This window comes from Genypterus blacodes, unplaced genomic scaffold (assembly GCF_046128005.1).
Source record: "Genypterus blacodes isolate CSIRO-AG114 ecotype Tasmania unplaced genomic scaffold, CSIRO-AGI_Gbla_v1 ptg000054l_1, whole genome shotgun sequence".
Classification (NCBI taxonomy): Eukaryota; Metazoa; Chordata; class Actinopteri; order Ophidiiformes; family Ophidiidae; genus Genypterus; species Genypterus blacodes.
Genome location: NW_027466866.1, coordinates 967,274 through 1,106,384, shown reverse-complemented (window position 1 = coordinate 1,106,384; position 139,111 = coordinate 967,274). Strand labels below are relative to the sequence as shown.

The following is a 139,111-nucleotide window of genomic DNA, read 5'->3' as shown; positions in this document are numbered from 1 at the left end:
CCATTTCATCATTGTTTTGTTTGTATTAATCTGTAGACATCAGCAGCATAAAGCCACCGGCTCGACCCCACACTGAGATATTATGTACGTCACGTTAGTTCCGAATATTGTGGGAGCAAAGTGTCAGAAAAAAACAAATAAGGGAATTAAAGCGTAGTCACGATGGTTTCAATACACACGTGCCGTCATAATGCTCTCATTTCCTCGAGTAGATGCCGAGGACGCCTTTTCTATTTCAAGTGTGACCTTGAATCACCAATGGCCCATTTTTTTAATCTTCAATTTCCACATACTTCTCCTGACGCCATCACCATCAAAGACCTTTTTATTTTTTTTGTGCGTTTGTCTGGTAATAACTCGGTCGCACTGCAGCACGTGAAAAGCCGGTCGTGCGGTAACAGATGGCCGAGGCACGTGTCGTCTCTGGGCTCGTGATGAGATTCTCCTCTCGTCTCTCTCATTTTCCACCTGTTTTTTTTTCTTTCGTCTCGCCCTCTCCGTCGCCTCTGAACAGCGAGGTGAGGCGTGACGTGTGGGAACGAGTCTCACCAAAACCACCGATCCGTTCCCGTGGAAAATGACGGACAGCGTACGCATCCAGCAGCAGTTTGGTGCCATCATGCAGCGAATCAGGCATGTTGAATGACCCCAATTGAATTTGATGAGGAAATCAAAATCAAAAATCTAAAAATCAACACTGAAACTAAATTAAAAGAAAAGATGCATTTATTTACAATGATGATGAATTGGGTCACTGAGTTACTTTATGTTCCATAACTACCGCTCCTCTCTCTCTCCATCATCAGCTCCTTTATACCCTAAAGGATCATGGGTACTTACAGCTTGATGCAGTTTCTTGTCTCTTTGTGCGGAGACAGAGAGGAGACGGCTTCTATGGAGAGCGAGAAAAGCTGCTATAGAATCAGCACGTGCATTTGTGTGTGTATATGTGTGTGTCTCTCCACAGAAAGAATCTTTTGTCCCCCGCAGCCTCAGCAGTAATTAAACGACTTTATGTTGAGTGTAAACTGGGCTGCGTCCTCCTCTCCTGTTTCTCCACCATCACTGTCATTGTAGACGCCAACACGTCTCACCTGCCAAGCACACGCCATCATTGAGTTTCTTTGTCTCCATATCTGATCCTGAAGTACCTGAGTAGAAGTAGAAGCACGATTTCCACATTTGTGATTTCAGATGGTACTGTCTTTACTCGCCTTCATGTTGTGCCGGATTTTGTCTCAGCTCTCTCTCTCTGATATTCAGCTTTCACTCTGGTTATATTTCTCTATGGATATGTTTTTCTGTGCTCAATAAGTTCTTGTTGCAACTCATCACGCTGATAGTCATGAGTAACATCTCATCAGTTTTTCATCTCGAAAGGAAAACAGCCGTTTACCAAACTGAGGCTGTGTCTGACCCACATTCAAGGAGAGAAGAGAGTGACAGCGCCAGGTTGGATAACGCTTGTTGACCCGTCAAGGAGAGGTTTTATCTAAGACTAAGTATCCCTGTTTGTGTCTGAAAGGGGATGCAACCTAACAAAACACACCACACCATTATTACAGTCAATACAGCTGTAAATTACCCTTATCATTTGATCCACAGCAGCTTGTTGACATGTTTTCGAGGGTTTTAACAGTCGAGTGCATCTTAATAAACATCCTACAACATCCTGAGGATCCCCAGGGTTACTTAGGTTAATGCAAGTCAAGACATCAACAACAACATTCACAACACTTCTTCCTCACCAAACTACACCCAACAGTGATCAAGACCCTGTCCGAGGCCTTCATCATAATCACCAGCGTTCATCATCGAGAGATAGAGAGAGAGAGGGGGGGTAGAGAGAGAGAGAGCGAGAGAGAGAGAGGGATTACCAAATGGGCCAACTGGGCAAACATCCAGGGGCTTAAGAGCTCAAGTCCTGTTTCAGTTCACAGCATATTTCTCCACATAGGCTATATGAGCATCTGACATAAAACCTTAAGCTTTAGGACTTTGATATAAGTCGTTGTTTTCCAATCCTGATCCATCTGCGTGGCCCGGGACCCCCATTCAATTATACTAATCATGCATCCTGTCCTTGGTAGTTTGCATTTCCGACCTCACAGCGAGACAATCCTGGGTTTGGATCTGTCCGGGACGGATCGGCTGTAAAAGCCAGCGGAGTGGTAGAGGTGACGCAGGCGAGACTGATCAGCTATGCAACCTGGGCCCTGTGACAGAAGCCCACCTGTGGATCTGAGGAGCCCGGGGCACGATCTGGGAAAAGTGCCTCACCAACATCATCATAACCCCTATCAACCCAAATCTGCACAGAAACTCATGAGAAGACTTCAAAACAACAAAACGTTGATGAAGAAGGCAATATGAAAAAGCAACTTAGCCAGCAGGAGAAGAATTAAGAAGCTGGCTGGCAGCAAACAGAAAGTGTTTGTTCTATTCTGTCCAGTCTGTTTTCCTGTGTTGTGTTTTTGTGCTTTTCCTTCATCAGTCAGCTTGGTATTTCTCTGGATGGATCCTCATCGACCCTCAGCATCCAGGATTGACTTCTACAAGTGCTTACATTCTTTCGTTGCCGCCACAATTGACGGGTCTGTCTGTCTTTCTCTCTCTCTCTCTCACACACACACACACACACACACACACACACACACACACACACACACACACACACACACACACACACACACACACACACACACACACACACACATTCCGTATTGAGTTCTCTGTCCTTGATCAACCTAACCTCATCCTCAGCTCACCCATCCGTCCCTGAATCAGCCTTTTGTCGCCAGCCACCATTTGTCTGTGCGGTCAGCCAGCCAGCCATGTGATAAAGCAATACTTTAGAGGACTTAGATCTAATTTAATTAATCAAAACTAAAACAAGCAGAGGGCGAGTGAGGCAAAGAGGGCATGTGAGCAGCCTGACAGCGTGTAGAGTAAGTGTGTCAGTTTGTTCTGCTGTGATCCTACAGGAGTCTGAATGTGAGGCAGACAGACAGGAAGGAAGCGGGAAGAACTGATCTACAGTACAGACAGTATGATTGACAGCCAGCAATTAGCAGCCATTCACAAGTATCATTCATCACTAAATACTTCATACTGTATTTATCATTTCTATGCATGACTTTATGCATTTTTTCCAAATATCAGTAACCTTTCAAATGTGTGTTTGCGGATAACAACCACAATCTCTTTTGTCTCTTTTTGTCCCCATTCATTTGTGCGTGTGTCAGGAGTGAGCTGGTGCATTTGTGCCGTCGGCTTTCACACCGGGATGGAAACGCAGGTATTCGTTTGAAGAGAATCGTTTTCAGTTTTGACCTTCACTTTAATTGCGACGCTCCTCCTCTGCTTAACTTCGACACACCGTTTTCAATGAAGGAGGAATTTTAAGACAAATCAGCCGCACATGAAGGTCATGTGGTGAACAAAGACCATAGTTACCGTCTCATGATCCCCCTGAAAACTGAAGACGGGGTTTTGCTTCCCCTGACAAACACTTCTTCTCTTCTCTCGCAATTGCTTTCATGTTAGACTGTGTGTGTGTGAAATAGTGGCTGAGGGCAGGTTGATTATGAGACAGACAAGAGAGGAAAAAGCCATGAATTTGCCCTCCAATTCCTCCAATTATAATACCAACATAGAGATCCCCCCACCCCTCCATCCCCGGCTGACTGGAGCACCCATTTGCACCGACGATGAGACTGTGGGAAACGTCTTTGAATCTGGGCTGCGACCGGAGTTTCACCTTGGTTTGACTGCATAAGATCATCCAGAACAATCTGACCTGGATGAGACCACAATCGGTGACAGTGTGAAATACTGTGTGTATCCCTCAGGAGACACCCTTGGCACAACACACACTGGCTGGAAATCCCAGAAACTGTCAGGACAGGATTTTAGATAATGAAGAGGACAAAAGAAAGATAAAGACATCCTTTCTGCACAATCTTTTCATGCAATCCATCACCATGAATGTCTGTCCTGAAAAGAAATCGAATGTGATTTTTATTTGGCCAATTGTGCCAAAGTTTTAAGCGTATTATGTGTTCCAGCACGTATTGGGTTGGCTTTGATTTCAGCTTCAGAGCACAACACCACTTAGGCGTTTAAGGGAGTATGTCATCGTAACACAACATGACATAATATAACATAACGTAGCATAACAAGTCATCTCAGCGCTGCATGGCTTCAGATAGATGCACAAAAGGTACAAAGAACATGGACACAGTGCACAAAGCCATGATGCAGACGAGAGAGAGTTGAAAAGGCAAATTAAATCATTTAAGAACACAGTTAAGCAGTTTGAGGCCAGCTATGAATTATTCATTTGGGAGTGATGGAATGTAATATTAAACCATAAACCACAAACAGGGTGTCACAGTAGAAAAGCCTGCAGTATATGATGGAATGTAAATGGGCTCAGCTCCCTCTTCAGCGCAAACGCATCGCTGCTCGCACATCACTCACCACTTAATCTAACTCGCTCTAATGATCGAGACTCGGAGAGAATTAAACTCCTTCACTCTGGGCAGAGGCTTGCCCCTTACTGGCCGAAGGATCAAAGACGTTGATCTATATTTCCACTATTTGACGGCCTGCATCTCTTATGTGCCGGTGTTCTGAGGAGCCGTCTGACATCTGTGCTCCTCCGTCTCTCTACAGGTGAAGCTGCTGTTGTTGGAGGTCGTAACAACTTCATCAAACGAGCTCCGGACGTGGACGTGCAGCCTCGGGTTCACTCATCTTGACACTCTCAATCACATTTAGGCAGCAGAAAACAAAGAACGCAGCTCTGACTTCACACAGGCAGCGACTGCAGGCTTGAGCCAGCGACTCCCCAGAACCCGCAAACTCCCACAGCAACTCATTACAGCAGATTCACGAGTACAGGAAGCAGATTAGTCGACTGACCAGGTGGAAGTCCCGTGCCTGCTGCATGTGGGGATGAAGATATTTCTGATGTTCAGCATGTGAACGTGTGATTAAGCTCCATGTGATTACTTCACACCACATCACTCACTCTCACTTGTGAGATTTCTCAACCCTCTTTGCAGATCAGCCATGTGGATCATGTTCACACCGTCTGCCTGTGAACACGCCAGGCCACATCCTTTCACCTTTTCTGTTTCGTAATTGTCCGCTTCTTCATCCTGCTATTCTTCCTCACTCGCCTACAGTCTACAACAGCTTTTTAAACATCGGTTTTTAAAGAGGCTCCAGCGCTTTCAGCAGGACAAGCGAATCTTTAAATAGGAGAACGCTATGAAAGGAAACAAGACCTTGATGCGTCACGCAGCCACGGACAACATGGGGCTTTTTGAGCATTTTAAATACGCATGTGGCGCTGCTGAAAGCTTACGGAGAGTCCAGCTGAGCACAGACAAACCCACACACACAAAATGCCACAATGGTTATGAAAACAAAAGTTATGCAACGTTTGGGACCCACGTCTGACTGCTGGGAAATTACATTACTGCAGGAATGCTGGGATGATTTGATGTGCCAGGTGGAGCTCAGGGTCAGACAAAATACTGTCCACTGTGTCTGACAGAGACAGACAGTCAGAGGATGAGACAACACTGGACTGAACCGCAATGATATGCAGGTCAGCAGTGCTCGTACACACACACACACAAGCACACACACGCACACACATACAAGCACACGCAATGAAACTTACATTCTCTATATGTGCTCCGTGACGACGCCTCCAACACAGATGTAATAAATTGAGGATTTCAGCAAACTCTCAAGTTCTTAAAAATACAGATACAGGTGCTTTAAACGATTTGGAGGGGGGGAAGCGAGTGAGCGAGTTGGCGTCTCCCTTCCTCAGCCTGTGTTCGCTCACGTCCATGCAGCTCCACACAGCCGTTTTCACTGATGGTGGGAAGGAGGAAAGCTGTGCACTCGTCTCAATGCCATGAACCCATTCACCTACAGTTCTTCCAACAGCATAGAAACAGCGTTGTATTGTTAGCTGCATATCCTCATAAAGCAGTAACCTCCTGCAGCTCTTCACCTCATAAACATGCTTTGTGTGGACATAACACACAGAGTTAAAACGGAGGAACAATCAGATATCTGCGCTTTGTTCCTGCAGTAATCATTATAATGTATATTCTGTTGTTGAATGTAGATATACAAAAGGCTGTTGTAGCTCAATGGAAGGACGTGCCGCCCACTCTTCCTCTTAGGTGTATACATTTTGCTGCATATGGGCTGGGAGGGAAAAATATGAGGGGAAATATACGAAGACAGTTTTTAAAAACATCATATATGAGGTTTAATAGGCCAGTAGGTCACAAATATAAACCAGGCCATATTTTGCACCGTGAGCGGGGCCAGCTGTTGCCTTTGTCTGTGATTGCTAGTCCAATTCCGGCGTCCTGGGTGGGCACTTTCAACCCAGAGGTTTCAGCGGTCGCATTAGAGTGTGATTGTTGGCACAAAGGGTTGATGACCTCACCTGACCTGTTTTTCTTTCACAGCCACGATAAAAAATGGGTAATTAACTGCCGTATGACGTGGCATGACTTCACACTTACACTCTCACACACACACACTATACACACAGGGCGGCATCTGAATGCATCCACTACCCGACGAAGGGGTGAGGGGACAGAATGTTTCCTTTTTGTGATCACGTCAGCGGATGAGAGGATGGTAATATGCTACAATATCTAATAACACACCAGCAGCCTTAAGAGGGAAAGGCCATGCTGTGATACTGTAATCAGCGACTCTGTCTCTCACCTCAGAGACACGGCGGGAGGGGACAGACATTGTTATACTTTATTTAGTAGGGGAAAATGTTCCGGTGTCATTTAAGCACTTGACACACTTTGGGGTTGCAAACACCAGCTGAGACTACATCAGAGCTGTAACAGTGTTGGCAGGTGTTCGTAGCTAATAGCAAAGCCCATTAGAGGGTGAAGCTTGTGTTCCTCTCGTAACTCACTTCAATGGGTAACAAGTGGGCCCCGTCGCTGCTTGATAGGGAATGATTGGATGTGGAGTCAGTCGTCTCTGATGTCAAGTCGGGGTTTTATGCAGATGTTTCATGAAGGCAGACAGCCGTGAGACCCCAAAGCCTTCCCGATCAGAATCAGTCTCCAGACAACATAGAAGAGAGTCAGTCACAGTCCTTTGATGTGTGTCACATGGAATTGCAGTGGAGGATGATAGAGGATAAGAGGAAGAGGCCACAAACCAAGTGTGTGAGAAACTAAGATTCAGGCGAGATGCTGGACAGAGCATTGGGGAATCGCAGTTACGTGCAAAAAGCTGAGAGAGAGAGAGACGGAGGATCAACGAGAACATTTCACACGCTTCTCTTAACAGAACAAATGCAGAAACACTGGTCCAAAAAGACATCAGATGTGGTTAGAGAAGTGGCCACCAGAAGAAGAGTGGGAAGAGCGAATCCTTTACCACCTGCGGCTTGTGGACAACGAGGAACCCGAGAAGACAGTGAGACGAGGACAGGAAGGGGCGACGTTGGCAGCAGAGGCTCGTCTCATTTGTGAAATTGCTCTATCAAGTGGTCTGGTGCTGTGAGCTATTTATGGTTCTGTCCTGATTAAAAAAAACATGTACATATGCAAATAACATTCCACTGCTGCACGGGACTGAGTGGAAAAACTCATAAAGCCTTACGATCAGTTTGTAGCAGCGCGGCCAGCTGGCGACACAGAAGCTGCTGCCAAGGGTTGACACACAAAGCTTTATTGTTTAAGTATAATTCACTTTAAATGTTCAGATTTGCATAAAAGTACTAAAATGTTTACACAGCATGTACAGTTTGAATATTATTAGAGTGAAATATTCCACACAGCAGGTTTGATGGCAGCACATCAGACCTGCTGTGAGGAATACTTTCACAGCCTCTACGTGGCACCAAAACTTCAAATGTTTCACTGTTGCTGCACTGAAATGTCTAATCGAATTTATGATGAGATGCAGAGAGCAAAAAGAGAGCGTTCCCTGGAAATTCCATCTTTTGTCACTATAGCTTATAGTGTTAACCTTGATGTTTTTTTTCTCCTGTAGGTTTCCTCCAAAGAACACGTGGAGCCACTGTGACGTAGCGTCTCCCATAGTAACCAAGTGTAAATACCCTGAAAGAACATCCTGTGTGGTGGAGAAGACGCCAAGGGAAAAAACAAGTGCCAGAAAATACTTACACAATATCAACATTGTACAGGTTGAATCTTCAAACTCTGGAGTACAATGGTAATATAGAATAAATGATAATAAAAGGAATGACTGAGCTATTGTGGAATAGATTTGTGCACATTTTGGTGTGAAATAAATGTGGCAAGATAAACAAGTTGGAAATGTTCTTTCAATTTTTTAGGACCATAGTTGTAGAATGACTCTTAGACACTATTCTCTCAAACAAGTGCATTCAACAACGTAACCTTGTAGCTGTAACTGAATAATAGAACCATGTATTCTCTGTGCAGCAGAGAAGGACAGATTCACTCACACACACACGCACACACGCACACGCGCACACACACACACACACACACACAAATAGCCAGGCGGTACAGATAAAGTTCATGTCCGTGTGTTGGTGGGAGAGAGAGAGACAGAGAGAGACACACGTGCCAGAGAGTCGCCTGCTGAGGCTCCCTGGTGCATTGTGGGAAGGGGGTAAAAAAAGAGACTGATTGATCACCTGCTGCATGAGAGGAATCAGTCAGCAGCCGCTCAGTGCCTGCAGAGACACACCGACACAAAGAGCAGGGCAGGAATCATCCCTGTACCCTCTCAATGCTGTGCATGCACCGGATCATAAGCTGTCCTCGTGACATATGGAGCCTTTATAGTGTAAGGCTTGGGTTCATACTGTGTCATATAAGGTGGGAGGAAACATGGAAAGATGTACTGGACACCAATACTTTTTGGTTTTTTATTTGAAGACGTTTCTAGAATGTTTATTTGAGTGTGTATAAAAACATCTGGTTTGTGAAATTAAAATGCAACAAAAACAACACAGGTGTTATTATATTATTTCCTCCATTGGTGTGATTTGCCAAAAATTGAAAAAGTGCAAATATTTGACAAGAAAAAAGTTGCTGCACATTAAGCCTCTACACACAGATAATGGCATAGTGCTGTGTTAACCTTTCCTGCTTTCACACATGCATATACGTGTTGGGTAAATGCTGTCTCGCACCTTTTGCACTAATTCAAACATGCCCCGGCTGTGTTGACCTGATTTTGTCCAGTGCATTTGCTGTTATAACGTTTTCAATCTTCAACATCAGACAAATGTTTTTACTGCTGGATAGATTAGATGTTTGGCCAATGGAAGACTGGCTCATATTTGTCTTATAGACATTAGTTAGCGAGTGAAAATGCGAAAGGAGTTTGGTCTCGGACCATTTAGCAGAGGAACATAAAACCCACTGGATATCCTACTAAACGCAATGGGTTCTTCCATGGATAACTGCATAATTTTCTTGCATTTCCGAGTTGTCGTGCCAGCACAGAGGATGCTGAAAACAGAGAAAAGAATCCAAAATAAAAATAGAGCAGTGAATGGAAATGAACGGACAAATGGATGTCAGGAAAGGTGTGTGAAAGGGAAAGTCGATGAAAGAAGGTGAGGCAGTAAGAAAAGGAAAGAACTGCGACAGACGCCCACAGGTGGGAATGTAGGTCATACGTTTGGAAAATGTATGTCAGTGTGTGAAGAGCGAGAGACGCACTCTCAAAAGTGGAGTGTTACAGATAAAAGCTGTGCACATACAGCAAAGTGGATTATACCATCAGAAGGGCTGATGGAAGAGAGCGGGGGAGGTAGAGAGAGATAGAAAGTTCACAAGACAAAAGTAACCCAGAAAGAAAAACAACAGGTACTGTGACATGTGGAGTGATTGATTCTTTTTTTAATTATCTATGGACTCAGATTGCTGGGCGTCGTCCAATTACAGTCGCTCAATACAGTAACACAGTTCAGCAAAGGTGGACTGTGCTTCTGCAGGAAAAAAGCAGATAAAAATGGATGGGTTTTCCCTGTAATAAGAAGATAAGACATCCTCGCTATGGCTACACGCAGCCCGGAACGTTTGGTCACCCTAAATGTTTGTCTCTATAAGTTATAACCAACGCTCCATTCATTCTGTCACACTGGTGCCAACAGACTGTAGACTCAAATGCAGGACCACAATCAAAAAGTCTTTACAAAGGGCAGCGTTTGGTACACGGAGAGTCAATCCAGAGAAATACCTCTAAAGCCAACATAGGAATAGCAAAAGGCAAAATTTAAAATACTGCACAGGGAGCAACCATTAGAAAACATATTGAACCGGTTGAAACAAGGACCCACCGACTAAATACACAACACAGCTGTTCTTCATTAACGAGGAACAGGTGAAGCAAATCAGCAACAGGTGAAACTAATCAGCAGACAATCAACAAACAAGGGCAGAGAGGCGTGTACAACCAAACAAAACAGCAACAAATGAAATACTAAGATGAAACTAAGATGGAACACATAAACACAACCTAGAAGACTGGATGATAAGTATTAAATGTTGTCCTGTGTTTCTGAAGAGGAGATTATTGAGCTCTCTTTTAAACTCCAATGTAGCATTATGAAGTTAAGAGTTAAGTCACGGCTCTGATGTTTGCTGAGGGTCCAGCAGCTTCCTTGGCACAGTCTCACTTGGGACAAAATGGTTCAATAAAAGACTTTGAAAAAACGTGCCCCTGCCAGTCTCACGCTCCCTTTCTCTGCATGAAAACGGCAGTTCAAGTTGGATTAACCCCAGAAAGCTGGAGGAGGAGGAGGAGAATGAGGAGGAGAGACTCTATGTATATACGGTGCAGACATTACAGGCCACTCAAACTGATGGCAGACGAAAGGAGAAAGGGCACGGGAGAAAGACGTTACCGGAGGTTTGCCCTACTTAATGAGCAGACGCCATGCTAGCCTCATACAACAGTGCCCCCTATGGGCAGCAGAGGGAATCTCATTTATCTCTGCAGCGTGACTACAGCAAACAACTGCTTGAATAATTGTTTAGCACAAATATCCAGTGACTCTTGTTTCCATACACACTGACTAAATGGGCTCAGTCATTTTCCAAACATCTAACATAGGACCTTGAATGAATCAGTGGCCAAATTTCAAGATAAATGGACACATAGGAGTGTTTTTGGTGTGTGTGTTCAATGGTCATAGTAAATCAGAGCCACCATGCCGCACCAGCAGAAGCAACAGCAGTGGTGAGTGGGTGGTCCTGGCTGGTGTGCCAGGGTTGACCTGGCAGGCTCGCCGGGGCAGAAGGAGGAAGTGGCACTGCCATGGGGGTGGGGACTGGACGCACCGCTCTGCTTTCCACCGCCAGTTTGAGTGTTGACAGCGAGGTGTGAAAACATTTGCAAAAAAGTCCAAAAATAAAAAGCTGTTTGTCCAATAAATCCGACCCCGCCAAAGCTGCACTAAGCCACAAACCTGCGTGTTGCTCTGCACATGATAAGATAAATAGCTGATTTGTAGCGTGAGGTTTGTTTGGAGTGGATTTTACTTCCTTCCATCTGCTCCAAAGCTCCTTGGGGCTTCACCGATATAGCATTATAAATATATGACAAGTTCAATATTGAGTCCTGAGGGAATCACCGAGGATCTGAAAGAACACAGACGGTGAAATGGTGTCATGGGGATGATTGACAGCCAATCTAACTGAATATATTTACAAACAATTAGCAGCGACACCGAGCAGCCAGAACACTGAGAGATGTGTCATTTGGAGTCCTTATGTGTTTGGTGTCACTACTGAAAAACAGTGTGAACCCAGATTGCTCAGCTGTCGTGTCCCTTTCCAAGCTTTGTGTCCCTGTGGAGTCTTTTTCAGGCCCTTAACACGACTCTAACTGATGTGATGCACTGACTACTCAGGTAATGAAATCACTCACAATTACCAGAGATTGCAGTTAGTGAGATCAAATTGGGACAGTTCCTATGTCCAAGCACTTTCCTCAGGGTTCCAGAGGGCGCATCGTTCAGCCCAATAACTTTGATAGCTGCAAGTTTGATTTTAAAAACAACACGTACGACGAGAGAACCACAGGCAGGTTTGATTTGCTCTAAATGGAAAGGAAGTCATTTCTTAGAAGCTGCCCAGATTTTTGTCACCACGACCGGGCAAAGCCTCTGATAAGTAAGAAATACACATCGTTTTCAGCTACTCCAGAGGTTATGGCGGGGACCAAATGTTCTCTCAAAAGCGTAATTTAGTTGACAGAAATTCGGTTTATGTTGACGTTCAGGTATAAGGGTATAAGCGAGAACAAACTGAGTAAGTGGGAGGAAGTGCGTGAGTCAGCACAGAAACATTGCCAATTGCCGATTAGATTTTCACATGTAAACACGCTCAGAGACGGAAGATTACTCAGAAGACGCCTGCTTCCAAGGAAACCACAGTAAAGCCCTATTAGTGACACTTCAGACTGAACAGGCAATTTCCTATTCACACTGAAGCCCACACAGTAAACCCTGGATTCGTTATTGTACTTTAAAGTACTCACCGCAGCACAACCACAAAGACTTTTATCCATCATAGAACACAATACACCTGTAATTGAACATACCATTGATAAAATACACACAGAGAGGGGAGTGATTTTCATTAGTCACTCTCTTTTTACTCTGCAGGCTTATCTGTAAGGGAAGGAAACACAAAGGGGAGGCGTGAGGCTTGGTGGAGTGGGAGCACCTGCGTTTTGTTTGTGGAGAGAATGTGGGTCAAACTCACTCAGACCGGCCCCGTCGATAAAAACGACCGCTGCCCTACGCCGAGTCATTTGGTACGGTCATGTGGGTCGCTTACGTGGGTGCATCGGAAAAACACTTTTAATTGATTTTTCGTTAATCCGCTGCACATGCTCACCTGCACGTGTGCTCCCTCTCCCATGTTTCTCCACCCACGCCGCCCTGGGCCGTCCCTGTCTACTTTGTTTTCGCCTGGGCTTTGATGTCATCCGTAACCTTTCCTTTCTGTCCCATCCCTGGTATTTGCCGTTTCCTGCTCAGGCTATGGGTCAGTGTGTCAGAAACGACACAACAAATAAAGAAATCGAATAACTTACCGGTCGAGTATCTTAGGCGACAAGCATAACCTACATTATTTGACCCACTTCCCTACATCCTGATCAGGTTAGAGGCCAGAGACTAAAAAAAGATACATAAAGCTGAGTGAGACAATGACTCATCCCCTTACGCAAAAGGGACAAAAACAGTCTGGTCTGAACTGGATTATTCAAATTGTAGACACCAGGTTCTAGCACAAGCAAAGGTCTTCTATCTGAATGAGAATGCGTATGCAGAGAATGTGGAGATATATGTGTAAATGTGAAATATCGCTCCAAGACTTGCACAAAGATGCAGAAGCTCTTGGTTGGTACAAATGGTGGTTTTACACACTTTTTGTTATTCACAGCACCAGAGATGCCAGGTGTCATTGTTTGTGATATAACATTCCAGAGCTCCAATAATCCATCCACACACTCCTGGGGGTCACGGGGGCTGGAGCCTCTCCCAGCATTCATCAGGCGAGATAGGCAAACTAATCCAGTCACACATTCACACCCCCGTGTGCTATGGAGAACGTGCAAAGGAACGTGCAAAGGCACATTGAGTCTCACCGCCGCTTTGAGTGCGAGGAGACATTGCTGGCAAAGTTATGTTCCTGTTAAGCAAATTCATTTCAAGAACAGCTTCCAGACAACACAAGCATTCATCTTTTGTCCTTCGTCTTGTGAGAGGAGCAGGGACAAATCTTTGTCTGTATTCTGCATGAAAGTACAGCGTCCACATTTCAGAAAAACATGTCCTTTTAGCTTCATCATCACTCTTCAATGCTTATTCAACTCATTTTCATGAAACATGGTGAGCAGTGACATCCAGTGTAAAACACATCAAATCCTAGTCCCATCAGCCTCATAGTGGCGCTGTAATCCTCTGCTCCTTTTACAGTTTTGGGTCAATTGTCGCACACTTTTACATGTAGAATGTCTGGACCAAGCTGGACCAAACCTGTATCTCGTTTTTTTGGGTTTTCCATCCTGATTTGCTCCCGACTGCTAAAGCTGAGTGAGCAGGCTTGGCTCATATGTCAAAAAGTGATGAATCTCATGAATGAATTAGACTACCTTAACCTATTTATGCATCAATCAACCTGATGGGGGCCCCATAACAACTTTGAAACTAGACAGAGCCCCTGTCATTAATGATGATGAAAGCCCGGCCCTCCATGAAGCCTCTATCTGGAAGGCACCCGCATAAGACATTTGCTTGATCAGAATAGACTTTTAATGTCACTGGGGCACTGTGATGGAAATAATAATAATAAAGCATAAACAATGGGGCTCTCAGATATACAATCAATCAATTTACAATCAATCTACACAATCAGGAGGAGTAAACAGCATTTGCCTCTTTCATGTTTCCATTCCGTCATTCCCTCCGTGACAGACGAGGCACTTGGTCATAAATTGCATAGTGCATTAGCAGAGGCAGAGAGGGAGAGAGAGACAGAGAGAGACAGAGAGAGAGAGATTTACTTGTGGCAGTTCATCCAGAAAGCTATTTTCACCTTTTGCCAGACTCATGCATGTGAAAAACTCTTCAATCAATACTTGTCGGTGTCCTGTTTCCACTGTCAAAGTCAGCTGTGGTCAATGAGACTGTGCCACGTGCCTTCAGTGGGTTTCTGTACAGTAATTATAGCCTGCATGTAAAGATGAGGTCAGGGTGATTGAGAAATTCCACTGACTGCTGATGTGGAGAGTTGAAGAATATAAATATAGGCTATCAAATAACACAAACGGGCAACAACCAATATGCCCATTAACAGCAGAACCAAGTGGATGATTAACTGTCTCACTGTGACCAGCAGGGTCATGAATGTGCAACCTATCTTCCAGACGCTTTCTGCTCTGAACGCGCCTTCGTTGTCTCTATTCATAGCCGCGCTTCTCTCTCGCCTTCCATCCTCCACGTCGTTACTTGCAGAGTCAAACCGCATTCACCTGGATTACACAGAGCTGAGTTCGCTCCCTGGTGGCGGTGATGACGCCTCTAGCTCGGCTTAGCGCGCATTCCGATGGACGTGATCGGAGGAGGAGGTGGGGAGGATTCTGGGGGATAGCGTGAGCCTGGCACACGTTACGCCCTGAAAAGAGGCGGAATGTGCGTGGGTTGCGACGTCACGTGTCACAGAGGTGGCACGTGGCTGTCTGTACAACCCCCCCTCCCTTTCACACACAGTAGGGGGCCAAGCAGTGACGGAGACTGCAAGAGCAAAGGGAATTGGACAGTCCAAATTGAGGAAAAATGGGTAACACACACACACAGATTACCTGAATTTACCGTCGCAATAACAAGCAAAGTTAAAAAAGATAAGTGCAAGTGCAAGTGAAGGCACCACGTAGGCGAGCAGTGTGAAACGGGCCGTGACATCTGATATACTACAGTGTGATCTTGGGATAAACGCGGCTGCAGAAAAGGCTGTGACACCTGCTGTGTCTCCACACATCGCTGTGGGTGATGCTAGCATGAGAACAGCTTGTTCGTCAGTCATGAGCGTTCTGACTATTTGACATCTCCATCATAAGTGCCAGTGAGTCACCGCCGCTGCCCTGGCAGAGACACAGGGCGCGGCCAACAGCCATCTGGGCCAAGGAATGAGGACAGAGCCGCGGTCACCGACACTGTCCGCCGACACAGGCGTTATGGTGGCTCCATGTAATGAGACGCTCCATAAATGAATAATAATAGGCTTACAGGGGAGCTACACACACGCTGTGCTGGTTGCTATGGTAATGTTGGTGCATGGGGGCAGTTCCCGAGCTGATCATTGATTTATGGTTTGACTGACATTTACTCTATTTGTTTGAACATAGGTAGGCGTTTTGGCTGACACTGACTGACATGTCAACAGTGTGAAGTGTGACCTTTGACACCCACATCCACAATAATGGGACTGTCCATAGTCTCTGTGAGTACCTCTGCCAAGGACGGTGCATTTTCTGTTGTGTGTTTGTTCGTTACCAGGATGTCTCAAAAGGTTATTGACACTTGTGAGATCCAGGGAAGAACCTGTCCATTCAACCGACCTGATGGTGGCGCTGTTTTAACCACTTTTATGTTTTGGTCTATAAGTTTGAACTCTAAGACATACAATCAAAATTATTTTTTCCATGGATTCATTGGGTCTGTCTGTACTCAGCCATATAGGCCACGCCCCCATTTGGACATAACAGTGTCAGTTATGAAGATTCCTAAAACTTCCAAAAGTTCCATTTCTTGAATGTCCGGATCAAGCTGAACATAGTTGCACATTTGTTTTTTGATATTTCCCACCATCTAACTGGCTGCCACAGCTGAGTGGGCGTGGCTGCAATTAGTCGACCATGCACTCAGTATCAACCTGATAGAAGCAGAAAGAATCAAACGTTTGATGGATGGTGATCATTGTTCTCATCAACCTGTTACATTTCATCACTGTGAGATGGGGCAAGGATTGGACTAATCTGCCTCGGTGGCCGTATGGAAAGGAAACTCATACAATATAAAACATTGGAAAGAGCAGCCTCTGTCCTCTGATTTGAACCTTTGCCTCCTCACTGACTGACAGCTTCCTACCATCTGGAAGCCCCTGATGAAAGATTTAGAGTTTAGTTGACTAAACAACTAAACCAACGCAGTCCATCCCTGCAGACCTCTGAATGAATAATCATATGATTATATACGGTCTGCTGCCATCTGTCCTCGGCACTCGCATCCTGTTAGAACCAGCGCCAGCCTCTAAATAAATGCAGCCACACGAACCTCACTGGCTGCTAATCATCACGAGGGATTCTCCGCTGCCAGCCCTAAGGCGTCCGCTGTAGCCCACTGACCTACTTCCAGTATGACGACGCATGTGTCTCATCATAGTGGTCAGGTACAAAGGAATCAGGGTTCACTATTACACAGATGTATCCTGTGCGAGTGCGTGTGCGTGTTTAATGGTCATACTAAAGGTTGATGGAGCTTATAAAACTGCTTCTGGATGAGTCTGTATAGTATCATGTCAGAGCATCTCTCTGTGTTTTATAACGGCACACACACACACGTACACACCCGAGCACACATAGTGGACACACAGACACACACAGTCTACTTGACCTGGTTCCACTAAGCATAAAAGACGTCATATCAGCTACAGATGGGGTCGACATTTATTTTTCGTCAGGTAACTGGAACACTGAACTACTCTCATTGAAGAAAGACGTCCATCATATTATGTGTCATGTAACAAAACACACACGCACACACGCACACACTATACGATAGGCTTATTAATATGTTGGAGACGGAGTGGAACAAAAACAAACCCTCTTGCTTTCGGCTTCGTTCTTCTAACATTTTAGAGGAGGACATCTCAGCCAACTCACAGATATTGAGGGAAGATAATCAGTTTAATTGTTCCTCTGGGGGATATTGATTTAATCAATTACAGTCACTTTAATGACGGCAGATCACGATTTATATCTGTACAGAAAGTGAAATGTTAATATTCTGACACATACGTACTTTCATCAAACCAGAATGAGCTTCATGTGGAGTCTGTGATGAAAAAGCCCATGAATCACTGCAAAGCCACACAGGGACCTTTTATTTTCCTTCCCTGTCAATATGAGCCTGCACACACTAGGAACATAGAGTAAAAGCAGAAAAAGTCAACTAAATCTGCCTCTTATGCGCAGGAAGTGTTTCATTTCCTACCTAGAATCACACCTGAGCTCTGAATCCACACAAGAATTATGACATTAAGGTTTTTTCATTCATTTGAGGAAATAGCTTTGCTACTGCTGTATGATAGGGCCATACAAAAATAAAAGTAATAAGTAATAATGCAATAAGGTTAAAGACAGCATATCAATCAAATATTTGACCCAATTTCTGAATATTAAATACATCATTCTTAGTAGATAAATGTAATATATGATGAACGATCTGGCCAGGTTAGGGTTAAAAAATAACACAAAACACAAGTTCTGCATGTGTGAAAACGTCATTACTTCCTACGTTTCTGCTTTGTATTCTTTTATTCGTTTTTCCATTTTAGTTCTCGCTTCTTTGTATGTTTCTGTTTGAGGCCTTGAGCCGAAACGCGTGGGTTAATTAAAAAAAATGCTAAATGTTAAGGTTGACTTCAGAGTAAAAGAAACGACCTTTAACTTATTTCAACTCAAGCAACATTGGAAAACTTTGCCAACTTAGACCTGATTTTCTGAACAGCTGAATACAGGATTAAATGTTAACATGAACATGTCTCCCCCTGAACTTTGAAGAAGGCCAACACAGAGACCTAATTCCAGGGAGACACAGGCATATATTATGTGGGTCAGCTTCCCCACCGGGCTTCACAGTTTCCATCAGGCTTTGTCATTCCATATCTTTTGAATAACATGTCTCGGTGTGGCTCTTGAGACGGTCTCTTCGTATACCCGCTCGCAGTGATACAGGAAAGCGCCCTGCTGCCTATGATCCAATCCTTCTTCTGTACCTGCCCGCTCTCTCATAACTCACCTGATTAAAAAGCTGAGCGTACATATGAGAAACACTCAGGACGTCTTAAGAGCTGTTACATATCCTGAGGCTGAACTGTACCAACGTAATCTCTCTCGGGCTTTGGGTCACCTGCTGCTTTACAGTGGCTGTGTTCAACCTAAACAAACCCATTTCTCCTTTCACTTATACTAAGAAAAGTCGCTATATTACGGAATATATTCACACCGGCTCAGCAGTTTTTGTTTACATCATCTTTCTAAGTAGATTGGCGTATGTAAGCGGGTTTCCTCCAGCAGCACAAAGGTGTTCATTTTCCAAGGCTTTGAGGTCTGTGCTGAAATAACACTTGAAGTAATTATTTCAGCGTTAAACAGGTTTTTGGAGCATTTTGTCCTAATCTCCTCCTCACTGCCAGCTACCATGCTTCACCATCTGTCTCCATATCACAACTGCTCGATTTGGGGTCATTTCCCAGGATTCAGATTATGTTTTCAGCCATAACGAACAGACACAGACAATCTGGACAAGGGAACCGTTGGAAAACATTTGAGGAAGGAAAAGGCGTCTTCACAAGCTGGACGAAAGGAATAAGGAGTCCTGAATTCACAGAAAAGACGTGATATAGACGAAATCATTAGACTGTCTAGTCTAATTCCATCTCGTTTCTACTACTAAAAACAAAACACCATGATGAAATCAAGCAAGAAGCGACTGGTCTGACCTCGAAAAAACTCAGGTATCATTAAGTTTGTGACCAAGTTTGGCTACGAATGTTCGCCCTCATTTAGTTTTGTATGGCTCGTCTCCTTCCTGTCCTTCACTGTTGCAATTACACAAAACATTTTCCCACAAAAGATGTTTATTGCTGACCCTTCTCGCTTAACAAGCATGTTTACCTTAACTAATGAGCTGTTGAAATGATGATGACAGTCGGCGCTCCAGTTTCAAGGCCGTCGTGTTGGCTCGTGCAACAGTGATTCACGGCCCTCTTCTGCCGTCGCCGTCATCGCCCTGGCTTGTTTGTACGTTACAGCTGTTCTAACACGGAGACAAGGAAAAAAGGAGCAATCTCAGAGGAGCACAGATGGCGTTGGTGCGTTTGTGTGTGTGCGCCTATTGATTTACATCTTTCTATACATACACACAAATCCTGGGTCATTGACATGATCTGAGGAGAAGAACAAGAGGAAAAACAGCACTTGACCGCGATGGAAGCTTTTCCTCGTTATTTCGCCTGCATCAGTATGTTTGTTGTTTCTGTGATGTCTCAACCTTTTCCAGACATTTTGCAATAATGTGTCAAACAGATTGGTCAAAAGTCTTGGCTCGATGCCGTTGGTGCCTCCATCTCTCCATACCAGCAGTTACCCGGCTGTAAAAGTAGGTCATGCTCAAGCCACAAGATCCAGAGACACGTGAACACTACTTGTTGTCCCCTGAGGTACCATTTACCGTTTCTGTTTGTAGACGCTCTCCTTGAGATTGGCCATTGTTGGTAGACTAGTCACCCATTTTGTTAAGAAAGGGTCAGAGAATTCAATAGCTTTTTTGTGGTATTTTCCACACTCGCATTAAAGCAAAAGGTGAAAGATGGCGGCATCAGCACAAGTTGTGTTGTGGGAACTGTTCCAAAACTAGAAGGCAATCACAAAAAGAAAGAAGAAGCAGACAAACACCTGAATTCAGTAGAAAAGGTCCAGGTCACTCTTAGAGTAGAAGGGTTTTGTACAGTCATGCTGGAGACGGTTATTGGATTCTGGACAGAAAGAAGAAGTAACACACGTGCTGACCTCAAGGGGCCAAACCTGAAGAACTGTAACAGTGGAACCAACAGATGTGCAGTCAAATGCACAAATCAGTGCACAGGAGAAGGTAGATCCCAAAGTCTTTACTTAAGCCAGGGCTCAAAAATCTAAATACTGTCAGAGATCAGGGACAACCAGGGGAGCAAACTACTAGAAAATCCCCCGGAAACCTTTATACAAGGAACAAAGACGAACTGGCAGAGGGACGGAACTACACAGACTTGACATGAAGGAAGGAGTGAGAACAGGGGGTAGAGACAAGCACACACAGACTTAACATGTATAGGTCCTGAATGATTTAGTTGACATTAGCTCCCAGCTGTTTTGAGATAGTTGATTTTCTCTGGTTTGTCTGCTGTTTATCAATTTTATCCTCAAGTCTAATGTATGTAAGCACGCAAAACTAAGACTCCAGTGTGTACAAACACATAACAGGAAATTGTAATGATCTCATAATTTATTTAGCAAAGATTGACAAAATTACAAAGGTATGAATAATGAAGAGATGATGTTGTGATACAAGAAAATTGAACTTTGAGTCGTTGCATTGATCACAGTGACGTGTGGAGAGACGGAGCGTGCTTGGTCCTTAACACGGATCAGCCCTCCAGGAATATTGCACGAGTTACTTCACTTACAGAGCCATTAGAATCCTACATACAGAGTGTGTGTGTGTTTGGTCGTGTGTATAAAAGGACAGAGAAACAAGTACATAGGATTTGGAATGGATACACAGAATAAATGAGGCAACAAAAACTATTTCAAGGAGAATGTCAGTGGTTTCAGCCCATCAATGAATCCCTTATATAGAAACTGTAGACATCTAAGTCAGATTTTTAAAGGTTACTTCGGAACAAATACATTTTTACATCGACTGTATTTCTGCTGCATTCAGTCTGTCCTCTTTTGTGTCCTTCATCGCGTGCTTGATAACCTGATTCGACTCGAGTTTTTAATTAGATCCGCTGCTCTTGTTCTTAGTTTCTGAAAGTGAGAGAAAAAAAAATTCAAGGCTAATTGATTAGCAGAAACTCTTATCTTCTAAGAGTCCTGTGCCTGTGCATTACCCATGATAATTACCCATACATGATTATTGAGTGTTGACATTTCCTCTAAACGGAGCGTGAGGAATCGTAAAAGTAGGTCAGCGTCCGCACCTGTGCTTTCTTGATCAGAGTCGTGTTGTAGAAAAGTGCAGCTTATTAACAAACAGCCACCAGTACCATTGATTTAACATCTTCAGCGGCCGCTCCTCTGTCCTCTGGAACCATTTATTGTCTTCTTGAGTCCAAATAAAGGTGCACCTGAAGGGAGGACTTCATGTAGGACACCATCTAGTTGAGTTCAACAAAAATGGACTGTGCAGGTTTACTTATAAAACTCGGAACAAAGTTTCAACTGATCTCCAGTAACATCTCACCTGAAACAGTTGCATTATTTGGCGTCTTCTAGACTCACAATAATCACAGACTTCATTTAATGGATTCTTACAAGTACTGATACGAGTATAAAGACTAAAGAAAGAATTGTATGATGCATTATGACATCAAAGCTTGAACTTGTTTGGGAGAGCGACAGTTGCCCCATGACCAGCAGGGGGCAAAGTCAGTGGCTATAGACGTGTAGAACGTTCAAGTGTAGCTGCTCCGGGAAAAGTCTGAATCCTGCTCCCCAAACAGGCAAGAAGAAGGATTTGTTTCATTTCAAGGGACAGTTGAGTCCAGAACTCAGTCGTCCGGTATGAGGCTGTTACAGTTCCCGTGGTAGATGTAGACGGGTCCTTCGCACCGAAAGTACAACAGAAACACGTCTCCATACCCGTGGTCCCTCCACCACGTGCACAGCTGGCGGTTCCAGCCACAGTCCAAAGTGTAGAACAGTTTGGGGTGCTCCATGCCGATCATGGTGAAGAAGTCCTGGTCCCCGAGGTGGCCCCTGAAGCGGTACTGCTCGGCCAGCTTGGCCACGTTGCTCGGCTCCAACAGCTGGTTGTACAGAGCCGAGGCCCTCATGGCTCTCAAGTCCAATAACATCACGCCGCTGTTGAAGCCTGGGAGGCCATCGGGAGGAGGTTCTCCGACTCGGGTCTGAGGGTTCTCCTTACGATACTGCCAAAAGGTGTGCCTGAGGGGGGAATCATTTCATCTGTGGGTTATTCTCTAAAACACTTAGAGAAAAGAGGCTAGACACAACTCATCCCAGGCTCCAGCAGTGATGTATGGCAGGTGTCCTCTATGATGATGATGATGATGATTTGTACGAGGTCATTGTGCTTTATACCAACCGATAACATCAGATGACTACTGAGTCTTCTGTCTACACAAAAATGGGACCAGCATGGCAGAGTTGAGGGTCAAACTCTTCAGTACAGCACTAATGCTGGTATGGTAATGAATAATTTGATTCCAACTGAGCCCACCATCTGTAAAAAATGTGTGTACTCGGGCTGCAGCAATTGGTTTTGGCAGAGAAAATGTAATGTTTGGCATTTAAAGAGGAGTTAATCAAATCTAAGGCTATCGCTGTTCAATGTCCCTGCAGGAGAGTCAGACACCATGCAGCACTTCATGCGATTACCACTCACTAAATGGGATTTTACCTTGGTGAATCAGATATGAGGTCACACAAATCTGAACTCCTTCCCTTTTGCAGTCTGGAACTTTTACACAAATTGCTAGAATTCTCTCTCCTATGCAGATGTGGGCCCTTGTACATTTATGAAAAGTGAGGAGAAGCTCTGTTTCAGTCCAGGTTTGCTGAACAAACAGCACCGAGGCCAAAAACAGTAAAACGGCAAGTCCAGGAGAAGGTGAGAGTGCCAGAGGCTCTTATGCCAACTCAGCACCACACACACACACGCACTTAATACTAACTGGACACAGAGCCTCATTCATGAACACTCTGTATGCACACATTTGATGTTGAATTATGCATAAGTTAATAACTCTTTGTTGGATTGTTTGCAGGTAAAGTTTAGCTTGTGGCTCCAGTTCTAAGCCGTGAATGAACAAATATAACCTATTGGTAACATTTGTTCTTTGCTCTATTCAAGGCATTTTCCACTCTGCTGCACCTTCGAGAGCAGAAGCAAAGTCAGAAATCACAAAAACTCTTTGACCTCTCACTGCTCCAGTCTATATGGAGTTTTATGGGAATCTGGCCTTTTGTTCCCTGCTTGAAAAATCCGAGCAGCTGCCACGTTGTTGATCCAAAAGTTTGATCTCGACTTTACAATAACGCTGCACAGGCTTCCTCCGTCCCCGCAGCCCAGCCAACTCTACAGGGAGCGATGAGAGATCCACTTTGATTTTTATTGCTGACCTATATTTCCGTGGCGGTAAGATGAAGTGCATAGTTTCTTAGAACGTTGGTTTGGAAGCAGCGGAGGCCCCTGTGGACCGTTTCCCCTCTTCGGATATGTAACGGCGTCTACGTGCCTTAAGTCACATTTAGGGTGAGCGGAGGGCAACGTCTCCACTGTTTTGACATCGACACAACACTGGGAGGGAACGTTAAGCGTTTGCTGGCGGCATTCGACGCAGCAGAGATTTAACAAACTCCGTGATTAACATTTAAAATATACAACTGTGAACAGATGACTACACGTTATGCTGCGTATTATGAGATGTTGACAGACGGCGCTCTCATACCCGTGTTAACATGAGGCCACACCGGCTCATACTCCAGGTGAGGATTGTCTCCATATGGGCTCTATGCAACAGACATGAATATCATAAAGGAGCAGTAAGATGGATTAACTTGAGTTTCTTAGAACAATTTCCACTCCTGCTAGAATTTCCGATAAGGTTCTTACTTGAAGAACATTAGGAAATATTTGTAAGAGGAATTGCTGACTTGATGGACTGAGACAAGCGTTTAAAATCCCTCATGTAACTGAGCTTCCTCTCTCACATACCTTTGTGTAGCTTTCATGCTGAATTTAAAAAAGGAACAAAGAGCAAAATCTGCAGAGTTCCGTTCCATAATGTTCGTACATGCTGATGACTTTGTCTACAGACATCATTAATTTTAATCAGCTCTCTTAAAAGCCCTATTCTTGTGTGTTCTGATTTTTTTTTTTGTCTACATTTGCAGAAATGTGAACTTCTAAGTAGCTGTCGGACTAAAACAAGCCTGCAATGCAGCCCAGGTCCCTGAGTTTAGCTCCATGGTAGCAGGCACTCCACACCAAGAGCCTCCTCCTCCTCCTCCTCCTCCGATGTGCCAGTTCACTGTTCTCTCGACTCTGGTGGTGCAAATTAGAGGACGGTCTGTCTCTCTCACCCTCCATAGAATGACAAGTATTGGAAGGTGACGAGGACACTCTGTGTCGCTATGCTGCACAAATGTTTGTCTTCCACTTCATTCTGAACAAAGTGGAAGACTGTCTGGTCTCAGAAAAAAGCTGCTTCGAACCCCCACCCCATGCTGCCAGAGAAGAGTCTCTGTCTGGTCCTCTGCCTCACTGCAGCAATAGGACACTTGGGATGAAGGGAGGCATTATAGTGCACAACCTAAAGGGAGCAGTTGGGATTATGGCATTGTAAATGATTCCAAAATACACCTCATTAAAATTCTGAACAAAGACAGAGCAGGTTGTCACTGCGTAGCCACGGTGGGAAGAAGCACAACATAGCTTCAGAGGCATCCGACTGTAAGAGAGCTACTGTACACGCCACATGTACCGTCTCAGAACACAAACTAGCAACGCAACAAGTTGAAACCGAACCACAAAGAAATGGCAAAAGCGCTCTTGGCGAACGTCCCTGTATTTTCCGTCTGTGGCTTTGGCTGTGACACTTGCATAAGAGGGTTACGTCTCTCGGGTCTAACAACATTGCAAATGTAGCAGCGGGAGATATCTTTTTTCCGCCAATAATGAACTCTTCAGTGGCAGGATGTGTGTGTGTTGAATGCAGCTGGTGGGAGGATGTGTTCCCTCGCATAATGCTCCGTCCATTAGCGCTCGAAGCAGCAGTCGAAAGCTTAGCGCCCTTTCAACCCACCGCAGGAAGAGGAGACAATGGCTCGCTCAACTTTTGTGATTAAATTATTACTTATCTGGTTATTATGGCTGGGGCCGGTGAGTTGGCAGTGTGTGGAGAAATCAGATGAGTTCTCAATGATTCACTCACTGCAGCATTCGATGTCCTAACACTGCAACTATGCAGGTTTATTATGGCGTTTAAAAGGTGGAGCATGATGACTTTCCCGTCTTTGTCCAGTGACTTCCAAGCAAAATAGATGATCAGTTCTATTTTCCTCAAACAAATTCAAATGAATCTACTTGAGCATGCCACATGTAAACTGTATAACAAGTGGACTTCTTCTGAATCAAGCTCGTGTAAACATCTCGTCTCGGTCTCGTGTCTTGACCTTAGCTGGACGTCTGCGTGCATAGACGCAGCTGTTTTCAAAGTTTCCTGGAATATGGAATGCGCTTCAAAACTTATGAAGTGCACTGAAGCAGCCCTGGTTTTGATGGTTCCCTTAACACAAACAAAGAAGTGAATACACTGGTAGACTAGAGTTGTGCCTCATAGAGCAAACGCACGTTCATCAGCACACATGCTGGTCTGAGAAAGGCAGGGACCCAGCTGAGGCAAGGGTTTGGTTGACAGTCTGCAAATTTCCTTTATAGTAAACAACGCACGTTCTGACAACACTGCTGTGCGTTCTACATTAGAGTGTCTGGGCGTGAGAGGCGAACATTGGGATGAAGTTCCCCTTTGTCAGAAAGCAACGGAGCTATTACAGTGGCAAGGAGAGATACAGATCTGTGTGTACTTCTTGATGCCATCCAAAGGCTTGCCAGTCACACACACACACACACACACACACACACACACACACACACACACACACACACACACACACACACACACACACACACACACACACACACACACACACACACACACACACACACACACACACACACACACACACACACACACACACACACACACACACACACACACACACAAAACAGCTTTCACTCGCTTCATTTCCATCCTTGCAACTTTTGATGCAGTTGGTTCTTTTGAGAGTAAAATGATTAAACGGTTGATGAAAGAATATTGATCTTTTCCACGGACGCCTTGGGACACTCGAGAAAAAGTGCCTTACAAGCACAGGTGTGAGATTGATGGCGTGCAATTTAAGCAAAATCGGATTCTTTCCCGGCCCTCTCTTCTGTTAAGTATACTGTTTTGCTATTTTCCTTTCTTCTCAAGAATGTCCTGGGAGAGGAGTTGAAAGCGCTGCAGCAAGAAAAAGGCTGACGATTACGCTGCCAGGTCCTAAACAGTCAAATAATCTTTAACTATTCCATCACAACCGACAAAACTGAGCTCTCTATTCCAACACGCCGCATTTATCAAACTGCTTTGAACCGATGTTGATACATGTGAACTGTTCTCAATTAAAAGGGGAAAGTATCATGTTTATGTTTTTGGAATTGTCTCACCCACGGTTTAGGTTTTCAGGCTATGCGATCATCATCAGGTGTTCATACCCTGGACAACATGCCTTTATATGGAAGCCACCTGGTCATACATGTGCATGCAGTTGCCGACCTGAAACCTACATCCTGACACGTCCCAGACACAGACACAGACACACACACACACACACACACACACACACACAGACACACACACACACACACAGACACACACACACACACACACACACACACACACACACACACACACACACACACACACACACACACACACACACACACACACACACACACACACACACACACACACACACACACACACACACACACACACACGTCCTGTTTTAATACCGTGCAAGTAAAACATTAAAGCAGTCAAAATGAGCTCGGCATGTTTGTGTTCAGTAGCCCCTTACTCAAAACCAAGTCTATACACACTGATTTCCTTTGTGTCCTCACATCTGTTCAGTGAATATACATATTTTGACAAATAATGGAGCTCAGAGACATTGAAGGCTTCATTGCTCTTCATCAGGTAACACTAAGTACTGTATTGTATTTATTTAATTACTTCTTTATAGTGCCCTGACAAAGTGGGACATATAAACCATAAGTCTTGTCTACATCACCCACCTGTAGACTGGCTGCATCTCTCTAGTGATGCCAATCACTGCTCCTGGAGGAAAGTGGTCAAACTTTTGAAAGAGGTCCCTGATGTTGGTCCTGTACTTCAGGTCCAGGTCCAGCTGCACAATGTGCGTCATACCTGGAGGAAGAAAAACACTCTTAATAATCAAAAAAACAAAATGATTAAAAGCTTTACATGAAACAATCTCATGGACAAAGTTGTTGCAAGCAGAGACAGAGAATGAGACCGTGTAAATAGAAATGGTATAAATGTGACAAAGGAAATGTCCTCCAAATTGTCCTTAAAATGCGGGAGGAAATATAAAGAAACTTGGCTGTGAAAAGCACCAAGTACACGCCGCAGTAAAACACTTTGCAGATAACATCCTAACAACAGTATCCAGGATATTCAGATCCTCATCTGTTCATTGTTCCACTTCCCATGTTTTGCTGGTTGGCATGGTGATGAAAGGATGGGAAATGCACAGGATTAAGGTGCCATGGGCAAAACATATTTATTGACCTAATGAAAGCATGCGCTGTGTCAGCTTGGGTGATACTTTCAAAAGGTGATGGTGGTAAACAACGCTTGGCGGCATACAAAAGAATAGTTTGGAATGCAATCGTTCTGAATGTTGGGAGAAGACGCAAGACCCTGAAACGAGGTTATGGAGGATGAATGAATCGATGGCTGAGTGGGTGGATAAAATTTGATCTAGCCTACTGATAGCATCAACCATTATAGTTTTGAAAGCTTGGCTGGAAAGACATTTTAGGATACTGGCCCAAACAAAAGATGGACACAAGATTGGACAGGACAGCACTGGAGTGTTTTCTGTGCTGTCCAAACAAGGAAGCAACCCACCACAATGGCTTCATGTGTTATGGCAACAAACGGGGCCTCGGAAGAGTAATCTCCGACGGGACACCGCTGTTTGTTTACATTGCCACGGCTTTACTGTTACTGGCAGGACCGGAAGAGGGTATTAAGTTGTTGCAACATTATGATGTGGAGGGTTTGATGTCGGATCAATGAGTCAACACAAAGTTCCACGAAAGGTGAAAGGTCGCATGCTCTCCAAACCAGTGTGGGAACTGTGGTGACATCATTGGTCAGTCGGCGATGGACCATAACAGCCAACTCATAACTGACAGAATCCTTCTATCGTGACATTCAAGCCCTGGAAAAAGACAATGAAGCAAATGTTCATTGATAGAACCTCACAAGTGGTAACTGAACTATAATTAGAAGCAGGATATTGCTACAAAAATTCCCAATAGATAAAAGAACAATAAACTGATTGCTTCAAGCAATCATAGGTAAAGTGTCACTGTTCATTGGAGTATTATTTCATATCATTGCAAAGATGTGGACAGATAAATCAGACTGGGGAATATTAACATGCAAACTGTGTAACAAATATTTAAAATTGTAGCACTTTGACATTATTGCCTTTTACTGGCAGAGCTGGAGGCTCTAAGTAATAATGAGGACCGATGATAATGATTTCCAAGAATGAGTGACAGATAACTTCATGTATAGGTATCGTTTTAGAGATGCTCTTAAGAGCGAGAAACCTGAGGCAAAGCTGTTTCTGCGCAATGCTCAGTGATTGATTCTTGCTGGTTACAAAAGCAGCCTCCTCGCTAATGAATAAAAATGAAGAGGGAAAATCATTTTAGGGCTCGTTTATCATTTAACAGAGTATGAAAAAAAACCCCAGTAAATAATGTGGCACCGGTCTGAACCGGTGGCTTGCCTCACTGCGGCACCATCCAGAGTTGCCAACAACACCACATTGGTCTCGTCAGATCAACTTCAGTGTGTAATCACTAACAGACTGCTAATGAAGGGAAGTAGCTGGTGTGTGTGTCCTCTCTCCAAGCTTTTCTGGAAGCCTCCTTGCTCTTCTTTTCTATTCCAAATCGCATTCATAAAAGGAGAAATCTCATTAAGAGGACGCACCTTGACTAAATTCTTTGACTAAGTCATGCAAGAATGAAGAACAAAGCAGAAATATGATAAATCGTTTATAAACAGAAGGTAAATTCAAATGCATTCTCTAAGTAATTGGTTAACTTAAGTTTGATTTTGAGAAGAAAGAATCTATGATATCACGGCCAAAAAAAGATTTAGAATGAAGCTGTAGATTATTTTTTGGATGGCACCATTTGTTAAAACAAGAGTAGCAGAAAGGTTTAAATCAATATCGGTGGTTGTTGTTGTTGATATTATTATTATGTTGTACTGGTCATTCCCAGGTGGTTTGTGGGTAGAGTAATTCATTGGACGATAATGCCATTAGGTAGCTCAGAGGTTGCCCGAGGTCTTGGCCGACCAGCACAGCCCTGCTTGACTCAAGTGCATTACAACAATTGCAACAAAACAGCATAGACAATGTTTACCTAACATTCTCTTTTCCAGGCAGAAATGGGGTCAACCTTATTAAAGCCATCGTGACATCTTTATATAAGCATTTATAGCCTTCGCACTAGATGCACTTAAAGGATAAAAGAAGCCCCGGGCGCTGTTGAGAGAGAAAGAGAGAGAAAAGACTAGAGCTAAGGAAGGCAGGTTACATTAGGCCAGATCAAAAGACATTCTGAGAGCTTAAATACTTTCAGCCAACAGCTACATTTGAATAAACATCGTTTCTTACTGGAAAAGAAATCTGCTAATTGCAATGTTGCAATATTTTACAATAAAATAAAACAAATCAACTTTTTGAAGAGTGCTTCTTTGGCATGAACGCTATTCAAATCTCTTGTCTTGCAAGGCAATAGCCAAAATTTAATTGTACCTGCCAAAAACATGAATGAAAAATGAAATGAAAGAAACTATTGTGCTCGGAAAAGAAGGAAAGAGGCCCAAGAATGGACCCTTGCGGCACTCCGTATGGCATAGTGGTTTTCACTGATTCATGAATACCAATAGAGACAAATAAATGCCTACCCCCTAAGCATGTTGTGAACTATGTGAGGGCTATTCCTGAGATTCCAATCCAGTTCTCTAATTTGTCTTATTGGCATTTTAGGATCAACGAGATCAAAAGCTGCACCAAGATGTAGCAAGACCAGGACAGTTATTTTACCCGAGTCTGTGTTTAGGTGGATATCATTTAGTACCTTTATGAGGCCAGTACTGTGATGTTGACCAAAGCCTGATTGGAAGTTGTCATAGTTGCCATTTGTGTTCAAGTAGAACAAGAACTCCTTCACTGATATGAGGCAAATATGGCAAACCCTAAAAATTCCAGGTACCAATATACCATTTCGGCATCAATCTTTCGGCAAGTAATTTCAGACAACAAATGGTTCAGCCCCCGGCTAAATTCCAGGTCCCCCTGTCGTCACTGCAGCGAGGCCATTCACACATTAGCCATCGTACCTTCCGTGAAAAACAGAGGTTGGCAGAAGACGATCAAGCCACAGCATGTCGATACCTCTGGGAGTGACGTACAAACATGGAACACTTCTCCACTAAAAAAAACATTGTGTTTCTGGGGAACTATATCATTGACCATAACAGGAATCTTTCCACTGTTACATTTCCATTTGACAAGGTCAAATGATGTGGCAACTGGGTCTTATTATTCAGCTGCGTCTCTTCCTGGAGGCTTTAATTATGCTCTGTGGACGTGCAGCGGTAGGATAATTTACAGTTACGTGCTTGCAGAATGCTTTAAAATGGTAGTATTCTTTTTAACAAAGCAAAGATTACATAAACATAGCCAAGCCACAATTTATTACTAGTTTAAAAAAATCACTGAGCATAAAGTACACTCTGTGTGTCTGTATTTGTCAGAGCTGAAGACTGTAGGGGTAGAGAAATACAATATAGACCTCATAAAGATGTACGTTTCCCTGTACACCTAATAAATGCCTTTCCGCTGGTTTAAAGCTGCACACTAAGTTCTGTTCCAACTGGCACAGTAGATTTGCTTTTGGCAGCCAAATTAATCGAGCTGGAAACACAACATTCATCTCCCGACACAGAGAACAACAGATGTTTGGCGGAGGGTTTCGTCACTTAGCATCTCGAGCGCCCAAACCTGACAATGCGAGACGACACACCTCCAACTTCAGTAAAACATTTAGCATGTAACGGGAAACTTTGTCTCAGAAAACTCTCAGGGACATACAATGACGACATTATTCAAAATTAGTCAAAGTATTTATAAACTGCGTGTCTCAACCATAAACGACTTTTTACAGCTGAGGGACAAACGTGCACTCATGCGTTCTATGCAAAATAAGTTGGTTCATGTAACTTGTGGAGATGGCTTGCTTCTTGAGTTCTGCACAACAATAGCATGCAAAAAGGGGATGACAACAGTGAACACAAGTCTTGATACACAGACTATCCAGATAATTAATGTTTTCTGCTGCTGTTGAAGATTTGTTTATATTAGATATGTGAAGATACCAATTGATTAGGTCAGTGTAAAATAAAATGAAGTCAGTGCTGAAGTCAGGTCAGGTCCATCCAGAGAAAACTAAACTCTACAAGGTTGTTCTGTCTCTGTACGTCTGTTGTGCACGGAAATCCAACATTTTCAGCCCGTGCTTGCCTTTTAAACATTTCAGTGTACAGTGTCTAATGAGATCTAAGCTTTACCACCAGTGATCTACATCTCCATTCACTTACAACAAAAGATTGCAAAAACGTGCTTACTTTCTGGCATGATGTGGTGCATAGCTACGGACAGGAAGAAGATGGCGTCGCTGTAGTAAGCCCCAGAGCCGGCGCTGAAGTGTTTCTGCATGGCCTCCACAATAGGAAACAGTTTCTGTGTGAGGACGGCCACGTCATGGAACAAAACCTGCATGACAGACAAACACATTTGAACCATCTGAACTCAAATCACGGGACTCAACACAAAGTACATGAGGGCGCAGAGAACAGCTTTTCACCTGAAACATATCCCCAGGTCTCAGACAGAACTATGGTGTCTGGTCAAAAAAATTTTTTACACTGAACACCAAAACATTGCATCACACAGCGTTGTCTGATTTGCCACGTTAAGGGTTGCTAAGTTGTGGGCTTTGTTGGAATTCGAGACAGTCGCCCTGATCCTCCTGCTGACCCTTAAAACCTGTGACAGCTGTGAGGCAGCCGTTGCCATTATGATCACGTGCGACATATCGCCAGATTAGAGAAAGAGGATTTCATCAACACAGTAAGCAGTGATTATAATTAAATCTTTCCTTTACAGGGAATAATAACATATGTTAGACACATCATGTTGCGGGCATTTTCTGATTAAGCCTGGGAGCAAAGTGAATCCTGGACAGTACGGCCGTCACGTTATGAATCGGGCGCACATGGCTGGGATGGGACATTTAATGATCCCTGTCCTGGCAGATTAAGGTAAGCCCCGGGTCTAAATCAGGCAGTGTAATATAATGACACATAAATCACTGCAGTTATGAAAATAAATAAGGCAGTGCAAGATTGGAATTGATTAAACCGGCGGTAACAAGAAAATAAAAAGAAATGATAAAGCATTCAGAGCACATACAGGATGCCTCCATCAAAGTTATTCAATGCTATAACTCTGTTCCCTGTGATAAAAGGAAATTCGTTTTTACATCAGTGTCTGTACCAGAAGACAATGGTGCTGATTAGTTGATGGCATTCATTGTGACTTTTGAAGAACACTTAAGTCGTGTGTGGGAGTGTATTTGTGCCTTCTCTCCTTGAAACAGGATTGAATGGAGCTTTCAGACAATTCTGACCAACAACAACAAGTGAACAGAGGATCCAAGGACCACCTTTATAACAAGCATTTCGGGGAATTTTCTTGTATTGTTAAGGGACCAAGGTTCACAGGGCTCCGAACAAATGACTGAACAAAACACAGCATCCACGTCAATAACTTTTAGCACCTAGGTTAATGAGAGAAATAAAGGGGTCAATTCTGTAGAGACCTCTTCTATCTGAGGGGCATAGAGAGCAAAACAAAACAGGGAGCTATTTGACCCTGTGCCTCAAAAGAGACACAAAATCAAGCTGGGCCAAACTCGACCCAATCAGAAGTAGACATGGTATCAGCCTGAGATAATACAGAGCAGCAGATATCGCAGGGGGAAGGGACGTGACAAGGAGGACCTGGTTGCTGAGGGAGGTCGTGAGGAAGACAAAATATGTTAACAAGTTGATGATCTTGTGCTTGGTGATGCATATAAAGCAAACTAAATGGGTCAGAACATAACGTTAACAAGAGGAGCGCAAGAGGAGACGGGATCTTTTCTGTGCAGACAGGCCACAGTATGGGAGGGATGTCCAGACTCATGATGTGTTAGTTTAGCAGGCCAACACTGCCCCCATGTGTTTCACTCAGCCACACCAACTTATACAATGTGTTCTAATATCAATGGCAGTTCTTTCACTACCTACCTCATGCTTAAATGTGGCATCTGGTAGGAACTCCTGGAGCATCCTTTCTCCCAGTTCTTGGCTGGCAGGGTCGCTCACAAAATGAAGGACCAGCACTTCTCCTTCCATGAAGTGACCGTGCTTAATCATGGACAACATGGCTACTCTGAACTTCTCCTGCAGGCTCCGGCTCTTGTCCACCTTGGTGAACATCATCAGCGCGTGGTAGTGTTGGCGGACAGCTCCGTCGCCCTCCCTCACAGACCTAGAACCCTCACTCACGTCTGCTACATCTTGGTCTTCCTCCCCGTGCTCTTGAGATCCAGGCATGTGCGGCGGCCGGGTGTCCACAGAGAGATCGGCGTCGTTTCTGTTGGCGTTGTGGCTGGCCTGGGTCTGCTTGATCCTCTTGGTGGTGCTGGAGAAATTTTGCTTCTCTGAGCCGAAGTAGTAAAAAGCTACAACAGCAAGTGCAGCAGCCAGCAGAAGGACGAACTGATAGGACCTGAATGTACTGATCCTACCCATGGCTTTGGCTACCGCTCTTAGGATGCCCATGTCTCCAAAACACTGTGTTGTCTTGGTGGAGTCATGGAAGAGGGGGTAACAACAGGAATACAGTCTCCATTTTGTGTCACTTCATGGTCAATGTCACTTTTCACAAGTTGTGGCCAAATTCCTGCAAGAGAAAGAATACTCATTTAACCAAAGTACCTCAAAATAACACATTGGCTACAAAAAAAACACATTTGAACATTAAATATAACAAACTAAGCATGAGGAATGCTCGAAAACCGAACAGAATGCACATAATTGTAATTTGACAGAGGAGAGAGGGCCATTTTACGAATTTCGCGCCATGACAATCCTGCTTCACCTCCACGGTTAAATGAGCTGCTCGTCCAGAACTCTTATTTATTTGAGTGTTATTACCACGAACAGGCACAGTGTTTAACTTAATACAACAGTAACACTCTCCCTTCTCACTTGCCTGTTAGTGTGTTGCTCCGCGGTTTCATTATGCCGACTTGCACTGATTTATCGGATCTCCGAGTTTAAGAAGCAACAAGTCTGCCAATGCATTATCCATTATTATGCAATCTGTGTAGCAATTTACCGCAAAGGTCAAATCTCCTCGAGAAAGAGAGAACTGACCCAAATTCGATGTTTACACACGAGCTAGCTACGAATGACTCTATATTCATTTACACGCTAACGTGCGTAGTTCGCTTGCACTCCGACACTTGGTTCGATAAACATAAACGCTTGGCAGAGCACTGTGCGTTCTATGTAAATGTTATTCTCTATGCGTACATTCTTTCGTTGCTTGAAACGATAGATGCTTTTACATAGCAACGAAAAACAAAAAAATAAAATGGCACTGACTCAAAGTGAAGGAGCCCGCTAGCTATAGCATCCTATGACACGACATAGCCACGCCCACTTTGGTGGCCGTATTTTGACCAACCTCCGCGTTTACTTCAAGTTCTTTACGAGAAAATGAAAACGGATCAATGATTAAAATCTAAGTAATTCAATTCATTGCATTCAATTAATATAAAGCGATATAAAGCAGAAAATACAATATACTTTATTTACATATAAATATAAATATATATATATATTTTACAGCGTATAGATACAAATTACTTTTTTAAAACGATAGTTATTTGGGTTCTTTACTTATCTATTGCTGTGTTTTCACCAAAAAATATTTCATTACATTTAATGTTCGATTATTGTTTTTATTTTCTTCTGTATGTGTTCATCTCGTTTCTAATGCTTTACGAAAATTACCCGTCAACTAAATAGTGCCCTTAAGGTTTGCCACACTGAGGTTTACGACATCAAACCGGAAATTCAGAAATTTACGAATCGCACTTGAATGCGGCATCACCGTCTCACGACGATTTCGGCAGCGGCATTGTTGCTTTCTGCTAGCTGTCCACCTGCATCTAGCTAATGCTAAGCCTCCTGTAATTACAAACAATGGTCGTTTTTGTATTGGCGTGATACTGTACGGTAACTCGACGACGTTACAAGTATTCGAGTGTTGTAATCGCTCTCTTACGCAACCGATCATTCTTAAAAATTTCGGCTAGAAAGCTAGCTAGCTAGCTAGCTTAGGAAAATGAGTTCCAGCACGCACGTAATTCAGGTGACTAATGTCTCCCCGAGCACCACGTCCGAACAGATGAGGACTCTGTTTGGATTCCTCGGGAATATAGAGGAGCTCAAGCTGTTCCCCCCTGAGTGAGTATCCCAAACAAATACGGGTAAATACTCCCGCTTACCTTACGCGGCTCGTGTGTGGCCTGTAACGGTAAGCGGGCCTCCATGCTCGGGATGCTAATGCTAACATTTCCCCGCGCCTTTAGAGGAACGCATCGATCGTGAGTTGTTTATATGTGATAGAATCAACGTGATAGCTTAACCAACTAAATTGCAACGTTATCTTAGTGGTGCATGTGAGTTTTAGAAAGGTGTAGGAAATTTCAGATGAATTAACGTAAATATCGCGATATTATTTCACAGCAGCATGGGGTTTTAAACGTAGCTCCAATCCAGCGTGGATTTCTCGCCTTGCCGTGTTTTCGCTTTCACCTGGTATCCTCCAGCTTTGATGGCGCTACCAGGTGAACTGGTTTGATCAGTCCTGATTTATAACGACGAGGAAGTTTGATTGTTCCACGCTTCCGGCACCATCTCTTGTGAAGCTTTAGTGGTAAAAAAAAAAAATAATAAGTAGACATAACAAAGCACGAATAGGAAAATACAATAACAACAACAGAAGGGAAGAGTCAACGTGATTGCGCAATCGAGTCATTTTACTAGTATAGTATTATGTAGATTCTCCAGTTCCGTGTATGGAAAATACGATAAGACTTGAACATTTATACATCCGTAGGTAGATCACGAAATTAACCCTAAATTTCAAGTATTTGTTGTACTCCAATTTGAACTCACGTGAGCATGAATGCGATGTATGAATTGTGATCGATTGATGTTTCCCAGCGTAAATTCATTTGTCATTCGGGGACCCCAAACTTGTTCACGAGCTGAAGGCCATTCAACAGAAAAAACATTGCAGTATCCTTGTTTGTATTCGTGGCAACATATCTGTATTTTCTTCCAGTGACTCTCCCTTGCCTGTGACTTCACGTGTCTGTTTTGTAAAGTTCCATGAGTCTGAGTCGGTGGGCGTGTCCCAGCACCTGACCAATACCGTCTTCGTGGACAGAGCCCTGATCGTTGTCCCTTTTGCTGAAGGTGGGTATCTTGTTTTTGTTTCTTCACTCTCGCCTCCTTGAGCCTATGACATCACAATGTGTAGATGTGTTAATGCAATCACAAACACTTATCTGAGCTTCAGCCCGAGCACAGTGAGCTAAGGTTTTTTTTTGTCATTGCTCGGCATTTCTAGGTTTGTAACAAGGGCAGAATTTTGTTTTTTTAACATTTTGTGTCCCATGTCTTTTACAATCGAGCTGTAAACTTCTCTCTCTGTTATTTGTGTTGTGGTCTTCATAGTGCACAAGTCATTTGCAGAGAGCCCCTCCTTGCTGGCTGCAAGTGGTCCCGCTGCCACCAGGAGATTAGACAAAATAATGGCACCAGACTCGCAAGCCCCCCCTTCTGTCTCTCGTGCTGCAGTAAAAATATTAACTCTTCTTTCTCTCTCTGTCCAAGGCATCTTTCATTAAAACGATTAGCTTCGCAACTCTGAGAGGGTTACACCGGTCTCCGTCCTTCAAAATTCAAATGAAGCGATTTACATATTTAAAGGTATTTTGGTCTGTAGGCACACAAACCTAGAGGACGCCTGAGCTGAACTACAAGCACACCAATGCACTTAAAGCTGCTTGGTAACACTTAGGTTCCTTTATTGTAACTCATTGCACATCAGGTGTTCCAGTTCAGTCCAATTAATGCACACTGACTGGATCAACATGCACAGCTGCTTTGGACGGTGACCTAACCTCCATTTCAGCTCCACATGTAATGAGATCAGAAAATGCTGACGTTTGGCTGTGGAATGAATTAGAACTCATATTTGTTGAAGGCCGCAGTATGCATCTTCTGACACAGCTCGTCCAGTCGGAGGTTAAGTTGTCTGTCTGTTCTGAACGCTCACTGTTAGGTGGAGTGCAAGGCCTTGGGTGGAGGTAGAGTGTGTGTGTGTGTGTGTGTGTGTGTCTCGTGATTAATCAAAAGAACGGGGCGAAATGGCACAAACGTTGACTTTAGGTGAGGGGCTAACCATAGTTCTGTCTTGTATGTGTTTCTGCGCTCTTCACTCAGTTATAAACGGTTGTTACGGCGCATAGTTTCACTTTCCCTCCTCTGCACGGAGGGCAGATGGCTCGTATTCACACCTCGGCACAAAGCAGCCGACCGCCCGCGTGAAGCCGGAGAGGGAAACAGGGTTTCCGCTCTCTTGCGCCTCGCTGACAGTGTGTGGGATGAAGCGTACTGCGGCCTTGATAGTCGGGGAGGTTTCTGACACAGATATACACAACTCTGACTGTGTAGTAAAGCTTTAAAGCAAGCATACACAGAGACATGTAACTGTTTTCAGACAGGAAACACTAAATCAGGAACAATCTGGACCTGCCTACACCCAAACACACAAACATGCAAGCTAGATGATCTTCTAATCAACGCACTATACTGGACCTGAATGTGTGTGTGTGTATTGTGATCCGACATAGTGAGAATTTTAAGCAGCACACACACTCCAGAGCGGCTTTGGCTTTTGCTTCTCCCTCTCACCTGACGCTTCATACTTGAGTGATAATCGTTGCCTTGATGCTTGATGTGTCGCCATAGAAATGCATTTTTTGTTGCGCCTTTTCTCTCTCTCTCTCTCTCTCTCTCTCTCTCTCTCCACACCCACACACACACACATATGACTCTGACAGGGTTGAGTGAATCTCTTAACGGTGGTGTTTCTTTTGTTGTTGTGTTTTACAGTTCTTTTTCCTGGTTCAGCCAGCCCTATATACCAGGCCCTGCTGACAATGCCACCAACAGTTTTGTCTTCTGCAGCCTTATCCTGTCTCTCAAGTGTCCTTTCTGTTGTGCGCGTGTGTGTGTGTGAGTGCTGGGATGTGTGTGTTTGTCTCTCTCTCTCTCTCTCCCTCTCTCTCTCTCTCCCTTGTTAAATGAAGTTACCAGGTTTTAAAGTTAGCCTGTGTTCAGTCAAACATGTGGATGGTCTTCTCCATTAAGTTTGCTGTTTTGATATTCTCTGTTTATGTCACCGTTGTCATGATGCTGTCAGGGCGTTTTGCTGGCATTATCCCTGTTGTTCACGGCAGATTAAGCTTTTCTGACATTGTTTATTCTGTTTAGAGACATACTGTAGGTAGAATCTTGAGTAGTACTGTATCTGGATAGCAGTACTTTAGTTTCTGGTGGGATTGTTCAATGCAGCCGCCATCAAACGGCCAGGAAAGGGCCTAAGAAACCTTTTCTCTGTTTAGTGTTGGTGATGGTAAGTCATGTTGAATTGTGCCTTTCTGTCTCCACCCAAATCATGAACTTTGTTCTCTGTATCCCAATGTTTTTGTGTGCTTTTATAGCGAAGCAGCCGGCGTGAGTCGCTTGTTCATAAAACATCTAATGAAAGTTGAGAGCACATCCCACGGGACAACTGGCTGTGCTTGCTTACGTTTGGTTCATGACTTAAAAAACAAGTACAGGTGATAAAATCTTGGCAGTGTTGACCACAGTGTGTATTGTGATTCTTTTTTTTTTTTTGCAATCATAGCTGCTAATCCTACAATCATACTTTCACAACAAGAACAAGAAAAAAAACAATCAGGACTCAAATTTACAGACAAGACCAAAAGTGGACTTTTTTTTATTTTCTATCTTTGCTACAGAGTAGTTAGACTGAGGTGTGGCTTGTCTGCAAGTCTTGTCTGAGTGTTGCAGGTGTTGGTGTGGAGCGTTGCACTGATTCTTTGTTCCTCTCCAGGAGTCATTCCTGATGAATCTAAAGCTATGTCCCTGCTGGCTCCAGCCAATGCCGTGGCAGGAATGATGCCTGGGGGCGGGCTTCTTCCAACACCCAATCCTCTGGCCTCGGTGAGTTGCAACATGAAACCTTTTAGAATCCAACTTTGCATGATCATCTAGTCTTCCTTCCAAGTTTCTCTTTGCTACTACTGCTTGCAAATCAAAGTATGATTCATTAACACATGTGCCATCCTTGAGTAGTGCATGTCTGAAGTGTTTAATGTGTGAAGTGTGCAATATTTCAGATGGGAGGGACACCGTTCGGGGGTCTGGGCGGTCCCAGCATGGAGCAAATGGCTGCCATGGGAATGCAAGGACCCAACATGAACCCTCAGGTTAGGATTGGATCGGTGGCATTAGGGATCGCAGCACAAATGCTCAGTGCTGTGTAAAGTGTTTTGTCCAGCTGATGACATCACTCTGCTCTCTTTCAGGCTCTCTCTGCCGATTTCCTGAAGCTCATGCAGTCGATGGACCCCAAGTAAGAAACGACACAAACTCCTCCACCGTGTGCAGAGCAGGGCGGAGTCGTCCACGGAGACGTCTGAGAGACAAATGTGATTAACCCGTGTGCTTGCAGGTTGAACCCCCTGGCGGCTGGACTGAACATGAATCCGGGGATGAAGGCCGACGCCTCCAGCAAGGAGATGGAAGAGGCCATGAAGAGAGTCAGAGAGGCTCAGTCACTCATCTCTGCAGCCATCGAACCAGGAAGTGAGTACGGTAATACAGTCAGCGTTGAACGGAATGAAGAGGCATCAAATCACCCCTACAGGCGTTTAACGCTCTTTTTTCTTTGATTCTGCAGATAAGAAAGACAAAAAACATTCCCGCTCCCGTTCTCGATCACGACGCAGGAGATCCAGGTCTCGTTCAAGACACAGGTAAGACGGGCCCCCGCCTTTCAAACCCTAGGTCCGGTCTAACGTTAGGCCGTGAGGGAAGAGATGGTGATCTGCAAGAAATGTGTAACAACAACTCATTTTGTTCTTTTTTTTGGCAGACGATCCAAAAGTCGTTCCCGTCGCAGGTCCCATTCAAGGAGCAGGAGGAGATCCAAGAGCCCACGGAGGAGGAGGTCCCACTCCCGAGAACGAAACCGCCGCAGTAGATCAAGGTCAGTATCTTCACGAACGTACCCAAGACCAACACCGTCTAAACCCTTTACACAATCATTTGTTTACTTTGAGTTTGAGACGGTTCAATGCTGCTGTTGAAGAATCTGACCTGCACTTGTCACCATCTTTTAAATAACTTATGACCTCTGTCTACTGTTGTCTTATGCATTTTCTGTGTTTATCTTCAACAGAGACAGGAGAAAGGAGGAGAAGTCCAAGAAAAGGTCAAAGACGCCTCCCAAAAGCTACAGCAGTGCTCGGAGGTCTCGCAGCATCAGTCGGTGAGTAGGGAACCGTGTGTCCTGAGGATAAATGAGCTGTAGATTCTAATGAGGGTCTATGTAGTTAATGTTAAGTGCTTCGTTATCTCTAATCAGGAGGCACAAGCGGAGCCGCACTGCGTCCCGGTCCCCTAAGAGGAAGCCGTCCAGGTCTCCATCACCCAGACCACGGTGAGTTTCTTTCTCTGGAGTACAGGAATGTACAAAAAAAGAATCTTCTGGGGGTTGTTCCATCCACAACTGTTTGTTTTGTATACAGCCACAAGAAGGAAAAGAAGAAGGACAAGGAGCGTGAGAAGGACCGGGAGAGGAGAGAGGACAGGGACAGGGACAGGAGCAGGGATGAAAGAGAACGATCCTCCAGCAAGAAGAAAAAGAGCAAAGACAAAGATCGCGAACGAGAACGCAAGTCCGACAGCGACAAGGGAGACGTTAAGGTTCGTTCGGAAACGGTAACTAAGCCCAGAACACACACAAACACTTCAACATTGCAGTCCCACAATCAAATTCCGTTCCAACTATTGATCCATGTCACGGCTTTGACAGGTGACTCGCGACTACGACGAGGAGGAGCAGGGCTACGACAGCGAAAAGGAAGGAGTAGAGGAAGACGACGAAAGGAAGACCGACTCGGACACGGCCTCCACCCCCAAAGCCCCGGAGGAGCTGGAGGCTGTGGCTGACGTACAAGTCCCCAAGAAGTCCAAGCTGAACGGAGACGACCACCACCAAGAAGACATGGAGATGAGCGACTGAAACCCCCCCCCCCCCCCATCTTATTTCTATTTTTAATATCGGCCACAACGTTTCTGTGCCTGACAGTAAAAACGGCGACTTGTCTTAAGTGCAGCGGTGGTGTGGGCGGGGCTCCACTGAGTCTCTACTGTATACGTAAGAAATTTGGTGATATTTGTAAAAGACATGGAAGACGAGGACTAAAAAAAGTTGTTTTTTTTAAGTTGTCAAATTGCTGTACTTATTTTAAAACGTCCTTTTTTTCTGTTTTTCTTTTGCCCCAGACTCAATATACAGTATTTCCACTTTCACTGAATTGCTGTTAGATTTTACCAAGACAGAATTCGCCCCCCCCCCCCCCCCCCCTTTGCCCATTTGGACTGTTAGTCACCGCGCGCAGCACAACGTCTCGTTTCCGTGCTGACCCTGTTTTTTTTTGTTGTTTTTTGTCACGTTTAACCAATTAGCTTTAACTGTAACGCACTCAGTCCTGTTGCAGCTGTCCAGCTCATTTTACAACCCTTTGTAAGTGTTCACTGTAGATTGAAACATGTTATTGCTATGGAAATAGCTCGTCTGCAATAGATTTTACATAACTAATAAATTTGGGTCAAACTGTCTCCTTTGTTATGCTACGTGAGTGAAAACGACATTGAATACAGTGAGTGACACGGCAACAGTCATGTTAGGTGGGGTTTTTAATTTTGTACATTTTATACAAAAATACTGTGGCTGACTTGTACAACAGTTTTTGCTTATCAACTTTGAGTGATGATGAATGAGCAGCCTACAGCAAACAAAAGCAGGATTCAGGTCAGAGTGGATGTGAGGACCAACACGTCCATTAGCAGCACAAACCAGGGGTGAGGGATGGAAGCGTAACACTAAAGTTACCGGATTTGGTTATGCTGATCTATGATGACAAAACATGAATAAAGCAAGGAGAAGATGAAGTGAAGACCTGTTAATATGATTGAGATCTGACATGAAGAGCCTGAGAACCACAACAGCTAGAATTCATCTGCTGTGAATTACCCAGGAACCCTTTGTGCTCCTCGTACTGATGGTTCCACAAAGCCAAGCTAGAAAAGGTGAGAATGAAGAGGTTTCCTTTTTCTGAAAACTGGCACAAGTCTTATGTACAAAAGTGGCAAATGCCTCCATGGTATAAACCCACAAACTGGACTTAACCCACTTGTTCTACATAAAAAATAACAAAATTCTTCCACTCGGAAAGCAAAACCGGAACAAGAAAAGGACAAAGTAAAAGACAAAACTCATAACTCAAGTATTTACATAGTGTGCAGGAGCAAAGCCTGCGCTCTGTTGTGTAAAAATGTCATGAATGATGCACGTCGACACCATTCACTCGTTCCCTAACATCCACAGATACAATGGAGACAAACTTTACCATCCCCCCTCCGTCGCGCTTGGAGCTGGATTGCACCGAGTCGTTTAGTTTACAAAAAGATCAAATAAGCACAGAAAGGTACAAACTTTGCGGTACCTTTTGAAAACCTGCAGCATTTCTAGTGTTGCCTTAATAAAATTCTCGTAAAAGAATCACTTTGCTTTATGAACTTGTTGCCGCGGTGATGCTTAACGGTGCTCACAGGTTCAGTGAAGCTACTCCAAAGTACACACACACACACACATTTTGATAACTTGTAGAGTTAGAGTGGAATCCTGCAAAACCAGATTTTCAGGTTATTAGCAGCTTTTTCTTCAGATCATTCGTCACAACTGGAGTTTGATGTTGAACACATGTGTGGGGCCGTGTACGACTTTCATTCAGTTTCAGTGGAATTCCTCCATCCGCCAGTCATTTCAGTCCTTTAAACACCATCCCTTTAAACTTCACTTACATAGAATAACTGTTTTGCGTCTTCTCACACCCCTCACAAAGACAACGTGTCAGCTCGGCTGAGATTCAATGCCGTGTCATGGATGAGATGTTCAGACTGTAAGACAAGACGAGCCGACCCGCATCCTCTTCCTCTTCCTCTTCCTGTCTCGGGTGGCGGATCGAACCAAATCTGAATGTTGGGCTCCAAAACACTTGTTACATAGAAAAAAGTCAGACCTCTTACACAGCGGCGCCTTCTTCCCCTGAAATTTCTCCGTTAATTCATGTGAACTTCATCTTCGTTTCCTCGCTGCTCTTGTTCCCGTTACATCACTTTTATTTAAAACATCAAGCCGCGCGTAATGCTGCCCCCTGGTTTGTCCAACCAGCAGGGGTTAAAGGTCCGGGAAGCGGCTGGGGTCCTCTTTGTACTCACTGGGAATGGTGAAGATGGATTTGTCAAACTCATCGTAGCGAAACTTCTGAAACGTCACCGTGGCTGTGATGGTGGGAAACACGGGAATGTCTGCAGGGAGGGAGGAGAAATTGAGACACAAAAAGAGAGACACTGGCATTTCAAACCATGTATATATCAATATATATCTATTTCCACCCAATTACCGCACACACACACACACACACACCTGCTGTGAAGAATGTCTGCTTACCGAGTTTGACAGGAAAGCCGGGGGGGAGCTTCATCTGAACAAACTCCCTGAGCTTATTAAAGTGCTTGAAGGGTGCGACCACCTCCAGAACATTTAACAACCTTAGAGAGATACAGACACACACACCAGATTGGAGGCTATTAAACAATGAGAGAGAGAGAGAGAGAGAGAGACACTCACAGAGAGAGACAGAGAGAGAGACTCACGAATCGATGCCCAGAGGGAAGTCTTGGCTCATGGCTATTGTGGCTTTAAAGTTCTTCTTGCTCTCTTTGCAGACCAGCTCTCTTCCCAGATGTGGAGATCTGCAGGGAAAAGAGACCAAACCAAACAACATCAGCCCACTTATCAAAGAGACCGACGCAGAAATATGACCTCCAATCTGCTGCGTTAGGCAGAGGTCAACACTCTGTGTGTTGTTGTGATGCGTCACGTCAGATGAATGTGTGTTATGGAGGTCAGAGCACTCTTTAGACAGTGCCGTGGAAAGTCTCTCATCTGTAGAGACGCTGATACGTACTTCCCATTGTCGGCTGAGATGTACTCCTCCCAGGATATAGTGTTGGATGTGGGCGGAGTTAGAGATGGCCTCCTTGCCGCCTGAAAAGCAGACAGGATAAAAAAGTGTTAAAGTCAAATCTCACTGCAGTATCACCCGTTAAAAACAACACAGGTGGGGGGAAAAAGAGTTAACTTGTTGCTCTGACTTGGGCGGCATGAGCCGCAGCCTGCCACCAGAGGGCCCCGGTGCACCGACACACTCCGCACAACTGTTCACTTTCACAAACTGAAAGTGTTTACGCACCTAAAACAACAGTCAGCACAGATTCAACATCCGGATTCCTGGACTATTTTCAGCACATCGTGTCCTCTGAGCCACCTGGGTACACGCTCTGCTCCCTCTGCTCCCTCTGCTCCCTTCACACCCGCCACCTTTGCATCCAAACCCCCTACATATCATCCAGATATGTTCTCAAGTAGAATAACACTGCAGTCACAACATACATGTTTGGGTGTCTGTGCCGTGTTTTGGTGTTCTCACGGCCGACACACAGCCTGCGGCGGCAGCCCTGATCTGCTGGTATGTCAGGCCCGTCCGCCCCTCCATCAGTCTAAGGCAACACATTTCAGTCTCCATCTGTCCCCCCCAAACCTTCCCTGTGTCCACAAACGCTGAGCTCCCGACCCGCCCTCCATCACCGAGGTAAACAGCTTAGTCTCCCTCGCACCGTTAAGACAAAGATCCACTATAGAAACACACACCGCCTGTAAAGCCACAATCAAGCTTTTTCCTACTTATAACACAGATGAAAAGAGTGTCAGCGGAGTCACAGAGGACACACTGATGTTAAAAGTACAGCACAGGACAACAAGGCAGTTAAAAGGTGTCCATTGAGTGTTGAGCTGCTTTGTCCTGACCGTGTCCAGCTTTATGCTCCGTGTTTGGACAGGGGGCTGGCTAAGCAAACTCTGGAACATGCTGCGGAGAGGGACCGTGTGTGTGGGACAGGCGTGCCCCGTGAACAAAAAACATTGCAGCTCTGACCACCGGGTGGCGATGTTGGGACTGGGGTTTGTGCGACGTCGTCCTGCGGTCCCGTTTCGCAACAGTGACCGGGGGGGGATTTTTCATTTGTAAAAACAAAAACATCAAAGCACCGATATCCAGGTCTCAGACAGGCATTTTTCAATAATCCGCCGAGTGTGTGGACAGGAAATCCATGCTGCCGTCTTCCCGCGGCGGCTGGTGAGGTTTGTTTTCGTCTCAGACTGTCTGAGTTTGTCTCAGTTTCAGGGCCGTTAAGCTGCAGATACAAAACCAATACGACCTTTATGGACAGAACAGGTGGAGGGGACAGACACCCTGCAGGCAGGTTTGAAGCTGATCATTATAAGTGTGTGTGTGTGTGTGTGTGTGTGTTTGATTCAATACCATTCGAGCCCGACAAGGCACCAGAAACTGCAGTGACACGATCTGAAAGTGCAGCTGTGCTTTCAAGAACGACCCCCACGGAAGAAGAACCTACACGCAAAGTTTACCACTTAAAATAACGACTCGGCCCTTGGAGGAGACGGCCGATTGAAGCCACACACAGTTTGGTTACATGCTGATGCAATCCCGCTAGATCTGAAGGCTTTCACTGTACCTCAAAGTTCTGCTCGCTGAGGTTTCCTCCTTGGCTCAAGCTCTCCATGATGGCTTTGTTCCTCAGGATGTCCTCCTCGCTCAGGTGCTCCCGTCTCTTCCTGGACTCCAGCACCAGGCCGTTTACCGAGTAGAAATCCGCCAGGAAGTTCCCCACGCGCTCCTGGAGAAACGGAGGGAAACAGATCACAAATTCACCCTTTTTAATAAACGTCAGAATGAACAAAAGGAGCGTCTGATCTAATCACATCTAGTCCGGGCTCATCCATCCACAAAATTGTATAAGTAGTCAAACACAAACTTGGCACACGGTGATACAGTGAAATGATCCTTTGTGGCTTCCTGAGAGAATGCCTGAAATTCACAGACTGTTTTCCGGTCTGGAACAAACCACTGAGAATTCCATAGATTCCAGGAGCAGATGGATCCTGTGAGTGGGCAGTGGGAGGGAACAGCTGCAGTGCGACGCAGGGAGGGGGGGGAACGTGACGCGTCCCAATATGTGACACCCACCGTCTTGTCCTCTCTGAACAGCCAGCCGGACTGCGCTCGGGAGAAGGTGATGGACTTGGTGGAAAGCGTGGCCGAGTACACGTCGCTGCTCATCAGGATGTCCACCTCCTCCTCCGTCTCCATCTCAGACTCCTGAGGTGACAGGTCAGCGTCAGGAAACCCAGAGGCGACATCGCAAGCCTTTTCTCAGACTACAACAATTTTTCCACTTGTACAGAAGAAACATCTAAACACTCTTGATTGATGACTCTGTACGACATGTAATGCACAGTGCGGCCTGCAGGGGAAGCTTGTGAGGGGTGTAGTCGGCGTGCGTCTCACACACCTCGTGGTGAATCCGCTGGTAGACCTTCTGCTCGTTGTCCAGCAGAACGAAAGACTCGGCGGGGACGGCGTCTCCGCAGAAGATGAAGCTCAGGTCGCCGCGCTGACACTTCATATCTGTGAAATCTATCAGGGTGGTGTCCAATCTACACACACACACACACACACACACACACACACACACACACACACACACACACACACACACACACACACACACACACACACAGAGTAAATCAAAAGACCGTTTCAACAACATCTCTTTACTTTGTCAAAGTGTGAAGTCGTGCGATGAAGCATGACAGCAAAGAGAGAACAGGTGAGTTCCTGGTGAAGGCCAGACACAGAGCAGGAGGTGCGGTGTGACGGCGATGACACGCTGTACCGTCCCCATGTAAATGAGGCCGCAGTCACAGTTGCTGTCCTTGCCTAGACGCCTGCTGTCTGCCACGGAAAACGCCGGGATAATGAGAAGCCATTTTGAATTCAAAATCAGACAGGCCGGGCGACGGCTTCAGGAAATGATGGCAAACTCCACATCAAGGTCTCCTTACTCGGGTACCGCAGCCGAACACACACACACTTACCCACACACACACTCACTGCCTGTACTGAATCCCTTCTTCAATAAGCATTTAGATCCCGTGTCTTAGCTCTGTGGTGTTGCGTGTTAGAGTTTGACACCTGCAGCTGTACAGTACGTATGCAAATATTGAGTGCCAGCGTGTGCCAGAGCTGTCAACAACTAAAGCCTCCTGGAAGCTGCCTGGCGCTGGCTTCTGTCAGCAACACGGGCTGGAAAACAGTGACTCAGGTTCCTGCTGTAGATGCTTTGTGGGTATTTGCCCGTCAGGTTGTGACACGGTGGCAAGTTTCTGCTGGAACCTTTAATAACACACACCAAAAAACAACACTACAATAACCCTGACTGAGCTGGACCGCAGCCCAGCAGTCACACACTGACACCTACATCTTACTGTCTAGTCACACAAAGTGGGTTGTTATGAGAGAGGAAAGGAAGCGGAGGAGTACAACACAAGCGACAGATATCCTCCTGAGACCCAGCGTCCTCGTATGTGGACAATCCATTTTTCCTTCCCTACACCTTACAGAAATGTATGCTCAACTTAAACCTGGCTCAACTGAAACACTCTTCACTCTTTATTGGTTTTATACTTCTCTATACTACTAACCTCGCCTTGCCTCACCTCGCGTATTCGCCTTTTAGTCTTGGAGATGCAACAAAGGAGCAATCGAGGGAGGAAGCAGAGAATGTGACAGGAAGCAGCGAGTGTGCGAACACAGGGACAAACGTCTGATACAACTGAAGTGTTGTGATTGTTATTTGATCGCTGCTGTTGAAATGCCAGCAAAGTGCAGCGCGGTTAACTTTGCATTAAGACGGCAGAGTCTTAATGCAAAGTGTGAGAAACAGAAGTCATGTGCTCGACCTCATACGGGCTCAGCGTGCTTCAGCAAATGTGCAAAATAACACATTTTGCCATCAAATAACACATTTGACTGCTGTAAATTAGCCGACCTGCATTTCAGAATGGTGCTGGAAACCAAATTAGACGTTTCATCCCCCTAGAGCACCGACTGAGTTCTTACAGGGCAGCTATTGAATCCCACCTTCTTCTGACCTTAAAGCGCCATGAGTTTCCCTTAAGCGCATTAGACTTGTTGACTTGCCTGATGTTGAGGCCCTGCTTGTAGATCTTACAGGCGTCTGACGGCAGGATTCTGGACAGCAAAGGCACTGCGATGTGGAAAAGAGAAGCAACAGTGTGGAAATGATCAATATTTAATCTCGCCATGTCGATCATTCACAAGAAACGTAACGTGTATGTCCATTCTGCCTCTGGCATCAGGCCCCAAAATCATTTCAGTGCCACTGGGGCAAAAAACACAAAAATGACACAAGTATTTAAGTCCCATTCAAGGATTATATGATCAAAGTGCTGCTGTAGACTGATCCTGTCACATTTTCCGTCCGCTGCTGTTCCGTATTACAGACTTATCTGGGACGTGTGACCTGTTTTTCCAGTCTGGACACTGAATGAAACAACGTGGATCCACACTCACCCCAACTTTGAAAGTCCCAGTGAAGCTCCAAGTAAAAGTCTCCAAGCTGGAGATGGAGATACAGAAGAACTCAATTAGTAAAGCACATTAAGAGATAATGTATTGGTATTGTTGGAATGTGCACAGGGGAATAAATTGCACAAATGCTATCTTTCATGTGTGTGTGTAAGAGCACAAAACCTGGAATTTGATACCACAATGATCCTAAAATAGGTTGGGAACATCTCAATCTAGACCCCAACGCTGCTCTCAATCTCCCCTCACATGATGACTTTATGCAGGTCAAAGCATCATCATCATCATCACAACCTGTCAAAATCTAGTCTACATTTACTTCTGAGGGCAGAATGCCACAGAGACGAGCCGACGCCGACACAAGCCCACTGTGACAGGAAAATATAGCAGACACACAATAATGACAACTAGCTCCGTGTGTGTGTGTGTGTGTGTGTGTGTGTGTGTGTGTGTGTGTGTGTGTGTGTGTGTGTGTGTGTGTGTGTGTGTTGCACAGCTGCTGACATGGCACTGTTCCACATTACAAGCTCCAGATGATTGTGCACAGATTTTGGCCTTAACTCTCATCATGTCAGGCAACTGCTGGAAGACTCCATATTGCTGTAATGTCAGCCTGATTCAGCGTTTAATGAGTCTGTGTGTCTGTGTGTGTGTGTGTGCGTGTGTGTGTGTGCGTTTACGTGCATGTGTATGGATTTGTGTCGGACGGCAGCCACAACAAAACTAGTACTAGTCCTTGTGGCTGAGAGCAGTTACATGTTTACAGGGTGTGATCAAATCCCAGGCGGCCACAAAGTGCTACAAGGTTCCATTTAGTCTTGAACACCACATCTTTAACTCTGTGAAGCTGATCATTTCTGTGTGTGTGTGTGTGTGTGTGTGTGTGTGTGTGTGTGTGTGTGTGTGTGTGTGTGTGTGTGTGTGTGTGTGTCTGTCTGTCCCTGGGTCTCCGTTGTTGTGATAACAGTAATTTCCTAATGAGCGCAAAACGTGAGCGGCTGTGTGGAGATGCTGATGTACGCTGGGCCGTGCTGATACAGTCTTGTGTCTAGGATGGATGGGTTATCTATCAGGCTCCTTAAAATAGAGATACACATAGATAAGAGTAGAACACAGTGGATTACTGTACTTCTTTCAGGGCGTTGAGTAACTTTGGCCTCTTGTCTTTCACGCTCTCCCTGGACTGCTGCTTCAGCTTCCTCAGCAGCGCCGTGACTGAGAGGCAAAGAGAAAGAGAGAGAGACAACGGGACATGTCAGAGCAAAAGCATCAACAGTCCAAGTGTTTTGCTGATTTAAACCTCATTTAATATATGCGGTTCGTTACTGGGACAACTATTAGGTTAGAAAAGGTCCCAACATTACACGTGCTATGACCAAAGAACACACAGCTGACTGTAACGAGACGGGTCGGTTTGGAGAGACCGCGACACTGGCGGTCCAATCCTGCTGGGATCAAACAATCGAGGAACTTCAAAGGAAAATAAGCCTGTGGGTCTTAAAGTCGTGTGCTAATGAGCTGTGGCTTGAAGGTACTTATTTGCCCGGAGGGAGGAAAGCGCCCGCGGGAGACTTTCGCCTCATGACAGTCCGGATTACCCATCATCATCATCGTTTGTGGAAAGAGGAACATAAACCAAACGCCAATTCGACAAAAAGAGCCGCTCCCTGCTAGCACGCGCTCACACTAAACTTTATGGTCTGTTTTTAAAGGTGCGGGCGCTCAGGGGAAACAGTCACGCTGATTGAAACTCATAAAAATATTTGCTCACGGCCGTGTTGATCATCCTACAAGCCATGTGGTCGGTCAACATACACAAATGCGTGTTGTTCCTATGGTGGAGCGCGAGGGGTGGAGGGCTGAGGGCTTTGTGCTGGCGGTGAAACTAGGCCACATGAGATCACAGGCATGCATACATACCAACCACACAGGCACTGATCCGCACGACACTGTGGTCAAAACAACAAGGCGAGGGTGATCTGTGGCGCGGCGGCCTAATAAATGTGGACGGTGGGGGGGTTGTTGCTTCTCGGCGAGACGGGCAAAGGTGTACGAGCGCACCATCTGCCTAGAGTATGGAAACCGAGAAAGAGAACCGAGAAAGGAAACCTCAACGCTGACCCGAGGCGGAAGCCCCAGGTACCGGCAATGATCCGCGGATTTCCTGGAACGAATTAGGGTGAGAGATAAAAACACAGACAACAGACAGGAACCACAAAGTCCAAACGTTTAACAAAGAGGCCGCGGGGCGACGACATCAGAGAAGGGGTCAATATTGACACAGGTAAGCTGCGTGGAGTTTCGTGCGGGGGGGAAGCAGGCAGCAGCAAACAGTTTGGTGTGCTGAAGACTGGCTCATTTATTTAGCAACGCATGTAAACAGACTCATTATGGCCACATCTACTGAGGGATAACGCCACGGGCCGGATGGAGGGATTGTAAAGACACACGATAAGCGTTGTTATAGCTCCGCGATGTTGACGAAAGACATTATACTTGTCCTACTGAACCCCTGAAAACTATACTTTTGGAGCAGCCGGCCTTTGCTGTCACATTCAGCAGCCCGGACATGATTACCGCCTGCCGCCCACATGGAGAAACTGTCCCATCCCTCCGCCCGTCTAATAAACACAGAAAGCACAGTGGCGGCCTTCAAATGAGCTCACCAGGACTGACAACAACAGAGCGGTTTGAAGCGAGAGAGAGAGAGAGAGAGAGAGAGAGAGAGCGGGCGGGGACAGAAATAGCTCTGCCTGAACTAAACACACAAACCTACGTCGAAAAGCCGCCGCGATGGGCTTTGTTCAAAAAAAGGGTCGGCCGCTAAATGACAGCCCGCTCCGACGCAGCGTCAACGCCAGACAGAAATAGGTTGTGGGGGTGGGGTGATGAAAATAAAAAAAGGAAACAGGTTAGATGACAATAAGCGGAGAGGAGAGCTGCTGAAAGTCCCAGACCTGAGTTTCTTTGTTTGTTATCGTGTAAGCAGTTTGTAACACTTGGTCTTTTGCACACAGCAGCAAAGCAAACAAAGCTGCTGGTCTTCACTTCCTTCACAATTTGATGACAAATGCTGAAGCGGCTCATGTTGCAGAGCTGCTGTTTGGTTAGCAAACCCGGTGAAGGACTCCATGTTTACTTGAGTAAATAGGGAAAATAGGCCGACCCGACACTTACAGGGCTGTGTTGTGTCTTGAGTTTTGAAACACACAAACATTCGTGCCTCTTCATAATCATAGGCGTTTCAATATTGCGGTCCGAGTGTGTGTCCCTCCTGGCGTGTCGCACTGCCCTTCGAACCCCCACAAGGAGTGGCTGCACCAAAACACCAACGGACAATCGGGACACACACACACCGTCTCTTTGACCAACATCGAGTTCTCCTAGGAGCATTCAGCCAAAAGATGAATCACGTGTGAGTATAATGTAGCTGGAACTTCTTCCTCTCCGATTCAATTCAGTAAAACCTCCTCCTCTGTCCGCACAAAACCAGCCACGCTTTTGTAAACATTACATAACCCTCATTGATACAAAGCACAGACTGTGCGGCACAACGCTGTGAAAGTGGAACGACGATGTGACACAGTAGAGCCCAAGTAAAACCTTATTTTCCCTTGGTGTCAGTGCTGTTAAAGATCACTATCAATGGCCAAAGTGGGATTGTACGGAAAATACTTCTAAGCACATTTTGAACCGTTCAAAACCAAGAGTGGGCAGAAAATGGGCGTGGCAGAGGCTTGAGAAGCACCAGCCTATGAGGGGACAGATCATGTTTTCATCGCAGCACAAAAGCCAGAGCGCCTTGAGGAGTGACCCCCCCCTCCCCTCGTCCCCCCTCCCTCTCTCTGGGACAAAGGATCCAGGCCTGCTCACCAGCCTCACTGGAAGGCAGCGGAGTGGAAGAATGTGGAGAGTTCATTCCTCCATCTGTTGATTGTCAAGACTCTTTCAGTCAGTCACGTTGCATGTGAGAACCAAGAAACGTCCCTACAACTAAGGCCATGTTGTCAGGTTTAAAACTCTGTCTCAGCCGATCGCCAAGCAGTGTCAGTCAGTCAGTCAGTCAGTCAGTCAGTCAGTCAGTCAGTCAGTCAGTCAGTCAGTCAGTCAGTTAGTAGGTAAAGCACACTTACTCATCTGTCGGTCTCCATAGCTAATGGCCTCGGCGAGGGGGCTCCATCCCTGAGCGTTCTTCACCTTCACAGGTGCATTGTGGGCCAGTAACAGATGGGCGCACTCTGTAAGCGGGACAGGCAGAGACAAACGAGACAACAAGACATGGTTAACCACAAAAGACAGGAGAGAGGCAGGAACAAAGTGGAGTCTGATATATGAGTAAGTGGGTGCTCAGACAACTTCTTCTTCTTCTGTGGATGGAAAAAGCGGCAGCATCAGGCTCAACGGCAAAAAATGGACGGAGAGACGCATACTAGGCTGAAATGACCTTCTTAAAAGGCAAATACAAATGTGTGCTGCACTCTAAAATCATTTCACTGACACCACGTGTTATTAGAACCCATCTGCTGTGACGATGACACCACAGGGAGCTGGCGAGGAGCTGGCGAGGAGCCGGCGAGGAGCTGGTGCCACACGCGTGAGACGCTGATCACATGCACGAGAGCATTAGAGCTGCGTCACACACGCACTGTGTGGACCAGCCAGCCTGCTCTTGCATCACTCTGATGGAAGTCCCGCTATTTCCACTGCCAGCCACTTTCTGCCAACATTAGTGGTGTTGCTATGGTGATTAAAATTTTTTAAAAAAGGCCAAGAAACAAAATGTAACCCTCTTTCTTACTCAGCTTTCAGTTCTGTCATTCGCTCTCTCCTTTCCTCACTCTCTTCTTTTCCTTCTCCTTCCTTTCCCATTGTTTGGTCTGTTTCATTCTGTTGTTCTTTAAATGAGAAAACGAGAAAGAAGACAGAAAGAAGTTCTCTCGTTCCTTCGTCTTCCCCATCTCTCTCTCTCTTTCGCACCGTCTCTTCTCTTCTCTCTCTCTCATTCTCACTCTCCTGTTATCCTGCCTCTGTATCTGTCTGCTCCATCTCTCTTTCCTCTATCCGGCTGACCAGGAATCAAACCCTGCTGCCCACCCGGGTTCTGTCCAGGTGCTCCGCCCTCTGTGCCATCTCTCTCCTTCTCTCCATCTCACCCTCTCCTTCTCACTCTCTACCCTGTGTGCAGTAATGTCCAGAGCGCTGCATGCTTTTCTTCAGAGGGAGGAAAAACTGCCTTGTCCCTTTTTCTATGGTGACATCCGCATTAAGTGCAGGGCAAACGTGACTGAGTGGGACTGAAACGACGCCGGCTGTTCCGGCTCAGCTGTCAGTACCGCCGTGAATCACATCTGTGGCGTTGCACAGTCCAGTGAACAGGTCGCCGTGATACTGTAGGTGTTCATAAGTAAAGCGTATACGCAAAGTAGAACAGCTAGAACATTCTCCTGCTGACTTCACATATAGGACAGGTCAGGAACGTGAGCTGACCAGCTCAGGTTATGTGGCCTCGGCGCTGCACACGTGCTCTCAGCTCAGCCCTCTGTGTGTGTGTATAAAGCCCTATTAATCAACTCAAACCGGTTCTGGCTCTCGTGTTCGGACTTGTTCCCCTGCCAAACACCACGCTACCACAAATCTGTTGTGTTCAACGTGTCCAAAACATGCATCGACACACCCAAACCACAACAACACAGCTACCAAGTCTACAGTAGCACGTCCACACTTTAGTCTACAGGCTGTTTAAGGGGGTCCAGGGGTCGTCTGGGTGCATTCTTTATAACAAGAGCAATATCTGAAAGAGAGGCAGTATGGGAGAATAAAACAGCAGCTAAAGCAGTTCTTCGCTAGACAGAATGTTAAGGAAAATATCCCTCTAGGCTGTGTTGCAACTCTGTTTAAATGTCATATAAAGTTTAATGACATAACAGACATCAACCATTCAAAGTAGGCCTGCCTTTTCCTTCTTAAAGTTCTCAGCTTCAATTCAGCTTCAGGTGGTTCTGGATGTAAAGTGCTGAATACTGAGCTGACACTGGCCCGACATTTACGCCTCACTTACGCGACGTGGCCATGCACAGAGAGCCTCGCCTCGTCAGCAGAGAGGAGGAAGAGCGGGCGTGTTTACGAGCGGCTGCGTTGGCACGGTTTTTTGAGCACCGACTCGGGGCTGAAGCGGCTGATATCAGAGGGTAATGTGGAGGAAAGTGCTGCCGGCTACGCTGAGCGCCGAGCACTCACACCGCCTGACGTAAGCTCTGCACTTTCTAAAGCCTTTGATCCATATCGCACCCTGCTGAACTCGGTGCTTGTGTAATTCTAATAACACTGAGCAGCCGTTACACACACACATACATATTACATAACCATGGGATTGAAGAAGGGACAGGACATCTGCTCGCTTCTGGTCCTTCAAGGTAAACACCTACACAGGATTGGTTTTTCATTTCTCACTGATCTGCATTATAAAAAAGACATTCTTCTACTAAATTCATTTTCTATGCCCTCCTTTCACAAACTTGAATTGAATGTTCCGCTCCCTTGACACTTGTCATGTCAATCTAAATCTGCTTTTTGCTGTTTTGTGTGAGTAAAGCCCAGCGATAACATCATCACCATCATCATCATCGTCAAGAAATGGAAGCTGGTTTGAACCTCTAACTTCGGATCAATAATGCAGGAACAGTTAAGCGGAGTATGAGCTAGTACTTCCAGATATACCTACTTAAGTTTCATCTCCACAGCCTTTACTGAATCTGGGCCAGGGTTTCCCTCTCGAAGACGCCTCGCCATCAAACGTTTACATCACGGTGGTCGGAGCTTTGACACCGACAGGGAGCGGTCAGTTAAGGGCTTATTAGGCAACGATGTCATTGCTTATAATGGCTGTGAAGTGTAGTCAATCAGAGTGTTCAGGCAAAGTTTCAATTAAGGACGTTTCCCGGTTTGAAATTTGAGAACAATTTCTAAATCTACACTAATCTGTATAATCTGAAAGTGGTAACACAAACGGTTGATTACCAAGAAACTCAATTCCCAGCAGCAGAGTTTCTGTTCACAACATTTAGTCTATAACTCATTAGCCACTGTCCATTTCCAGACTCTATCTGGTATGCAAGACAAGAAAGTATTGAGAGAAAAAAGCTCCCTTTGTGGGTTTCCCCGCTTGATTGAAAGTGCAGCAGCTGTAACTGGCTTCTGGTCAAACCATTTACAGCTCTGACTGGAGGGAGAGGAAGATGGGGGGCGGGGGGGGAGGCAGAGTGGGCCGGAGGAATGGAAGTGCTAATCTAATGCCCTCACGCTCCACTACGTGCGCCGGCTGCAGATGGGGCGCTCGTCGGGAGGATCTGCTGCGCGCAGGCTGCTCAACAACCACCTCTCCCACCGTTCCGATAGAGGCCGAGCACTTCGAAGAAACGGCTCTTAGTCACTTCCTCTACGTCTGACAAACACTTTGTCACAGCCGTTAATGCATGGTGTACATTACCAAAGGTTATAGGTACTAGAGCTTCACATACTTTCTTAGCCAAGCTCTTAGCCTTTTTTTTCTTCAAAGCAGCCAAGTAAAGCAGCCAATGGTCATTTTCTGTAATATTTCACATAAAACCAATGGCAATCAGAAAGCAAGAAGGTATTCCCAGAAAGACAGACACCAACCCAGCATCTGTTCTAGGATGGACCGTTCCTATAACACAATATGAGGTAAAACAGTTGTTCTTCCATTATCACTCCCCAGCTACTTATCTCTTCTAACAGACTATCGACATCCATCGGTGTGACTAATAAACATACCCTGCTCTACACAAAGGCCGCCCTCTTATTCTTCCCTTCGCGCTAATGTGCTGCCACGCCCAGACAATGATTTCATGCTGTAGCCGGCCTTCGGCACGTCTGGCCGGAGCGTCCCCTGGAGAACGGGGCAGCTCCCACAGACCGAGAGCTGGGAAACCTCATTAGCACAATCAATTTCATAGCAACCAGTCCACCAACTGGGGCTTTCGCCTGCGCACACTCTCTCAATCAGCGATATGGAATAACGAGACCTACACTCCGGCGTCAAGGCTTGAACTTTCCGAACGTGAAATCAATTTAAACCCACACTCCGGTGGCAGACAAATGGTAGCGCGGGCAGTCCGTGTGTAACCCAACACTGGGATTGCTCACACACACAGAGAGAGAGAGAGAGCCTGCTGCAAAGAGGGGGGGAATTAATTTTTCAAGAGCTTCTCCTTAAGTCTCCTGGTGAAATTAAACATGGGCATCCGCTCGCACAGGGGGTAATGCGTTAATATTTCATGCAGAGGCCGTTGCTTTTAGTTCAACGGGTGCAAGTCTGCTGAAAACAGACTCGCAGGAGTTTTACAAGTCCTCATTACGTATTCATCTCGTGCTCTAACGTGACTGGTAATCTGGAGCTTGTTACAGAAATGTAATAAACTTTATGTGTTCAAAGTGCAGCAGCAACATTTGTAATGTAACTTGTACTACGACTCTCAAAATTTTTGGTCAAAATTCTCCAAAATGACCATGGACCAAATCGTTCGATTGTGTGAAAAGCCTATATCTTGGTCATTAAAGGAGCTAAAGCTATAGAATTTCAAACACTCTTACAGACTGGATGGGTAATTACACAGAGCTGCATTAAATGTGTGAAACATAACCAAAATCATCATCAATCATCATCATCACCTGAGGCTCAGTTTCCGTGATTCATTCACACTCGACAAAATAATGTAATCACTTCACTGACAAGCCTTTTAGCTGATGGTGCCAATGATGGAGCAACTTAATCTACTGAAATGGATCATATTCTTTGCAGTCATCACTTTTTAATCCCCACCAATTCACTGTGTTCTAATATTGAGCGTCGCCTCTCTATAGCTGAGACAAAATGATGGTACGTTCCTGGTGGATCTCAGTTTTTGGTCGAGCCAAGAATCCCAAATGCCACGTCTTTATAGATGCACAAGCGTCGCGCCTGCTGGGATTTGTGTGGTAATCTGTGACAAATGTGTTGCAGCGCCGTGCCAGACAACTGCTCAGAGACAGGCAGACGGATAAGAAGACATGGACAAAAGACACACAAGCCGCAGGAAGCAACATTGGCAAAACCCATCCAGACAAGAGAAGTAATGGGCGTGCATCATTACTGACCTTTATGTCCCATCATGACGGCCAGATGCAGGGGTGTGTTTCCTGAGGAGGGAGGAAAAAGTGTGTTTACAGCGTGGCTTTTATACTCAGGAACAAAAAAACAAAGACAACACGAGACAACACAAGCACTGTCCTTTTTGATTGACGCCACTTGGGTCTAGATTTGCCGTTTCCCAACATGACAAACGACATCACAGGCCTAAAAGGACATCAATAAGCACTTCAACTCTAAGCTCCATTCAGCGAGGAGGGAAGTGTCGTTAACAGGCGGAAAACACACACTGATGGCTTTGGACATAACAGACGAGCTGTAGACTGGAATGTATTCAGGGGGAAATGGGAGTGTCAGGTGTATGAAGCAGCTCGACATTTCTTCCCAGGATGTGAAATGTGCCCTGTAAGCATCGGAGAATCCCTCAAGAGGAAGTCAAACTGCTCGGATCAGCTCCGCAAAAAAGCTCCTCTTCCAGCTGGAGAGAATGGGCAAAGGTCCAGAGCGAAAGAGGGGGGCCTGCTGTGTAAGAGCCGTGATGCAGGTGAAAATACAAGATAGGGATTAGCCAGCGTTCTCTCTGGACACTGTGATAAAGTAAACAGACAGACCACCGGCACAACAGGCTATTTTCAGCCACCTAAGGACGTTTGGCCGAGCTGTGGTGTGACAAGAACATTCTTGAAACATCTCAGACTCTCCTGTTCATCCATACAATGTACACTGTGGCCTGATATAGCATCAAAACAGTGACCTAATTAGCTTATCATGCTGAAAGTAAAAGTGCAAAGTGTAAAGTGAACACATCCCGGTGACTGTGGGTCAATACAGCGTGGGAAAAGCAGGCCAAGTCACAGCGATAAGTGTTTACTCTGCCGCCGTCCTCCTTCCCATTGACCCACTTCAGCTTCAGTCTGTAACCACTGAGAGGTGAACTGAGAGGTGAGTAAACATACCGCTGCCACTGAGCCGTGCCAGCCCTCGTCAAGGATGGTCGAAAGTGACTCAAGTTCTACGGTGCTCAGGCAGACTGTCCTCTCAATTTTCACAAACCACGCTAAAACCCTTCCCTCCCAAGTCCTGACTCATCTTAAAAGTAGAAGATCACATGTTTCATTACATGTGCGCATCATAGTAAACATGTCAGAACGCTTTAGGTTGAAAAGCAGACTGTAAACATTTCTACTAATCAAACACAGGTGTTCTGTAACCGCAGGCTCATTGTTATATATGGATATTGTCTTCAGATGCTTCCTTCCGATAAAAACACTCAGCAAACACAGGTGTAACTCATAGTATCAAGATGGGCTGTGTTCCAATTAGAGGTGACAGAACCAGGGCCTTGATACCACTAAATGGAACACATTAAAAGTCTGTTGTATCATTAACTGGGCAGACTTTGCTCTATAGAGGACGTTTCTTCACTCAAAGACCCCTGGATACCTGATCACCTGAAGGCCACAAATCTAGTGTGTACTTTAATCCCAATGAGAAGTGTCTAACACTCGTAAGTTCTATCAGAGATGGCAACCGTTTCTCTCTTACTTCACAGACCAGTGACTGATTAACAGAACACCCAACAGTTCCTTTTTATTTTTTTCATTTTATTCTACATCCCAGGCGGGCCAGGACGGGGTTGTATGGATGCGGGGTTGTGTGACTGCTGGGTTGGGATGGGTTTCAGGGTGGGATGTCCTCTCTTTAGTTTTTGCTTTGTTTCTCTCTTCTCTCCTTCTCTGTACCACAGCCTATGATGCAATTTGTACTACCCTACATTGCTGTTTGACATCATCCTGTAAACACTGTATCCCTATGAGATCACTGCAATTCCAATCGACTTGTATTCTACCTCAGGGTCTACGTATTAAGTTTAACAACAACAATAGTAATAATAATAATACAACCTTCCTTCCTTCTCTCTATCTATCGCTCTCCTCTTCCCCCTCTTTCTGTATGAAAAAAAGATCTCCAAAATATCCTACAATTGCATGCGCAATGTCATGTAACATGTTTGCTTCAATAAAAACAAAAAAGTGTCTAAAATTGATACATAACTAGTTGACTGTAGATCATTGTATTGCTGCAGATGAAGAGGGGTACTGAGACCTACTCTTCATTTTAAAATCATCAAATTGAAGGGCTGCTGGTTCAAACTAAGCTTGTCTGGACCTTGAAGTTACACATCATGGCTTGTTTGGGGGAGATCCTGCCTGCCTGTGGTTGGACTCACCGTGGACGTCCTTCTGGGCGATATTCTGCGTCCGTATGAGGGAGGACAGGCGGCGGACATCGCCTTTGAAAACACACTCGTGCACCGGGAAGTCGAGCCCGGTTCTGATAATGGGGTTTTTGTTATTGTCGTCGATGACATCCGTCGTTGACAGCGTGTTAGTGTTCGCGTTTATCTGCGACTGCTGGTTCTGCTGCAGCTGCGTGGACGGCGACTTGACTAACTTGTGATTACTAAAGATTTTACTCGCTCTGCTCTTGTTTGCTTGGTTCGTTTTGGTGCCGGTGAACGTCCCGGTTGCCGCTTCCTCGTCCGGTTCGAGTAAATCCTCCTCTTTGCTCGGTCTGTGGTCCTTGCGTAGGGAGCGGGTCTTCTCTCCAGTCATTTTCTAAGCAAGTTGCCGCCGGTGGAGCAGAGGGCGCCGCCGCCGCTGACGATGACCCTCTGGGCGAATAGATGCGCCTCGCCAGTTGGAAGTCCTCGCTTAAACACTGTTCACTGCACAACATGGAAACAATTACTTCTCCGCCAGTCAACAACAACAACGCTTCGCCCGGACAGGAACAAGTTGAAGCTCCGTTTTACCGAGACGAAATAAATACACACTGTTTATTTTCCTTAGAAGCGAAACTGTACCTGTTTACTGCACAACATAAACGGCTTCAGCATCATTTGACTAGTACGAAAGATTCAGTCTACTGTCTTCCGCCTCAACGTATCGCGAGATTTCAGGAAAGGTTACACTCGGTCAGTAATTTAATTTATGAAATTACTTTAAATACTACTAAAGAGCACTACTGCTGCTTCTACTGCTACAATATAATAATGAAAGCAACAATAATAACAATAAAAAAATTATAATTATTACATTAATAATAATAAGAATGTAGCGGTAGCCCCATCAGTAGTAATGGCGATATAAACCGTAACGATATAAATAACTGTATTTTAAGTTATTTAAAATGAACAGTATATGGGGTGACATCTACAACATTTGATCTTAAATAAATGAGTTTGCCATTTTGCTCCCCAAAAACTAATCTCAGGGAAGGATATGTTACATTTGTGTGACTTTCTTGTCCTGACAAGTGAGCATGTCTTAACCGAAGAAGACAGTAGTAGTGTGACCTTGGTAGAAAGTGATCAAACGTAGAAATTCCTGTGGTCGGAACCGTCAGTTTAAATCACCATGTGGGTCTGAAGCAGAGCAGACGGGACCAGCACACACAGAGCGCTTCCTCCCCACTGTGGTGCAGGAGTGAAAACGCAACGCAAGCTCCGATTCTTCCTGCCTGACTTCCAGGTGAAACAAAATATACTATACAGAATTTTAAATATGGGCTAATCCTGAATTTAATAAATGTTAAAGTAGCAATACAAAACAATAAAAACCAAAAGATTTTCTTTTTTAGTATGTAAAAATAAAGTACTAATACGGGGGCGTGGCTGGGTTCTACTCGTGACTATTTCAATCGTCAACAGCCCTGATTAAAAAGTATGAAAAGTATAGTTTTATATGAGGGAATTCAACACCCGTTCGTTGCGGTGCTGTAATGCAACACGATAGGTTGCATCATACACATAGAGGCGGCATAGGTCACGTGGGAAGGACGCCCCCGACGACGGGCCAATCAGGGCCGCCCTCTGTATGATGATGAGCGCTGATTGGCTGTAAGAGACATGCGCCTTAGCCCTCTATGTCAGTGCTCCGTCTACTTTTGGCACCGTTTAGGCGACAGTGGCTAATAGATGAGGAGCACATACCATGGATTCAAGATATACACAAGGGGAAGAGAGCGATGTGTTCGCCGGCTTTGCCACGGCGTTCAAGTCCTTTGCGACGGAGGCGATCCACGTCGGCCAGGAGCCGGAACAATGGAAATCGATGGCTGTAGTGCCGCCGATCTCCCTTTCTACCACATTTAAGCAGTTTGGACCTGGACGACATGCTGTAAGTAACGAATCAGTCTGAGCTATTTTCGGCGGGGGTGAACGGAACCATCCGGCTCACGTGCCGTGAAGCAGACTGAGACAGACGGCCTTTGCTTCCGCCGTTTCTGCCCGATCGAGATACAATCAAACACCCGCCTTATGAATCAATTCCAAATACTTTTTAACCTTGGTCCAATGAAATATATCGGCCACAGATTAAGTTTATTCCGTAGCCTTCACACTGAGCCTTTTGTGTCTGCGTGGTGATTATGCAACTACAATCCCAGCAGCATCATTGAAGGTAATAAAGATGGCTAACAGGATTTTGTAGGGGAATGAACGTCCTTTATTACTTCAAGACCAATCTAAGGGAAACAATTCACTAACAATAAGTGAGAGTAATGAGAGTGCATACCTCAGCCTTTGACCTTACTACACCGCTCTCTCTGACCCTTTGATCTTTTTAGAGGTCCCACATTTATACCGCCTGCTGTGTGGACTACACTTCACTTCTGGCTGAAATGGCAGCAATTGAAGTGTATTTGTATTGTCCAGTTCCTCACACAGCTTCAGGCTTTTTGATGTTCGTATATGAGGAAAAAAGGGATGAAAGTAAGCAATTCAGAGAGTGAGAGAGAGAGAGAAAGAGACCTCAGATAAACAGGTGTGCAATAGGTGGGGAAAGAAATATGTTGCCAACAGACAAAGAGATGTAATAACTCAGAAAACATATTACTAAAGAAGTGACGGTGCTTGAGTCTGGGTGCAGTAAGTGGATCTCAAGTCCGTTAACGACTTTGTTTTCATGGTTAACATGAAAACAAAGTGGTTGGTCTGTGAGGAGAAGAGAACATGCACATCTCCATGTCACAGGGAATAAAGGGCTTTCACGCTGCATTTCATCCCTGTTGAAAGAGGACAAAAGCTGTTTGCGACACACTGCTGCTGCGGGTTCATGGGTGAGAAATGAAACAAACACGCTGGATAGCACAGCTGACAGAAAAATGTTCACATTATTCACTAGTATACTTTTAAATCACTGAATAGAAACTTACCTTTAAACAAACCATCCCTCAATTCTTTCTCTTATACGGACACGTGGTAGTTTTGTGGTAGAAGCCATGATTAACGTTTTTACAAATGAAAACCAGCTGAATCCCGAGAAATGCAGTCAAGCCATTCATGATGGGTTTGACTCATGGGAACTGTGTCATCATTCATGATGCGGTTGTGGGGGCTGCTAGGGTTCAATTCACTTTGATTTGTCATGTTTACTGCAAAAGTGTGACCATATTTCTACATGTAGGGATTCGAGTACAGTCGGAGCGGAAACCCCACAAGAAACTGTCTGGAGAAGGCCGTGGCAGCTCTAGACGGAGCTCAGTATTGTGAGTGCAATCATCCGTGTCTGTCACACAGTTACAGCTGCCTCATCAAACAGAGGAGAATTACAGTATTTAACTACACACACACACACACACACACACACACACACACACACACACACACACACACACACACCAAACTGTTTTAATAGGTGGACTTTGTCCTTGCAGGCATGGCTCTTGCCTCTGGTCTGGCAGCAACAGTCACCATCACTCACCTACTCAAGTCAGGTGATGGAATTGTCTGCATGGATGACGTGTACGGAGGTGAGACAGACTATAATCTGAAAGAAAACACAACTCGCCCACGATTCGCATATTGGCATGAAAGCGGTTAAAAGCATCTTTGAAATTACATTTTTTCTGTTTGTTCAACTCCAGGTACAAATCGCTACTTCAATAGGGTGGCTACAGGGCTTGGTATCGAGGTGACTCTGGCTGATTGCACAAAACCAGAGGTGCTCAAGGCTGCGCTCAAGGCCAACACTAAAGTAAGCCCAGCACTAATATGTGTTTGTCCTGAGCTGTTATCTAGGCTGCTCTATTTTCCCAAAAGTTTCAAATAGCAAGAACATTAGCAGTAAGTTAATACTCCGAATAGTTACTTAACTTAAGTCCTCTTCAAAGTTGCCTTTCTGTTTGATACTAGGGTGTGTCCTTGCTGTTGACACAGTGCAGAGCTGAAATGTTGTCCAAACATGCTGCTTGTTTTGTGTATGAGTGGCATCAACTGTTAAATTTTTCCTTGTGTAGCTGGTGTGGCTTGAGACACCCTCTAACCCCATGATGAAAGTTGTCGACATCAAGACCAGTGCTGAGCTCGTCCACGAATACAATAAAGACATTGTGGTGGTGGTGGACAACACCTTCATGTCCGCCTATTTCCAGGTGAGACGGTGCGAGTCGTCACACACGCTCTCTTGAGTTTGAAAGGCCCGTTAGTGGTCATCTGAACTCAACATTCAGTTCATGTGGAATTAAGCGAGTAATTATTAACCCACGTGTTTGTCTTGGACACTCTAGCGCCCCTTGGCTTTGGGAGCTGATGTTTGCATGTATTCAGCCACCAAGTACATGAACGGTAGGAATTTCTTCATTCTGCTTACATAAGGTATTACATTTGAATTTGATAGTCATATTGATTGATTTCAAATATGCATTCACATACACACACAATCTTTCGCAAAAGTGCTCTCTGGTTCTCATTGTGTTGTTTCATTGCCAGGTCACAGTGACGTGGTCATGGGTCTGGTCTCTGTGAACCGGGAGGAGCTGTATGAGAGACTCAAGTTTCTCCAAAACTGTGAGTTGGAACACAAACCATGCTTGTGTAACCTATTTCAGGAAGGAATGTTTGTTAGTTTTCCTCTATGATCTTGTTCTCTCGTTCAGCGCTCGGCGGGGTGCCGTCTCCCTTCGACTGCTTCCTGTGTAACCGTGGCCTGAAGACGCTCCATGTGAGAATGGAGCGGCACTTCAAGAACGCCCTGGCCGCTGCCAAGTTCTTGGAGGCAGATCCAAGGGTGGAGCAGGTTATCTACCCAGGTAATAACCCTGAGATGCATTACGCTTGACATGACAAATAAAGAGAAAACAGGTTGTTGAAGTGAGTAAAAGCAAATTGAGACGTTAGCCGAGTGCAAATGTTGTTGCACGTCCTGTTCTTATAAAAAAGTGCTGTATATGCCTGAGATCCCAGAGATGATCAAGGAAGTTCTCACACAAATGTCTCCTGTTACAAATGTTATGACGAACTAGATACTGCAGATACACATTCCATTCTGTAACTCCCTGACCTGGTGCCCCCCCCCTCCACTACCTGACCCCCACATTTTTGAATCCTGCATTTTGTCTGTTCTCAGCAGTTCATGCTGGCCAGACACACGTAAGTGAACTCTCATTGCATCTCAGAATAAGTGACACAAAGAACAATGATCCACTTCAATTATTTATTATTATTATGTATATTATAAATAGAATAGAATTTCCCTGACATAAGGCGGATAATTTAATTTTTCCCCCCTCACTGTTGTGCACGTCTGATAGGACAGGATGGTTACTCTGGAAAAACAATCATTAATCACGATGGTTCACATTATTCTTTTCCAAAAGTTCAACAAAAACACTGAGAAGTACAAATTGGTGTGTTGTTAGTTCAGCCTAAAAGTGTGTTACTCCTTTAGCAAACATTTTGCCTTGGTGACACTCGTACCCAAAACACAGGAAATCCTCAGTTCATGAGTAACTTTGTTTTTTTTGTCCAAGTCTTTGTAACTTAATCTGTGTGTGTGATGGATTAGTTTTTTCTGATTCACAGACGTGTTTGTGTTTCGTTTCTGTCTCTCTCTGTCTCATTGCAGGTCTGCCCTCTCACCCTCAGTTTGAGCTGGTGAAGAGACAGTGCACCGGCTGCCCGGGGATGATCACCTTTTACATTAAGGGCAAACTGGAGCACGCCTCCACTTTCCTGAGTAACCTCAAAGTAAGTCACTTAAGAGATAAATGTTCATTGACACAACTAAGTAGGACTGTTCTTACATTAGCCCCATTCATTCCAGTGCAGCTGCCCAGTGACCTACAGAGGTATAGTTTGTGATAGACAGCATGACTGACACTGAGAAATTTGCCTCCGTGAAATAAAGGGAAATGTGTTTATATGTTGTTGTTGTTGTTGTTGTGTGGAAATGGCTTACATGGATCTTATTTTTTAGTTATTTAAGACGTCATGTTTCCTGTGTTTTGATTCCAGCTGTTTGCTGTAGCTGAGAGTCTTGGTGGCTATGAAAGTTTGGCAGAGCATCCGTAAGTATCCCCACACATGTTGCTACCTTTTTCAAAAGAAGGAAAATAGAACTTGGTCTATCACAATCTGACAATAGAGTAGAATATCTATTTCAATAAACTGATATTAACCAAGTTATGGAGCTAAACCTAAACATGTAAATACATGAAATTTATAGAGCTGTCTTCACTTAAAAGCTTATAAAGTGTTAGTACATAAGTGTCACAGCTGCTGTCTTACCTATGAGCACCACTAAGAGGCAGCAATGATCAAGAAGAAATCTTATCCTCACAGGAGGACTTCCATTTACCTTTTCACAGCCTGATTGTAATCGAGACACTTTATTGCCCTTATGGCCTCTGCCATTATTGTCTGTTTCTGTCCTTATCTCTGCTCCCTAATTTAAACATTGGCATGTTGTTGTTGTTACACCTGTTAAAGTTCATATCTAATCTCCAATAACCCTTTCTCATGCCTCAGGGCAATTATGACCCATGCATCAGTGCCAGAAAAGGAGAGGGACGTCCTGGGGATCAGTGACACGCTGGTCCGGCTCTCTGTGGGACTGGAGGATGAGGCGGACATCATTGAGGACCTGGATCAAGCGCTGAGTGCAGCTGTAAGTCCTCACATGAACACTGGATGGCACCAGATTGTTCTTCACAAGCAGTCTCATAATCTAACAGCCCCTACGGTGTCATAAGAAGAAATTATAAAATCTTGCAATGTTTGGGGAAGATTGGACTGCTTACCCAGATCAAATCACCATTCCAATATTCTAACATGGTCGTGGTCTCCTCAAGGATGATTGATGTCAATAAAACTAATGTATTACACTGTACAGAAGCACACAAAGACCTGCAGGATCTAATTGCTCCAATAACAACACTAAAATCTCCCAAAAGACCCAAATCATTTTACACATCAAACTTTCTAGTTTGACTGTAGAGAGGGGATTGAAGTGTCGCAAAAATCTGCCTTGCCAATGATTAATCAAAAGGATAAATGCACATGTGACTGTGTGTTCAAGTCCAAGGTTACGTCTAATCTCGGCTCTGGCTGGGGTCGACACGCGAGTCACTACCTTGATCATTAAACAAAAGAACCAAACACACTGTCCCAAAATAAATGGTCCCCTTTTTATAGCTGAGGATGAGCAAGCTGCAGCCTGTTTACTCTCCCAAGGCGACTCAGCAAGCAGATGATACAATTGCAGAGCAGGAAATGGAAAAGTACAGCAGTTGTACTTATTTGTCTGACCTGCATGGTGTAAGAACCAGGCAGATCTGTTAAATAAGCACAAATTGGGCCTGCTGGGGGGGGGGGGGGGAAAGTGCAGAGTATCCTGGAACCATTTTTTGGATGAAATGAGGCAGAGTGGGAATGGCTGATTTGAGGGAGGCCATCACACATTGATCGTAGGCTTGGAGGAAGATTGTGTTTGGGCTGTTGAAGTAGAGACATCGACCTCAGTGCGGGCCACACCCATTTCTACATATTCTTCTATTTATAGATAGATACTTAAACATGGATCCTCTCATATAAACTCATTCTTAAAGGCATAAAATACTAATTGACTCACCATCTGTTTGCGTTTAACTATCTCGACTTATTAAACCAATAATTTGCTTAGTGCTATGTTCCCCAAATCAGGTTCAATGCCGAATTTGTGCTGTGTGTCACCACAGGACGTTGCTGTGCGTTATAGTGTCTGGGATCGGCCTTAGCTTCTCCAGATCTCTGCATTTTTATCTCATCTCTTCTCCTTGAATTGCCCGTCTAGATTTCTGCAGTTTGACTCTCTCTCTGTCTGTCTCTCTCTGTGCTGGCAGCTTAGGCTTGATCAGCTCTACGATATATTGGGAAGAGATATTGATGGATCGACTTTTCCATTTCCTGTCATGATTGGAGAGTACAGACGTCACATCCTTTGTATTTTCTTCTATTGAATACACAAAGTGAAGCTTATGAAAAGTCGACCATCCAGTAACTCATTCACCATCATTTTGACCGATAATCACCCAAGGACGCTGAATAGATATTGTCATTTTAAAATAGTATTAAAGTATCATAAGTGTGCCGGTCCCACCCTGTTGCCGGGCTACCAGGAGCTAAAGGGATCAAACCTCCACCACCTTGTGTAACAGTACACCGCAGTGCCAGAAGCTGCTCTCCTCGGGATGCTTATCATGTCTCTGAAACCCTCTGCTGTCCATCTGTAAGCAAATGGAAATTAAATGGAGACAAATCTCTGTAATGACTGTCTGTAGTCCTGGGGAGAGGCACCTCTGATGGGTGAAACATTTAATTGCGCGGGGCAGCGGGTCACATCGGGACAGCCTGGTAGATTTCCGGTCGAGCCTCTTCCTCTTTAAGGTTAGTTTAGCATCATAAACATAAGCTGTTTGTTAATGACTGACCTGCTTAAAGGGTTATGATAAAGTGGCGCAAAGCAAACTGCGTCCTGTTTTATTGACCTATTTTCTCTGTTGTGGACACACTCTTGAGCTTGTTCTGCTTTGTATTTGATCCAAGCATTTGTGTGTGATGTGGCTTGTTGGATGTGGACAGGATAAAGTATTGATTTCTTGACCTCCTTTTTTGTTTACTTGTTCTCTTGAAACAGCATCCAGAGAAGAACTGAGAAAGTCGCGACGGTTTCCAAATGTCCACTGTCGGAATCAGAGAGGACAAACACGTTGCACGGGTTTTGACTGGGGACGGCTCAACACTTGGAACCTCAATCATCAGGGAATATCCGATTCTGAAAAAAACAACACATATTATGCTCTCTGTGAATAATTAACACCTTTTTTTTCTACATGTGATTCTTTTTCATTCATATTTTAGTACAACATGAACTGTAATCTATTTATCTCGAGGGTTTTGCTTTGTTTTGATCTTTTTGTCGCGTTCAGAATGCTTTGAATGGGGAAATGCATACAGCTCTATACAATCCAAACCGCTACAAACGCATGCTATAGCCAAACAAACACACACACCTCTGTCTCTGAAGCACCTCATGTCATGTCATGTGACTGTAATCTGTAATTGTAATGCTGTAGTCGCTATAGTAACCGTGGCTCTGTAATGATGGGTAACAACAAATCATGCCTGTACCGCCACCTACTGTTCAAAGCGTAGAAATGCCTTTGTCTTGGCAGGACGGAGGGCGAGTGAGTAACAAAAGAAAAGCGCCTGCATGAGAAATAGAAAGTGAGTTCAGTGTAAAGTGAAGGGTTGGGGAGAATGTAGTCACAGAAGCAAATGATGCACCAGTTCTGTGGTACTATAACTTGATATTGTGCCCCATCGAGTTTGTTTATTTGTAGGATCCCCATTAAGCCGTGCCCTCAAGCACAGCCCATCTTCCAAGAGTTTATCCTTTGTAAAGACAAGAAGGAGAGGTTGCTGGTATGGGAGAATATTTTCCTCGGTAAACAATAGCAACAACAGAATGCTGTCTTGCCAGATTATTTCTTTGAATAATGTATGAAGCAAAACCAAAATCGCTCTCAGGTGAAAACACTCAGGGGTGGTAAGGGATTTATTTTCTTTCCTCTGCAAACAAAAGGCATCACTCATTCATCCCTCAGTCTGGTTATCTTCCCTCAGTCACATCACATACTCGCTCAACTGTGTGTGTTTGTGTGTGTGCTTCAATCTGGGATAGACCATTATTGTCTGATGTCATTTGTGTGAGAAAAAAAATCCATTAAAAATGAGTTTGCGGAATAAGTCTCTGTGTGTATGTGTGTGTGAGTGTCTCTGTCCTTCTGAAACGCCTGCTTTAACACACACCACCATTGTAATTGCGAGTTCAGCATCACTAACCAAGCTAAGTCAATATGCCACATTCAATTTAGTTTGGAGGGTGTTGGCTGCACAGGGGGATCGAGGCTGGCAGGTAGTTTAAGATGAACCAAACCATCTTGTTGCTGTCTTAATAATCATGGAAACATTCCCACAGGAAGACTGAGGAGGATCTCTGCAGAAAGACTCATTATTGTCAGAATTTTGGCTGCGCTAGTGTAACTTCAATTTCCTGTTAGCTGCAGTCATGTAATGGGATAAAACATCTCAGAAACAACGTCAGAGGAATCCAATCAGTCATATCTTGAGCTCAAATTGGTTTGTTTAGAGATTACAGAGTTTTGAACTGAGGAAAAATGGGTATAGAACTAGTGGGGGCTGTGTGTTTACAGTAAGTGCTTTTGTGGAAAGGGTTACGAATGAAAATGGGATCTACACTCATCCGCTGGCTTCTTGTGATTTACAAAACGTCTGCCTTTTCCAACGAATCTGAGCAGCTTCAAATACAATAACATCCCCTGTGATGACACACGGAGGAATATCTGACTGGAAACAAGTGTGTGAGCTGTTTGAGCTTAGGGTTTATTTCTAGAGGATTTTAGAAGAACATTCACTGACAAATTGCGTAAACTAATACGAATTAAAACAATGTCTTATGGGAGGAATATGTCATGTCTAAACAAAGCATATGCTGGGACTTCAACACTTAAGTCTGGGTTCAGTCCACTGCATCACTGCTTGACAAGAACGACAGTAGAACACATGAGCTCCACAACATCTAAGGTCATGGATTACACACAAATCTGTAGATAAGAGTTTTTAAACTTTGCTGTATTGCTGGTGACTCCTGCTTTCTCTCAATCCACTGCTGCTGTGTGTATTTCACTGTCAACGTCACTTTGTGAGGAGGAATTGCAATAAATGAACTCCAGAATTTCTTATGGAGGATATAAGTACGACAATAAAGTGTGTTTTATCGACCATGTTAATTACTGTTGGTTCTTAAGAGGGTAAATAAAAGTAAAGCTTCATTATTTATACTGAAACTCCTATCAGTGGTGTTTTTTTAACTGTATTTTACTTCAAACAAATAGAATGGAATGAAATGGAAGGAGAATGAAGCACACAAAGTCCAATATTGACTCACACAGCGTCTGGTGCTGTAGTTTACATGTCATTTATCAATGTTTTTATAGCACATCCGCCACATGCTGCCCTGAATGTCAAAGCCTCGTCGCCTCTCACTCTGTGACGCTGTAAACACACTTTAATCTCACGCCCCGCTTCGTTCAGAGCCCGATGACCCGCCAACATTTTGTGTTGATATTTGAAAGAGGAATTGTCATCATGGGTTTGAACGTTGAACCAAATATGTGTTTGTGTTAAAACCCTGACTCAAAAGAAAGCAATACAAAGGATACAAACTCATACATGACAGAATATCACTTAAATCGACTGCCAAATCAATATGACAGGTAAAAGGCACGAGCTTGATTGGACACAGTGACCTGAAGCAAAAGCAAAACTACACAACACAACACACACCGTAACACAAGATGCAGACAGGGAAAAATCAATGATCAATACTCTACACTTTCTGTCTTTATCAATCAGGAAGCCCGGCTAATGAATGATCAGCACTGTCTAATGTCTACACTGTGAAAGGATAAATGCATGTGTGAAGGGTTAACCATCAGCATCCTTCCTCCACATGGGAAAACCATGTGATTAGTCCAGTATCGATTACATATAACGTCAATATCATTGCTGTGCTTGGAAATCATTGAACCTGCAGTATTTTTGATCTTCACTGTGTGCTTACACCAACCGTACTCATAATGTTCTGATTCCGGAGTAAGAACAGGCTGTATTTCTAATATAAGAAGCTGAATGCGGCCATTATGTGTAATGATGACTAGGCAGAAAGCAAAAAACCATTAAGGACTCGCAGGGCATCATAATTAAATATACCCTGAGAGGAAGAGGCTGGTCTGATGGCTGAGAGAAGTGTTTCACCGCATCACTTAAAAGCGTACGAGCCCATTAAGGGACGACATCACCTCTCGCTATCTATCAAGTCAAGATGAATTTTCATTAAGATGCCATTTAAAAAATTTACTGAGGAATATGCTGTCGTCAACTGGGTTATAGTCTCACAAGTGATTGGATGATGATATTGGTTTGTGTTCCCTGCCTAAATTATTATAAGATAAACTAGATGATACATAATATTCCAGACTCGAGAGCCGAACAACAGAAGCAGCAGTGGCAGACAGAGGAAGAGCCCATTTTTCAGTTTTAACGTATCAAGAAGGGAAATGTAAAAGTCACCTGAACACAACACGACTATATTTATGAACATACTTAGTGGACGGAGCGTATTGGCCTCAACTTGGGTTTCCTCTTTAAATTTTAAAGCTGTGCTCGTTATAATTATACATTGTTCAATGAGAAGCTTGTCCCTCTCTGGTTGGCAGGAAGTAATTACAAGTCCAGCAGCATGAACAGTACTTTCTTCTGAGTAAATGGAGGAATAGAGAATGAAAATGGAGAAATGAATCACCCTGTTTGTATAGGTGCTGTATTTTCTAAGCCCTTGTGCAGTTTGGCGTGTGTAAACTGGTCTCCTGTCGGATTTGTGCGCCGTTGTTAGGCTCCTGTTGTGTCACGCAGGTTAATACATTACTGTGTGTCGCCTGTGTTCATGCACGGAAGCAGATCGAGCAGAAAATTGCCCGTTGTTTCTCATTACTACCCCGTCTGCTGGCTGTTTAAAAGGCACCTATGCTTTCTGAAAAGTGAGTCATCCATGTCCCCTATGGCTGCGATGTCTCTTGGAAGAGTTTAGGGTCAAGTTGTGTCTTTGTTAGTACTTTCTTGATAACTTTTCGCTGGTCAACATGGAGGAGATGTTTGCTGTGGGAGGCTGAGATGGAGGGAATGTTTTGAACCTGTCAAGTCAAGTAGGTCTGCAAATGATCAACACGCTAACACAACACACTCCAGTGACTAAGGTGTGTGGTTGATGATAGAACAGACCTTGTTTTTCTCTCTTCCCCCTCCTCCTCTATCAGTCTCAAGTGATTCTCCCCTGCGTTAAAGTCTTGGTTCTTCCCGTTAAAAATAAATCATCCTGCAGGAAAAAATGATGTGAATCGCACACACTGTCCCCTCTCTCCCCTCTGTCCCCTCTCTCCCCTCTGTCCCCTCTGTCCTTAAAGATGAATCTCTCCCTCGGTTAATCCAACGGCAGTGACTCACATCCTACACCAGCACCAGATTAGCAGATAGTGAGCTGGCGGCGCTAATACAAACACTGCCACAAAGGCTTTGTCAATCTGACACTTGTGAATGTTTTGGAGGAGACAGTTTGCAGATGCAGTAAACTGTTTAGACTTGTTGATAATGACAGTACGACTAAATGTAGGAGGCTTTGCTTGATGTAACTCAAGAGCTGTGATATGAAGACTGTGGTATGAAGCGATATGAATCTGTGCTCGGACAAGGAATTGTACCAGCACTGCCATTTTGTTCTGTTCCTGAAGCGTCGCTGAGAAGCTTCTCAACCTGACAGATGCTGCTCGACTTGTCCACTCCTGGCGGGCTTAAGAGGAGCGAAGGTACAGCAAGTAAACAGGATGCTGATACTGAGCTGTAACACAAAGACTCATCTGCTCGTCTATGTGTGGCCGCCTAAAGCCATAGAATCCAGAAGAGGTTATGTTTTCCGCCCATTAAACCCCTGTGGATGTCTTGCTTTTTGCTGTGTTTGTGAGTGTGTGTGTGTGTGTGTGTGTGCGCACAAGTTCCCAGAAGCGTCCCACCATCTGGATATGCATATCAAAGGACGGTGTAGCTGTGTGTGGGTGTGTAACCGGCTGTTTTCTTCAGCCTTTGTGCCATTTGTCAGTGTCCTTGGTCACATCTACTACATCCTGCTGAAAGCCTTGTGAAGGGTTGAGTACGACGAATGATGCAATTCCGCAGGTAAGTCAGGTTGAGGAATTGCTGCGACACCAACAAACAAATGCACAACACTTGATCATAACTGTTAATATTAATCACAAACTAAAATACTGTTCAAAATGTCTTATGGCTACTGACTGTGATTTTGTCTCATGTCTCTCTGCTGCTTGCTTTCCCCTACTTGCCGTGTATCCAGAAACTACCGATGCCAAGGATGTAACTGCGAATCTGAGATTATAAAGGGGTCGTTTGGGCCATGGCAGCCTGACATGTTTACTTCCACACAGCGTTCCACATTATCCAGCCTCTAACTTTCTTTCAGAACTTAGTACTGAAGATAAGAAGAGGGATTTTGGTGGGATTTGTGAGAGAGGAGAGGGAGGGGGGAGAGAGAGAGAGAGTATCTTTGGTCTGTTTCTTTCATATTAACATGTTCAAATATTTCCTAATCAACTATTTGACGATACTCGAGGTCTAATACATCGCTGTGTGTCAAAAGATTGCAAGGTTGTTTTTTTCCCTGTGAAGCTTTAGGAACAAAAAGCCTTTTCAAAATCATAATAACGCCTCAACTTTGCAATTTTGCAGCAAGCGGAGCACACAAATGTGAGCAGCTTGTAATGTCCATTCCAGTAAAGCTTGCACATACTGACTGCATCGTTGTCTCTCTGTACATTTATGATATAGATAAATGTTTAGGAGTGGACTCATAACCTATAGTTGACAGTAAAGCGTCACACTATGGTGACTGATGGTGGAGAGGGATGCTTCTGTACCACACGTCTTTTTGGCCAAGGCCGTCATTCCGCCGTGGGAGGCAGTGGCTCAGTGGGTAGTGCTTCTGCTTGGGAACTGGAGGGTTGCCGGTTCGAGCCCCTGTCGAGGTGCCCCTGAGCAAGGCACCGAACCATCAATTGCTCCCCCCTCTGCGAAGGGTGGTAATGTAATGTAAGTCGCTTTGGATAAAAGCGTCTGCCAAATGATCGTAATGTAATGTAATGTTCCTCAGGTCACAGCTGATGGTGATAGTGTGACCTGCAGGAGGAGGCAGACCGTGATGAAGGTGATGAAGGTGATGAAAGTGATGAAGGGCAGCATGGTCGACCAAACTGGCCTTACTTGTCATGTGATATTTTATATGGCCGTAAGACAAAAGATCCGTTTAAAAGATAATGGAATCTTATAATCTGGTTGTAAATGTGTAAATCATTTTACATCACAGGTGGATTTATGATGAGGTTTTCTTTTAAATGTTAAAAGGTCCAGTATGATGTAAACAAAACTATGGATTTAAAGTGCATTTAATAAAAAGATTTGATTAAAGTTACACATCATGATGCGTCATGGTGCTTTTATCAAATCAGCAGTTTTACCAGTTCAAAGCTTTAAAGTTTCCACATTCTTCTTATTTTGTCCTATTGGCTGCCAACGCCTGTCAGCAAAACTCACAAAGCAGACAGAAATCAGAAACTGCAAAACCTCTGAGATCATTGATTGACTTTTTTTGTTTAATGCAAGTTTAAAGCTCAGAAGAGATAAGTAAAGCAGCAGGAATCCAAACTCCTGTAATTTTAAAATCATTTATAGAGACAAAAAACCCTGACTGGCGCTCTTGCGACAACATAATGGCAGAATAAACTCAGCCATAGATTCAGCACATTCACACTGCATCATGAGAGCTTATAAGAAGAGAAGAGTTATTTTCACATTCACTGAAACTGTCTGATGGACACTGAGAACTGTGGAGGCGTTTATGAGACAAAACTCTGATGCAAGCTGCTGAAAAGACGCTCACGCAGATTTAGAACTGAATACAGAGGTCAGTTTTCCCTCTTAAATAATTTCACTCAGTAATCTCGCCTCATCCTTCATTCATATTTGATCAGGTTCTGTCCTTTTTTGCTTTAGTATATACAACTTAGATGATCACAAGACTCAACATAGATGCAATTATAGACGTGAATCTCATTAAATCCCAACCCAAAGCCCAGAACCCTTTAGATTTGATGCTAGTGGTGATGAAGGTTGGATGTTGTCAAATGTGGCTTGATAAGGGAAGCATTGATTGATGACTGGCTCCCTCTGTGGTGGAGAGAGGAGAGTGGGAGCATAAGGGTACTTTTTTTTAAAGAGAGCTCTATTCACTGATTTCATTCCAGATTTCCCTGTGTTTGATGCATGTGTTTTCCTAAATTTGCTTACAAGCGTCACTGCAAATAAATCAAAACACTATCTGTCATCCACTTTGTCTGAAGCCAGGTTTTGGCAGCTGGAGAAGGAGGAAAACCCTTTCATGTTGTGCCCCAACGTCTCCTCAGTGGGGTATAAGAACATGAAAGACACGTTAGCAGGAGACGTTTTCTTTTACATCAGTCAAATCATTTATAAATGCCCAAATAAATCAAGATGGTTGGTCTTCACCCAGCGTGAGCATCTGTGCTTGCGGGTTTATTCTGTCACATAACTGGGACCAAATGTGTAATAATTGGATGGCATAGTGTTTCCTTCAAAGAAAAGCTTCACAGGACTCAAAAAGCTTCTTCTCCCTTTTGATTTCGATTTTCTCCACATCCAATGGACCGCAGTGTGAATATTCCTAAATGCTAAGCATCGGGAATTATATATTAAATAAATCACGTCACTTCTTGGTCTTTATATTCCCTGCACATCCAGCTGCTTATCTCCTGGAACATTCAGCCGCGCAACAGCAGAGCAATGTCAAGCATGTTGGCTCCAATCTAGAGTAAATGAAGCAGCTGCTTTGGGGAAATGTTCTTACTGACCAAGATCAATAAGACACCGGAATAATAGGGGGAGCAGGAGAAGGCGAAGGTATTCTCTGCTCTGCGCCGCTCGTGTTTCTGCGTTTGACTCCGAGCTGCTGGTTCTTTGAAGTGTGTGTGAGTCTGTATTTCTGCTGTAATCCGGGTGGAAATGGCTGAATATTATCTTCCTCTCCACTTTCAAGTTGGCTTAGAAGGAGATGGTGGACAACATGACAGTAAATTAATTTTCTGCTTCCAGCAGCCAAACTCACCGCACCCAGATTTATGCACAACGTCACACATTTCAGAAACCCCTAGAATATGTAAAGTACTCATGAATATTTGCCTCCTATATATAAAGGTTTATTCTTTCTTAAGCAAAACAACGATGTCATCATGTGTCCTCCAGGTTCTGTTGTTTCACCAGATTTCAAGAAGAAGCCAGCACGACTACAGTAATCTTTCTTTCACTTGAATGACAATGATGAATAGACCCAAAAGAACCCTCGCCGTGCTTGGACGGATTGCCAAATGTACCCGCAAATTAATTAACTCCTTAAATGAGGCAGCAAATATTGATATAGATGGAGACGACTGGATTATTGCAATGCGATGGTTATTGGCAGAGATCATAGACGCATCAGCGATGCACCGCAAAAGACAGATTTATCTCTTTTCGATTTATTTATAAATTTACTTTGAGAGAAAATTTATTTCCACATTCAAGGTAGATATAACTGCCAAGGGAACTTAAAGTATTTAGATGGTGGATGGTGCAAAATATAAGAGTGGATCTGTAATCTGAGCAGGTGAACACCTCACAGCAACCGCTCTGTCATACTGCATGTCCCATAAGGTGCATGATGGGATTAGGCTTCTTTCATACCCTTCAAAACAAGCAAACAGTTGATATACTCTCTATCTGTATGATAATCTGGGAGCAGAGGTCTTATTTTATTTGTTGCCTGGAAACCAGCAGCCTGCTCTTCAATTGATTCACATCAAACATGTATGACCTGCTCTGCTCGCTGGAGGAGCATGCAAGCTGAACGCAGCCCGCATTATTTTGAAACCACGTTTGGCTCATAAAGCTGGTTTAATAAATTCTAAATGTGTTCAGCGGCTCAGAAAGGTATATTAAATTAAAGCACCTGTAAAAGGTCAAAGACAAAGTGAAAGCTAAACTGATTTATTGAACACGAGGAGTGGAAAGTTTGAGTTGAGAGCCTCTAATAAGGATTTAGCACAGCTTTTAACTTAATGCACCCTGCACTTTATGATCTATTCCAACAGAAAGAACATTTGCTGACCGATAATAGGAAATAAAAGAAATAGCAAGAATACGTGTTGCCGATTTATAAATCTGTCTCACACACACTGCAGTGCAAAATCTTTATGAAACAAATCCCCTCCATAACAAACTCCCCTCCTGCTCCACTGCAGCTCTGTCTCGGTTTTGAAAGAGGCAGCACTCCTCATGTTATGGCAAATAAATGTTTGGTGTCAAACATAATCAATAATGCAAATTCAGCATTAATGCAGCGTGTCTTACATCATTGTAAAGTGGTGCTTTCCCATCATTATACTCCGGGAAAATAAACAGCTGCTCTTGTGACAGAAATCGACCAGCATCTTGAAGGAATACTGGTGTAATGTGGGGGAATTCATCTCTACAAATATGCATCAGAATCATTGTACTGAGGCCATTTCAGCAAAGTCCCATAATAATCACATCAATACCAGACCACTCCTGCTTATTCTATATCCAAACCACGTTTTCACACTGACTCTAATCATGTGGCATAGCAGTAAAAAGTCTGATATAATGTAGAGTAATTTGGTATTTCTGTGTTTCTAAGCTCAAATTATTCATAAATTAATCTCCCACAGTCACTGATGTTTTGTTTTTCCTAAAACATTCATAGTTATTAAAACACTCTTTGGCCTTCTGACCCTGATATCTTGACTAAGTTATAACATTACGATCATTTGGCAGACGCTTTTATCCAAAGCAACTTACATTACCACCCTTCGCAGAGGGGGGAGCAATTGAGGGTTCGGTGCCTTGCTCAGGGGCGCCTCGGCAGGGGCTCGAACCAGCAACCCTCCAGCAACCCTCCGATTCCCAAGCGGAAGCTCTACCCACTGATCCACTGCCTCCCTATAACGTTGTAGGATTCTGTGATTGCAGCTCTGTAGCTTTGCAACATTCTTCCTTTGCTGTTGTTTCCAAATCAATGTTTATGTCTATTGATCTGGGTAGAGGCGGGTGCATTTGTAATGAAATTAGCATAATCAATTATAACATGTTCATTTATCACCTTATGCTGACTTTCATCAACCAGTATGAAAGTTAATAAAATGTAATGACCTTAAATGTATCGCTGGTTATTTTAATATGCTTCAAACGGCAGTCAGCACATCTATTCCTCCTCTCTGTGAGCCCGTGTCAGGCTTGGTGCAGTGTGTGTGGGTTCAGCGTGTCGTTTATATTCTTCCTGTGCCTCTAAGATCTCTGTTTTTGTCTCAGGAGTTTGGCTCAAAGACGAGCGCTGACATTTAGGCTCCTGTGGAGCTCAAAGAGACCATGACTTCTCGACTTCAGAAATAACAACACAAACGTCTGGCACATCACTGTGTCACACTGAGAGAGAGAGAGAAAGACCAAAGAGCCTAGCTGAGCTGAGCTGCCCGCAAAAAAATTAATTCTGATTTTCATTTTGTTGTTATACAGCCTTTTCATTTAGTCATGAGCCCTCAAACAATAAAAATGACCACCCATGCAGTTCTGTCTGTGATAGTATACAGAGTTATAACTCAGACATTGCGTCCAGGTCACAGTATACTGCCATTTGTTGCTGACTCATTTCTTCTCACCAGTTCAGGCCAGAGTGTGGAACCTTCACATTTCACTCCCAGTTTGACACCGGCCATTTACCCCAAGCTCAAGTTATACACTGATATATTGAATTATGACTCCAAAGCTGCTTGAGGCAAATTTGCACACTGGTGAGAGTAAGAAACTGATTCAACACCTAGAAATCATTCACTGCGAAGAGTGTAAAGGGCTCATTTCTTACCAAACATGTTTCACACACTATAAAGCTGTGGTTCATGCATCATTGGTGGTACTTGAAACAACCCCAGGCGGTCCAAAAGAAGGAATCAAAACAACTGAATTCTATAAGTCTATATTATGAAATACAGCTGTCTGGCTGGCTTCAAATGGTGTTTGGATCAGATTGGCTGCAATCACCAAAACAAACAGAAACAGAAAAACCTGTGAGCAAACTTTGTTGTCAGACGATCAATATTTAATTGAAGTAAAACAACGCAGCATCGTTCCAATGGAGATTAAACCATGTAGTGTCATTAATCACTGGTGTGCATTTACCAGGAAGCAGAATTTAATGTTTAAATCTTTTCCTGCATAAGATATAACATTCCCAACCTTGATTCATATTTTAAATCTACTCACATTGATCATGGAGGTTTGTTCTCTATAAACTTCACTTACATTCATTTATTAAACTGTGGAAACTGTGATGATTACTGGAATAGAACATCAATGAAAACAGAAGAAAAATGAACATATTGCTTTGGGCCTTAAGTGCTTAAGTGAGGCTTTGATGTTGTTGGCTTTAAATCTGTTTTATGAGTGTAAGTGAGCTAAGTGGCATAAGATTATAAATGAGGGATAAAATGCAACCTTCACTGAAAAAAAAGCCTAAAAAGCGGTGTCAGTTTTAATGACAGATAGTTATTAGTTCTTTTTATCTCTTCTGGAGAAGGTAACCTCTAAGGATACAAATTTAGATCGTCACATAAATGTCCAAAGATGAACAGGATTGAGTGTCGGAAATACCTGTCGCCCCGTTCAGGTTGAGTGGTTTTACTCAGGCAAATCAACATTTGTTTTAAAAGGAAATAACAGAGCTTAGTGCAGGTTGAAAAGCACACTGAGGACTGAGCAGACAGGCGTCAATACCACGAACACTGGCCAGGTGCTACCGGTTAGAAATTAGATGGCCCCACCCAATTTAGCACCTGAATCACAAAGCACGCGCAGGTGCACTTACTCTAAAGGGGAAGCGCACCTCAGAATCACGGCTAAAATCTAAACCAAATAGCTATTTGTTATCCCTCAAGCTGTGCTGCCAGCATGCTTTTGTTCAATGCACTCTTTACTCTGCTCCCCTACAGTTCACAACAACGAGAGCGAGAGAGAGAGAGAGAGAGAGAGAGAGAGAGAGAGAGAGAGAGAGAGAGAGAGAGAGAGAGAGAGAGAGAGAGAGAGAGAGAGAGAGAGAGAGAGAGAGAGAGAGAGAGAGCTCATATTATGTACACTAGTTTAGGTAATGAAGGGTCATTCCAGGAATTGACTGACATGCTGTAAACGTAAATCTTTCTTCAGGAGCTTGTTACAGTGCAAAAACAACCACTATCCTCCTCAGTCAAGCCTTTAAAACTGCTGTTTTCATCTGGCCGTGCCCAGGCTGAGCCATCTGGTAGAAACCTACAGAGCAGCTCAGGCACAGGAACATTGATATGGATGGTTTTCTGAAGACCTCTGTGCAGCGAACAGTAAAAAATTAAAGGTCTTGCCTTTGGCTAATTTGTTTAAACAGTAGTTTAAGCTTCCCTGGGCTGCGGTAACTCCATCTGTTGTCAAGGTTATGTCTGGGGAGAAAACGCTAATCACCAACATACACAGTCATTACACTCAGGATTGATTGTGGATCTGATGCATGTGGTCTTCCGCTGCATGATTTTAACTGAACAGTTAGAGGTTAGGACCTCAGTGTGGCAGCTAATGTCATTATACAATTAGCAGTAACACCAAATAAGCATGCAGCACGGTAAATATGTCAGCATCATTCAACACTACTTCTTAATAATGTAAAAGAACACAGATGTGATAATGGTTCACATAGGAACTTGAATTCCTTTCATCTGTAAATAAATAACAAGAGTCTCAGCTCGCTAATTGTGGTTTTAATGACAGTTTTCAGAAGTAGAGCTTTTATTTATGCAGAAATGAACGGCATAATTAAAAAATACATAATACTACAGTTCCCATCTGAAAAGAACCACATGTAGCTAACAATGAGTCCCTTATCTGAATCGTGGATGGCTGCAGACACTCCTCTTTTAGGAAAAACACCCCCTTTGCATAAGTCAGCTGAGAGGCACTCTCCTTCTGAAGTCTGAAGTCTGACTCTGCGCTTGCATCTCAATTCTGCATCGGGTCCCAAGCTTGTAATCGATTAAGATGTTTCTACCTCACCAGTGGGACAAAAGCCAGATGTGGCCGTAGAGAGGGGAGGGGTGGTGTGAGTGTGTGTGTGTGTGTGTGCGCATGACTTTGCCTATAAAGAAATGTTTTGGTGTGCAAATCAGCTACATGGTAAAAGTAAATGTCAAAGTATGACCTTGGACCAAAGCCGAGTGAAAAATGCAAATGTGACTTTTACTATTAATTGAAGGAAAAATCTAGTAAGCATTATATTTATGGTTGGGTAATTGATTAAAATTAAGTACAACAAAAACCCTTTTAGTGTTTGTATTAATGTATTATAATTTGCTGTACATTCACATTTTCTTCCCCTGTAAAATCCCAGCAAATTTATTCCATCAAGCAGTTCAAAAGATTTCATGTTTCAATGTCAAAGTCATGGACAAGTCAAGGGCCGACTGACTAACTCAGCTGATGATTCATTTCATTGTGTGAATGTTCTCCAATATTTGTACTAACTTTGAAGATATGCAGGTTTGCTCCAAACGCCTTGAGATGTGCACGTTACTACTTTTTGTTTGTCTAGACATGTTAGCCTTTAGATAGATGGACCGGTGATGAGTCCAATACGTCCCAGTCTCTCACAAATTGCGTCCTTGGAAAAGCTCCAGTACTTCGTGATGCTGAACAAACGGGAAGACAAAACAAAAAATTAATGATTGGAAAGCACTTTCACAAAAATAGATGATAAAAGTGCCTCACAAAAGGGCAACAGGGTCACATTAAATCCTGGTGAAAGAATAACTCCCAGTGGACAAAGAAAAACTCATACAAAAGAGAACACTTATTTATAGAGGAGAGAGGAGGGCTGGAAAAAAAAAGTGATCTAAAACTAATCATTTAAATCTTAACATCAGCTCGAAAGGTAATTGGCAATCAGTGAAGTAAGACTATGATTGTGATGATATGATCTGCTGATGTGATTGTGGAGCCATTTAGTCAGACTGCTACATACTGAAGTGACTGCAGAGAGATCTTGCTTACTAAAGTCAAAGTATGGCGTGAGATGAATGCATAAGATGACACTTTGCATGTGATAAAAACAGGACTGGATAAGTTGTGTATTCACATTAAGATGACCAGAAAACCAACAGTACATTACATTACGATCATTTAGCAGACGCTTTTATCCAAAGCGACTTACATTACATTACCACCCTTCGCAGAGGGGGGAGCAACTGGGGGTTCGGTGCCTTGCTCAGGGGCACCTCGGCAGGAACTCGAACCAGCAACCCTCCGGTTCTTAGGCGGAAGCTCTAGCCACTAAGCCACTGCCTCCCTTTTGTGTTGATGTAGTGAAAGGTTATTTTAATTAAATGTATAAATTATGATACATTATGATTTAGTTGTTGTCACTAGATGTATTTATGGAGTGGCAGAAATGTATATTATTTGCATGGAAAAGAAAGATGTTTACACGAATGAAGTGGTGAATACAATGGGTCCAAGAATAGAGCCCTGTGGTACACCATGGTTTATTGCAATGCGCTTGCGACGACTCAACATGCCCACACCTACTGAAAACTGTCTGATACACACAAGAACATCTCATTAATGCTCAGGAGACCCCAATTATATCATCTGCACCCCTGAGGTTGAGAAGGTAAGGTTAATATGGATCATAGTCTCCAAAGTGTTTTATATAACTTGGCTGAGGGTTAATAAAACATTTCTAACAGCAATGCACACTCTTCATCAATCACACACGACTTAAGGCTTTTCTTCCACTAGCAAAAAATATAAAAATGAACGTAAACCTTTCAAATCAAAGTCAGATGAAATCACATTCTGCATGGGAACAAAACAATAAGCACAAATCACTAAACCCCTCATATTCTCTAACATTCCTCTTTGCCTCATTGCCTTCTTCAACATTTGATTGGTTGTACATTTGATTTTCATTAGCGATGGCCAGATCCATATTCACCGATCAAAAACAGCATTTGATCACACAGCACATTGTGTAATTCCCTGATTCAGCTGCCACGTGCGCGCTCAGGCTGCACTTAGGTTCCATTTAGTCCAGAAATGGCTCATTGGAATTCAGTTCACTCTCAGGTCAAGAGCATGTGACCTTTTGCTGATTTACTGTAAAGAACATTAGGATGAGGAAAGATTCTTGAAAATGCTTATAGCTTAACGTATGCTTAAACAGGAGATTTGAAGGTGTAACTGAAGACTGAACTGAAGATCTCCTCTGCTGTTTTCAAATACCACATGAGCCCGAATTGAAAACAACATACTGCACACAACAACAGTATGATTACACTAGTGCGGTTTTCTATAGACTTGCATAGTATTGATTTTAGCTTTCATGTAACTACACTGACATTCTCTGACATGATGAAATTGCTTGGGCCGCAGCAGAGGCCTGCCACTAATGGTAACACAATACCTAAACTCAATGACCGTCTTACTCCGAGCCAGTCGTCTGTTATAAAGTAATTGGTTTATGATTTACCCAAATGCACCACTCACCCTATGCCCTTGCCTATCACCGTTTAATCGAAGCCCATGCCTCGTATTGAACAGGTCAGTCAGCTTTGATGCACATAAGCTGCTTTAATACAACTTGTACGAAGCCACCCAATATTTATTGATTTATCTCCGTGGCTGCTCCATTAAATCCTAGGGCAAGGGCTGAAATGGGTCCCCATAACATTTGTTGCCAGGGCAAAGAGAGTTGCTATGCATGGCTCAAGTCCAGCAAAGTACAAACATCCGTCACAAGTTCCACATTAAGGAAGCCGATGAATGGCAGTGAACGTTATCACATTGATGCTGATTTTCTGCAGAAGATGGAAATCATGCTTGCAGAAGGAAAAGTTAACGAGAATTGTCCTGGATTGAACCAGAGACCAGCTGTGTGTATCAACTTTTCCGCTTCTCCAGAATTATGAAACAATCCGTTCACACAGTAATTTCTCACACCAGGGTATCGGTGTAATGCAGGCATTTTGGTCTACCGCCAGAGGTTTGGACTCGTAAAAATATACAAGGCAGTAAAATAGCTTGATTGCTTTATTGAACCATCTGCATGCAGACAATAGAGAGATTAGATGTTTCTGTGGCTGTGTATGAGGTACGCAGATTTGACAGTCATTTTACTGTTTCAAATCTAAGCAGCTTAAAGTGGAAGCAACATTAAAGTTAATCATTTCATTCCCCACAGCGGCTTTAAAAGTGGATGAAAAACATTTGAGCTCTGTTAAGTAACTTCCAGTGAGGAGGATGTTGAGAATATGGATGAAAAAAAAGGTCATCCGAGCGCTGTGTAAAGCCACCATGGATAAATAATGATTAAGCGATACTTTGTTGAGCCCTGGAACAAAAACATTCATTTCACATCCCAAAGTAGAACAGAGGTCAGTGTTTTGCTGCAACTCATTCACTCTTGACACTGATGGGGATTCAGTGCTTCTCTCGAGTGTGCTAGGCCGGGACAGAGGTAGGGGGACGTAGAGATTAAAGATCTGGGTGTTTTTGGTGCAGCTAGCCCAGCTCCTTAAAGCCTCAAACCCAAATGAAGGTAGAGCAGTTTTTCGTGGGCTCGTTTATCACATGAATTTAACGATTTGCTCCTCTTGGATCTGATCTGTTGCATCAGTGATGAGTTGCTGTCATGTGTATGCAGCTATTTTTCATGACCTTTTACTGGCAAACTGCACTGTCACAACCATCAGACTATTATGTTACATTTTGATTTATCCAGCTCCATCCTTCGTGCTGTTCTTCCTCAGGCTCTCACTCTAAATGCAGCTCCGGAGAAAATCACATTTTCTGATTGTTATTTATTGCTGTGATTGCAGGAAGCCATCACAGGTATTGTTCTTCTCCTTTCTTCCAATTCAATTGCGACTGCATACTTCAACCACCATACAGACGTTTTTCTCTCTCTAGCTCCATCCTTGTCCAAGATATGTTTTTTTTTTAAGTAATTTGCTTGAGAAATTGTTGAATTTACTCCAAACCCAAACCAATGGATACTCGTGCCATGTGGATGTTGTGTATGGATTTCTAGCTCTCTAGCTCCTTCCTTTGGACTTTGGCCTCATTCCTATGGACATTTTGGTCAAAATTGTCAAAAGATGCATCAGGTTAAAATAAAATGCATTCAAAAGGCAAAAAGGTTCAGAAACCATTCAACCATTTACAGGGTCTTCGCACTTTAATCAGGCACTTCTTCAACATTTAGTCAAAAATTACTCACAGCACATCTTCTTCAGTGAAAACATTTCTAGTTATATTTCACTCTGACTACCATGACTACAATGTCTCAAAGGGCTTTACATCCTCACAACATCATCAGGAGAATAGATGCTGTGCACAGAGGACGGTCATAGGACAATGGCAGCACTCATCCATGGCTTCATGTGGAGGTCAGTGCAGCCGAGCAAGACTCCTCCTCAGTGAACAGAACAATCAACGTTTTCTCCATAACACTATTTGCATGTCTATGTCATGTAATGCACCTCTCAAATTTGTGCTGAAGATTAATGATGTTTGTAACGATGTTCCAACGTGAGATGTGACCCGTGTAGGGAACATGGAGATGTGACAGGGTTTGTGTATATGTATGTCTATCGCTTAATGAAATTATGAAAAACGATGCAAGAGAACACATTCAGGGGTTAAAATGTCATCTCTATAATTGCCTTAATTGCAGTTATTACAGTGAGGTACAGGGAATCATCATCTTTCAGGTCCACGCTCTGAAATGCAAAGCTGCACATTTGCATGTTCAGATGATGAATGAGGAACCTCAAGTACTTATTATGTACCGAGAGGACAACGTGGATATTGAATTAGTCGGTGAAAACTAGAATAAAGCTGCACAGGCACAAAGACAGAGACTGAGATCAGGATAATTGCCCCAGCAAACAAACAGCAACTTTACACTAATGTGATTGGTACGTCCTTTCAGTTTTGTTCACGATAACCTGACCTCCTAACTGTGAAGATGCATAAACTCTGAGTGTGTCACCGCTGCTGTCAGTTGGACAAGGAACTGTCCAAGGTGCTCATCCCCGGTTCACAGCTGTGGGCAGTGATAACCACAAACACAGAGGCTTTCCTCACGCTGCATTGACTTGTTTAGGAGTTCATTGTATTTATGTCTACGCTGTGCTGAGCAGCTTCGCAAAGTGTGTCGTCGCCTGATATTGTGTTCCTCCTGTTCTCTACATTAGTGTGACGGCTCGGAGTGTTTCTCAGCTCTGGCTCCGTTTGCTTCATTGTTAGTGTGAACGTTGCCAAGGTTATAATTTGTTTTGCCAAGATATTAAAAGTCTCTTCTGAGTGCATTTTCCGTCTTCTGACTTTTATCTCTACTTAGGTCTATTGCTTACCTAATTGCACTGGCATTTTATGGTACATTTTCAAAGCGCATATTTATTATAATGGGACATCACTAGTGTGTGTGTGTGTGTGCATACTAAGCAAGTATTAGGTTATCTGGAGTTAAATGTGGTGTGGAAACGACAAAAGACAAAAAAAAGCAGTTTTTGAGGTTTACTGTCTTGCTCAAGGGCACAAGGGTAGTGTTTGTTCTGATTCATTTTTTGTACCAGAACCTCCGAGGAACCGTCGTCTTTACTCCGAAAATAACCCTGCCTCTTTAATTTTGCTACATAAATCTACATTACATGATTTGTTTCCAAACGGTGAAGACATTTTCGTCCCTAGTTCAACAGCTTACGTGGTTGCTTGGGAGCTTTGCCTCATAGTCTGGTGTGTGTCTCGGGTCCCTGCTGAACTTTGCTGACAGCTTCTTGGCACCTTGACTTCACTCATTGACCACCAGCACACATTAAGCACACACACACACTCACACACAGGGGACTGCAATGGCGTGGGCGTCTCACTGAGGCATTGATCTGGCAATATGCTACAAGACTTTCCACTCCATTTCCCTCTAAACGTCACACCTGATTTGCGCTGAAACTTCCAGGGAGGGTTTGGAAGAATTTAATCCATTTCTGTGAAGTGGACTGAAGCAGAGGGATTTTCCTTCCCTTTTATAGACCAGAGACATGAGGCATGAGAAAGTACGTAATAAGAATAAAAGATGGAATTCATTTGGCTGAATATAAACTTCTGCTAAGCCTGCATAGCTGCTTCATTTATCATTATCATAGCATTCCCAATCCTCATCACAGAGATCCTGGACAGAATGTTCACAAAGACGGCTATAAAAGTCCATAAATGTCTAACATATTGAGAACTATTTAAATGATGGCACTTACAATATGTCTGCCTGAGTTGAAGTCATAAGAAGACGAGGATGAAAAGTTTCCATCTTTATCGTCGGTTAAAGGAACATACTGTAAATCAATCAATACATCCCAGCCATGAAAAATATGGGTTTCCCGAATGTTGTGTAATTTCTGGCAGGTCTAGGTGGTTTTGAGCAAAAGGACAGTCTTAAGGAGATAGCATGGTAAGCATCCAAGACGGCTCTGTGCCACTTGAGTCCATCATCATTATGGAGTTATTGCAGCTGAAAATGCTTTGTAATTTATTTCACCGTGACGTCCCCGCTAATGGATTCCAGCTTTCTGGTCATTTGGAATTGTACCACAGGGAGCCACAGAGGATCCAGACTCACCGTGTTAGAGTTTTAATGTGGAGTCGAGAGTTTGGTTATGGATGTGGAGTTATTTCTTCTTTTATTATTTCTTTTATTGAATATTGATTAAACCAAAACTGTAAAGTGGTTATACAACCGTGAAAGGAAGGAAGGATGTAGAAATTACAGCAATCGGTTGTTTTTCCCATGAATACTAAAAGCCGGCTGACTGCAGCACATTTTAATCACTGTAGCTCACTTTGCAATTTGGAGGTGATAATAAAAAAAAATCAGGATCATTCATTATCCAGAAATTGCAAATCCTGCATAATCTCTTTTGATATTTTTGACAAGAACACGTCCCACTAAAGGGAAATGATTCTTGTTCAGAAATCAAAACAGACAAGGAGATACACAGAAAGCAGAAAAAGCACACAGCACTTCACAAGTTCACAATTCCAAGCACGATGGAAGCCTGGTTGCTCATTTCATGGCACCATGCATGGCAGCAGATGTGTCCTTTTAGTTACCTGCCCTATATAACCTTTCCACAAGATGCCCTGAATGCTATATTTTGTAGTATGGCCTACCTACATTCATCAGCGTGGACTAGAAAATGACACAGAGAACAAGTGTGCAACAGATTCAGACTCATGACTTAGCATCATCTTCTTGAGAATCAGAGATCTAAGATACTGAGGAAGGCAGGCAAAACCACAGAAATGTACAGAAAGCTGTCTTCCTCCATCTCTTCTCTCTTTGATTGATCACTTTCCCCCAACAATACTGCACCTCTGATGCTCACTCCACAAAACCCATCCACTGATGAAAACGATGTGGCCTGCAATTATGTGCGCTCAAGTGTAAAAAAACAAAAAACAAAAAAAAAGGGCCAGCTTCCTCTTTTGTATCTGTAAACTGCAGCGGCTGCTTGAACAATAAGTAAGGGAGTTAAGTTTTACATTTTTTTTCGTATGAATTCTAGCTGCATACCTCTTATATGACAATGATGAATCACTTGACTGTTCCAAGTACAAGGAGGCCAAAGGGGAGAGAGGTATAGAATAGAAATGCTTTTGAAAGTATTGTCAGGATTTCATAACCGGTGATCGAAAACATACATGTGTGGGAGAAATATGCAAATTATTACTTTTAACAAGAGGATGTTTGATCAAAACAGAGTCCCAATTATGTTTGGACGCATGTGAGACATTGAAATCGACATTTTGATATATAAATATACATATTAAACACATTTTTGTACGTTTTTTAGTTGCCACAAGCAGATAATGTAGGAATCAAATAAGCATCCATATCTTGCACATACGTACAATCTTACTTTTTGCCATTGTGTAGTGAATCCATAAGGAGGAAAAACATGTTTCCCTTCCTTCTTCCAGCTGCTGTGTGAGTTTCAGCTCCAAATCAAAGACCGCAGGCAGGAAAATATCTCCTGCAGGCCGGCACATGGAGCAGTAATTGCTGACTTATTGGATTTGATCTACAATCCTGTCACCCGGCTGCAGATCTACAGTATTATGGTCTGCTGGCTTTTGTACTTAAGGGTGAGAAGTGTTGAGACTCTTCAAGTTGTATTCTGGATGTGATTTATGGCTTATAACACACTCCACTCTTCAAACATATTAATATAATTACTATAAAACTTAATTGGTAGTCCATTAAATGAGGGATGAGTCATCGTACTTGGGGAATAGGTTCTCGGGTTCTGACTTCAAATGTCAAATGTGCCTCCACTGTGGTTCACTGCTTCGGAAGAAATACCAAGTGACTACAAGGGATTTGACCTAATACATTCCGTGACATTCCGCTGCTCCTGAACTGAGACTTAAAGCTGCATAATAAGGACATTTTCCCCGCTCTGCATTTTCACAAGTCGCTGTACTGTTCTCTCAATTTAGCAATGATTAATTATTGATTAATTGGCAAGTGCGGCCTTGAAATGAACTAGACTCCCATTTCCAATTCAATATCATACCCAGCACACCATGAGTCAGCATGCAGTGTTCCTTCGCTTCAATAACGGCCGAGGTAATCTCAGGGAGGAAATACTCTTGGGCCCCATTATACCCTCTGGCATGAGGAAATGTAATCAGACAAGATTTTTTTCAGCCTGCCAGACAGAGAGATAACTTTGGGAGATCTTAGATTATAGTATCTGGCATTATGAAAAATAAAGAGGGTTTCCATTAGGGTGAAAGCGGTTTTTGAATCTCAAGGGTGCTGTCAATGATAAAGGAAAGAGCATACATGCCTTGGCCTGAAGACTAGATGGACATTTATTGCATTGTTTGACCTCAAATCAACTTTATGTTTAGTCTGCAATCATCTGTGAATGTGCCACAAGATTCTGAATATTTGTGAAGCTCTAATAAGTTCACTGCTCAACAAGCTAAACTCACAAGAGGCTGGCAAAACAAAGTTGAGTACATAATAAGAGGAAGTGAAATTGATCCATCTAAACCAGTCAAAATATCACTGGATCAATATGTTCTCTGAGTAATGAGTCTGAACCGTGAGCCTGTTGTTGTTTTACAGTTTGACAGGCCGACATTTTTCTGAGAAAATGTTCTTCATATTGTTCCTACAAGGATTAAGAAGAATTTGTTGGTTTCACGTCAGAGAGCTGCAGCTGTTTGCTTTGATGTTGTGCGTCTGAGCCAAAAATGTTCCATGTTCAATTTGATATCATAGACCTGTAATTTGTTTGTCTTGGATTGGAAATTGAATTGTCCAAGCAGGAGCAAGTTTGGAAAACAACAATACACATCAAACAGAATCTCAGCGAGATGCCAGATACAGTGTTACCAAGGCAACAACGCAGCACATACAGCCACACACAACAGTTCGACAGTGTATAGACATGTTACACATAAGGAAGGAAAGAAAGTAGAATGCACCAGGAATCGATTCTGCTCGGCTTCATGGTTGAATTCATGGAGAGACGAGGACCTTCTCAGTCTGTGTTATCACCCGTATCCCACTAACTAGTAGATATTTCCCGCTATGGTACACTGCAGAGACAGAAGCAGCTGTGTTAATTGCCCCTATGTGTTATCACAGCCCTGTTCCCAACACAAGTGGAGCACGGTGGAAGATTAATAGTGGCTTACTGCTCCAAACAGCGTGAGTCTGTTGTTTGAGCTGGACAGCGAGCACATGTTGCTGAAGTAGGAGGTGAGCACTTCAACTTAAATTACATCTTTCTAATAAAAACTCTAATAAGCCTTAATCTAAATGTTAGAAATGAACATTTAAAAGCTCACTGGAGAGATATTCTGCCAACAACTGCCTTACGGACAATTAAACAAATAAGATGAAAATGATGAATAACATTTCTGTCCGTTTTGCACTTCTGTTTACTGCTGACATTATATCTTGTTTTATTTAGCTTGTTTTGATAGAACTAACTGAAGTGGAATTAAACCTGATGCCGTTGAAATTCTGACTCTTGAATTTAAAACACAACAGTCCTCTGCAAAGTCCTACCAGCAGTCTCTCCTCTCTAAATGGGCTTTTTGATGGAAAATGTAACAAATGACACAGAGGGTCAACGAGGAGCCAGAGGCAGAAGTCAGACTTCCCCAGCTCGGGCAGACGACAAGGTTGTAGATTTAACTGGTCTTTAAGGAGAAACTTCACTTCCTGCACATTACCTGCTCTGTGTTTCATGGTTCTATAAGTCACACAACCTAGCTCCCTTGAGCATGGGCATCAAAAGAGCTGAGAGGAGTGCTACACTTTATTACTGACTGAAAGATTGGAGAGATAGACAGTAGAGAAGGATGAGGATTTTATATTATTTGATATGAAATAATATTAGAAAATGAAACATTCAAACAAATTTTAAAAATAACCTTTGTATGTTTGTACGTAGGTATGTTTTTAGATATTGTGTCTCTTTCCCAGCACTGACATGCGGTGCCAAATAGAGACGTCGTGTTGACTCGCTTCTTTTCATACTTTATGTTCCAAATAAAGATTTGCCGATACCGAGCTGTGGAGCTGTGACAACATGGGGAGGCAAACTATCGTCACAAATACCAACCAAATAACATTGTTGACACATTCCTTCCCCCCAGAGTCAACATCAGAATGGTAAACTACTGTGCAAAGAAATCCAAATATGCCCTCTCCCAAACTGCTCAGTCCCCCCCTGTAAGGCCAATGTCCAGTTTGACTGAACACTTTGTGCTTTCTGGTAACACGTGACCTCACCATGACCTCTGAGTGGCTTGGCCCTTGCCTGCGTGTCTCGGAAACGTGTTATCAATGCCAGCATTTCTGAGACCAAACAGCCTCCAGCACGATAATAGCAGTGTGTCAGTAATCGTGATGGTTTATGAATTCACCTTGAAACGAGAGTTGAATTTTTTTAACCTAGGGAAATCATTAACAGCCATAACAGAGCGTGGAGCTGCAGGACGCTCTGAGGAGCCGTCGAGGGGTTAATATCCATCTGACCGGGATGGGAGGTGGTGCCTCTACAACGAGTGCAAATACAGAAGTATTGCTTTTTTTCTCCTACAGGGGACTTGGATGAGAACTCCACTAGAGAGCCTTGTAGGGGAGCACAGATTGGCAGCAATCAGACAGAAAAACCTTGATCGGCGGCCCCTCCACTGTGTCACTGTGGTCTCTGTCCCCCACCTTACACATTGATATAGACATAAACATATTTCTTGGCATACATCAAACCTCGAACAGGACGGAATGTCTGCCGTCTCTCTCCCACCTGCCTGCACAAAGCATGCTGGGAGATTAACAGTGGAATCTGACCAAACGCCAGTAAATTTTTCCCTTTTCCCTCCATCAAAACTGCTGGATCCTCTTTGCAGACTGTGATTTGTTGTGGTGCAGCTGCTATAGGTTCACATTTTCCAACGCTTCATAGGCAATATACGATTCCTGCAAAAATGAAATCTGATCTTTATCCACGATTCTGCACATGCACATCATCATACCATTTGAAATGCAGCAGCAGCTCAACGCTTTCAAGTATTAGATCACAGCTCTCACAGCAGGAGTGTGAAGAGGAGAAATTAACCCTGTTTACTTAGCCGTGTTGGCTCTTGTCTTTTAATTTAACACCTTCTGAAAAACTAAATTACCCTCCAGAATGAGGCTCTGAAGACATTAAATGAGTTGAGGAAGACTTGAGACGTCACGAAAGTAAATCCTCATCGCCAATCAGTCACTAGGGGGCGCTCACGAGATAAGATTTTATTGTGCAGGTGTGAGAAAATTCAGAATCCTCTCCTCGCATTCTTCTTCCAAACATGACATCACATAGTCACGGCCAAAATCTCTGTCTCTCTCTATCTCTCTCTCTCTCTGTGGGAGATTGTGGGGGAGTGTGTGCGTGAGAGTCTTGGCGGTGTGTGTGTGTGGGTGTGTGCTGGTGCATTTTGGTCTCTCGTCTCCCTTGTTCATTTCCTCTCGCTCCGTTTCACAGCTATTAACCTTAAAAGTCTCACTTCCTCTCGAGGTGTTGGGAGTGTTGTGGGTGTGCGGATGGAGTGAATAAGAGCCACAGAGAAAAAACACCAAGTAAGCTCTCTTCCTGATATCACACAATTGATTCTACTTCCAAGAATGCCTGGGGAGTGGGCAGATTTTTGAGCATAAATGTCTCCAGCACTCTGAGATGTATTGCTCTTCCTAAATATCTCTTGTCAGACGTTGCACACCGTTGCCAGGATGCAGGCGGCTCATTGAAAACCACAGCGCAGCACGTTCAGATCACTTATGTAAATTTACAGCTGCTGTCCAATCTAAAACTTCATGAACAAGCATCTCAGCAGGCGCCGGTGTTTGCGACCAGCGGCCCTCAGGAGTCTAACTTATCGGTGTGACGCAGGGCAGCCTTGCATGTTCAGCAAACACACATTGGCCAGATAAGGATTAAAAAAGTAAAACAAGAAATTTGGATTAAATGTAGCAAAACCAAACCTCCTCACTCCATTCATCCATCCATCTATCACCACAGTGACAAGACAACTTTCCTCCTGCACCCTCTCATGCTATCAACGCTTAATTTCCTGTTCAGAGTTTATACACGTTATCAGCACCGTCTCATTATAATAGGCAATTAAACAATGGGTTCAGTCAAACAAGACCTTGTTCTCCTGCGAGCAAAGCTTAAGGAGGTTAATGAGCTGATGGCTAAAATCCTTCTTTAGGCAAAACAAACAATGCTGATTTCTATATTTAGACTCCCACACGTGCACGGAACACACAAGTATACAGTAAGTACTTGGACATGTGTTGATAGATGGTAAACAGGCCCACAGGTCATGCACTGATAGAGAGGTTTCTCTACACTCACAGCATCGTCAAACACTGTCAAACTTGCACCGACATTCAGCACTTGAGTCGACTCTGTGCTGCTACGGCAACAAATCTGCAGTGTTGTGTCAGCGGAGCCATAACTTCAGATTGGGATCTCAAAACTGAAATCTTTTCTGAAAGCCACAAGTGAAACCTCAGCGCACATGAAAGCCAGAGAATCATCACTCTATAATTAGACTCACATGCAGGCTCTCACCCCTGCATAGAACCCGTCTGGAGTCATATCTGAGCCGCCGTGTCAACCTGCAGCGACCTGAGCCTCAGACGTTATGACACCGCCGACTTCCCTCTGTCGTTTCAATAGGGAAGAGTAATCGAATAGAAGCAAGATCTATCGGACAATATGCTCCAGTGCGCTCAGAGGTCATGTGTTTTATGAGATTTTGAGGTTTATGATGCCTTGGATTTACATCTCGCGTAAGATCATAAAGTCTTTCTTCTCCACCTTGGTCCTTTGATGTGATGCTGGTAATGATTCGCATTAATTTTCAGTGTGTAATGACTTTCTCTCTCACACAATCTTCAAATAGATGCTGCGCGAACAATTCCAGCATCTGTTCCAGGCGTAATTGTCGACTCTGAACACCTCCCGTCTCATCAACTCGTCTCCCACGTTATTGGAACGATGCCGTAGGCTCCTGAGGATATTGGCCTTATCTTCCATTCTTCTATCATTGTTTGTTTTGCCGAAGCCAAGCCAATGGACATAGATTTATTTTGTGGTCATAAAATGGTATTTACGACAATTTTCCATGGGAAAAACAAGGAGATGTTGCCTCTGGTCAGGCACAAATCATTTCCCCCTTCCCCCCCTGGTGAATCAATGTTAATAATATTGGAAAAACCTGAGCCCTTTCAAATATGAATAAACCACAGATCATCCGTCAGCGGGACATGTGATGTGACGGCTTCATTTGTTGGCATAATTTACCGGTACATCAATGCTTCACCAGTCTATGAGGACTTTGTTTATTTGCAGAACATTAACCCACCTCATCAGTTACTTATTGATTTATTTGAGCCCGAGTAGTGGCAGAACCCTTAGGATGCAAATCTCGCTCAACCTCTTGCAACTCAATTCAACAACGACCGAACAGATCAGAATGAGGGCTGCTGTGGAAATGCGTGGTCCCCAGAGGATGATTCCTAATGATTTTAAAGTTCCTGACATTTTGGAGATTGCAGCAGCATTCACTGAGACAATTGTGCTCCCCTGAGCTTCTCTAGCTTTCCCCCCCCAAGCCACCAGGTCACCATTACTCACATGTGAGTCCCTAAAACCCTAAAGACCTCAGGGCCTTTCCTCCTGTACCACCCAAGGGACCGTATTGTTTGGTGAGTTCCTAAGAACAACATGATTTGCAGCATTTTATTTATTTCGTTCAGACACTTTTCATATTGCTGCAGTTGTCCTACTGCATTACTTGTTTTTCCCTTCTGGTTAATATATTTGAGATTTATTGGCTCAATAAAGAGCCAATAAAGCACATCTATGCGGTTGTGCTGTGTTACTACTTAATGTGTGTAATTTTCTCAAGACCGCAGATCAGATCAGACTCCTTTGTTTTGGAAATCCTGCATTATTAAATCACAACTGCATTTATTGTGGTATTGCTAAACACTGTTGCATGTCAATCTTGTTGCATTTGTTTCATCCCAGCTGAAAGAGTCCAATCAGAGCAGAGTAGCTGCTCTATCAAAGAACATATGTGGTTTGACTTTTGTTCTTGTTTGTGCTCAGGCAGTGGCCAAGCTGACTGGACGAGCAGCGCCGACCACCTGCACGCAGCCACGTGGAAAACAGCACATCGAGTCCATTTAAGACTTTTTAGGCCAGAAAATGCAGACATCCAACAGATGGAGAGAAAAGATAACAACTGTCTCTTTTCTGTAGCAACATAAGTAGAGATTGAAAAGCAATCTCCTGAGGCGAAAACGCTAATAGCCTTAGAGTAGCATAGAATAGTGTTTGTCTTCAAAGTGTGTTGCTATATGTTTACTACAGTGTTGCCATAGAGACAACTGTAGTAAAATCCAGTCCTGATCTGGTCTATTTTTTGCAAATTTTATTTTAATTCTAATTATATTCAGTGGTCAACAGGGAGGTATCATAAAAGTTTTATGGCGTTTTCAGCCTCTCAGTTACTGAATGCAGATGAGGTTTAATTCTTTGTTCAGGGCAACATAAAACTTTACAGCTTACGTCGTCACAAACTCTTATTTTTTTTGTATCGTCATTCAGGAATTGCTCCATCGTGAAAATGCAAATGTGGTTCAGCAAAGGATCGACCGCAAAGCCTCTTCACCCAGTCTCCATCCATGCAGGAAACAGAGGGCAACACTTTGACTAAACCAGACAATTATTTTCCCTTATTAAAGCTAGCTATCCTATTTCTTATCGATAATTAACATCTGAGCTCAGTCTAGTCATTTTTGCTTAAATAACACGTTTATTACTATTAATGATTTTGTGAGAGATCTATCTAGATGTGAAGGGTTAATTGCAAAGCCTTGAGCCAGCAGAACTTACAGCTTTATTCTGAGTGGTAATCTTCCCTGATGCGAAGCCGCAGCCACACCGGTATAAAGTCTGTTTGTGGGGCTTAACAGTACATGTAATGGATGCTGGATGAATCAATTTGAACCCCTTAGGAGATAAATCAACACTGACCATTTCACAGGGGCAATAATTACTTCTCTGCCAAGATCAGGAAGCAGTACCGTTACCATAGCAGCAAAGGAGGGCAGACTGCCTGTCAGTGCGACTTGACTTACTCTAATTCTATTAAGTACCACACTTAGAAATGCGCTGAGAAGGACAAGTTTAGTCATTGTGACAGGGGGGGATACACAGACAACACACTCGCTGCAGGTTGATCTCAAGTGTGCACGTTTATACACACACGTATTCTTAACATCCGTCCACATAGTAAGTGTTTCAAGCACCCACACTGCTATTAGCTGCCCTTAAATCATTTTTTGACAAGTTTGTGATCTCTACCGACATTCTGTGATTATCCCTCATGGTTGTCATAATAGTTATTACTGTGACTGATGTAGTACGTTAGACAATATGCCTTTGAAATAGACAAAGCATTGCCACTGTTGTTATCAGCTCATGCTTGGAGTAAAAGTCTCTAGGCTTTACTGTGCAATTCAGACAAGGATCATAACATGCCAGCTTTTTGTCACACATTCATGCTGTCCTGTTCCGTTGTGTTACATAGATACACATGACACAGATTTGAATATTATATGGGTAAAGCAGAAAGCAGAAAAGTCATTGGAAGTGCAGCAAACAAGCAGTAGAAGTTTGTAAATGTAATTCTGTATCTGACTGAAACTCATTAGGAGCATAATAATGTGTGTGTATGATCAATATCGGCTTAAGCACAATCAGGCTTACGCATTGTCACACAGGCTGATATCAGAGAATAAACACTTCACAGGTGATTATTGCCAAACACACTGACTGTGGAATGTAATACAAACATTCTGATAGTGAAAATCCTTCCCTCTGAATCTCCTCCTTTGTGATTGAGCAGATTTGAGCAGCATGATAACAGTTCTTACCTGGATTCTCATTATCAGTCCTCTTCATGAAAAGTGTCAGGGTATATTACTGCTCAATAAGTGAGTGTCTGCACATTAAGCTACAGGCTTGACTGCTACCATGAGAAAGTTATTGATCATGGATCAACGTTGTTGCCGTGCAGGAATTAGTCAGCAGTTTTAGTGTGGATTTATGGCTTCATTAGTTTTGGGCCGCAGAGAGAAACAGTGACAGACTGCAGGCTGGACACAGATATGGATCTAATGCAGATTAACCACACTTCACTTCGTGTTAATTTAAAGCATAAATCATGAGATTGAAAGAAAAAGAAACAATAGGGTAGTCAATATTAATGATGCATACAGCACCTGTTGACCCGGCATACACCTGCATGCATTGTTAGCAGTTCGACCTCATTAGAAATCAAATCTGCAACACCAATATTGCCCCGATCTACCCAGCGAGTGAGAGAAAATGAGTAATTTACCACAATTTTCTCTCATTATCTTTCAGGGAAAACATCCAGCCAGCAGCTACTGCTACATGCATGCACGCAAACCACTGTGTACTCATCTCCCCACAGCCACTGTACGTCTCAATCTGTCCTTCAGCCACCGTGCGACCTCTTGACCCCTCCTAGTTGTTTACCTGTTTATTCAAGCCATCAAATGCTGTTCTTCGCTTCCAAGCACGCTGAGGGAAAACAGCCTTGTCTGTACACACAAAGCACACCGTATGTATATAAAGCGGAATCGTTTATCAGCATCCAGATTAATTCAGTTAAAGTCATTCCTCTGCTCCCCTGTAAGAGGCCCGGTGGGAGCAATTATGTCATTTAGAGTACACGGACATTTATCTCTCTTAGCAGAATGTATGCACGGAGAAGGAGAACAGGAATAATAAAGGAATAATGGCATGAGCAGTGTGCGAACATCTTTCATTTAGCCGGCATACAGAGAGAAACTCAAAGGCAACAACAACTTTGCCATATCTTAGGCAAATCGGTTACTTTTTCTCTTCAGGTTGAAATCGTTAAAGCTTTGTGTAACTGCATGAGCGCTGTCGTTATGTGAGCCAGCAACTGTGGAAAGCAAGAACAGCAAAGGGAAAAAAGGACGAGGACCACAAAGTGTTTTTATAGTTTTCCTATGTAACTGTTTACAAGACGCAAAGTCGTTATTTAAAAACAGCAAACGCCCCGAAACCTTAAATATACATACAGCAGGCATAAATGTGAGCTTTGCTATAATTGCAAAGGTGTGAACGAATGGATAATATAAAAGTTCTTCCTTTTGGCCTTTTTACTAATATTAACACAGTATCTCTCCCTTCTAACAGCGCCACAAGCTAGCATGTATGTTTGGCATGTTATTTATGGTTATAACGCTTTAAAAACACATCACAGCAACACAGCAAAGCTCACAATTGTTCCAGATGCCTTCACCGTGAGATTGCAGGCAAGCTTTGACATTGCTGCTTCAAGGTTTTGGCTTTATGTAAGAATGGCAGGAAAAAGAAAATGTCAACAATAGCTGTTACATCCAAATCTGCCAAACTACAAATTGCCAACAGCTGGTATGAGTATTCATGTTTGTGGTGTGTGTGTGTGTGTGTGTGTGTGTGTGTGTGTGTACACTGTGTAAAAGTATAAAAATTACAATGATGTGTACATATCATGTTCAAGGGTTAGCATCAGTTGTTTCAGTATGTATCATATTTAAGGATGTCTGCCTGAATTGTGAGGCAATAATCCAACAGCACTTAATAAACTCTCTAGCTGCCGTGCTTCACCATGGAGACGACTCGGTCCTTAAATAGAGTATTTCTGCTTCCACTCGTCGAGACACTCGGTGTACCGCTGTTCCCCCACATTTCCAGTGCCACTTAACAACAACAAACAAAAACAAACAATTTAAAACGGCATAAATATGAGATTTCAGCTTGTATTATGGGATATGAATATTTCATATATAACAGCCTTTATGCCCTGTTAGCACCAATAGAGCGCAAGGGTGCAATAAATCTGTTATCACCATAGTGCCCTCGTAAAGAATATACATCTCTTGTGTATATTGAGTTTAAGTGAGAGGAACTAACCTATAGGTAAATACATTACTGGTAGTATACCTTTTAAAATGGTGGTACAGAGGGTGTTAATGTAAAGTAGTGCTTCTTTTCAGCTTAATCCATCTATGTCATCAGTGTAACAATGCTAACTTGGTCAGCTGGCATCTAATACGCAGAATAAATGTGTAAATATCAAACACTTTGCACCAAACCTATAAGCTAATTGTACTTAAGGTTTCTGGATTGATTAAACAAAGACCAGTGGCACAGTGTTCATTTTATTGGCCCATGACAAACAAGTTCAGCAAAAACAATAGAACAGAAGCCTACACATGCTTGGCAATAGCAGACGGGAATCCAACAACTTCACAATATCTAAAATGTTCAACATTTCACGAAAGCCGATATCATTCCAGGTTGAATTCTAATGTTGGAACATTCTTATGCAAACTAATGGTCATGCAATTATTTTTCACTTTTGGGTATTTTTTGGAATCAAACATGGAATTAAATCATTTATGGCATATTGCATTGCATTGCGTTGCATTGGCCGGGTAACCAGAATGTCCTCATTTGTGTTGGCTCAGTAGAAGCCAAATGAAAGTCAAATCTATGACGTTATTAGAGAAGTATACATTTTTAAACATGCTTCATGAGCCACAAGGGTCCAGCACATATTGAACATAAATGCATTCATACCCTTTAATAGAATTTCGATCAGCACACCGCCACATAAGGCATAAACACAGAGAGGAAATTAATCAAAAGTGCATTAAATGTTCATTTGAGACAAGTCAAGTAAAGGACAAACACAAAATGCCCAAAGGACACTTAGATTGGTCGGCAGGTCTTTCTCCACTAGTTACAAAAGCCTCTCAGTGTCGGAAATATCATGATATCTGAAGGCAAATAATATTTACATTTGTGGTCTGAAGATGGTGTCATAGCTTTACATTATGTAGAAGTATGTCACCTGAACACACACACACACACACACACACACACACACACACACACACACACACACACACACACACACAGCTGTGTTAAATCATGTGATAGCCCTCATCTCAGAGTATGAACCTGTTCGCGCACATGTGGCAACATGCCTTTGATGTTTGTCCGTTTGTTGCATGTTTTCTGCAAAACATCACTATATTATATTGACTTACTATATTGGCTGCTTCATCGTTGATTATTCATGTTTTTAACAATCAAATAAGGGGCACTGGCTCAGTTTGAGGGTCTCTTTGTACATAAGTGCTCATTTGCTCACCAGTCTTTCAAAGAGGTGAATTATAACCACAATACACTGCTTTCTAAGGATTTAAGATGACATAAGTTATACAATTGTTAATGATTAACGCATGTAATGAATATTTAAATACTGTTTTTCACAGTTGCAGGGAATGTGGTAGATGTTATTGTGTTGTGTTATCTTTCATTCAATTCCAGAAATCTCCTCATGACAATTGACGGATCAGTTCATGAGCTCACCAGTGAACCAGCTGTGTTCATTCATGATGAGCCAACTGGCAACGCTGGATTCTCGTTATATAACTCTAGCAACCTGCCAGCGCTGGGAGCAGGACTTAAGTGTGTAACTGTTTACCCAAATGGTCTGTTCCTTAAACAAATAACAACCTTAACAATCAAAGCATTCATGGTGCGTTTGGACCGGGTTTACATTAAGACATTAAACTCACAGAAAATAACCATTAAAGACCTTCTTTGTTGCACATTGCTAGGCTTATAATTTCATCACTTGTGACTGACTTGTTTGTGTTTCAACTCGACATTAAATTTTCACGAGTAAACTCCGATGAGGAATCACAGAAAGCATTCATGATGAACCTTGTGCAGGCCATTACCAAACCCATTAACTGCTGAAATGGATCAAGTTTTCCATCCACAGGGAATAACAGTTATCCTTCCATTTTCCTTTCCAATTTTGAGCCACGCGGGCAACTCATAGGATAGGAAAGGGACGTGACCAAGCCAGAGCCTGGAAAAGTCACAGCTCAGTTACCTTAATAGGATGCTACACTGTGGTATAAGAGAGGAAAGCCCTCAAAGTCTCCTGGGAAGAAATCTGAAATAATTACATGACATAAATCCAATTGTAATCTAATTGACTCTGGTTGAGATCGAATCTTAAAAATCATCCGTGGCCCACAACAGCTTGCGTGCATTAATATAATCACTGTGGTCACTGTATGAACGAAGCCCTGGTTGGTGTTTCCACGTACTATAGATCGGCTGTGACGTCAGGGGAGCAGATGTTTGGACTGAGTGTTCTGAATACAGAGAGAGCTGAACTCACTCAAGCGTTCATTAGATCCAGTGCCCATCTTGTTGCTTCTGCTATCCTCATTGAACAACTCATTGATGCATTAAGGAGCAAAAAATGAAAACATCATCAAGACAGGCTCCTCAATCAATACAAGACACGAACGACATCTGCTCGGCCTGGTTGCCAGACAAACACTAACCAGTGACACGGAAACAGAAAACGTACATGTTCCAGATGGCTCTCACAGGCAGCGGTATGATATGATGTAGGGGTCATTATCACTGAGCTTTGTCAGGTCTGAAAGGCACGAGTAAGACGAAGCAACATACGAGAACACCACGCATTAGTTGGATCCATATTGATGGCCGACGTGGTAAGATGGGTGATTTGTGGGGCTGACATGTTGCTAATTCCATAACTAAGTCACGTTCAATTACCCATGACAAATGTGTCCATCCATGCTGGGATCCCCTTGATGAAGAAGCTCAATCTGTCAATACATCTGTTGTGTACAAATCAAACATACATATTTTAGTTGTCAAGCTGTACCATCATTTCTGAAGAACTGTACATATTAAAGGGCACAAAGATCTGAATATTAGGCTGATAAAGAGAAAAACAATGTAAGCAAACAACACACACCTGCAGCGGTCCATAATTTTTCTGCACCATCTTTCTATAGTTGTATTTACTTAACTATCAAAAAGAGTATGTCCTCTTTTTTCCTGCAAACTTTGAATACACTTAACTTAGTGTGACCCTGTTATCCATGTTTTTGTAATATCAGCCACCACAAACGCAAACTTTGGCTTTCACAAGGGGGCGGCCTTGAAATTCTAAATCATTCTGAAAAGGATTCTGCTCAGAAAAATAGCAAAGGAAAGTAGCTGTTGTGTTAGAAATGAAAGCTTTCACATTCCACAGTCCTGGCTGCCAGGAGGGAGGAACGCCACATATATTTTCACATGTATCATAAAAGCTGTACATTAGGTAGCATTTTCCACATTTAGCACAGAAACAAGTTTCTTTTCGACAAAAATCAATAAATAATTGTACAATCATCGTGAACATTGAATGTAACACTCTACACTTGGCTACAGTTTTGCTTTGCATTGTATAGAAGATACAACGCAAATAGCCACTAATCCTTCCTTTGAAGCAAAAGGTTACATTTCATGTGAGATATGAAAAGTTTCTGTAAAACTGGTTTAAAACAGTTTCTTTCTTAACTTATGCTTATTCGCAAAATGCGCTTTGTCCTTTGTTTTGTTTATGGCTTCAAGTTGTTGCGAGCGGTGATTCAGTTCAGAAAGTGAGAGTATGAGATGCACCGTTTCCATCAGGTCAGGTCAGTTCAGTCATTGTTATTCAAATGTTTCAATAGAAGAATTACACACAACATTCTCGGGCCTGTGATATTACATCTAATGATGCAGTGTTCCTGGCAACTGCACTGCTGCCTAATCAGAGAGGTGACGTGGTCATGCGTCCACATGCTGGTGTGGTGACTTTGAATGGAATGAGTTCTAAGCATAACAAATGGCTCCAGACTCTCTTTAACGCAGCAACAGAGACGACTCTGTCTCCGTGTTGCACAATATCCTTCTGCGGATGAAATGGAAAACAGTTTAATTCCAATTCCTTTTCCACAACATCCGAAACAATAGCCCTCTTCACATCCATCCAATACGCCCCTACTTCTCAAAACAGCCACTTCCTGTTTTATCCAAAGGTTGATCTAACTCGTTTGTGGTGTATGAAGGCTATTGCGGTCTTGATTCTGCTTGTTTAGAGCATCCAGGGCCGTCTGCGTCTCCTTCTGGCCATCTATGGAGCAGTTGGTCACGGCGTTTGCCACAATGCAGAACTTGCGGAGGAAGATCTCCCTGAGGAGCAGGTAGACCCAGGGATCCAGGATCTGGTTGAGCGAGGCGAGGCGGATGACGGTCAGAAAGAAGTCACAGTCTAAACTGACACTCTGGCTGGAGGCCTTGGCTGCTGACTTGCAGTAATGGGAGGATACTTGAGTGAAGATCATCCTCACCATCAGCACCTGGAGGGAGAGGCAAGCACAAACTGATCGTACCAGCAGAGGCAACCAAGATGTCTGAGACTGAGAAACATCATAGGTTGTGTTATTGGTTGAAGCATTCTTCATTCTACCGTCTGCAATGTCTTTCTTGGATCATCTCTAGGGACAAAACAAGTACATCCTATATCCACACCTTGGTGCTCTACCACTTAGGTGCTCACTCTGTGCCACCATTACAACCACAGGCTAGTGGCTTCTATTTATACCTTAAGCGTGTCTATTAAATATGACTGACTATACATGATCTCATAGCGCCGTGAGCAGACCCCTAAACAGGACACCGCTAAGTGGATTGCTCCATAATGGGAAACGGCATCAAAGGATTCACACACTGGGAAGCTTAAATGTAAGTATGGGCTGGTGTGTGTCTGTGTAAAGTATATAAAAGAGACAGAGATAAAGGGTGTGTGAGGGACTGGGAAAACTGATAAAACAGCAGAAGACAAACACGACAATAACAAACACTTAAAGCTGGCCAATAAAATGTGAATTATGAAAGTGGCGGCTTTCATCATATTGGTGGGATGGGAGCAACTGTCACTCACACACTATCTGAGAGAAAACAAATCAGCAGCCTGGTGAAATATATGGATTATTGTGTGTACTATCACCTGAGTGGAGTGTGTGTCGCATCTGATCATGAATATAAGCAACAGGCACCAGGCGGTAAGACCTGTAAAGACTCTCAACACATACCAGCAGAGGAGACCAGCAGATGAGCAGGACGCACATGATCCCTAACAGCTGCACGACGGTCTCCGTGGTGAGTCTCTCCCACTGTTTTGAGGACTGAGACGCGCCAGACTTGGTTTTGCAGCGCAAAACTAAGCCCCGGATGGTCACCACGTTGCAGGAGAAAGTTACGAGCAGCGAGAATATCCCAAGTACGGCGAAAGTGATGGAGAAGAACATGTTCCCAGGCACGTCTCTGTCCCCGGTGCTGATGAAGCACCAGGTCCCGGGCCACTGGAGAGTGTATTTCCCCACACCTACGACCGGCAGCAGGGCGAATAATAACACGAGACACCATATGAAGGCTAGTGTCTGCTTGGTGACGCTTGTTTTCATGTGATTCGAGTACCAGTGCGGGCTTGTGATGGCCAGAGCTCTTTCGATGGCCATCGCACTGGCCAGGAAGAGTGCGCACAGGCCGAATGTGGTCATACACACCCCAAAGAATGCGCACAGGTTGCCTGATTTGTCGATACTCTCCCATTTCAGCTCAGCCAAGTAAACTGATATGACTATTGGACTCGTTAAAAGCTGCCCGAACAGGTCGGTCAACGCCAAAGATCCAATGCAGAGCAAGAAAGACTTTTTCCTCTTGTTTTCCTTCCTTCTGTATGAAATATACACCAGCAGCAGAGCCAGTGAGTTGCCCACCATGCCTGTGACCATCATAGCAATTGGGAAACCGACGGATACAGATCCACAGCTGGCGGTTTTGGTGACATTGCCTTCGCGCAAAGCTTTGGAGACGTTCGAGCCCAGCATCTCTCTGATCGTGTTGCTCCTCCAGTTATCTAAACACGAACAGCGGTCCGACGTCATCCTTTTTGTAGGGATAAGCTTATATAAAACCCATATCCACCGCGTGTGCCCGACATCCTCCCCTGCTCCAATCTGCTCCACTGAGCGCTGTGCGTAAAAGCGCGTCGGGTCTTTTACGCACAGGAGGCGGGGCTACCTGGACGCTGGCCCCGGGGGGACAAATGTTTATGGCTCATGGATAAACGCGATAAATTTAAAACCTTTTGAAGACTTTCAGGCTTTTTGTGGTAGATGCGGACCATGGAGCTCTGACTAAGGGTTAGTTTGTCCTCCCTTGGCACTGTAAAGAACACTGTACATGCGTCAAATGATGATTAAACACTGAGTGGAGTTTCTAAGATAAAATAGAATAGATGGCCGGACTTTAAACTACTGTAGACATATTACACATCTCTAGAATCACCTAAATTTACTTTTTAATCTACAAAAGTAGCAGATTTTCCTGGTAGTGCTTAAAAGCAGCACAAAACAAGACAGGCGAATGAAGAATGTAATAATTTACAAAATAATATTTATTATCTCGATTTCACTCACTTATTTGAGCCAGCTGAAATGTACAATACGCCACTAAATAAAGTTAAACATAATAAACCTCTTGAGTAGCGAACACCTAATGCTCCTGTGGTCGTTTTTTTTATAGTTTGTACTCGCAACAGCACATTTTTTTCGTCAAATAATAATTTCTATTTTTCGTGTTATTTTATATAACCTATGTGCTTTGTACATACAGTAAGTGTGGATATGAATGTTCTACTCTAAGCATTAGGCAACACCTCTCCCGCCTGAATTGCACCTATAGTGTTTAGGTGTTGACAAGCGCCACCTGTTGACCAGAAACAGAATGGCAGCGGAAAACTAAATTACCTGACAAGAGTTTATCGCTGATAAACTGGTTTTATTCTTCAATTTAAGACAAAACACTCTCGCCACGTTGTAATAGCAGGAAAGGAGAGACGTTATACAGTGTTAACCGGCTGTCAACTTGGCTTTGACTGACAGAGTTGCCGGGTGTTCCTGCAATGACGAGGCGGAATTTGGTGAAGCCTGTGCTCTTATCCAACATGACACGTTAAGGGCTCATCAGCAGACATTTAAACGCTTTAAACGGCAGTCTGGGTCAGCAAATCCTGACTATTTGCAATACAATCCGCAATAAAAGCCCTTAATTCCCTATTATGTAACAGCTTCAGGCTGGTCACACACACAAAAGGTATTTCGACAGGATTTTATTTACATGTTGTGTACATTATTGTTCATATTCCACCAAGAAGAATACTGAATTGCCAGTATTATGTCCACAAAGTACACCATTTGATATTACTGGACTAATGTGTTGGAATTCCCCCGGCAACATGGAAAAAAAATAAATCAAAATTTAAGTTTAAGAGGTGATCTTTAGGCCACGACTGTGTTAAGAAAACAAAAATGACACGTTTTAAGTGTTTACGCTGAAATGGCCATTTTGTTAAAACAACAAATATCAAAACGTATGAGAAATACTTACCTTCAACTCAAAAAATAAAATAAAATGAATCGGTAAATTCAAACTAATCAAAATTCAGCTACATCTGCAATCTAAATGATGACAAAAGTTACTCCAACTTATTAAAGATCAAAACTATATTTTTTTCCTCCTTCCCAATTACGCAACACCAGCACCTCAGGGTCTCTTCCTGGGCCCACAAGACATTTAGTGAACTCACAACTGCCCCAGTGTTGAATGAAACAAACATAATGCCGGGATGATCAAAAGGCAGAATGAGTTTAAAAATGGGATACAACCTCTTCACAGTATATCCGATGTTCTTACAGGACCAAACATTTGTGTTTATTGGACACCTATAGTTACACACACTGGGCACAGACTGGCATGTATGTGGCTATAAGAAAGGAAGTGTGTAATGTTATGTGACCCTTTTCTATTGAAGGAAACAAGGAGGTCCTATGAGACTGAACTTGATACTGATCGATTGTGGTTTTGTATATCACAACATGCACTTTGTACTACGGTCCCTTTCTTTCTCTTAAGGTTATTTCTTTTTTGAACTGGAGCCAGAATGGGAAGATCCAGAGGACTGGCCACGGCGCCTGAAATCACACAAAACACCATGGGAAGAAGGACAAGGTCAGACAGCTTCACCATTAACCTCTGGCTAATGCACAAGGTCACAGAAAAAAATAGGACATGGGGAAATTGGGAACATATTTCTGTAATCTGAATCCCGTAATCAAGGCGATGAAGGGCTAACAACAATCAGTACGCCATTGTGGTATTCCACAGAAACCCAAACCTTTCGGACGAAAGTGATCTAGAGCGCCTTCGTTTCCTCCCTCCAGATGAGGACCTGGAGCGACTGCGCTTGGGTCTCCTCTCAGGCGAGGAGGAAGGCGAGCGGGACCTCTTCAGAGGAGAGGAGCCCTTTCCAGACCTGGAGCTGGATCTTGTGGAGGGATAAACCAAGCACCAAGGTCAGTACGGCAAGGGCAAGTCCTAACCAGTGAGGGTATTTATCAAGCTTCTCTGAACAAGGGGAACAGATCTACACTACAGCAATGACTTTGATCTAAGAGACAATCTTAAGCACAATTAACTGTTCCCCACATGACATTAACTATACAATGAATTTAGCTAATTTTAAAGATTGTAAAAGCCAGCACAACGTCTGAGAGATGCTTGATGAAGACCCTTGATGTCAATTCAGACATGTGAGATACTGCAAGGTTCAAATTCCAATTTTGGGGTATTCAAAGTCAAATTGTAACATGTGCACCATTCATAGTCAGAGCTCTAAAGGTGGAGGAAACATCTGCCTTATGATTACAAAGCAATGATCTGAACAAGCAAACACCACCAAGTCTGCGGTGGAGCAGGTCTAACTAGGAGTAGGATTACTTTGTGGAGGGTTGAGCCCCGACACATACGCTCTCTTAAGGGAGAGAGTGCATGTCACCTCATTCACCTGGAGTGAGACCTCGAGCGAGAGCCTGATCTGGAGCTGGACGAGCTTCTAGAATGGGACCTGAAAGACAAAGAAGATGTTTTCCAATATTTTTCTCGACTGCCAACGCATATGCACCATCATGAGCTGCGCTTGCGAATCTGGAGGAATACGGAGTGAAGCTACACATCCATAATTCATCAACCAGAGGGCACCGCATAGCTCTATCAGGACGGAGCCGGTGAACAAAAATAAGTGCGTTACATTCAGGTTAAAGAGTACGAACGCCAAATTCATTGCACCTACTTATTAACACGTCAACAAAAAAAATACACAAATAAGTCATACGCCACAGACAAATCGGAGACAAATCATCAAAACAGGACATTGGTTTGATGTGGATCAGTAGGAAGGAAGGTTGAGCTGATACTGACATTTTGCCTGGAGTTACCCTTGACCTGTACCCTTTTACCTGGACCTCGACCGAGAGCTGGAGCTGGAGGAGCGCGAAGACGAGCCAGACCGGGACGAACCAGAGAGGCTGTCCTTCTTTGCGGGCTTGTCGTCGGTGGCAGCGGCGGCGACGGCAGGGGCAGCGCCCTCTTCTTCGTCGCTGGCGTTCAGGTCGTACTTTGAGAGGTCACCGTCTTCGTCGTCATCATCGTCCTGGAATTCAAAATGTGATTTAGTTTTGTAGGCAAGTTGAGTTCTTATTTTTTACTTTATGGCTCCAGGCATGAATCTTACATCAAGTTTGTATTTAGAAAGGTCGGCATCTTCTTCATCTTCCTCTTCCTCTTCCTCCTCTTTGGGAGGTGGTTTTTTCTCAACTTCTTTTGCGGAAGGTGCGCTTTTTGTTCCACGAAACTTTTTCTTTTTCCTACCAAACTATGAGAGACAAGAGAGTAGATTCCCCATGAGCACAAATAAACAGAGTTCATGACGCAGTATGATTATTCAAGTAGAGTCTGAATCACACACACGTATATTAACTCCTCCTCCTCCTCCTCAGCAGACAGGACTCACCTCATCATATTCTCCATCAGATTCCTCACGTTCAATGTACTCCACATTCTCCCGTTCATTGAAACCTCCACCATAACCTGGAAACAGCAGAGGAAACACATTCAAAACCTCTTTCTCTAAAGGCACAGCTGCAACCAATGGACAACTCTAATCTGTGCTCACCTGTTCTCTCTTCAAGCTTGGCATATTTGGGAGTGTTACACATGTTGCACTCTGACCTCCGGGCCCAGTTCACATTGCCACATCTTGACGGGAACAGAGAGGGGAAACATATATTCAAATTAGAGGTTTTGTATTTGTAAAATCTGTAGAGCTAAAAAAAAAAGCAGCGTGTTCCGGTTTCATACGTTTTACACTGCCAGTCGTTTGCGCTGAAGAGGCCTCTGCTCTTCTCAGCCAGAGTTTTCCCAATTTCTGTTCCTCCGGCCTTCATCATTTTCGCCTCTGTGGTTTTCTCTGTGGGAAATAGAGCAAAGGCCTTTAGTTTGGGAGTTTTCCACGATTTGAAATTTGATAGATCAATAAGGATTGTACACGACCTGAGCTTGCTTCCATGCAGGACTCACCTCTGCCACATCTGTTGCAACTCGTTCGTCTTGCAAAGTTCACATTGCCACACCTGCAGGAACACAACAGCATTCATCAGTATGGGATGCTACATCTATACTATCAGCATTTTTCATGTGTCACCACTCGCTCCAGGGCTGAACGCACCCAAATAACAGGCCTGTGCGGTTTGATCCTCCTACAGCTGTCACCTTAGATGTTTTCGAACGCAACCCGATACACACGGTGACTTAAGTTGGGCTCGTAACTCCCAAGACACATTAACTTCGGTAACGCTGCAAACACCAGCGAATGAAACCGCGGAAGCTAAGGACACGTAGCTTGTTCGCGTTTATTTAAGTCAGCACACAATCACTTAAAAGCGCATTTCCAATTCCATAATTGCCATGTTGTGTTTGATTTGGGGCTTGAGTAGGAAAGTAAACACGGGGTTGCGGTGAGCTACTTACCATAGCCGCCTTTAGCCGATCTAAATGGTGATATTATAGGGCCTAGCTACGTTACAGTTAGCTTGGTATGCTAGCGCGGGCAGTAAACTAACCAGAGTCCCGTTCATTTAATCCGATAACCGGAGTTTACGGTGACTATCTATGTTGTGTTTGAGGTGCACTTACTTTTTATCGGGACAGATCCAGTCACCGTCGCTCACTCGAAAACTTTTCCCGGACATGCTGGTGCCAGTTAGCGTCGTTAGCTCGCTGGCAGGCAGGCAGGCAGGGTGTGTGTATTCGTGTGTATGTGTGTGTGTCTGTGTGTGTGTGTGTGTGCTCACACAATGCAGCAGCGCAGCGCCGCCTCCTCCCTGATGCCTTCACGTGCTCGGCGCTGCGCTTCGTTCTCAGCTCGGAATTTGTAACGACACAACATAGTCAAACGTATGTGGACAACCTTTCTGTTTTGGGGCTTCCCACACGTCGTGGGGCCGTTTTCCGCGGTTTTAATTAAGCTCCTTCGTCCACATTAAGGGAAATATTAATGCCTCGACAGACAATGCTGTGCTTTACAGTCTGAGAAAGGCTCGTATAAGAGTATTTTGGAAAGATGGGTGTGGAGGAATGTGACTATGTTTGTGATACTCAGCAGCATTATGGAAATATTTGGCTTTCACTGGTCCGTAGGCCTTTGAATGGATCCTTATTGCTCCAACAGCTCAAAGATAGAGGTTATAACACCACAATAAAAGCTAAACATATATTATGTAATCCCAAATAGAACTGTGTCATCCTGTAATGACGGTTACCTTGTAAAATATATTATTTCTATCCAAAACATTCCATGCGTCCATTAGTATCTCTACAAAATTATCTCAGCTACTTCACATTAAGTACATAGTTGTTTTTGTTTCGTAAAATGTCACAGGAAAACATTTTCTGACGCAACAGTGAAGTATTTGTTACTGAAATATATTCTATTCATTTGAAGGAGCTATTAGAGGCCTTTTAAGGGTTCACAGAGTTCCATAGGAGTCCATTCAGAGGACTACAGGCCAGGTTAGTTCAAATAAAATATCTCCAGAATGCTCCAACTTACAAAAACACACAATGTTAGCGACCTAGTTTGCAGGCTGGAGTACCACTCTCATAGGCACCATTCTTTGTCCCTAAACATTGCATTTCATTCCATTAGCTCCATTAGTTAAAATACAGCTGTAGCCAATCACATTCATACATTGGCTGTGTTCTATTCAGGGCCCTGATGTTGTGCATTCTGGTTTTACTCGTACATATAAAAGCAACAGATCTGTTATTAATGTTATTACTTACAGCAGTGCCTTTCCTGCTTTTCAAGGCAAAATGTTAGCCACTGAAAATGGTAATTAAAGGAGTGTGAAAAGCAGACAATGTTTCTTTTGTTAATGGAATTGAGATCCAGGGTTCAGTCCTGTTTTAATAACAGTGTAATGAATGACAAGTGATATTTCATTAGATTTAGTCAGTGAATATGAAATGTCCTATTATTACAATGGGGAATACAGTCGTGTGAAATGATTGTGCAGCAAACTCAGTTGTAAGCCACAGATACAAAGGGGAAGCTTAGTACATTCATGTTTGAGAAATCACTCACCTTATAAAGAGTGTGTAAGTATGTGAAAAGAACAGAGGAAGAAACAAAAAATACAGTAAGTGACAATGTCCTGCATGCAACCTTTAGCCTCCATTAAAAACACTTTAGTAAGCTAAGTGCGGAGTAGACACTTGGAGGGGAGATGATGCATTGGAGCTTGTGAGGAGAGAGACAGCAGTTTATATAAATCATGCCATAAAAAAGTAAAAATCCAGAATGTAATTTTACAAGATCAAAGTCCTGCTGCATTGAGCTGGACTGGACTGCAACCCCTGTATTTACCACTAGATGGCAGTTGATGCAAACTCTTTAATCCTGCCACTGTCCACAAGCTCCCCTTTTTATTTTGGTCTGTCATCTGCCAGCAGGTTCAAAATAAAATTGCTTGTTCATCACAATCTGAGCTGAGCAAGAGGAGTGAAAACGTGAAGCTAAAGGTCACTCCAGGATAGGCCACCGTGTGTGTGTGTGTGTGTGTGTGTGTGTGTGTGTGTGTGTGTGTGTGTGTGTGTGTGTGCATGAAATGTAGCACTAAAGAACTGTGTTTGTGTCATCTACGCTTATGTTGCTGTCTCTGTCAGAGATATTTTCGCGTTATCATTATACACCATAATCGCTCAGCACTCATAGATCAAAGAATGTGTAAGCAGCTCACAGTAAAGCTTTTAGAACATTTATGTATCGAGCAAATTTATAGTTGCAGCCAGCCGTGTTGTTTGTGCTTCTGATAGCCTAAAAAGAAGAAGCACTGACTCCTACATAATGCTGGGGAAACATCAAACAAGGAGAAGGAGCTCTTTGGATTCTCTAGTGTTTCCTGCCAAAGTTCTATGAATAGCCAGGAGTTGTGATTAATGCAGACGGAGCAGAGAAGAGAAACTGATCTGTGCCTGATCCTCTGAATTAAGATCTGGATAAGCCGTCTGAGGGCTATGCAGGTGTGATATGTTTTCAGATCATGTATAAAGTATTCATTTCCAAATCGTTTTGCATGTTATGAAAAACAAAAGCCTAATTAGTTCTTTGTTCGGCTGAATTTATTTCTGTACAACAGGCGGCGGTTGGTAGGCATTGTTGTCATTCACCCATTTTCAGTATCATTGAATGACATTGTTTCCATCATTTAAACAAAAAGGTGCCATTTTTCAAATAGAGGACATCTTTGTTTTGGAACGGAACTATCAATCTAGTTCAGCCTAGCGAGAACAGGGTCAGTTCAATGATAGTGGCACAAAGTGATTCATAATTCCCGAACGCAATTCGTCAACTTTTAATATCAGGAGAGTTAAGATTTAGAGAGGTAGCGTGCAGAGACATAAACACTATTAATGAGGGAAAGTCTCCAACTGGCAAAGTCTCATTCTGCCACTGCAACACCAAGCGAGAACCACTATAGAAGCGCCAACAGGCACAATACATCTCACTTCTCTCAATTTGCCCTTGTTTGTTCAGTCTGCTGTCTGTCAAAGTCAAACAGCCTTGTTGGAAGGACGCCGTCATGGCTGATCCATGACCCCGAGGCAAAACCAGTAGCCTTTTGAGTTTTCAAACTGGAGTCTATTACTGGCTTCTTTTCTCCTTCTTCTTCTCTCCTTTGTCTTGTTTTTGACAGGGGTGAAGAGACATTTCCAGAGGCGTGTCCTTAACGTCTCGGACAAGACCGCGTTTATTTAATCGAGCGCAGTCATGACCAACCGTACAAGATTTTTTAATCATATATTGGTTTAATCATCATGTATCTGTTAGGGAGACAAGCGTTTGATTTATGATCCCTACGCAAGTTTTATTAGTGCGAAGGGGCCGGGAAAGATAAGACATCAGACATGAGATAGAGAGAGGAGCACTTTTTTTTATTATTCACCCTCTTTCTGTTAGAGGAAATGACTTGCACCTTCATCAGAATGATTTGTAATGGCACGAACAGAGGCTATAAGTTTAATATTTCACGAGAACAATTGCCTATACATGCAGTTTGTTATTTGTTCATGAAAAAGCCTCCTCCCCGTGCTGTCTGAGCTCTGTTTGTTTCATTGGAGTCATTTTTCATGGAGGAAACCTCTTTTCTTCTCACTGATAGCAAAGACACACCATCTCCACTCTGGGGTTTTTTTTTTAGCTGAGGACGTACTTTCTACTCACTTCCAGCCACAGAAAAGAATGAGAAGAGATATGAAGCAAACAACGCCACGAATGGCTAATGAGGAGATACTGCCAATGCTGCGCCACGTTTGTTTGTCACGCCGAGTTGCACGGAGGATTCCGAGAGGTGGAGACAGTTTATTCGTTCTAACAACAACAAACCACCGAATGCATGTCGGATGGCAACCATACTTGAACTTTGTCCATTTTGGCCAAAGTGCAGCTCAACACGATCAAGTCCAGGGTCAGTAACACTAATAAAAGAGATTTGTCATGGATGTCAATGAGGGTTTGGCAAGGCTGATGCCGTTCGCTGGCCCCGGTTGCTGGTTTCGGCTGAAGATCCATGCACAGCCGACTCCCTGACAGGGAAGAGCAGCCATGTATGTAGTTTTGGAAAATCCTGCTGCAAACCACAAGGGCTTTCCAAATCCGTGACAGATGGCAGAGAGCTGTTCTTGAGAAAGGAAGCGTAGGGTGAGGAGTTGGATGCTGGTGGAACTTGGCGCATTCCTCCTCCTCCTCCTCCTCCTCCTCCTCCTCCTTCTCCTCCTCCCCCTCTGCTCATCCCTATATTATGATTCAGCATTACTCAGGATGGCACGTGTTCTTCACATATGATAAAGCCAACAGTTTCATTCAGTAGGTGTTTAATGGGCAGGTTATCATTTAGAAAGAAGGCTTTAGACCGTCTAGTTAGGTATCTGTGTGGGTTTGACAGATGAGTGCCAGAGGTGATCCCTTTAGCAGCGATTGGGGAAATGCAAGGAGTCCAACCACAATTATACACTGTGGACTTCTGCTAAGTGAGACAGCTTGCAGATGTGTGAGTGCTTTTGTGCCACATCTCCTCTTATCCGGCCCTAATCACCGAGGCACATTCACGGTGGGAGGCAGAGAGCATCCATCCATTTTGCACTTCACTCTCAAAAGTTCTAACAAAAAAGACTAAACTATGAAGCACAATATTAAAGTGTAAAATGTAAAAACTTTGCATTTATTTTATATCAGCAGTCAAATGCAAGATGGAACCACTTCAGCAAATTCAGCTTTGATTGTTGTTGATGAAGAAATGGAAGCTGAAGGTTACCTGAGCTGCTTTCCCATATTTGTTGGAATGTCATATTTTCTGACGGGTTAGCAGGCGTCTCCATCTCCAGTTTAGTCAAGGCCCCCCGCCCACCAGTGCCCCAAGTCCTCCTACTACAACCGGAGCCTGTTTTTGAGAAGAGCCAATCATAATACTCTGACCTTGCAGGTGATTGTGAGTATTCCTCTCTGACAATATCAATGTGTCAAATCCAGCAGAACTTGACAAGCCAGAGAATCGGAGGAGTGATGTCGGGGGCAAAGTCTGCAACCAGACATTGTTCTTCAAATGGAATCCGGGAATTTCACAGATAAAAATGTTTATAGTGCGAGAGGCGATCACACTTGATGATTCCTGTGCGCCTGTACAAAATGAAATATCCAAACCCCTGCTTCCATTAAAGCGAGCCCAGCGGGACCTTGTCCAGTGTCATTCCTCAAATGGTTTTGTCAGGTCGGCTGTGCACACTCGTGTTTAATTGCTGCACATCACTTTTGGGAAAAGAAAGAAATCAATGTGTCCGAGTTCCAACCTTAGGCAGGATAAAATGAGCAAGTATCACTCTTACTTTTATATTTATGTACATGTCTCTGTGTGTGTGTGTGATAGCATCTAAAATTAATTGTTATCATCTCTTCTTTCTTCTTTTTTTCCCGAGAATGTTTACCTTCAGCTGCACCGACGTGCAAAGGTGCTTCAGTTTGCATCTGCCTTTAATTAATTACGAGACTCAACAAGCAGCCTTCTTAATTGTGCTGTGTATTAGTACCTGATAGCAGTAGGTAGGCTCGTTAATGCACGCTGGGGTTTTTTTTAAGACGGGAAGTGAGAGAGGAGAGAGAGAGGAGAGAGAGAGAGAGAGAGAGAGAGAGAGAGGGAGAGGGGGAGGGGGGGTTAGGTGGTAAGGTAGAGCGAGCGACACTGACAGACGACGGGAGAAAAGAAAGACGAGCTCCCAGTAAACAATACTCAGGGCTGTAATTAAGACCCGTATTCAGTTAGAAGCTGTATCGTTTTTTTTGTGCTTTCAATCGCTGAAGCGTGGACTTCATCCTGCAGTTTTTTCCACCGCTTATCTTCAACCTCCAATTTTCTATTGCTCTTCATTCCATCTAATTTTCATGTCACAACCTCACTGCTGGGCTGACAATGAGTTACTGAGAGTGGAACCCGATAGCCGTATAACAACAAGTGATGCAGAGGGGGAAGCAAACGGGCAGCAGCCTCCCTGCTGTCGACTCTCTGCATCATCTGGCTCTGCTGCTGTTGCTCGCTGGTGACACTGTCCTGCCTGGCGGTGGGGTGATTAATGTGATAGGTGGAATTTGTCTCGTTATGTTGACACCGGCTAATAAATGCCTTGTAAACAGCCAGTCACAGCTGTTAATGCATCATCATAATCCAGGATTAGAAGGTGCAAGGCATGGCCAATAAATGCAATTAGGCACTGACAAAATTAATTCTCCCATACTCTGACTTTCCTGCAACCTGTCTATTCTGAAGGAAGCTCAAGCCCCACAGCGTTACAAATGGATAAGTGCGCTGAGAATCTCTACACTAAATAAAGAAGAATATCCAGCTCAGTCTGCGGTCAATTTGTGAAATATTGACTCCAGGATAGATTGAAAGTGAAAACAAATCCCTGCTTTTGCTCCTAGGATCCGTATAGGCTTATGGATTTGTAAGAAAGAGAGCGAGCCTGGACGGGGACAAAAACGTCAACAAAACAACAACAAATAAATGTTATGGAGATATTTCAAGACTTTTAGAGGAAAGACAGAGACGGGTGGCTTTTAAATGCGATCGGTCATTACAGGGGTCACCCAGACAGCCATTAGCTTCCTGTCACTCATCCCCCCGTCATGCCTCATTGGGAAAAGTTATGATGCATTTCTTCATGTTTTTACTCCCCTCACTTATTTTCACCACCTGAGACTTTGGTCCAATGTTTTCCTACAGGCTCTTAAAGACACCCCCCATCACCCAGCCAGCCCGCCCTATTACCAGAGTGATGGTCAATTGAGATGATCAATTTGCATAATGGAGCATTAAATTGGGCCCATCATACCCACCTCTCAGCAGCTTGCTCCCATGGAGGGCTCAGGGAGAATGGCAATTGCTCTTGAAGGGGGCGACACGTATCCTCTATGCTAGAGTTCCCTTTCACTATGCAGCTGGAAACATTTAGTCGATGGATTCGCCACCAGTCACTAAATAATGTAAGCTCTTATTCACGAGTAATCTCTGACTGGAATGGAACTGCATGCTAAAGGAATGCGAGAATGAAGGAGATAAATGTTTAAAGTTAGAATTAAAATCTTATCCTTCACACCCAAATCCATCCCTTGCTCTTCTGAATTCAGTCATTCAGGAACTTGGTTTTTGGAAAAGGGGGCGAGAATATTTGAGTGTAAATGTCAGAGATTATTTCATCTGAACCACTCGTGCATTTCCATGACCTTAGCTATGAGCTTCAGAGCAAAACGCCGACCTCATGACCAATAGCCGCTCTTAGTCACCCAGCAGATCCTTTTGATTAACACACACCAAAGAAATAAAAAAGTTCTTGGGCAGATTAGCGTTTTAAAAGCATGTCAGTGCCTAAGGAGCTGTGACAAATTGCATTCATGGCCCTGCTTGGATCTGAAGCCAGTGGGCTGTGATTGATGTGTGTACCATGTGAGTGGCAGTGAGGGATAAGATAGAGTCATCACGTCGCCATGTTTCCTTTGTCTGAGGGGGTTTCTCTCTGGGGAGAACGCCGTCCAGAGAACACAGAGGGAAGAAGTGAAGCTCTTTGGTTTTGTTCACTGGTCGTTTACGCAAGTGGCAGTTTGGCAAGGCAATGACAAATGGCTCACAACAAAAGGAAAGTTTATGAAATTGTGTGAAGCACAAAGATGGATTTAAGATGTTTCTACTGCCAATTTTCAACCTTTTGCTCAGAAATCTATTATGTTGTGAGTCATCTACTCTAGTCATGTCTATAGAGAGACACCGGCCATACAAGTCATTGCACATGCGTTGAGTAGTAACTGCAAAACTTTAAATTCCCACCTGGGTGTGTGTGTGTGTGTTACTGTTCCCTGCCACAGGCATCCCGCTGGGTTGCTGGCAGCCGATCAGCCTTGGCCTGACAGGTGATTGACATTAAAGAACAGAGGGACTGGGAGCCGGAGGTAGTCGTGAGGTGATGAGCCGATACATTCTATGAAGCTTTTGTGGGATATTTCTGTGACACTGGCGCAGGGATGAAAGGGGAGCAGCTTTAATTTGGCAGCTTGAAGAGAAGCTTCCTATTCTCATGGGAACCAAAACCAAAGACCGTTTTATTGAAATATTTACAATCAAGTTTCTGTTAAAAATTTGATGTTGAGCCTTTGAAAAGTGCAATGTCAAAATGACAAACTATGACATTTACTGGATCATCAGTGTCAACAAGAGACCTTCATTTTTCAAGTTTGATCATTAAAATAAAGCAATTTCCTTTTTCCTCTTGATAGGGGCGAAGTTATTAACTGGAGATTTAATGCATGCTGCTTGTAAATACATGTGTGTGTGTGTGTGTGTGTGTGTGTGTGTGTGTGTGTGTGTGTGTGTGTGCGTGCGGTTCTTTGTAGATCAGTGCCCATGTGATCAGTGCATGCTTGCTCATATGTATCTCTGTGGGTGTGCAAACAAGCTTGTGCGGATCTGTGTGTAGAGCCTCACACAGCCTGGTTGGTGGGGGATTAATTGCTTCGGCTCGGCATGCATGAGTGCGATCTAATTTACTTCCATCAGTTGATACACAATAGTAAAGGTCCCTAAACAGGCAGTGATGAAATACATCTGAATGTGTCGCTCCTGTTCAGTGTCTCGTCTGCTTAAGTACAAGTGTAACCTGGTGCTTTGACTCCAGGCTGTCGCTGAGGCCGGAGCCAAAACATCCTGCTATCTGACTAGAATCAGACATTTCTTCATTCCCTTTTTAAATGTCACACCCCAAAGACAACATGGCTGAGTATTTGCTCCTGTCTGCTCCAGATCCATACCATTAGCATAAATGGATAATCAATTATTTCAGCCCTGATGGAGCTGATTATGCACAGACAATAAAGGCAGAGGGAAGGAGTCATAATTACAAGATGACCTACGCCGCTGTTCCACAGACGCCAGTGTGCCGGCACATGTTGGTATTTCATGGGAGAGCTGGAAGTTCCCAGATAAGAGGCGGCAGGCAGCAGGCGAGGGCGTTGGACCTTTTTTTAAACGCCTCTTTTGATATTGCACAAATGCATTGCAACATGGACAAATTTAGTGCCTGCATGGCTGCGACTGTGCCTGCGCCACCAACTCACACAGCCTCTCACTGCAGAAACACACACACACACAAATAAGACACCCACATACACATGCAGTGCACTGCAAAAAAATGTTGACTCTTACATCTCCTGTATATTGTACATCAAATTCAGCTATTAGCAGTACTTCTTCCTGTGCTGTGATAATATCCGGTGTAGCCCTGTGCAAGCTGAGGGATACCACTGAAATAGCTCTATCTCCTCAGGCAGAGGTGCCGTGATGTGCCAGCCACTTGGCAGCACAGCCCACAACAGGCGAGTGCACAGAAGTGGGGCTTACCACTTCCATGTCACGCCTGTCAGGAGGAGCGAGTAGGGCAAAGAGAGAGAGGGAGGGCAGATAGCACTGGCAAGGACCAGGGCGAGGAAAAGTGCACGGATGAGATGAAGGGAGGGTTTATCTCCGGTGTACCTGCTGAATTAAAAGCTGCGCTCGTAAAAAATCATCTCTGCTGGATGCAAAGGGTAAATGTGACGCCGGTAATATTAAAGAGCCGCAAATGACACTTTGCCAGATCTTTTACCCTGATTAGCAGCAGAAACCATCTTCCGGGCGATTAACCATTTGCTTACTCCCCCGTCCTTCCATCTATCAGGAAGTGCCGTGTGAGACAATCACACTTTTATGAACGGGGATGAATTATTTACAGGTGGAAATGTGGGACGACGTCTGAATTAGTGCAACATGCAGGTGTGAGAAAAGGACCTGCAACCTGAAAGTGCCTGGCTGCAAAGGAATAATGAGGATGCAAGGTCATTTGGGATGACTAGAGTGCCGGCCCACGCACACACGCACACACACGCACACACACACACACACTTGGAGGGAGAGAGAGATGCTGAAAGGGCGAAGGAGAGAAAGAATGTCAGAAGTGTAAGACGCAGGGAGAGAGACGGAGACTATAGATAGATCAGGCTGAAATGAAATGAAACAGTGTAGAACAGAGCTTTGACCCAAACAGGATTACATGGAAGTGTGTTTTGAAACAGATGAATCAGATGCAAACATGTTGACTGCTAATTGTTGCTTCTGTTGCCAGATTATAGAAAACATAGCAAGTGTAAGCGTGAGCCAAGTCGCTGAGTAACTGCTGGCTGGAAGTGTGGACTCAATATGAAGAGGCGACACAGTGGGTAGTGTAGTGTGGTCATCATCTATAATCCAACTGCTGGTAGGTTGAGCAAAATGAAGGTAACACGCTTGTTTTCATGATGGACGTAAGAATAAATACGATCTAATGGTACAACCTCCAATTGTGGGGAATTGAATTTTCTTCCCAGTACATTTCCAAACCCTCAAATTCCTTGCAAACCCTGCTATACGCTCCTGCCTCCTTTCCAGACAGCTGGGCGCAATTGTGTCTGGCAGATGTCAAGGCATTCCTGGCCAGGGCGACACAAATCTGTGTGGCGGGAGGAAGTTGGAAAGAGGCGAGAAAAACAGACGGACACACTCTTATAAATCCCTCCATCGCCACAAGAGGACACTGTTGACGTATCAGGCCCGGAGAGCCGTGTTTTATTAATATTGATGTCCCCACCCCCCGTTTATAATCTCAAACCGATTTGAGTTCAACATAACAAGTTTTAGATGAAAACGTAAGTGGGAATGTGTTTTCATCATCATCAGTAAATTAGGTTATTAAATAGTTGAGAGGCCTCTTATTTCATACTTCATCTGAGTGTGTGTGTGTGTGTGTGTGTGTGTGTGTGTGTGTGTGTCGGGGGGGTGGTGGTGGTGTATATGGCTAGCTATTTCATTCTCTAATAACCTCTGTTGAAATGAGAGTTTTGGGGATTGAGATAACGGCCGATTATCGTTCTGTGTTATTGTGATAAGCATGCAAAGAAAACTACACAGAGACACGGGGCAGAGCCAATTATGAATTTGAAAGCCTATTCAGTGTGTGTCGCCCCATTCTCAGACGGTAACAGGCTGACACAATAGATATCCTCTGTTGATTCCCAAATGACTTCCTGTCATGTTGATACAGATACGGCCTTTGTCGACGTCTGGCGGGTGTGGCGGCTTTTAAATACGAGGGACCAATCACAGAGCTGGACGCCGTTAGGTTACAGTGAATGAGTCAGATTCCCCGCACAAGGAATGTCTACCAATGTGTTGCATTCGTCCTAATGATGGAGTAGGACCAGGTTTTGGTGATTACATGGGGACAGATGTTAGTATTCATGGTTGTCAAACAGTGGCAGTACTTTTCTCAAATACACAAACGAGAGACGATCACATTCCCTGTAAAATTGCTCTCCGCGTTCTCATCAGCGTCCAATCGCATTGACGTGCCTCGGTGAAATTCAATGTGCAGATGCGGCGCCTCTGAGGTAAAACGTGTGAGAGCGCGTTGCTCTCTGACCTCCCTGAAATAGACCGCATGCCTCTCATCTAGTTTTTGGTGGCGGCTCCCATCGTTCCCCTCTTCATCACGGAGGAGACACCGGGAACACATGCTGACCCGGGCACCTCCTTAGTATGCGGAGTGTGTGTGAGGGGTTTGTCTGTACTCGGCAGGCAGGACGAAGAGCACAAAAATGTTCATTTATAGGTAGATTGGTGTGAAGGGCTAATAAACAGATACATGTTGTAACGATCTGAAGTGTTTTTACTTTGAGTGCTTTACACCAATTACATCTTTTCTTTCTAGTTCCAAATCTCTTCCCTCATTAGGCTTTCTTTAGAGAATCCAACAATTAGTTCAAAAAATTAAAAGAACCTCTTTCTTCCTGCAGACTTGTTCTCTGAAAGCAGCTTTAAAATGTGATGGGCCACCAAACCTCTTTGCTGAATAAAATTCCGGGGTTTATTGACACCTCATTCTTTGCAGCTCTTTGCTGCTCGGGAACTTAAGCAGCACGGAGCTGCAGAGAATGAGGCATCTTTGAGCGAGGCTTCTTTGCAGGTTTAATTGGAGGTTTTGCAGACTGCAACCCCCTGAAGCTTAAAACATCACATCCCCGCCTGCCTGTGAGTAGTCACATGTGCAGAGCGGGGCAGAGAGCTTGGCCCCAGCCCAAGAAATTCACATCTACACATCCACAGCTGTTGTGACTTTGTCTTTGGCAATCTAGACACTCTTTCATATTGAAATACACACTTATAATTAATTGTGATTCCATTATTATAACATCATTTCACACCGCCTATATGGGCAGGAGCAGGAGCGGCTGAGCGTTGTAGAGCATCGGTTCCTCACATCTCCTTCACATTACGGTGCCTTTGATGAGTTCATCATATCAAGGCTGGCTAATGAATTTGAAAGGCGAGTGTCTGGTTTGCTCAGGGATGCTGACAGCAATAAGAGCTTGCACGCCCTCTGTGGTGAAGCCTCAGATGTGGAGTTACCATGTCAGGGGATGACAGCCTTGCATGTTATAAAAGGCATGCTGAAGACCCTCTTTGTTATGAGCTAATCAATCTGAGACGGATCAATAATTTAGGTTTACTCATTTGAGCGCTCTTTCTCTCTCCCTCTCCCTCTCAGTCTCTCCCTCTCTCTCTCTCTCTCTCTCTCTCTCTCTCTCTCTCTCTCTCTCTCTCTCTCTCTCGCTCTCTCTCTTGACTGTCCTCACTTGTCTCCTGTGAATGTGTGTACATCCTCTACAGTATCTATTTCGTCATATCCAGCTTAGGAGTGCTGATACATATGGAATACAGCGTCTGCCACAGGCTGCCTTATCTGGTTTTCACAAACCATCACAGCACACTTGCTATTTATAGTGGGTTCATCCACATTGCCAATCCGAAAAATGTCAAGAAGAACATCTTAGTGTCATTCTGACTCATTCTAATATAGCGGACGTGATTGCAGTATACTGAGCAATCCACATGGAAATAATCTGTGTCCATCCTGTTACAACTCTTATCCTCTACATCCCTGGAATGGATTGGACCATAAGCCCAATGAGACAGACTGAGACAGACTGAGACAGAACGAAGTCTGAAATGCCATTTGTGAGAGGAAGATCTCAGCGGACTGCTTGATGCCAGTACACTCCCCGATGATTTCCCTTTCCCTTTCAAGACTGCAGGCAATGGGAGATGGCGTTGTGCCAGTCAGTATGGCATCTCATTATGTCCATGTGTGAGATCTCTGAGGTCGTCTGCCAAAGGGCACACCGTTAGTGTGTGTATCTTAATTGCAAAGCCAAAACACAAATCTAACTTTTGGACCGCTGCAGTTCTTGTGACAGACCGTCCCTCTGTTGTGAGGTTGAGCCCCGAGGGGAGTCTGTCATCTCTCCCCAGTATACGTACCTACATGTGTGCATCTGCATATGTGCCTGTGTGTGCGTACAGTATCCAAAAGAAAGACCCCCAGCAGCCAGGCACACACTGTTCTCACCACAGCAGGAGCTCAGTGCAGTATTACTGTGCAGAGCAGTAATGTGAGAAGTTAAGGCTGAGAAGTTGGTGATGAGTGCACACAAAGAATGTGCAAATATGGTAAGTAGTGAGTGTGAAGCTGCTGCTGCTGCTTGAGGGATCCTTTACCTCACACTGCCTGGAACTTACACAGGATATTTTTAATATCATTCTGCATATACTAAGATTTCCTGAGAGCAAACAGAGACTTTAATACCAAGTGTTTGTAGGGTTGGGTGCTAAGGCTCATTTCGACATTTCCCGTTATTGATGAGCTTCAAAATTTCTCCTTTAGTGATAAGCGCAGGATGTTTATATGAATATGTCTACAGTGGCCAGCTGCATCTTCTCCCTGATAATGACCTCTATAAACACAGCACTGCAAAAATGCCAAGAACCTATAAACAATATATTTTCTTCAATACCATGTATCATAGTTACAGTCTACAGAGACTCACTCTGTCCTGACTATCTGTCTGTCTGTCTGTGTCAGCGTCTCTCGGCTTCTCACCAATCCCCTGAGACTGGCAGACCACACAGGAAATGGTCTCTTTAAGAAATGAAAGCAGCACCGCTTCAGGTAGCACAATAAGAGAAACAGACTGAAAGATTGTGTGTGCAGATTCTTGAATGACAAGTCAGAGTCAAATGACCAGTGGGAACAGATGGACTGCTTTTAGCCGGGGTAGCGATGTACTTGAGCGGTGTCTAGGTCCTTGGTCACGGGTGGTGCTGGCTATCACCTGGACTTTGTTCCATCTGCGTCATAGGTTCCATGCGGTGCCCAGGGGCGTTGTTGTGGAAGTAAGTTCACCTGAATCCCTGAGGCGCCGACTGTCTGATCTGCTCTAGCTCTGTGTAAGCGATGGCTGATTTTTGCAACCTCACAATCCTGTCTGATGACGGCCTCTTGCAATCACGCCGAGAGCACCAGGCCTCTTTGACTGACACCAATGAGCTCTGCAGCCTGGCCCAGAGAGTCAGAGATGTAGGCTAGCCACGGGCCATCTTCGAGCGCCGCTTGTTCCCAGATCACTCCTCTATGCTTTCCATCCTTCCCTCCCTCCCTCTCTCTTGTTCACGCTCCTCCCTCCAGGTCTCCCAGGCATGCTGCACCTGTCCCTGAACCAAAAATACCCAGGGACTCAAGCAACCCTGCAATCTGTCACCTCTAGGGCCTCACGGACAGTTTTAATCAGAGAGTGATAAGATCACAAGTATAGACAACATCTACCTCCTAAGGCGATGCACGAAAATGATTCATATACACATTTAATACAAAGTTGGAACAATGTTTCCATCTGAAAGCTTCTCTCCTCACCATGGACCAGGTGCTAAGACAAGACAGAAATACATGGAAGGAGGTTTCTACTGTTTCATGCCTTCTAAGCCTCTCACCATGCAATAGCAGAAAAAACGGCGGTCATAGAAACAAAGCCTGTAAAGCAAAGCATTCATTAAAGACAGAAGATTTAATGCTTAATCAAGCTCCAGCATTGTTCATTGTTGAGTACATTAGTTTGGCTGAGGTGAAATGTTTTGTTTGCAACATTCTTTGTCAGTGCCAAAACTTTTGTTACGTCGGCTCTTTTTCAAACTGTGAGCTTGAAGGCAAATTTCCCTGGCTCGCACTATAAAACATTATTTTGTGTCATGGGATGCCGAAGCCTTGGAGGGGAACAGCATCTCTTGAGCAGGTTCTCCGGAATAAATCCCAAATGGAAGGTGTGCTTTCTTACCTTCGCGATGGTAATGTCTAATTAATCCATGAGTGAGCATGAGAAATGTCCTGAATAGTCATTGTTAGGAGCCTGCTGAGTAGAAGCCTCCCACACAGGCAGATGTTACCCTTAGGCGTCTGATTTCTCCACTCGCTACCACACAAACACGGACCAATAGGAGGCGATTTATAAAATAATCCTTAAACCTGGGAGAGGAATGGTGTGCATGTTCATTAGTGCAGGTATGGGCTGTTGAGCCAAAACAGGTGAACAGGGCAAGTAATCAAATGAGAGGTTCAAAACTCCACCAACCCCCGAGAGATAAGCTCTGCTCATCAGTATAAATTAGCTGCTGTATAATTAAGAGTTATCGAGTGTTTCCTCATCTCGCCTTGTTCTGTTGCTCTCTGTCTGCCGCTGCCTGTATGGTGCGTCTGTGTCCCATTTCCCAGATAAAAATGCCTGGGCAGGGGGGAAAAGCTGCCATCGCCTCTATGGCTGAATAATGGTGGGATGCCCTTGCTGCGCTGCCCCCTGGGTATTGTGTTTCAACAGTAACCTGCCAGAGTAAAGGTTGTGGCAGTAATTAAAACCAAATATTTAAAGGCTGGCCGACAGTCCCCGAGTTGAATTTTCAGATCAATGCGCGCCGAGTCCAAGGACCTTGTTCTCTGCCCAGAGCGCCACGTGCCCCAAAGAGAGAGTCAAACAGATTGAGTCAGCTCAACTGCTGGCTAAGTCACTGAGCTGTAAGGCTGAAGGCCCACTGGGACCTCTTGTTACAGTGCTGGGTTCTTTTTTTCCCCTTCATGTTTGCTATGGAGAGGCTACAGTGTTGACAGCTCGGAGCACTGAGCAACGTGCTGAGTACACGGAATGCTGAAAGATTAAAGGAAAAAACAACAACTTTGGCAAAAGTGCATTCTGCTACAGAACCGTTTTACATAGCAACAGCCAGTTATTGTGAGTGAGTGAGTGAGTGAGTAAGGGGGGGGGGGTTTGCATTCATTCATTCATTCATTTGCCTATTGGGGGGAAATCGAGAACAACAGAGCATAACGTAACGTAGCTGAGTGCTTGATTGTTAATGAGATGCAGCTGTGCAACACCAGTCACAGCTGAACACACTCAGACAGACTGATCAACCACACCCCTGGACCACAAGTGTGTGCTTATGAATATCTCAGCCAACAAGTCAATGAGGAAATTCCATAACATTAGTAAAGTGCACATTAAAGGGGGTTTATAGATGAGGAGATCTGGTGCTGTATGTTATGAGTTTACCTCGTGGTGTTTGTTGCTTTTGGCTTTAACTGCCTGGATTACATTTTGGAATTAGCCTAATAACTAGTGTTTCAAGTACATTACAAGAGCTGTTTGGGATGGATGGATGAATGAATGTGGACAGTGTGTTTAGTGATGTTTATTAGTCATTATTTCCACGTGCAGCTGTGCATGCTTGTGTTCCTAAGTAACAAACTTCTGACATCGTCTTGCAAACATTGAGACGGTAAATTAGAAACACACCACGACATGGATCAAGCGCACTGCGGCCTTCAGCGTGATGTTTGAGTCACCCCCATGTGTCCTGTGGAATAATGGAAGTATTTGATCCGTTCCTACAATGTAAAGTCACAGATGGATCCCGTCTCCATGTCGCTACTAAACAAATACATATTGTAACCTACTTTTAGCTGGAAAGTAGCTGTTTATTTGAAAAAGGCTTGTTTTGACCTCCTTATGGCAACTGCAGCACTTTATTTAACCTCATATATTTATATAATCTCTCCTTAAATGGAATTCCAAAGGTGTTGACCGTTAAAATAGTTAAACTCCTGATGAAACAGACTTTTCTCACTTAACTGGCTGTGTATCAAAGACTTTAACATTAAAGAAATCAGAGTCAAGGAGAATACGAGTGAGAGCAGCCTGTGCATACTGCTGGAAGAGCTCTAATCACTGAAAACAAGTGAAGACACCTGTGTGTGTGTGTGTGTGTGTGTGTGTGTGTGTGGCCTTTAATCTCCATTCAAGGAGATGAGACAAAATGAGACGTTTTGGTTTGTAGTGTACTTTACAATCACATTCAAGCAGCTGGAGATTGACAGTGGAGGGTTGAATGGCTTTTTAAGTAATATTCCCTGGTTTCTAAGGTTTGTATTAATCCCATTATCATTTTATAATCAGCAGATAGGAAAAGAAATGTCTGTAGAAACTCGTGTTCTCCATTTCCCAATGAGCTGGCCTTCCTCTCTTGACTCTCCTGACTGTCGCTATTCTGGTCACAAACTGACATCACATTTTTATTCTTCCATTCAGCCTCCATGCTGTTGACAGAAGTGATAGTTCATAACAGGCACTGACACTAACACAACCTGGGCTGGGCTGAATAGCAGAGCTAACATAGAATTCTATCCAAATAGTTCCAGTTCAATAATAAAAAAATGAATTTGTAAGGCAGAATAAGTCACTGTGAAGAAAACGCCGCCGCCGTATTTTCTTGTGTGTTACAGGATTGGTTGGATTTATGATAGTTTGCTTATTTGTCATACTCACTGGCTATGTGCACACTTGAGGAAATATTGACCACTGTAATCCTTCCGCCACCGGTATTGGATTTGAAGTGTTCCCTCTGTAGCATATGTAGCGTGCAAAAAGCTTAAATTCATACAAAGTGGCCGTGGGGGTTCAGCAGTCAGAGTTGGAGAAATCAGTTCAGTTAATCTGTTCGGTATATTTCTTCTTTCTTTGGCTGTGTTTGTATCCATTGTTTTCAAAGCACATAAGGGGAGCAGAGGGAATATTTATTTCAGTATTCACACAGTAAAGACAGTAAATATGAGGTTAAAGTCGACTCAAATGTGAACATTATGAATACTTTATCGCATGGGACACCGATCCAAGTCCACTTTTTAAAATATTAAACTAGACCTTTCCATTCATCCGCTCAAACAAATTCAACCGACAGAAGCCAAATCACAGGCCGACATTGAGCTGGTCTCCGTGGAAAGCTGCCCAGCTGGTGGCACTCGCCGGGACCGCCACTCTGCTTCCTTCGAGGATTCATTCCCATCTTCTTCTCCGCCATTTTCTCACAATGCTTCCCTCAGGCCAACAACAGCTGAATGTTTTATTCAATCATTTCTGTGCTCTGCTCTCACACACATCCACACGTTCAAGGAAAGAAAGAAGAAAGTGGCGTCAGAACAAGTTTTCTATTTCTATTTTATGATTTTCCTTACACGCAGTATTGTATTAGCTTGTAGTTTGATGTTGACATTTCTGATGTCAACAAAACAAATGAAAGCGGTTACAAAGAAGCCATGATGTTAATGCTTATATCACACTCTCTCTTGACTGTTGACCATCTAAGCCTTGTGGCTTTGTGGTAAATGCTGGTGCTTCTGGGGGGCTCACAGGTTTTTCCTCAGATCAGACTCCACCACTAGGAGGTGCTACAAAGATTTAATTTGCTCACATTCATTCATTTGTTTACATGCTCATTTTTACAGAGCTCTAAATTTATGGATTCCAATCAGAATGTGAAGTTTTCAGCAAATAGTACAAATCTTTTCTTTTTGAAATTACATGTTTAATCATAGATCAAGCACAACAACATTCTCAATGCCTTTGTTTGGCGTTATCATTGAAACTTTCCAACTCTGTTATGTCTTGATATCTCCAAGGAGCATCTCCAAGGTTTATTGCAGCTTAATCTCTCTCTTGATCCGATTCTGTTTACGCAGCGATGGTTTTCATCTCTGGTTTGTTTTGTTTAGATTCTTTGCTTTTCTTTTTCTTCAGCGAGTCATTACTTGCAGCAGTCATTGATTGTACACAATGGCAATGAAATTAACCACCAGGAGGACCCAGACAGGCTCAGATTGATGAATAATAAAAACAAATATAACAGAGCTGTGTTAAAAGAAACTTAACTTCATCAGCTTTGATGTCGATATTCAATCACATTTTCATAAAAATATGTTATAAACTTCAAATCTCCATAAATGCCGGGCAATTGATTGCTCTGATTTTACGTCTCAGAAAGTCTCTGATAAAACTCCATGTGAGACTTGGATAAGCTCCAGACAACTCTGTGTTCAAACCGCAAACAACTTAATCAGACGCAGAGCTTCTTTCCTGGGCCTGTTCTGTGTGCCAACTCGCTGTGTCTCCTGGTGCTCTACTTTCCTCCATCATCAAAACATGTGTTTAGTAGGTAAATGTTCCTGCCACTGCCCTTGACCATGGGCACTAGGTTGTAGATCTGGAGTTGGTCCCTTGGTGCTGCACTATGTTCTGCCACTCCTCTTAATAGTTTGGATGGACTAAATGCAGAGAGCAAATTACCCTACAGCGATTAATAAAGCGTACAAACTCTAAGTTCTAAGATCTAAGTTGCACATTAATGCGTCAATACCAGTGTCCTAGCATGCAATTTAAAGTGAGTAATTGGCATTAAAGCTTGTAATTACTGAGCTCAGATTGGCCATTGTCCAATTGTCAATATTGCTGAAATTTGTTGACGCATCAGAGCCCAAAAGATCAACAGGATAATGGGAGCTGTGACCAAATAACTACCTGATTGCCTTTTAAAAATTGTTAATTTAGGTAATCTCATTCTCATTTGCTGCTGCATTTGGGGGGATGACAAGTCCAATTTAATTTCAATATTATTAGTAAGTAATAGGAAACAGAAGGGTCATAGGAATATTATCTTATCAGTATGCAAAACGTTGCATTTTTCAGTACTTTGTGTGTTCTTGGCCATTTATTGATCACCGTTTACACAATTTGTCCTCGTATTCTTTTCCAAATACTGAAACACCACCTCATACAAATGAAGGCAAGGTTTTATTGCTAATTGCTAACTCTGTTTATGTTCTGTCTTCTCTCATTGAACTGATAACAGCTATCTTCTATTAGAAAAATAATAAGGGCCGTGAGTCAGGGTGTGTGTGTGTGTGTGATTGTGTGTGTGTAGAGAGATAGAATGACTTAGAATGTCTTGAGAATGCAAATTGTACACCGACTATAAATGGCATGTGCATATGAGCGACTTTATCCGCAGCTTATGTCACGCATGGATGGTAATGCAAAAAAAAAGAAAAGCATAATTTGAAAAATGTCTGAGACGTGAACACAACAGGCTTATGGCTTTAAGTTATAGGAAACCATGGGAAATTACACCCTTTCAAGTTTAAAAGCTTTATATAACACCACTTAAAGATTACGGTATCAATATAAGATGTGACACTGTGTCAATGTACATAAAGAGGGAGGGAATGAAGAAATATGTATATTGTGAAGTTTGAGGGGAGAATGCAAAATTGTATTTCCAAATGTGAGGGGAATTCAGGTCAAATTAGCTAATTATCAAAATAACACAATGCTTCAGTGTTCAGCCACAAAAGCTGCTGCAGAAAGGAGTGATGTCACAACAGAGTCGGTGTCCATGAGTTTCAATAGTTTGTTTGTACCAAGCTCAGATAGATGATGTAAGGCACAAACATGGCAGTGCAACATGCTGTGATGTCAGGTACACACACACACTGAACATTTCAAGGATGTTTTTGGGTTCAAAGGCAATAAACATAAATCAGTCAACAGAAAGCACTTATCTATTGATTTCATCTGATTGGGGATAGCGATATGCCAAAGAAGAAGATACCATGAAATGAACACAGGACCGATCCCCACCATGCTCAATGGATGGCATGTCTGCTGAGTATGCAGGCCATGGAACAACTGACACATTTTCACCTTTGATAAATTGTGTACAGATCCTTGCAACATTGGGCTGTGCATCGTCACACTGAAACATGGGGTGAGGTGATGGTGGTGGAGGAAAGGCCTCAGGATCTCCTCACAATATCTCAAATTGCCATGGATATCATACACAGAGTTTGCTGCCCATAAGGATATTCCTGCCTATACAATAGTCCCATTACCACCATGGGCCACTTACAACCCTCAAAACGTTAACATCAGCAAACTGCTCACCCACCTGACGCCATACACACTGCCTGCCATCTGCCCTGTACAGCTGAAAACCTGATTCATCGGCAAAAAGCGTGCCAGCGTCCCACCGGCCATCGAACGTGAACTCCTGCCCACCCACATCGATTGTGATACGGAACTGCAGACAAATCAAGACCCTGGTGATGATGCCCAGAATCCCTGAGCTTCCCTGAGGCAATTTCTGACAGTTTGTGGAGAAATTCTTGGCTTGTGTTAACCAACCGTTTCATCAGCTCTTCTTGTGGCTTGCCTCAGACGATCCTGCAGGTGAAGCAGTTGGACGTGGCAGTCCTGGCCTGGTGTGATTACATGTGGTCTGTGGTTTTTGAGGTCCGTCGGATGAACTTCCAAAATCTCCACTATAGGCTGCTGGAGGCTTATTTACTCTGTGATGCTGTTACCCCTTCATAAGGAACAACCGTGTAGTGATCGTGGCTTCAATCAGCATCTTTGATATTCCACACATGTTCAGGAGAGATTAAACCTGACAGGAGACATGCCATCTAACAGACATACAAGCAAACTGTGGACCAAAGTTGAGAGAAATAAGATGTTTGAGTGCATCGAAGAAATCTCTGGATGCAAAAATCAAAGTGCAGTGTTTAAATTTCTTGCTGAGTATATATATTAAACATGACACGTTGTATCTCTGAAGAACCCCATCAGACTGAGAATTAGCACTTAGAATTCAGAAGTCAATACCCAGTGTAAAATGTGCTTAAAAACCTAAACATAAGAAAAGAGATAACGATGTTAACTGATGTGAAGTTCATTACATGGCTATTAAGTAAATCATTAGAGCGGTAGGTGGGCCGAGCAGAACCTAAATCCTCTTACGACTCAGCACAGATCTGTGACTGTAACGGCCCAGGCGAGGTGCCAACGTATAGACAAGTCTGTGTTAATAAGCTAAAATTCATGGGCCAAGTTGAGACAATACTGCACTCCAGACCAGAATCGAGTGTTCTCGCAATCAAACGGCCGCAGAAAAATATACAAAAATCCTTTCATTTCTCGCTTGATTGGCTTAGAAAGAACTGCAATTGTTATCAGACGTTTCTTTCTCACGTCCCCCAGGGAAGCAATATTACTGTTATTCCACGCTTTACTGCAGTCTGGTCAGTCCGCTCTCAAGCTGGAGGAGTGGGGAAACAAGGGCAAAAATCAGCACCCCGGCTGATGACTCTCAGTGGGGGGGCGTTGTGGCCTGATGAGGCACTCACCAGGGGCTGTCGCACTTTATGTCTTTGGCTTAATTCCTCAACGTTAACCCCATGATGCAAGGAAAAGACTTCAGCCTGGTGTCAGCCGTAGTCTTCTGTGTAAAAATGTTGTGTAAAAGTTCTGTTGCGATTGTTCCTTCCTCTAAAGAGCTAATGACCCATCAAGTATTATTAGCTTAGATTAAGTTTAGTGGTAAGAAGGGAGGCGTGTTCATGAATGGCACATCCCTTTGGTGTACCATTTTAAAATATAGTTCATGTATTTTCTGATCAGATTGAAGCAAAATAGTACTTGGATACTGATGGATTTCTTGGGTCCATCCACATTTATCTATACAGGCCACACCCACTTTCTACGATTTTTGGGACAACTCAAAAAACAACAACACAAAATCTTACATGTGTCATGTCTGGACCAAGCTGGACAAAAGTTGCATCGCTGTTTTTTAAATTTGGTTACAGCTTTGATGTGATTGGTTACCAAAGTTGAGTGGGCGTGGCCTATTCTCCAAATAGCGCTGTATCTCACGAATGAATGAACTGCAACCAAACAGGAAACTGGAAAAAAAATGAAACATCAATCGACCTGCTGGTGGCCCCATGACAAATTTTGTTTTTGTGTTGGAGGACAAGTCTTTCTTCTTCCTCTCAGAATACATGAAAGAGGCTTCAGGGCTTACAGCTGCATTCCATTTCCCACAATCCAGAAGAGTATTGTCAAACCATTTTCCACCAGCGTGTCATAAAATGTTTATCAAAACCATGTGCACACAAAGTGAGGGAGTGGAGGAACTGCAACACACTCCTCTTACAAACTCTGCCGTCTCCTCTTTCATTCCTTGGGGGTCAGCTTGAGTTGAACTGTGGGTCTTTGTTGAATCATGGTTTCCCAGAGTGATGGAAACACTCACCTGCTGACTTAATCTTACGCACCTGAGAATTTATAGCACAATCATTCACAGACAGAGATGTCAAATGTGTCTGATGGTTGTAAGCTTTACGTCAGTGCGTCTCGCCATTTGCTGAAATTGGTCCCTGTGTGGTTTAAAGCAGTGGCACTGTTATGAAAACTCAGAACGCTTCAAAGTCAAAAATGAGGTTTGAAAGTGAACTACACCTCGTCTTTCTGTCCCAAGAAGCCTGCATAATGAAAGTAAATTATTAAATTAAGGAGAGTTAATATGAAGAATCAATAATTAAGGCCTGAGCTCCATCCTGTCCCCCCCCCCCCTTCCAACATTTCAAAGACTCCAGCAGAATCCTGCTCGCTGGCTTCTTTCCTTTCTGTTGTGCAACCAATTTGATGTTCTGTAGATTGCAGGGTCGAACGAAAGGGGGTCGAGCTTTGAGGCCGACAGGAGTTTGAATAGAGAGCATGCCTGCAGTGTATTGTGATTTATCAGAGGAAGTTATACCGGCTTTGTGCTGGGGCTTGGCAGATTGGTGTCCCGTTGATCTTTTTTGTCTGATAATATGCACGGGTAGCAAGAGTGGCGGTGGAGTGCAGCAACGTCTGCTGAAAAAGGCTTGTTTCATATGCACAGGCGTCATTAGGAACAGCTTGAAGGTATGTCTCGCACGGCGCCCTACGTTGCTCTCAAGCCCCGAGTTCTGATCAACACCCCTTTCTCTCTTTCACTTTCATCTTCAACTTAGGACCGTGTCGTTTCCTGTAGGGCTCAAAGAAGAAAGCATGACACAGACACAGCCGGGGTGAGAGTTTTGACTTCAATGGAGACGTCACATTTCTGCCCTTATAACGCGGCGCTCCACGGTTCCTTGGAAGCCATCGGATGCCTTGGTTCTGAAAACTGGAGTAAATTTTTTTTATTACATTTTTGGCATCTGGTAGACTCCCCCCTGAAACTTAAACAGGCTTTTTTTAGTGTACTAATGAAGGAAACACAAACAGTTTACAGTTAACGTTCTAGCAGATTAAGTGACTAATTAAAAAATGAAAAATGTAAAAGCCTAATGGAGCAACTAGGCAGCACAAGACAACAACAAGCATTGAAATGATGCTATTTCCACATGGTAAGTGATAAACTGCATATGTCAGAGAAAGGTGGAGAGCTAAATTAGGATCTTTGTATCTTATAAAGTTATTTTCATGCGCCTCCAACTAAAAATCTTTCCAAAGCCAAATATGACGAGCATGTACTAACAATGACAAGAGACATCAGAAGTCCAACGCTCACCCTTGCTCTCTGTCATAGACGCTGTGGATCCAAGGGGGCTGAGTGAGTCCTGTTGCTAGGAAACAGAGCATTGGCTCTTAAAAAGGGAGCAAGAAGAAAACAGTCGAGCAAATGATTTCCCCCCACAAACAAACCTGGCGTCTCAGGCGGTGCAAATATGTCACTGATCAATGACATCGTCCCCCCCCCTTTAAAATGATGCGTGTCATCAGCACTACTGGTAGCAATTACTGGGTTCATCTTAGCCAAGAGCAGCAAATGATCCATAGAAATTAAGGAATTAATTTATAATTCAAAAGGCATCAGCGTTATTGACACGTTGGGCCTATCAGAGACACAATCATTAATTCTCCATTTTGTATTCTTTCATTGGAAGCATTAAAAAAGCATTAAAGATTTGTCTGCGGTGCATCAAGCGACACCCTTTGTGCTGCAGCCAGGTGCCTGAAGTTCACGGCGCTTTGTTAAAGTGACTTTTTCTTCCCATCAATCAACAGCACAACTGACCCTAAAACCCCACGCCGTAATTGCCTTCAGGATTAAAATGGATTGGAGCCTCTGCTGAAAATCCCGCATGCATTTCCATTAGTCTTCACCATCGGGAAGTTTACTGATGAAGGCTGAGGAGCAAGGATGCGTGGAACATCTTGCATTAGTTTTCTTCCCATGTTCATGAATATTCAAAGTACTTCTCAGGCAGTGTAAATAAATCAGCAGAGGAATGTAAAAAGCTGCTTCCCATGCATGTGAGTACTTTTTTAAAAAGAGGCAAAATAATCAACAACAATAAACAACAACAACAACAACAACAATCCCTAAATTAATTTCTCACATTTCACATGTAAGGCCTTCACCGAGAGATTGCATCAAGCTTTGTGTTGGATGTAATTATATCTAAAGCATTAGATTATATAACATTAGATTCCAGCCCGTTTGCTATTATGAATACACAGAAGGTCAAATGACTCACTGGATCGACTGTAATATGATTACAGCTCAAGTCAATGGATGATAAGCTCCTATGTAAGATGCTATTAAATGCATGGCGGTGAGGCTGCGAGATGTCGTGTCTGTGCCATATAAGCTAATTTGAGAGTACTGCACTGTAAAAAAAAAAGACAAAAACAACAGCGTTAAGACAAAACTCTGCATATTTATGATACCAGGAATCTTTAGGATACAGTTCGCAAGAAAACAAATTAGGGCGTAAGTAGGACGGCCAAATAACATGCAGCTACTTAGGACACACACACACACACACACACACACACACACACACACACACTCTGCCCTTATGTTTGTTGATGTTTACTTGCCTCCAAACCATCGACCGCATTGTTTATTTCTGTCAGCCTGGTGCAGCAGTGGAGAGGCAATGCAACCTGTTCCCATTATGAGGCAAAGATATGCTGAGCTGTATTCACCTCCAGTCCAGTTAACCTGTATGTGTGTGTGTGTGTGCATGCGTGTGTGTGCTCATTACAGATTGGCTTTAGCATATGCCCTCAATCCATACTTAACTTTGTGGACCTGCCGGGCCGTCATCTTTCTCCCTCATTCTGTCAATTCATCACCCTCTCTCCGTCTCTCTCTGACCATTACCATGTCTTTGACTCGTTCTCCAGGTCGGTCCTCTATTTTCCTCTGACGTCTCCATCAGCCACGGGAAGAATCAATAGATTTATGGATCAGAGGGCAAACCGGGGCTTCTATTGAGACAAGCGGGCAGAGTGCATTCAGAATCTGCTCGTTAGTCAAACGTTCTGCTCGGCTGCCCTTTTCCAGCTGATTCAGTCTTGTTTTCGTGTCTCTCACTCAGTCTCTCTTCAGCCGTCCATTAATTTCATTGGGCCAAATCGATGTTTGTTTTGTTTTTATTGAGGAAGGAACGTGGGCAGGACTTGATAATAAAAGTGTGTCAGATAGTGGTGTTTCACACAAACACAGGGAGAGGGTTGTGCTGATTTGAAA

The 139,111-nt window shown here is 43.7% G+C and overlaps 6 protein-coding genes across 16 annotated transcripts; 2 read left to right on the top strand and 4 right to left on the bottom strand.

The window, feature by feature from the left end:
- Positions 1-20,847: 20,847 nt before the first annotated feature.
- Positions 20,848-36,974, bottom strand: xxylt1 (xyloside xylosyltransferase 1). Of its 3 annotated transcripts, XM_076151281.1 has the most exons (6): positions 36,837-36,926; positions 36,474-36,586; positions 33,891-34,548; positions 32,166-32,313; positions 27,497-27,629; positions 20,848-22,521 (listed from the first exon to the last, which is right to left on the bottom strand). In XM_076151281.1, the coding sequence occupies exons 3-6, from the start codon at positions 34,425-34,427 to the stop codon at positions 22,125-22,127; spliced, it is 1,215 nt and encodes a 404-aa protein (XP_076007396.1). In that variant the 5' UTR covers positions 34,428-34,548; positions 36,474-36,586; positions 36,837-36,926; the 3' UTR covers positions 20,848-22,124. The 3 variants fall into 3 exon arrangements, with proteins under 3 accessions (XP_076007396.1, XP_076007395.1, XP_076007397.1); XM_076151280.1 differs by lacking the exon at positions 36,474-36,586 and having other exon boundaries at positions 36,837-36,974; XM_076151282.1 differs by lacking the exons at positions 36,474-36,586; positions 36,837-36,926 and adding an exon at positions 36,164-36,201.
- Positions 35,740-42,647, top strand: LOC143001601 (uncharacterized). 7 transcript variants are annotated; one of them, XM_076151275.1, is made up of 12 exons: positions 35,740-36,122; positions 37,006-37,139; positions 39,853-39,962; positions 40,139-40,228; positions 40,328-40,374; positions 40,474-40,607; positions 40,702-40,777; positions 40,897-41,010; positions 41,203-41,292; positions 41,389-41,463; positions 41,552-41,729; positions 41,839-42,647. In XM_076151275.1, the coding sequence occupies exons 1-12, from the start codon at positions 36,001-36,003 to the stop codon at positions 42,046-42,048; spliced, it is 1,380 nt and encodes a 459-aa protein (XP_076007390.1). In that variant the 5' UTR covers positions 35,740-36,000; the 3' UTR covers positions 42,049-42,647. The 7 variants fall into 7 exon arrangements, with proteins under 7 accessions (XP_076007390.1, XP_076007389.1, XP_076007388.1 ...); XM_076151274.1 differs by having other exon boundaries at positions 40,124-40,228; XM_076151273.1 differs by having other exon boundaries at positions 35,741-36,122; positions 41,552-41,744.
- Positions 42,648-42,790: 143 nt separating this feature from the next.
- LOC143001600 (ankyrin repeat domain-containing protein 13C-like) lies at positions 42,791-61,706 on the bottom strand. 2 transcript variants are annotated; one of them, XM_076151271.1, is made up of 14 exons: positions 61,636-61,706; positions 61,000-61,497; positions 58,778-58,819; positions 53,758-53,862; positions 50,754-50,839; positions 49,610-49,655; positions 49,217-49,283; positions 47,526-47,670; positions 47,201-47,332; positions 46,689-46,850; positions 45,062-45,141; positions 44,748-44,846; positions 44,542-44,642; positions 42,791-44,399 (listed from the first exon to the last, which is right to left on the bottom strand). In XM_076151271.1, exons 2-14 carry the CDS (start codon positions 61,382-61,384, stop codon positions 44,269-44,271), a joined length of 1,581 nt encoding a protein of 526 aa, XP_076007386.1. In that variant the 5' UTR covers positions 61,385-61,497; positions 61,636-61,706; the 3' UTR covers positions 42,791-44,268. The 2 variants fall into 2 exon arrangements, with proteins under 2 accessions (XP_076007386.1, XP_076007385.1); XM_076151270.1 differs by having other exon boundaries at positions 61,000-61,694.
- A 990-nt stretch (positions 61,707-62,696) lies between these two features.
- LOC143001598 (cystathionine gamma-lyase-like) lies at positions 62,697-70,839 on the top strand. Its single transcript, XM_076151267.1, has 12 exons — positions 62,697-62,950; positions 64,238-64,319; positions 64,488-64,583; positions 64,698-64,807; positions 65,070-65,204; positions 65,340-65,397; positions 65,542-65,619; positions 65,709-65,861; positions 66,677-66,798; positions 67,066-67,118; positions 67,579-67,717; positions 69,725-70,839. The coding sequence occupies exons 1-12, from the start codon at positions 62,765-62,767 to the stop codon at positions 69,740-69,742; spliced, it is 1,230 nt and encodes a 409-aa protein (XP_076007382.1). The 5' UTR covers positions 62,697-62,764; the 3' UTR covers positions 69,743-70,839.
- Positions 70,840-104,521: 33,682 nt separating this feature from the next.
- Positions 104,522-107,504, bottom strand: ptger3 (prostaglandin E receptor 3 (subtype EP3)). Its single transcript, XM_076151381.1, has 2 exons — positions 106,577-107,504; positions 104,522-105,841 (listed from the first exon to the last, which is right to left on the bottom strand). Exons 1-2 carry the CDS (start codon positions 107,429-107,431, stop codon positions 105,527-105,529), a joined length of 1,170 nt encoding a protein of 389 aa, XP_076007496.1. The 5' UTR covers positions 107,432-107,504; the 3' UTR covers positions 104,522-105,526.
- A 1,133-nt stretch (positions 107,505-108,637) lies between these two features.
- Positions 108,638-112,731, bottom strand: zranb2 (zinc finger, RAN-binding domain containing 2). Of its 2 annotated transcripts, none has more exons than XM_076151331.1 (10): positions 112,578-112,731; positions 111,936-112,015; positions 111,744-111,852; positions 111,559-111,641; positions 111,397-111,473; positions 111,118-111,258; positions 110,843-111,036; positions 110,392-110,451; positions 109,723-109,872; positions 108,638-109,519 (listed from the first exon to the last, which is right to left on the bottom strand). In XM_076151331.1, the coding sequence occupies exons 1-10, from the start codon at positions 112,631-112,633 to the stop codon at positions 109,462-109,464; spliced, it is 1,008 nt and encodes a 335-aa protein (XP_076007446.1). In that variant the 5' UTR covers positions 112,634-112,731; the 3' UTR covers positions 108,638-109,461. The 2 variants fall into 2 exon arrangements, with proteins under 2 accessions (XP_076007446.1, XP_076007447.1); XM_076151332.1 differs by having other exon boundaries at positions 111,963-112,015.
- Between the last annotated feature and the right edge of the window lie 26,380 nt (positions 112,732-139,111).

Coding starts and splice junctions, on each gene's coding strand:
- zranb2 (XM_076151331.1), bottom strand. CDS start 112,633: ATGTCCGGGAAAAGTTTTCGAGTGAGCGACGGTGACTGGATCTGTCCC. Junction 111,259..111,396: donor CTGATGGAGAATATGATGAG/GTGAGTCCTGTC, acceptor TGTCTCTCATAG/TTTGGTAGGAAAAAGAAAAA. Junction 111,037..111,117: donor TTTCTAAATACAAACTTGAT/GTAAGATTCATG, acceptor TTTGAATTCCAG/GACGATGATGACGACGAAGA.
- xxylt1 (XM_076151280.1), bottom strand. CDS start 34,427: ATGGGCATCCTAAGAGCGGTAGCCAAAGCCATGGGTAGGATCAGTACA. Junction 32,314..33,890: donor ATGCCACATTTAAGCATGAG/GTAGGTAGTGAA, acceptor TCTGTCATGCAG/GTTTTGTTCCATGACGTGGC. Junction 27,630..32,165: donor GCACCACATCATGCCAGAAA/GTAAGCACGTTT, acceptor TTCTTCCTCCAG/GTATGACGCACATTGTGCAG.
- LOC143001598 (XM_076151267.1), top strand. CDS start 62,765: ATGGATTCAAGATATACACAAGGGGAAGAGAGCGATGTGTTCGCCGGC. Junction 62,951..64,237: donor TTGGACCTGGACGACATGCT/GTAAGTAACGAA, acceptor TTCTACATGTAG/GGATTCGAGTACAGTCGGAG. Junction 64,584..64,697: donor CATGGATGACGTGTACGGAG/GTGAGACAGACT, acceptor GTTCAACTCCAG/GTACAAATCGCTACTTCAAT.
- LOC143001600 (XM_076151271.1), bottom strand. CDS start 61,384: ATGACTGGAGAGAAGACCCGCTCCCTACGCAAGGACCACAGACCGAGC. Junction 44,847..45,061: donor ATCTCAGCCGACAATGGGAA/GTACGTATCAGC, acceptor TTTTCCCTGCAG/ATCTCCACATCTGGGAAGAG. Junction 44,400..44,541: donor CGGCTTTCCTGTCAAACTCG/GTAAGCAGACAT, acceptor CCCTCCCTGCAG/ACATTCCCGTGTTTCCCACC.
- LOC143001601 (XM_076151272.1), top strand. CDS start 36,001: ATGAGTTCCAGCACGCACGTAATTCAGGTGACTAATGTCTCCCCGAGC. Junction 40,375..40,473: donor ATGCAGTCGATGGACCCCAA/GTAAGAAACGAC, acceptor GTGTGCTTGCAG/GTTGAACCCCCTGGCGGCTG. Junction 41,293..41,388: donor AGGTCTCGCAGCATCAGTCG/GTGAGTAGGGAA, acceptor ATCTCTAATCAG/GAGGCACAAGCGGAGCCGCA.
- ptger3 (XM_076151381.1), bottom strand. CDS start 107,431: ATGACGTCGGACCGCTGTTCGTGTTTAGATAACTGGAGGAGCAACACG. Junction 105,842..106,576: donor TCTGCTGGTCTCCTCTGCTG/GTATGTGTTGAG, acceptor CTCTCCCTCCAG/GTGCTGATGGTGAGGATGAT.